The 134,224-nt window shown below is 46.6% G+C and overlaps 38 protein-coding genes across 38 annotated transcripts in view; 20 read left to right on the plus strand and 18 right to left on the minus strand.

The window, feature by feature from the left end:
• Window positions 1–2,171: 2,171 nt before the first annotated feature.
• DEU56DRAFT_911610 (uncharacterized protein) lies at window positions 2,172–2,570 on the plus strand (the record flags this gene model as incomplete). The annotated part of the gene is made up of 2 exons (XM_041357305.1): window positions 2,172–2,331; window positions 2,392–2,570. 2 exons carry the CDS (start codon window positions 2,172–2,174, stop codon window positions 2,568–2,570), a joined length of 339 nt encoding a protein of 112 aa, XP_041209474.1.
• A 403-nt stretch (window positions 2,571–2,973) lies between these two features.
• On the plus strand, window positions 2,974–5,596 carry DEU56DRAFT_870908 (uncharacterized protein; the record flags this gene model as incomplete). Its single annotated transcript, XM_041355665.1, has 11 exons — window positions 2,974–3,090; window positions 3,149–3,475; window positions 3,538–3,604; window positions 3,660–3,744; window positions 3,792–3,942; window positions 3,985–4,165; window positions 4,223–4,416; window positions 4,636–4,816; window positions 4,865–5,125; window positions 5,201–5,395; window positions 5,448–5,596. 11 exons carry the CDS (start codon window positions 2,974–2,976, stop codon window positions 5,594–5,596), a joined length of 1,908 nt encoding a protein of 635 aa, XP_041209475.1.
• Window positions 5,597–6,307: 711 nt separating this feature from the next.
• Window positions 6,308–6,958, plus strand: DEU56DRAFT_734963 (uncharacterized protein; the record flags this gene model as incomplete). Its single annotated transcript, XM_041348414.1, has 2 exons — window positions 6,308–6,643; window positions 6,692–6,958. The coding sequence occupies 2 exons, from the start codon at window positions 6,308–6,310 to the stop codon at window positions 6,956–6,958; spliced, it is 603 nt and encodes a 200-aa protein (XP_041209476.1).
• A 967-nt stretch (window positions 6,959–7,925) lies between these two features.
• Window positions 7,926–9,589, plus strand: DEU56DRAFT_734830 (uncharacterized protein; the record flags this gene model as incomplete). Its single annotated transcript, XM_041348406.1, has 5 exons — window positions 7,926–8,235; window positions 8,290–8,486; window positions 8,545–8,734; window positions 8,794–8,868; window positions 8,919–9,589. The coding sequence occupies 5 exons, from the start codon at window positions 7,926–7,928 to the stop codon at window positions 9,587–9,589; spliced, it is 1,443 nt and encodes a 480-aa protein (XP_041209477.1).
• Window positions 9,590–18,437: 8,848 nt separating this feature from the next.
• DEU56DRAFT_755172 (uncharacterized protein) lies at window positions 18,438–19,202 on the plus strand (the record flags this gene model as incomplete). Its single annotated transcript, XM_041349887.1, has 3 exons — window positions 18,438–18,545; window positions 18,592–18,744; window positions 18,957–19,202. The coding sequence occupies 3 exons, from the start codon at window positions 18,438–18,440 to the stop codon at window positions 19,200–19,202; spliced, it is 507 nt and encodes a 168-aa protein (XP_041209478.1).
• A 2,722-nt stretch (window positions 19,203–21,924) lies between these two features.
• Window positions 21,925–23,046, minus strand: DEU56DRAFT_734792 (uncharacterized protein; the record flags this gene model as incomplete). Its single annotated transcript, XM_041348403.1, has 1 exon — window positions 21,925–23,046. A coding segment is annotated over one exon (1,122 nt), but the record flags the coding sequence as incomplete, so codon positions are not given.
• A 2,817-nt stretch (window positions 23,047–25,863) lies between these two features.
• DEU56DRAFT_735009 (uncharacterized protein) lies at window positions 25,864–26,703 on the minus strand (the record flags this gene model as incomplete). Its single annotated transcript, XM_041348418.1, has 1 exon — window positions 25,864–26,703. One exon carries the CDS (start codon window positions 26,701–26,703, stop codon window positions 25,864–25,866), a length of 840 nt encoding a protein of 279 aa, XP_041209480.1.
• A 3,499-nt stretch (window positions 26,704–30,202) lies between these two features.
• On the minus strand, window positions 30,203–30,830 carry DEU56DRAFT_755174 (uncharacterized protein; the record flags this gene model as incomplete). The annotated part of the gene is made up of 2 exons (XM_041349888.1): window positions 30,203–30,593; window positions 30,757–30,830. The coding sequence occupies 2 exons, from the start codon at window positions 30,828–30,830 to the stop codon at window positions 30,203–30,205; spliced, it is 465 nt and encodes a 154-aa protein (XP_041209481.1).
• Window positions 30,831–35,895: 5,065 nt separating this feature from the next.
• Window positions 35,896–36,518, minus strand: DEU56DRAFT_755176 (uncharacterized protein; the record flags this gene model as incomplete). The annotated part of the gene is made up of 4 exons (XM_041349889.1): window positions 35,896–35,961; window positions 36,001–36,093; window positions 36,139–36,218; window positions 36,413–36,518. 4 exons carry the CDS (start codon window positions 36,516–36,518, stop codon window positions 35,896–35,898), a joined length of 345 nt encoding a protein of 114 aa, XP_041209482.1.
• Window positions 36,519–42,696: 6,178 nt separating this feature from the next.
• On the plus strand, window positions 42,697–43,789 carry DEU56DRAFT_755177 (uncharacterized protein; the record flags this gene model as incomplete). The annotated part of the gene is made up of 4 exons (XM_041349890.1): window positions 42,697–42,810; window positions 42,859–43,144; window positions 43,198–43,397; window positions 43,526–43,789. 4 exons carry the CDS (start codon window positions 42,697–42,699, stop codon window positions 43,787–43,789), a joined length of 864 nt encoding a protein of 287 aa, XP_041209483.1.
• A 1,169-nt stretch (window positions 43,790–44,958) lies between these two features.
• Window positions 44,959–45,417, plus strand: DEU56DRAFT_911625 (uncharacterized protein; the record flags this gene model as incomplete). Its single annotated transcript, XM_041357306.1, has 1 exon — window positions 44,959–45,417. The coding sequence occupies one exon, from the start codon at window positions 44,959–44,961 to the stop codon at window positions 45,415–45,417; it is 459 nt and encodes a 152-aa protein (XP_041209484.1).
• A 1,420-nt stretch (window positions 45,418–46,837) lies between these two features.
• DEU56DRAFT_755179 (P-loop containing nucleoside triphosphate hydrolase protein) lies at window positions 46,838–50,501 on the plus strand (the record flags this gene model as incomplete). The annotated part of the gene is made up of 14 exons (XM_041349891.1): window positions 46,838–47,015; window positions 47,040–47,174; window positions 47,201–47,564; window positions 47,614–47,971; window positions 48,068–48,090; window positions 48,383–48,616; window positions 49,095–49,134; window positions 49,162–49,307; window positions 49,498–49,517; window positions 49,580–49,601; window positions 49,693–49,845; window positions 49,895–49,953; window positions 50,048–50,247; window positions 50,355–50,501. 14 exons carry the CDS (start codon window positions 46,838–46,840, stop codon window positions 50,499–50,501), a joined length of 2,079 nt encoding a protein of 692 aa, XP_041209485.1.
• A 3,768-nt stretch (window positions 50,502–54,269) lies between these two features.
• Window positions 54,270–54,872, plus strand: DEU56DRAFT_755180 (uncharacterized protein; the record flags this gene model as incomplete). The annotated part of the gene is made up of 1 exon (XM_041349892.1): window positions 54,270–54,872. The coding sequence occupies one exon, from the start codon at window positions 54,270–54,272 to the stop codon at window positions 54,870–54,872; it is 603 nt and encodes a 200-aa protein (XP_041209486.1).
• A 239-nt stretch (window positions 54,873–55,111) lies between these two features.
• DEU56DRAFT_911630 (uncharacterized protein) lies at window positions 55,112–56,064 on the minus strand (the record flags this gene model as incomplete). Its single annotated transcript, XM_041357307.1, has 5 exons — window positions 55,112–55,596; window positions 55,668–55,686; window positions 55,737–55,871; window positions 55,923–55,946; window positions 56,008–56,064. 5 exons carry the CDS (start codon window positions 56,062–56,064, stop codon window positions 55,112–55,114), a joined length of 720 nt encoding a protein of 239 aa, XP_041209487.1.
• Window positions 56,065–58,818: 2,754 nt separating this feature from the next.
• On the minus strand, window positions 58,819–59,336 carry DEU56DRAFT_734950 (uncharacterized protein; the record flags this gene model as incomplete). The annotated part of the gene is made up of 2 exons (XM_041348412.1): window positions 58,819–59,217; window positions 59,271–59,336. Coding segments are annotated over 2 exons (465 nt in total), but the record flags the coding sequence as incomplete, so codon positions are not given.
• Window positions 59,337–61,487: 2,151 nt separating this feature from the next.
• DEU56DRAFT_734905 (uncharacterized protein) lies at window positions 61,488–63,907 on the plus strand (the record flags this gene model as incomplete). The annotated part of the gene is made up of 2 exons (XM_041348409.1): window positions 61,488–61,806; window positions 61,866–63,907. 2 exons carry the CDS (start codon window positions 61,488–61,490, stop codon window positions 63,905–63,907), a joined length of 2,361 nt encoding a protein of 786 aa, XP_041209489.1.
• An 845-nt stretch (window positions 63,908–64,752) lies between these two features.
• DEU56DRAFT_755184 (uncharacterized protein) lies at window positions 64,753–66,239 on the minus strand (the record flags this gene model as incomplete). Its single annotated transcript, XM_041349893.1, has 10 exons — window positions 64,753–64,792; window positions 64,848–64,924; window positions 64,975–65,130; window positions 65,177–65,244; window positions 65,292–65,388; window positions 65,434–65,446; window positions 65,490–65,761; window positions 65,811–65,920; window positions 65,966–66,088; window positions 66,146–66,239. The coding sequence occupies 10 exons, from the start codon at window positions 66,237–66,239 to the stop codon at window positions 64,753–64,755; spliced, it is 1,050 nt and encodes a 349-aa protein (XP_041209490.1).
• Window positions 66,240–67,727: 1,488 nt separating this feature from the next.
• On the minus strand, window positions 67,728–70,803 carry DEU56DRAFT_755185 (uncharacterized protein; the record flags this gene model as incomplete). The annotated part of the gene is made up of 12 exons (XM_041349894.1): window positions 67,728–67,793; window positions 67,848–67,941; window positions 68,105–68,181; window positions 68,235–68,247; window positions 68,287–68,562; window positions 68,616–68,638; window positions 68,860–68,886; window positions 68,912–69,018; window positions 69,185–69,986; window positions 70,471–70,491; window positions 70,645–70,737; window positions 70,795–70,803. 12 exons carry the CDS (start codon window positions 70,801–70,803, stop codon window positions 67,728–67,730), a joined length of 1,608 nt encoding a protein of 535 aa, XP_041209491.1.
• A 10,990-nt stretch (window positions 70,804–81,793) lies between these two features.
• Window positions 81,794–82,675, minus strand: DEU56DRAFT_911635 (uncharacterized protein; the record flags this gene model as incomplete). The annotated part of the gene is made up of 1 exon (XM_041357308.1): window positions 81,794–82,675. One exon carries the CDS (start codon window positions 82,673–82,675, stop codon window positions 81,794–81,796), a length of 882 nt encoding a protein of 293 aa, XP_041209492.1.
• Window positions 82,676–83,896: 1,221 nt separating this feature from the next.
• DEU56DRAFT_870910 (uncharacterized protein) lies at window positions 83,897–87,028 on the plus strand (the record flags this gene model as incomplete). The annotated part of the gene is made up of 11 exons (XM_041355666.1): window positions 83,897–84,247; window positions 84,315–84,533; window positions 84,595–84,762; window positions 84,836–85,032; window positions 85,101–85,302; window positions 85,348–85,508; window positions 85,562–85,652; window positions 85,712–85,891; window positions 85,946–86,158; window positions 86,217–86,531; window positions 86,588–87,028. The coding sequence occupies 11 exons, from the start codon at window positions 83,897–83,899 to the stop codon at window positions 87,026–87,028; spliced, it is 2,538 nt and encodes an 845-aa protein (XP_041209493.1).
• Window positions 87,029–97,504: 10,476 nt separating this feature from the next.
• On the plus strand, window positions 97,505–99,214 carry DEU56DRAFT_911640 (uncharacterized protein; the record flags this gene model as incomplete). Its single annotated transcript, XM_041357309.1, has 5 exons — window positions 97,505–97,642; window positions 97,701–98,060; window positions 98,123–98,383; window positions 98,437–98,562; window positions 98,618–99,214. 5 exons carry the CDS (start codon window positions 97,505–97,507, stop codon window positions 99,212–99,214), a joined length of 1,482 nt encoding a protein of 493 aa, XP_041209494.1.
• Window positions 99,215–100,273: 1,059 nt separating this feature from the next.
• DEU56DRAFT_734975 (uncharacterized protein) lies at window positions 100,274–100,691 on the minus strand (the record flags this gene model as incomplete). The annotated part of the gene is made up of 2 exons (XM_041348415.1): window positions 100,274–100,531; window positions 100,593–100,691. The coding sequence occupies 2 exons, from the start codon at window positions 100,689–100,691 to the stop codon at window positions 100,274–100,276; spliced, it is 357 nt and encodes a 118-aa protein (XP_041209495.1).
• A 243-nt stretch (window positions 100,692–100,934) lies between these two features.
• On the minus strand, window positions 100,935–101,412 carry DEU56DRAFT_717544 (uncharacterized protein; the record flags this gene model as incomplete). Its single annotated transcript, XM_041347620.1, has 2 exons — window positions 100,935–101,043; window positions 101,108–101,412. Coding segments are annotated over 2 exons (414 nt in total), but the record flags the coding sequence as incomplete, so codon positions are not given.
• A 1,237-nt stretch (window positions 101,413–102,649) lies between these two features.
• DEU56DRAFT_797443 (uncharacterized protein) lies at window positions 102,650–104,734 on the minus strand. The gene is made up of 15 exons (XM_041352944.1): window positions 104,681–104,734; window positions 104,387–104,622; window positions 104,316–104,325; window positions 104,241–104,260; window positions 104,156–104,188; window positions 104,001–104,097; window positions 103,917–103,945; window positions 103,836–103,866; window positions 103,753–103,785; window positions 103,625–103,701; window positions 103,506–103,560; window positions 103,358–103,450; window positions 103,197–103,307; window positions 103,105–103,145; window positions 102,650–103,045 (listed from the first exon to the last, which is right to left on the minus strand). Exons 2-15 carry the CDS (start codon window positions 104,435–104,437, stop codon window positions 102,866–102,868), a joined length of 861 nt encoding a protein of 286 aa, XP_041209497.1. The 5' UTR covers window positions 104,438–104,622; window positions 104,681–104,734; the 3' UTR covers window positions 102,650–102,865.
• Window positions 104,589–106,324, minus strand: DEU56DRAFT_284594 (malate dehydrogenase). The gene is made up of 9 exons (XM_041345476.1): window positions 105,998–106,324; window positions 105,858–105,941; window positions 105,794–105,799; window positions 105,723–105,746; window positions 105,120–105,668; window positions 104,935–105,067; window positions 104,819–104,875; window positions 104,681–104,734; window positions 104,589–104,622 (listed from the first exon to the last, which is right to left on the minus strand). The coding sequence occupies exons 1-6, from the start codon at window positions 106,223–106,225 to the stop codon at window positions 104,942–104,944; spliced, it is 1,017 nt and encodes a 338-aa protein (XP_041209498.1). The 5' UTR covers window positions 106,226–106,324; the 3' UTR covers window positions 104,589–104,622; window positions 104,681–104,734; window positions 104,819–104,875; window positions 104,935–104,941.
• On the minus strand, window positions 106,248–110,653 carry DEU56DRAFT_900794 (uncharacterized protein). The gene is made up of 9 exons (XM_041356528.1): window positions 110,216–110,653; window positions 109,729–110,164; window positions 109,557–109,677; window positions 109,318–109,477; window positions 109,133–109,224; window positions 108,960–109,016; window positions 108,272–108,824; window positions 107,499–108,125; window positions 106,248–107,424 (listed from the first exon to the last, which is right to left on the minus strand). The coding sequence occupies exons 1-9, from the start codon at window positions 110,607–110,609 to the stop codon at window positions 106,727–106,729; spliced, it is 3,138 nt and encodes a 1,045-aa protein (XP_041209499.1). The 5' UTR covers window positions 110,610–110,653; the 3' UTR covers window positions 106,248–106,726.
• Window positions 110,654–110,716: 63 nt separating this feature from the next.
• DEU56DRAFT_284990 (uncharacterized protein) lies at window positions 110,717–111,524 on the plus strand. Its single transcript, XM_041345477.1, has 4 exons — window positions 110,717–111,086; window positions 111,136–111,262; window positions 111,317–111,426; window positions 111,482–111,524. The coding sequence occupies exons 1-4, from the start codon at window positions 110,758–110,760 to the stop codon at window positions 111,489–111,491; spliced, it is 576 nt and encodes a 191-aa protein (XP_041209500.1). The 5' UTR covers window positions 110,717–110,757; the 3' UTR covers window positions 111,492–111,524.
• A 1,148-nt stretch (window positions 111,525–112,672) lies between these two features.
• Window positions 112,673–113,516, minus strand: DEU56DRAFT_797472 (hydrophobin; the record flags this gene model as incomplete). Its single annotated transcript, XM_041352945.1, has 3 exons — window positions 113,156–113,516; window positions 112,934–113,098; window positions 112,673–112,879 (listed from the first exon to the last, which is right to left on the minus strand). Coding segments are annotated over exons 1-3 (328 nt in total), but the record flags the coding sequence as incomplete, so codon positions are not given.
• A 2,051-nt stretch (window positions 113,517–115,567) lies between these two features.
• On the plus strand, window positions 115,568–118,573 carry DEU56DRAFT_755197 (stress-activated map kinase interacting protein 1-domain-containing protein; the record flags this gene model as incomplete). The annotated part of the gene is made up of 10 exons (XM_041349895.1): window positions 115,568–115,590; window positions 115,648–116,421; window positions 116,474–117,213; window positions 117,269–117,343; window positions 117,392–117,650; window positions 117,702–117,934; window positions 117,988–118,064; window positions 118,118–118,195; window positions 118,246–118,429; window positions 118,482–118,573. 10 exons carry the CDS (start codon window positions 115,568–115,570, stop codon window positions 118,571–118,573), a joined length of 2,535 nt encoding a protein of 844 aa, XP_041209502.1.
• A 1,414-nt stretch (window positions 118,574–119,987) lies between these two features.
• On the plus strand, window positions 119,988–120,633 carry DEU56DRAFT_755198 (uncharacterized protein; the record flags this gene model as incomplete). The annotated part of the gene is made up of 3 exons (XM_041349896.1): window positions 119,988–120,089; window positions 120,146–120,289; window positions 120,547–120,633. The coding sequence occupies 3 exons, from the start codon at window positions 119,988–119,990 to the stop codon at window positions 120,631–120,633; spliced, it is 333 nt and encodes a 110-aa protein (XP_041209503.1).
• A 1,591-nt stretch (window positions 120,634–122,224) lies between these two features.
• On the plus strand, window positions 122,225–122,842 carry DEU56DRAFT_797490 (uncharacterized protein). The gene is made up of 4 exons (XM_041352946.1): window positions 122,225–122,371; window positions 122,426–122,587; window positions 122,638–122,685; window positions 122,730–122,842. The coding sequence occupies exons 1-3, from the start codon at window positions 122,270–122,272 to the stop codon at window positions 122,683–122,685; spliced, it is 312 nt and encodes a 103-aa protein (XP_041209504.1). The 5' UTR covers window positions 122,225–122,269; the 3' UTR covers window positions 122,730–122,842.
• A 353-nt stretch (window positions 122,843–123,195) lies between these two features.
• On the plus strand, window positions 123,196–123,620 carry DEU56DRAFT_911648 (fungal hydrophobin; the record flags this gene model as incomplete). The annotated part of the gene is made up of 3 exons (XM_041357310.1): window positions 123,196–123,300; window positions 123,356–123,517; window positions 123,573–123,620. The coding sequence occupies 3 exons, from the start codon at window positions 123,196–123,198 to the stop codon at window positions 123,618–123,620; spliced, it is 315 nt and encodes a 104-aa protein (XP_041209505.1).
• A 455-nt stretch (window positions 123,621–124,075) lies between these two features.
• On the plus strand, window positions 124,076–124,706 carry DEU56DRAFT_797499 (fungal hydrophobin). Its single transcript, XM_041352947.1, has 3 exons — window positions 124,076–124,222; window positions 124,278–124,439; window positions 124,490–124,706. Exons 1-3 carry the CDS (start codon window positions 124,121–124,123, stop codon window positions 124,535–124,537), a joined length of 312 nt encoding a protein of 103 aa, XP_041209506.1. The 5' UTR covers window positions 124,076–124,120; the 3' UTR covers window positions 124,538–124,706.
• On the minus strand, window positions 124,608–125,608 carry DEU56DRAFT_797501 (ribosomal protein S8). The gene is made up of 3 exons (XM_041352948.1): window positions 125,553–125,608; window positions 125,012–125,503; window positions 124,608–124,956 (listed from the first exon to the last, which is right to left on the minus strand). Exon 2 carries the CDS (start codon window positions 125,496–125,498, stop codon window positions 125,034–125,036), a length of 465 nt encoding a protein of 154 aa, XP_041209507.1. The 5' UTR covers window positions 125,499–125,503; window positions 125,553–125,608; the 3' UTR covers window positions 124,608–124,956; window positions 125,012–125,033.
• Window position 125,609: 1 nt separating this feature from the next.
• DEU56DRAFT_855990 (surface antigen-domain-containing protein) lies at window positions 125,610–127,639 on the minus strand. Its single transcript, XM_041355257.1, has 8 exons — window positions 127,465–127,639; window positions 127,065–127,412; window positions 126,781–127,005; window positions 126,639–126,727; window positions 126,388–126,586; window positions 126,196–126,331; window positions 126,009–126,140; window positions 125,610–125,939 (listed from the first exon to the last, which is right to left on the minus strand). The coding sequence occupies exons 1-8, from the start codon at window positions 127,609–127,611 to the stop codon at window positions 125,755–125,757; spliced, it is 1,461 nt and encodes a 486-aa protein (XP_041209508.1). The 5' UTR covers window positions 127,612–127,639; the 3' UTR covers window positions 125,610–125,754.
• Window positions 127,640–128,202: 563 nt separating this feature from the next.
• DEU56DRAFT_797527 (MATE efflux family protein) lies at window positions 128,203–130,876 on the plus strand. The gene is made up of 15 exons (XM_041352949.1): window positions 128,203–128,294; window positions 128,351–128,784; window positions 128,840–129,057; window positions 129,105–129,130; window positions 129,177–129,316; window positions 129,372–129,391; window positions 129,446–129,517; window positions 129,573–129,806; window positions 129,861–129,873; window positions 129,924–130,022; window positions 130,069–130,164; window positions 130,221–130,276; window positions 130,324–130,430; window positions 130,480–130,505; window positions 130,558–130,876. Exons 2-15 carry the CDS (start codon window positions 128,444–128,446, stop codon window positions 130,760–130,762), a joined length of 1,653 nt encoding a protein of 550 aa, XP_041209509.1. The 5' UTR covers window positions 128,203–128,294; window positions 128,351–128,443; the 3' UTR covers window positions 130,763–130,876.
• Window positions 130,877–131,592: 716 nt separating this feature from the next.
• On the minus strand, window positions 131,593–133,361 carry DEU56DRAFT_285336 (uncharacterized protein). The gene is made up of 6 exons (XM_041345478.1): window positions 133,231–133,361; window positions 133,151–133,171; window positions 132,641–133,094; window positions 132,402–132,591; window positions 131,820–132,350; window positions 131,593–131,771 (listed from the first exon to the last, which is right to left on the minus strand). The coding sequence occupies exons 1-6, from the start codon at window positions 133,321–133,323 to the stop codon at window positions 131,702–131,704; spliced, it is 1,359 nt and encodes a 452-aa protein (XP_041209510.1). The 5' UTR covers window positions 133,324–133,361; the 3' UTR covers window positions 131,593–131,701.
• Window positions 133,362–134,202: 841 nt separating this feature from the next.
• DEU56DRAFT_797543 (uncharacterized protein) overlaps window positions 134,203–134,224 on the plus strand; it is a 2,373-nt gene continuing 2,351 nt past the window's right edge. Inside the window, exon 1 of the mRNA XM_041352950.1 lies at window positions 134,203–134,224. This exon is cut by the window's right edge and continues 22 nt beyond it. The gene's annotated coding sequence lies outside the window, so the exon portion shown is untranslated.

The following is a 134,224-nucleotide window of genomic DNA, read 5'->3' on the forward strand; positions in this document are numbered from 1 at the left end:
TCCGGCCCCTTCTCCAACTCCCTCTCCCTCTGGAAAAACATCCTCATCTCAGTCAGAAAGAGGGCCTGGAAGACCCTTGTTGTTCCAGGAGCCGGCCGATGGCCCGTGCTACTTTCGGCCGCTTCAACGGTCCTCTCGAGAAGACTGTTGGTCCGGGCCAACTCTGTGACCATGTCATTGACAGCCGCCACCCAGGCCTGGTCGTCATACTCCTGGAATTCCAGCTCCTCGCCGATGATGCTGGGCAAGGGGCCGGGGACGATCTCAACAGAGTCGTCCGAAGGAACCCGGACTCCTCTGACGCCTCTTTGCCTTACCCTTAGGAGACGGAGTCCCCGCAGCACGGGGCCGCTTCTTACCCTTGCCCTTGTCAGTATCCGTCCGGGCGGGTGGCGCCCCACCATGGCACTTCATCTTCGCAGTGCGACAGTGGTCACACGCGTTGACCGGCTTCAAAACATCAGTAAAAACTCACATCCGGACGAAAGAAGTCCACTCACCCGGCCCGTGGCAGACACGCCCGAGTAAACGCAGGCCCGCTTCTTATCGGAGCAGGGCTTACAGGGTCGTCCGACGTCCTTAAAGCCAACAGAAACCTATGTCCATCAGACAAAAAACATCGGCCGACGAAATACGCTACTCACTGCAGGCCCGGACGAAGCGGACTTCTCAGCAAGCCTCTTCCGGGTCTCCTCTATGTCCTTCTTCTTCTGCTCCTCCCTTAATCTCTCCTCCTCCTTCAGCCTCTCCTCCTCCTTCAGCTTCTCCTCCTCCAAACGCTTTCGCTCGGCTTCCATTTCCGCGAGTACTCTCTCTTCCTCCTGGGCCAGCTCTTGCTGCGCTGCGTTTAGCCGGGCCCGGATGGCCGCAAGCCGGGCATTGGTAGCCGAGGTAGAGTCGGATGGGGTCTGGGACATGATAGTGGAGTTGGTGGGTGGTAAGAATCAAAGGGAATGGCGTCCCATCAAAGACCCTCAACCCTTTATCAATTTTTCGCTAAAAATCCGGATCCGTTCTCGCGCTCTTATCATCGGATCGGAGATCCGGCCTCGGCCTCGTGGGCTCGGCCTTAATGGGGGGATACTGTCATATCCCATACATGAGGCTTCTCGTCCGGTCCGATCCACCCGATTCCTCGGGTCCGTTCTAGAATTCATTTCCCTGAGTCCCCATTTGTATAGGCTTCTTTCTGCCCCTATGTGTCCGGATCATCCTGACAGTTAATGTCCGGGTTCATTCTGATCCGTCCGTTAGTCTATTCATTTCCCTTTCATTTAACTTGTCCCCCCTGTTTCATTTAATCTCCGGCTCCATTCTCGATCGTCCGCAGCGGTTCATATCCGTTAGTACATTTTCTACATAGCCCTCTGATCCGAAGACTGCGCTTCGGCCGGAAACCCGTCGGATACACTACAGTATATAAACCCTTTGTAACCCGTAGTATTTCCTCAGTTCGAATATTAACTTAGACTCTGTTCAATCCTCGTGTCCTCTCGGCTCTTGGGATTATTACCCTAGTCCGATCCTCCGAGCCTCGGGATTATATCCCTAAAGCTAAATACCTCCGCCTCTACCTTCGGGTAGTCTGTACCTTGTTAGTTTCTACCCGGACGAAGTCTCGGGTAGTCTTCCCTCTCTCGTCCGGCCCGTCTATACCCTTTGGCCGACGATATCCAAACCCCCTGTAAATTAGGGGCACGTACTCGGGTAAAGAGCGCAGCGCACGAGCTGAAGCTAAGCCCCTCCGGTCCGACCCGTTGAACACGGTCTTAACAGGGGGCGGGTATTCGGAGGTAATGCTCAGTGTATGTAATCTGCCCGCCCCCACCCACCTAATTATATTCATCTATGGCGCGCCGGTGTTCCCACGCGCCTTGCCCTTTCCCCTCATCGCCCTACACAGTCTCAACGCCTACCGCGGTGTCATCCTCTCCCCAGGGTAGCTCAAACTTGCTGTCGCCATCGTTGCAGGAGCCCAGCTGCAGTCCCTGCGCTGCTTTCCCCGTCCAGACCGACTCAAGCTTGCTGTCGTCGTCATTGTAGGAGCCCAGCTGCAGTCCCTGCACTGTTTTCCCTGTCCAGAACTGATCGCCTCACCACCTCCACTGCCTGCCCATCCTTCTGTTGTCAACGCGCCCTATTGTGGCCTCCCCCATACCATCCACGCCTCCATGCCTCATGCCTCAGGCACTTCCAAGATCACTGGACTGTCTAAATCAATCATCTCACACAGCTTCAGAGGACGGCAACGCCAATCACGAGTTCTTACGGCTGGAAAACAGCACCAGCGCATGGGGGCAGCAGATGCACTCCGCCAATCTGAACTTCAAGGTTTGTTTATAATCCTCTGATGTTTAAATCTTTACATTTATATATATACATACACATCAGAAATGTCAGCGGAAGATCGGGATGTAGTCGAGAGCATGGTCGCCGACCATGGCATGGACATCAAGACACTACCATATACAGCACCTCCGGGAGACGAGGGCTTTGGTATAAGCCATGAAGGTGGTGAACACGAGGCATTTGAAGGACTGGCGCATCAGATTGCTGACATTGGTGGATAGCAAGTATTTCTCCCATTGAACCTATGCACTTGGCTTACCTTAATGCAGTCACTATCATGATCATCGCACTCGCCGAGACCACATAGAAGATCAAATGGAACACTGGAACCTCCAAATTGACTTCTTGGTCGCTGCCTATCTAGACTATCGTTCACGCGACTCTGGAGATGGCATGCCCATCCTTGGCGACATACCTATTGAGCCACTTCCAGACACGAGAGACTGCCTTTCGATCAAGGATATTGAACTTGTTGATATATTCAGTAAGTATCAGTCTCTTCTCTATTCAGCTGCTTAATTTCGCCCTCCTCCAGAACGAACTTGCTCATCTCTTCACTCGCTCACCTCTCATAAGTATCCCAATGAGACACTCATTTATTATGGCTACATCGGGTGTGCGCCAATGTACCCGACCGTTGCGATATCGCTTCGCACTCTCGCTGCTTACCACCAATCTCATCGTACATGTCCTCGCTTTGGCATCCAAGCGCAATGTAAAACACTTGCTTTTCTTCATGATGTCAGTATTTCCCTTTGCAGTCAAGCCTGTCTATTGATAGGTAGATTTGGATTGACAGATTCCGTATCGCCTGTACCTCAACATGCAATTCTCTGTTGCTTACGACATCTATTTAGAGATCCGCCATTGTGTGCAACAGCGTTTGCAGGCACCACTCGGGCGTGATACACCAAATTGGTGTTTATTGAATTCCTGCCCTGCATGTTTCTATAAGCTCCGAGACGAACCCAAGCTTGAGTTTGACTGGCTTATATCCATTGATGGCAACAATAGCTTGAAACGGTGGGATTCCACGATATATGGGAACACTCCACGTGTAGATTCTCGATGGGCTCGTTCGGACTATTGGGTTGAACCCAAAGCTGTGGACCGGTTTCAAAATGAAGTTTGAGCACACGATGTGAGTAAACTATCTTGGTATGAACAACGGTTGATGATATTTTGCAGATTGCTTCACATGTTGATGATTGGCAGGATGAGCCTGTTGAGGTAAATCCTTCTCAGTCATTCTCTTGTGTTGACCGATGGCGAAACGCTGGGCCCGAAACATGAAAAAAAAATGTTCTCAGTCTTTGACGAATCCAGAATATTCATCGCCGCATGTCGCCACCGTTTCGTACTTGTAGCATGTGATATGCTTCGAAGCGGTGAACTGTAGGTCAGTTTAGTTTTGATTTAGTCATTGTTGATTTGACTCCCAGGGCCAAATATCCCCTGGCGCTCATTGACAAACTCCTTGGTGTTTACGGGCCTAACGGAGGCTGTGCTTATGATATAGGATGTGCGTTTTCAAAAACATTGAGCAGTAGTTCCTTGGCGTCTCAAGTGAATAACCTTGGCTTCCGAATGATGGTGGGTGCCTTTCATGGCCATGCCCACAATTGAAAATGTCAGTTACACTGGCATCTGTTGTATATCCCCGGAACAGGACATAGTGAAGGCGAAGGGTGCGAGCATATCTTCTCAGCTTCAAACAAACTTGCTCGGAGCACCAGACATGCGAGTCCATTCCATCGGCACCAATCCATTGAAGAGCACTTCTCATTTTGGGATAAGGACAAATATGCGGTCCTAAGTGCGTAACATTCATTTGGTAATCGCCATGCTGACACGTTCTACATTTATCTGACAGGTAATTTTTTATGGAATCATTATCGGGAGGCATTGAAGGTGATCACGACCCTCACCGTCGAGCTAACGATCATCAAAGCTGAGCTACAACTCACCGATGATGACTTCCCTCGATTCCTCCATGAAGAGTGCAATTATCTTGAGAGTTTGAAGGAGCTCCCTGTAAAAGACAACCTCTGTATCCGCTATGTCGAGGTCTTAGATGAACTTGCTGAACGAAGGTAAGTCCAATCTTACTGTTAATAGCATCCCTGATGAGCGACTCATTCCAGGGCTGATTGGGTCTTGGCTCGTGAAGCTGCAAATAATGCCCTTACCAATATCCCTGCTAGTAGTTTGATGCAGATCAACCAAGCACTAATGGCCGCCCGTATCAAAGTGGATTCATCATATGCGAAGTTGCAGCACGCGTAGGAGCTTGTGGCCCATATGGAGATTCAGCTAAGCATTGACGTATGGTGGGAGATCGGTGGCAAAGAATATAAACACTTCAAAGATGAAGCTTCACTCAGTAAATATCATACGGCACTTGATGAGCTAGAACGGCTCATCGTCATGAGGTTTGAACTCTCGAAGTTGTCATTGTCCGGCACAGGTATATCAAATTTGATGTGTTCACTCCAGTGCTAATCTATTCTTTTAGGGTATAAACTACGGCAACAAATCAGCAAGGCCTTACAGCGGTGTTCTGAAACTATTCGGAAGGCTATTACTCGCTACAATGTTCAGGCTGCAGCCCTGAATCCACCGCGTCCAAATATTTTGTGGAAGGATATTGCAGATTACAGTTTTATTGCCGAGTTTGACCTTTTACGCCACTCACGCACAGACATCGGGAGCAATGATTGGGCTAAGCCAGTTCATCGAGAAGCCACGACAAAAAATTTTAAGCTTCTCCGAGCATGTGAAGAAATTGACTGACTCAACATCGAATTTCGTCGACTGCGCACGGTCATTCACGATGAGGAACTTCAGGTAGCTGGTATCATACACGACCTGCTTATTTCAGACCCATTGCTTGGCCGCGAGTTGAAGCGCCAGTGGTGTTCACGAGCAGCTATCAATGCTGTACACTCATATCGCTTAGATCAGATTGCGGGTCTCACCGGATTCTCTGGAGTCAATACTGTTGGCATCCGCCTTGAACTCACTGCAAATGCTCATGTATTGAATGGTATGTCTCAAGTACCGCGCAAATTCATGCTAACTCATGCCACAATGCACAGCTGGTCATATCTCTGTACCACAAGAGGACAGGGACGATGTTCTGGCAATCATCAGGTCAGACTATGATAATATGGAAGCCATTGATCGAGAGGAAGACAAGGCAGCGACACAGGACATGGCAGATTACTTACATTCCATCATTGACTGACCGTCCTGTATATATTACCATTTTGTTACTGAATAGATTTGAGATTCTGCGACGGAGTTCTCGAAGTATCCCTGAAGAAAGTCGCCACCAGCAGATTTTGGTTAAGAGTTCTCCAAGTATCCCTCAGTGAAGAAAGTCACCGCCGGCAGATCTTGGTTAACCTGCGACGGTATTCTTGAAGTATCCCTGAAATTGTCTGGTTGGGATTTGACGGTGTTCTCCCTGAAGAAAGTCACTGCTCGGGCTGATGCTATCACAGATTTTAACTCACACATGTTCATTTTTTCTAACTACATGTACATATATGAATGACCCACACACTAGAGACACTGTCAATAAAAATGTAGCGCTAGCATGTGGTGCATGCAAAGTGTTGATGCAGTTGGATACCGAGATCTTACAGAGTATGTGACTTGTCTTGCCACATGCCCGAAGCATGCATACACAATTCAAGTGTACAGATCTGCTGCCACTGTGGATACCTCTGTATCTTAAACACAAAATCATATCAAGACGTGCTCAAACCTGCTTCAAAATTGAATCATGACATCTGTACTACAAGATACAAATCTACAAGGGAGCAACAGCTTCCTATCATTCAAGTCTGTAAGTTGCTTAGTGTTAATCACTCGTGCTTTCTTACTGAATCTTACATTTTCATATATACAACACTGCACCTGTTTGGATTCGACTGCGAGGCTACCTCTAACCATGACCACTCCCATTAAACCAACCAAGCAAACTCCCTCTAATGCTACACCATCTCCAGCTCGAGTGGCAAGCTATAGTCGCTTTAACATGACTAGCATTGCTGCTCTTCACTCGTCAACATTCGCTGAGGGCTTCAGCAACAACGAGCGTCAAGCGGCTGCTAGGGCACTGCTTAGGCATGATGTGCATATTGACGGTACTCATTATCAGATGAGGACACCTCAGGGTCTCCACCCATCTTATATCGCATTCAATTCTCCTGTGGAACAAGTGGACAAGAGGACCCTCACACAAGATGACCTACTAGAAGCGGGGCTGCAGGATATATTTGATGTGGTAAGTTCAAGCTTCAAGTTTGATTCTCTTTTCTGATTCTTTTCATAGGTTAACTTGCAAGATCGCCTTGACGGTGGCATCTCACTTATCATCCGCTGTGCTGGTATGGCAGCAGGTCCAAAATTCACGGCTGAGAAAATCCCCTTGGACATCTATATTACTCCCCGCGAGTTGCAAGCGACACCTGAGCACATCGGTGGAGATGTTGCTGTTTGGGCCCAAGTGTTTGCTCAGGAGTTTGCCATCCCGCATCTCCAGCGTTTTTCACAATGTTGTGCTATCGAGAAGGTCACCCCACCCAAGTGCTGTAAGTAATCATACTTCTCTATTGTACATCACTGACTCATTTGTAAAGTTCCTGCTACTCATATCACTCTCAATGGATCTCAATATCTGCCCGGACCAACGGTTCCTACCGGTTCTCGCATACAATGCTCCGCACAGCCTGCCGAGGTCTTTACAAGCAACTTACAAGCTTCCATGAATGACTCAGAAGCAGCCAACATCCCATCCGCTGCTATCCGTGAAGGGGTGGCACTCACCAAAAGCACGTCAATACAACCTGCAGTGTTTGTACAGGCGCCACGTCAGCTTCGCCAACGCAGACTTGCGGAAGTATTCTGTCCTAGTCGGAACCCTGGTGAGAAGTTAGCGGGTCCGATATTTTCGCATCAGGGTCCAGATGGCATTGACACCAGCATGATTGCCCCCGCCGCGCTCATAAGTACTGGTCCAAACACTGATGCTGCCCTGAATCGGCTGAAACTTGGGGACGAGATTCTGCCGAAATTGCGAATTCTAGCCAGCACCATCCGTAGCAGCCGATGGGAGGTGGTTTTTAGATCTCTGAAGTGGGATCTTAACTATGAACACGCTTCTGTGTTGGCCAAGGCTCTCCTCACTGACTTACAGGGAATCACGCTAAACCCTGATGCTGTGCAGGTCAGTAATTTGTTCATGCACTAGTCTCCATACTAATTATCCCTTTTCACATTTAGCCTCATCCATTATTTGTGTTTACCCTGCTGACCGTCATTCTGAAAATTCTTGGCATTCTGGTTTTCTTATGTGCGCTTTACTTGTTTGGGTTGTTATTTATGTACTAGATCTTGAATTTGTTCCGTAGGCTCAATATATGCATTAAATGTAGTTCGCATCCTGGAACACCGTGCAGAAATAATTTTATTTCTGGTGTGTTAAAAGCCTTAACTCGAGTATGAAAATATTGATGTCTAGATCTCCCCCCCCCTCATTGAAGATGGTCTCTGAATCATTCTACGCAATGAAACACAGTGCTACGTCTCGTCGAAATCAGGCGCCTCGAAGATGCCCAAAGGTTACACTCAGTAAAGAAGCACGAGCAGCACTCAAGGTTGCACAGCGCGACAAGTCTCGCAAATTCAAGGAAGCCCTTGATGATGCTTGGGACCAGATCAACGATGCTACAAAGACTATCGCTGGATCTCACCAGAAGAGCATCCGACGAGTCCAAAATCAGTTGTACTTTGGTCGTGGTCTGCTACGCTCAAAGCGCTCGAAGCCAAATCTCTGGAACACGTTTTACTGGAAGAAAAGCCAGGATAAAGAAAACCGTAATCTATCTTGTTTTTTTTGACCGCTATATACTTATTCTAACATATATCCAGATGGTGAAGGTAGAGCTGCGCTTCAGTCCCTAGTCCACCATCATAAGGAAGCATACCATGCACTGTCAAAGCAAGAACAGGAGGACCTCTTGAAGGAGTTCGCAGAGCAGAGGGAGACTAAGACTCTTGGTCTGCGCATCTCGATGAAGTCGAAGGTGAACGATATCACTCAGACCTTAAAGGCTGTTGAGAATGAGGTTTGGAGGTTCACTAATTTTACGTTGTCGTTTTGCTAACTCGGTTTATTTATTCCAGCTCAACAGTCTTAAATGTCGCACTGGCGCCGAGAGCATTTTATTCACAACGCGTGGCTCAATGGATCTCCCTTTACGTGGAGTCACCTTCGCCACTGAGGGAGTTCAAAATTTCATGGGCTTGGTGATGGGGATTGATAATCAAGATTTCATGAGCAAGATGGAAGGCTTTGCCATACAAGGGATGAAAGGTTGGAATTTTCTTATTGTCAACATTATTGCCTGCAATCTAACACTATTTTATTTACAGGTGCCGGGAAAAATCATCAACAGCTTGTCTCTGACATGCGTGCCTCAATCCGCCAGCTCATTAATGTCAAACTCCGTCAGTTCATTTACTTCCATGATGGCAGCATCACTTACCTTCATCAATAGAAGAGATCACTGGCAAGCCTCGTGCCGCCATGCAATGGACGCACTACTTCTGTAATGTGGTTCAACGTTATCAGGTCGTAATTGAAGGGTGGCCGGAAAGCATTGAGTTCACAAACCTCAGCAATGTGTCTAGCGCACTCCCAGATCTCAAAATGCTCGAGCGGCAGTGGAAGTCAGGTGCTACAAAATGGATAACCATCAATGATGATGAGCTCAAGAAACTTCGTCTCGAGCGCGACGAGCAGCTTGATAACGGTGAGATCACTGACCATTGTCGACGCACTCGCTCTGACAAGGGAAGGAAGCGCAAACAACCTCCAGCGTCTCAGAAGGGAAATACTAATTGGCACAAGATTCACAAGAGTGTGGAATTCCTCGAGAGCAGCGACAAGGAAAACGAGCCTGACCAGCCCCCAATTGCCGCTACTAGTCCTCCAGCACAGTCTGCCACTGCGCCCTCAGCAGATGAGTCAGGACCGAGTACTCACCCTGCAGAGCAGTTCAACGCTCTGGAGTTCCCTCAGTTCAACACCCACGAGTTTGCTAAACTCAATGCTCACGGGTTCGCTGCAGGGTCCAATCTTCCACCTTTTGACCCTGATGCTGCCTTGGCTCACCTCGACATGTTGTTCGGCCCAGATAACTTCCTTGATTTCAGTGGCACCATCTGATACATTACCTTTCATTTCAACTATGTCCTTCTCCGAATGTCGTACAGTCTTATAATGCAACCAAGTTCGTGTCAATTTTCCAGACTGATTCATACTGTGACCTATTGAATGGGTGTAGCACGTTGTATGATATAATGAGGACTGAGGAATGGGGATGTGCAGTGTACACGAGCTACTACATAGTGTTACAGTGGCCACACCTATTTTCCCATCATCACGCTCCCCTGAACTATTCTTGCTATCGTTGACTGCTTATCAACATGCGCTGCATGAACATTCCAGATACTTCTGTCTATTCTTGTTATCTCTGACTGCTTATCAACATGCACTGCATGAACATTCCAGATAGTTCTTTGATGTTCTTCCTGATTCCTTTTTACTTCCAAAGTCGGCCTGGTCTGTGCCTCTTCTGTTCTCTATAAATACTGCGATAGTTGTACTTGTATTTCTCTAACTTGAATCTACTTGGTTCTCTCTGATACTTGATTATCTTCTGAGGAAGATACTCGATTCCGATCTAGCTCTTATAGAGACTAGCCTATACTCGAACTTCACTTAGAAGGAGAGCCCTTCAAGTGTCTGAACAGAACATCGTAACAAGAAGAACTCCTTTATTGGATTAGTTACGCAAGAACTATCCAAGTCGTAACAAAAGATTCAAGTTACCCAGAACCCCTCTTATCACCGAGGGACCTACCCATTCTGAAACCCTGAACCCAGAAGAAGAAAGACAAGACGTCTTCTCAGAAGCTGTCCTCGGCTAAGGCAAGACACGCAGCCGGAGGAATCCTAGGAGGAGACCCATACCCCAGAACACAAAGAACTCCCACTCAAACCCCTCAGAACCCGTTCTCATCCCTATTAGCAGGACCATCCGCTATAACCAGAGGGGTCATTGCATCACCAATAGGATACAGTTTGTTTGAGGAAGGATTATCCCAGAACCAAGAATCATTGCAACAAGAACACTTCCAGAACCCACCTGTTGATAAAGACGAAGAAATCCCTGATGCTCCACCGCTTGATCTTGACGACGAGGAAGAAGAAGACTACGACGAAGAACCTGAAGACCCAGAAGACCCCGAACCCCAAGAGACCACTATGGCAGGAAGAGGAGACAAACCCATCGAACGGAAGGTTGGATACCCACCTGACTTTTCCGGAGACAGAGAGAAATTTTCCCAATGGCTATGCCTAGTTGATTCATACATTGAAATCAATGATGAAATCTACGACACCGACAAGCGAAAGATCATCTTCGCTCTTTCATTCATGAAAGAAGGAGCAGCAGCTCTCTGAATGGAAGATTTCATTAGCTTTACCAGAGAAGAAAACCCGACCTCAACGACCGGAGCAAAGAACGGTTTTGGAACCTGGAAGGATTTCATCACCAAGATGAAAGAAAGTTTTCCCCCAATAGACTCTGTAGGAACAGCTCTCCACAAACTCTGCAACCTCAAACAGAAGGACAATCTTGGCGAATACATTGCCACATTCAAGCAACTTGCCCAGAAGGCCGGAATCAACAATTTCGCTGCTGTAAAGGACTATTTCTTTAACGGTTTGAACTATAGAATCATCCAGAAACTTTGTAACTCTGGATAAATCCCCGAAGACGTGGAGAAACTCTTCAGGAAAGTCATCAACATCGAAAATGCTTACCAACTTCTCTGTTCGCACAACGCCCACCATTCGAACCATCATAACAAGAAGAGGAACAAAAATCGTAAACCAACCCGGTTTTCAGGAACCCCAAGAGATGAGAATGCGATGGACGTAGACCGCCTAACCGAAGATGAGAAACGAGAATACATGAGGCAAGGAAAATGCTTCAAATGCGGAAAGGTCAGACATCGTGCGAATGACCGCACATTCCATCCTAAAGATTCCGGAGATGACTGAAAGAAGGGAAAAGGAAAGCAACCGGTAAGACGCGAACCATCTGATGATGAAGAATCTTCCAGCAAAATCGAAGAAGAAGAAGACGATGAATCTGTCAGAAGATGGAACTTGGATTTTTAACCTCGGAGCCTGCCGCAATGTCAGATACTCCATATATCGATGTACGTATAGCCAAGAATGTAGGAAAGACTAAAGAATTTAGGGTCCCAGCGACCATCTTCTCCTCCATACATCCCGATAAAGCATTGCACACAACCACCATAGTAGACTGTGGCGCAGGGGCAACATTCATCAACTGGATGTTTGTCCGGAAACATGGAATCAAGATTCACAAGTTCAACAAACCCTTCTCTATCTGAAACGCCGATGGACAACTCTCGAAGAAGCAATGTACCCATTATTGTCATCTAGCCATAAAGATCGACAACGCCTCATGATCGGGAAGTTCAACGTAATGACCATGGGAGAAAGAGATATGATTCTCCTTGGTAAACCCTGGTTATCAGCCATGAATCCCAACATCAATTGGGTAAAAGACACCCTCAAACTCCCAGCCACTCCACACTCTCAGAAGCTAGAACAAGAATACCAAGAAATGTGGAAGATTCCCACTCCCCTTCCCCAATATGACACCAAGGATGACATTTGGGACGATGTTCCTACTGAAACCTTGTTCACCCGAAAAGTGGATGATGTCTCCACTTATCCGATCAACGACGATGAAGTGCTCATTGAATACTCTCCTGATGGGTCAACTGTCAGGATCATTGAAAACCTTTCCCTCGACACCCCTCTCACCCAAGATGGAACATCCGCAATTGAGCTTAAACGAGCAATCTCGATACAACCGCTAAGAAATCAATGGATATTTTCAAGGAAGACCACCAATGAAGAATACCTGAAAACCAGCAACAAGGCTCAAGAATTTGCCCTAAAGGATGCACAAGAAAAGAAGAAAAAAACTTTCGAAGAACTTGTCCCATCTTATCTCCACGACTTCACCAATATCTTCACTAAAGATGGGTTAAACAAGTTGCCTCCCTCCAGGCCAGGAGTGGATCATAGAATCGAAACCAAACCTGGCTATGTCCCTAAATCAGCGAAAACCTACCCATTATCCCAGAAAGAAACCGAAGCAGTAAAGGCTTTCTTAGACGAACATCTTTCGAAAGATTTCATTCAACCATCAAAGTCCCCCCAAGCCAGTGGTTTCTTCTTTGTCGGAAAGAAAGACGGCTCCCTTCGCCCTTGCCAAGACTATCACTATATCAACGAATGGACGATAAAGAACACATACCCCCTTCCCCTGATTCCCCCCTTAATCGCAAAATTGCAGGGCGCAAATTATTTCACAAAGATGGATGTTAGATCCGGATACAACAACATCCTGATTCATCCTGATGACCATTGGAAAGCCGCATTCACTACCTCATTTGGGCTTTTTGAACCGAAGGTCATGTTTTTCGGCCCATGCAATTCACCAGCCACGTTTCAAGCATATATGAATCAAACATTCAGAAAGGAAATTGACGAAGGATGGATGATCGTTTACATGGATGACATCCTAATCTTCTCGAAAACCCTTAAAGAACACCAAAGCCGAACCCGCCGTATTCTTGAAATCATCCAAAAAGAAACCCTCTTCTTGAAACCAGAAAAATGTACCTTCGATGCCCAGGAAGTGGACTACTTAGGAATGATCATCAGACCCGGACAAGTGGCAATGGACCCTGCCAAACTTTCCGGCATCAGTGAATGGCAAATTCCATCCTCCGTAAAAGAAGTCTGATCATTTCTGGGATTCTGCAACTTCTATCGTCATTTCATATCCCACTATTCCGACCTCGCACGACCCTTGATCGATCTAACAAAAAAGGATGCGACATTTACGTGGTCAGAAGCTTGTGAAAGCTCCTTCCAGAAGCTGAAGAAATGTTTCCTTTCTGAACCTGTTCTCCGAAATCCTGACCCCTCGCGCCAGTTTGCACTCGCCACTGATGCTTCTCTCATTGCCACTGGAGCCGTCTTACTGCAGATAGACAAGAACAGTGCTTATCATCCCTGTGGATACCTCTCCCAATCCTTTAACCCTGCAGAATGAAACTATCAGATCTATGATCGGGAACTCCTCGCAATCATCCGAGCCCTGAAAGCTTGGCGCCACTATCTTGAAGGGAACCCACACCCTGTAGTGGTCTTCACAGATCACAAGAATCTTCTCTATTTCCGATCAGCACAGAACCTGATGTGTCGCCAAGCATGCTGGCAATTAACCCTTAATGAGTTCGACCTAGAAATGCATCATGTTGCGGGAAGCAAACTTGCCGCCCCTGACGCCCTCTCGCGCCGTCCTGATCACTCTGCCGATCAAACTGATAATGCCAATATCACACTCCTTCCTGATGAATTATTTGGACGACTCATCGATATCGACCTCGCTACAGCATTGAAACTGCAAAACCCCCTCTCTGATCCCATTATCCTAGCAGCACAACAAGCCCTAGACGGACTCAATGCTCCTCCTATGAAATCTGCACTTTCTGATTGGCGCATTGAGGATAACACACTTTTCTACAAAAACCGAGCCTATGTACCCCCAGATCTCCGACACCGTATTCTGACCCTCCACCATGATCACCCTACTGCCGGTCACCCTGGACGCTTTAAGACCGAAGAACTGGTCAAATGAGATTACTGGTGGCCCGGGATGGGAACCTTCATCCGGAAATACGTCAAAGGTTGCACCATGTGTCAACAAATGAAGTCAGACACACACCCCACAACTGCTCCCCTAAACCCTATTTCCTCCACCGCCTTACGCCCCTTTGCCCAAGTTTCAGTAGATCTGATCACAGATCTTCCCCCGTCAGAGGGCTTTGACTCTGTCATGGTCGTGGTAGACCATGGGCTTATGAAGGGGGTAATTCTCTCACCTTGCAAGAAAACCATCACATTGGAAGGGGTAGCCAAACTCTTTTTCAAGAAAGTTTTCCTCAGATTTGGCTTGTATGACAAAATAATCTCCGATAGAGGCCCTCAATTTGCGTCAAAATTTGCAAAAGAACTTGGAAGACTTCTTGACTACGAAGTCGCCCTCTCTATTGCCTATCACCCTCAGACTGACGGCCAAACTGAGTGGTTGAACCAAGAACTTGAAACATATCTCCACATCTATTGCCGATCTGCCCCCCAAGATTGGGTAAAGCATCTTCCTATGGCAGAATTTGTCCATAATCATCGAAAGCATGACTCCCGAAATACTTCCCCGTTCTTCCTCATGATGGGGTATGAACCCTGAGGAATCCCCTACGCCTTTCCTGATTCTGTGATCCCTGCCGCAGAAGACAGAGTAAAACATCTCCAGAAGATTCGAGAAGAAGCCCTCGCTTGCCATAAACTGGCAATGCAACACATGGCCGAACGATCATTTGGAAAGAAGTTCGAACCCTGGAAACTTAAAGACAAAGTTTGGTTATCGGCTGCACATCTTATCACCCATCTCCCATCAAAGAAGCTCGCACCAAAATGTTATGGCCCCTTTGAAATCGAACAAGTCCTTTCTCCTATCACGTATAAACTCCCCCTCCCCAAATCTTGGAAATCTCACCCTGTCTTCCATGCTTCTGAACTATCATCCTATCGGGAGACAGAGATCCACGGCCCGAACAACCCTGAACCACCCCCTGACCTTATCAATGGACAAGAAGAATATGAGATAGAAGCGGTCCTCGCCCACAAGGGAAACACAAAAGGAAGACACCGCTTCCTCGTGTCATGGAAGGGTTACCCTAGTTCAGAAAACTCGTGGCTACCTGAAAAGGAACTTCAGAACGCCCTAGAAATCCTAAAAACCTATAAAGATCACCTCAAGCTAGCCCGACTTCTCCATTGAACTCTCACTTCCAAAACCAACCCCAGCAAAACAAATCATGTCCTCTTTTCAACTCTCTGAATACCTCAGTCTCGTTGATGAGATTGAAACTGCCGCCCTTGTAGAATCCGCTATACTTTCCCCACAACACGCCATTGAAATAGAACGAATCCTCACTAACAAAGGGGAAGACACAACCTACACCCTTGTCAATATCGTCCGCATCACTAGTCTTTTTGAGACCATCGCTGAGAACATTGACAATGCCGACGCCAAACGAAGCATCCTCCATCTCCAGAGGAAATTGAAATTACGAACCCTCACCCTGCACCTTCTTCTGTTGCACTTCAAAGAAGATGTTTTACAAGCCATACACATTATTGCTGAACGAGTTACAATTGAGGTCGCTGTTCCACCTCTCCCCGCTGCACCCCCCGCTACTCCTGAACCAACTCCCGTACGACCCATTCCTCCACCGCAACACACGCTTAGACGTTCTGAACGACGAAAGAGCTCTGCAAGGACTGCCGCCTCCAAACCCAAGTCACGCTCACCCCCAAAGAACAAAGATCGCTGCTCGCAGGCAGACATCGTAACCCCCCCAAAGTCGTCCCAATCACTACCCCCCACTCCTGCTTCTTACGACAACGTTGTTTGTCGCCACTGCAAAGAAATGGGACATCGTCACAAGAATTGTCCTGCGTATTACTGCAGAGTGTGCCTCATATTTGCACCCAAACACCTGTCCGTCTTTTGCCCTCAGCTCAACGGCGAGCAAATCCTCCCCATGGCATACAACGAAGATGGCTTCTATAATGCCCTTGCTAAATGGGAAGCAGACCAAGACGAACTTGTCGAGCGGATTGAATGTGAAGCGGAGCAACTCGCCAACAAACGAACTGGAGACGACCTGTTGGAATTTCACAATGCTGATGCGGATCTCGTCTACTATGACGATGCGAGGTTAGAAGATTGTTGAAGTTGGAGACTTCAGACGCTAGTAGGGGGGTAATGTTACAGTGGCCCCACCTATTTTCCCATCATCACGCTCCCCTGAACTATTCTTGCTATCGTTGACTGCTTATCAACATGCGCTGCATGAACATTCCAGATACTTCTGTCTATTCTTGTTATCTCTGACTGCTTATCAACATGCACTGCATGAACATTCCAGATAGTTCTTTGATGTTCTTCCTGATTCCTTTTTACTTCCAAAGTCGGCCTGGTCTGTGCCTCTTCTGTTCTCTATAAATACTGCGATAGTTGTACTTGTATTTCTCTAACTTGAATCTACTTGGTTCTCTCTGATACTTGATTATCTTCTGAGGAAGATACTCGATTCCGATCTAGCTCTTATAGAGACTAGCCTATACTCGAACTTCACTTAGAAGGAGAGCCCTTCAAGTGTCTGAACAGAACATCGTAACAAGAAGAACTCCTTTATTGGATTAGTTACGCAAGAACTATCCAAGTCGTAACACATAGTGGTATACTCGCCAGTCCTTTGAATGCCTCGTGTTCACCACCAGAGGCGCTGTACATGATAGTGTCTCGACATCCACGCCATAGTTGGCGACCATACTCTGAACTGCATCCCGATTATAAACGAACCTTGAAGTTCAGATTGGCGGAGTGCATCTGCTGCCCCCATGCGCTGGTGCTGTTTTCCAGCCGTAAGAACTCGTGATTGGTGTTGCCGTCCTCTGAAGCTGTGTGAGATGATTGATTTAGACAGTCCGGTGATCTTGGAAGTGCCTGAGGCACGAGGCATGGAGGCGTGGATGGTATGGGGGAGGCCACAATGGGGCGCGTTGACAACAGAAGGATGGGCAGGCAGTGGAGGTGGTGAGGCGATCAGTTCTGGACAGGGAAAACAGTGCAGGGACTGCAGCTGGGCTCCTACAATGACGACGACAGCAAGCTTGAGTCGGTCTGGACGGGGAAAGCAGCGCAGGGACTGCAGCTGGGCTCCTGCAATGATGGCAACAGCAAGTTTGAGCTACCCTGGGGAGAGGATGACACCGCGGTAGGCATTGAGACTGTGTAGGGCGATGAGGGGAAAGGGCAAGGCGCGTGGGAACACCGGCGCGCCATAGATGGATATAATTAGGTGGGTGGGGGCGGGCAGATTACATACACTGAGCATTACCTCCGAATACCCGCCCCCGCTGTAGATATAGCTGAAGGTCGTAGATGATTTGGGGCAGTATTTAATGCCGGTGTTGAGCTTTAACGCAAGTAAGCCTAATAATAGTTGTCGAAGCACATAATCACCAAGTATAATAAGGCTTACTAATTGGGCAACCCAGGTGTTCACTGGACACCTGTGTGTCACCATAAATGTCACATATTAGTAAGATAGATGTGATGTTGATGTTCGTTACACACCAGCAGTTTCGGAGTTTTGACAAGATTACAATCAAAATGGGGTTGATAAATCAAACATTTTCACTTCAAATTTCGACTTGAGAACAACGAGAAATTTGGATGAACGGGGAAAGGACAATGCAAAGTGGCACATTTCCACAAACATTTTATACTCTGGCTGAGTATTTGAGGTTTTCAGCCAGGGAAAATACTAATATATATGAAGTTTTTGTAACAAAAGGTAAATACAAACTTTTGAGAGCAAAAAAATGTGGTGCAAAATATTATATAACAATAGGTGTTTTGCCACTCTAGAAAATTTTGAATTTGCCCGAAATTTAAACGAGGTTGAGAAAATGCAAAGTTTAAGCAATGGGGAATTGTAGTGGGCATTCGTTGGGCATTCATTGGGCGCTCGCTGGGCATTCAATAAACATTCACACTGAGCACAAGTAACATGTGACGTGTGACACGTTCGAAATCAAACACATAAATCCTACTGTGAATCTGTGATCAACAGACACTCTTACTTTTATTAATGACAATGGCTGAAATGCACGCAAACATAAGTTATTGTTAGCCCGATCACACACGGGGACTGATCCATTGTCTGCAGGAAGTTGACATTGATGAAAATAATCATGTGAGTGATGCTATCGTCTGAGTACACTAATTCTACAAGATTAGCAGGAGTTAGCTGGGGACATTATGGAGGAGCAGGTGGAGGAGCAGGTGGAGGAGGAGCAGGTGGAGGAGGAGCAGGCTGGAGGCATAGAGCGTGGTCAAAAAAGCTTTGCGATAACACCATCCGCAATGGTAAGTCCACTGCTGCTCACCACTGTAAGCGAATTGATGTGTCTAGGTGCTATGGGACTACGCACAGGAGATCATACAAGACGATATGGAACATGGGGAAACTCATCCACATGCGCCACATCCCTCTCACCCCCCCATCCAAATGTCGCATCGTGACAAATGCCTCCTAACATTGATGGTGGAGGATAGGCGTGAAGCGGTGTTCCGACTATGGCAGGAGTTGAAAGAGATGGAGCGTCTATTGGGTTTAGAGCACATTTAGGTGCGGGAGGAAGAGCCGGGGGGTGAGTACTTGCTTGGCTTGCCCGTCTCATCAGCGAACAGCTGCCAATTCTGCTGTGATTTGTATTACCTGGACCGTGCACAACCTGGTCTATGATTGCATTCACAAATTCTTTCTTCTATATTTAGTATGCTGAGCTCCATATGCTGCATGAATGGTACCATGACGTGCCTGTCATGGCACTCACTGCAACCGTGAACAAGTCCGTGATCCAGGACATTCGCACTTGGTTAGGTTTGCACGATCCCATGTGCCTGGTACAGTCTTCCAATTGCCCCAACCTGTACTATGCAGTGCAGCCTAAACCGACCACCAGGAAGAAGGCAGTGCCACGCAGGAAGAATGGCAAAGCGGCAGCTGCAAGATTATCGTAGCAACAGTATTGTTGAGAGGGAATCTAGCCGCATCTTTTCATACTTCATGCTGTCGTCCCGGGTCAGGCGCATCAGTAATAAATAAGTAATTTAGAAATGCATGCCCACCTCCTGTCCAATACAAATGCCCACTAACTTCCATCCCGATAGATTTTCTTAAATTAAACACACGAGTTTCACCCGCCCGCTCACGCCCGATACGCATAGAGAAATTTATAACTATGTACACAATTAGCAGCTGCACCTCAGAGGACTCTTTGCTTCATGTCAGTACCCTCTTCTCATTCTTCTCTGTCAAGAACTCAATCCTATTAGTTGTGAGACCATTGTAAATGTGGGAGAGAGATACACATATGCACATGACACAGACACACGGCAATGATATGCAGCGGGGAGAAGTTCCACTGTGCGAAATGTGACACTACCCACTCAGGCATGACGGCCTCAAGATGGTCAGCGAGCACTGACAAGTGTAATTGAGCCGGGAAGTGAGGATAATGGCAAAAAGGGTCTGGGTAAGAGAGTAGTGGGAGGTGACACCACACAGTGAAGCCCACTCCATGCTTGGTCCTGAAAATATACTTGATGGTTCCTGGTGTTTGCATGTGCATAACACCATCGGGGATAGTAGAGGATCAGGCTGTTGCCCACGTGAGTGTATTCGCGGGCATAGATTGATCCCTTGTGGATTATGTGAGCATGCAAGACTGCTCGCTGAGCTTTGATGAGGCATTGGAGGTCTTCTGGAAGATCTTCTTTAGGTGTAAGAGGTATCGGGCAATCTTCAAGTATAGCATCAACTGTGGGAGATACAAATCTGTCAAATAAAGATTTTACATCCCTAAATATGGGAGGGCAGGAAGGCCGGTTCAGCCAGTATTTCAGCTTCACAGCCTTGATGTACGAGGTAAGGAGAGTTGATTCTTGCTGACCTTTTTAAGAACCACCAATGTTAGAAATCCATCACAACCAAGAAGGTAAAAATAATACCAAAAATGTGGTTGATTGGCAAACACTGCAGCTGCCCGATGAGGCGCTTGTATGGGAAGCACCACCACGACCGCACAGGACCGAAGAGCTGCAAATAGTCCCAGATGTGCGACACCATGTGGCTGTTAGTACGATGGGGTGCATGGGAATGTAAAATCCGTAAGTCTTGTACCCATGCCACAATGTATCCGTAATATGCTTCTGCTCGAGCAGCTGTCATGAATCGCCGACATGCAATATGTACCGCAGAGACAAGGGACATGGTGTGATCGAGGATGGCCCGACAATTGGTTGCAACTTCTGGGGTGTGATGTTGAGATCTTTCTCCCCATAAACTAACCAGCACTATGTGTAAGTACACAGTCGTCAATGTGTGCCATTTGTCAGCCTTCAGGGTTCCAGCTTTTGCTTCTCCAAAGTTATATGGGACTGATCTTAATGAGGACAGCATATCTGTTGTTCGAATGACGTCAACAATGTGTTGCATGACTTCAGGGGTAGTGATGCGCAATTTTGACGATTTGGTAGTGAAAGGCTTGGTTCGACGCTACAAAGCCAATTAAAGCAGCAGATTGAGAAGGTGTATGAGGAGAACACCAAGAAAATTACATACTCAACCAATAAGCAATCTAACCCAGTGGGCCTTGTACACCTTCTTTCCAGGGTGCGTGACATCTGGCCCAATGCCTGATTCCACTGATATGAACTGAAGGCATGCAACCTTCTTCAAAGAAAGCCTCCTCTCCAACTTGGCCATGTGAGTCTCGACAGCTGAGTATCATTGCCCTCCAGGTCAGGAACTGCTGCAGTAAGGAGGTTGTGAATGGACTTCACACTCTTGATGTCTTTCTCGCAAAAGCCTTCAGGCTTCAAGTTGTTAAGATCAATGTCGGAGAAAGCATGATGAAAAGAAGGGAGAGGATCAGACTTTCGCTGTGCTGAATCAGCTGTAAGACCCAAGAATTCGCAGAAATGATTGTGCACAAGGCCCTCCAGTAGACAATGCATGGTATCAACAACGAGTTGACAAGAGGGATCCCAGTACGATAACCTCCAAAGTGTTGACCATCGCACCCCGTATGATGCGAACAACTTGTTGTGTTCAGCAGAAGTGCCAGTGTTCTTCTACAGCTCAGCAAGACAGCGCATTTCATTCTTGTCCCAAAGAACCCAATCTGTAGAATGAATATCGGTTCCACCACAAGTAGACCTGTGCCAGCAATGGCATGCAGTACAATAAAAGTGACTGGTTGGACCAGCTAGCTAGGCGGCCTTTCTCCCCGCTGGGAGGTCGCACACTAAACATGCTATGGCGCTGCGCGTCACCCAACCATGTGCCTGGCGAGCTGTGTGGGAAAAATGTATCCCGCATTCCCAACTTTCTACCAAGTACATGTTTTCTGGCTTGTACCAGATATCGAGGGGGAGGTTCAAGCATCTTTGCGATTCACTCTTGTCGTGTTTAGCAGAGTGAAATTAATCAAGGATACGAGGCTTCGTTGGACTGAGTTTATACAGGATGGAATACTGAATACTGAGGGTGAGATGAAGAGAAAGTATGCTTGAGGTTTTCGGGCGAAAGCGCGCAGCGCTGACCATCCCCAAGGTACGAGTCACAGCCCAAGAAGAGGTGAGCTGCGATTCCCAAGTAGTAGGAGTCCGACGACGCATTGAGCAAAACTCGGATACCCGTTGAATTAGGAGGGGGATGACGGACTCACGTGGATTGGATTCAGCGGACTGGGGGCATTGTGTACCGTAGGAGCTGCTTGTGAACTGGTGAAATGCCTTGCATGAAAGGTGCCATTATCTGCGCGTGATCCCGCAAATATACGAGGAACGCATCGCTTGCCCATCTCCCCTTGGCCTTGACGACGTCAAAGGGCACGTTCCTGAGCAAGTATCCCAGTGTCCCCCCGATTCGAATGCCGTGGCCCTGGACAGGTTCACGCCCTGCCCCTTTGGTGGCTTGAGCGAGCCTGGTAAGGAGCTTGGACTTTGTGAGAGGGCGGTGGGTGTCTTTGAAGCGGTAGGCGAAAAGTGGACCGTTAGTCGGGGGCTGGTTGATGAGGAGGTGGTTGGCGAAGGATTCATCTGGGTCAGCCAACCCTTGCTGCTTTCCCCAGAATATGTCTTCTCCGTCTAAGCTCGTATTCGTGCGGGGGAGGTGGAAGTTCTTCGTAGTCAGGTTCTGACAGTCTTGCACGTCACGAACGTCGGACGGTTTAACATGTATTGCTGGATTGAAAGTGTCGAGCCGAGGAATCGTGAATTCACCCGTTCTCGCCATGGCGAAGAACGTGGTGGTAAGGCAGCTGAAGACGGCTGCGTCTAGAGGGGAATTCAAGTCGAGTTGGCTGTGTATGGCGATAATGAGATCAATGGTGTATGGCTGCCGCTTACTACATTTCGAAGTGGATAGGGTAAGGGTTACCGCTGCTTTGAGGAGTGTGTCTGTTTCTGCGTCGCGGAGTATCCAGGTGATTCCGTGAACGACATGCCAGGCTCGCACTCCGTGTACGTAGTTGGAAACCGTCTTTCCCGAGTAGTGCCCGGCCATGCACGATATGAAGGATGATATTAATACGCGGCTTGCTGGCGCTCGCTGATCTTCTGGGATGAGCTTACTGTCACAGAATATGTGGAATACCAGTAATCCGGACCCGTAAGACTCCCGTGTTGAGTCCACGTATCCTTGGATCACCACGTCTTTGATGTGTTGCAGGTCGGCTGAGGATAGGGAGACCAGTTTGCCGCGGGCATCGAGGCTGGTGCGTGATGTGGTGGGGGTCCATAAGTATAATCTGTCTTTGGCTGGGCAAAGAGGTCTCAATGGGGAAGGATTGGGGGCTAAATCATGAGCGTAGGCTGCTAAAGTAAGTGTGTCGTTATTGGCCTCGTTTCGAGGCGGTTGACCTTTTTGACTTACTAGATTTCGGATGCTTGGAGGAGCTCCTCGCCACGGCGTTCGAGCTCGCGGTTGATGTGGGCACGCTGCTGGTACTCGGCTGTGTTGATGCTCTTGACCAATTTGTGAAACGGTTTGCCTGAGGCAGCGCGCTGTCTCGTTCTCTCGTTGGCTGTTGAATCAGAGACGTCTGCGATGAACTGTTGCAGCTCTTTGGGGAGGGGAATGCGGGGAAGCATCTGACTTGTGGGGGGATATACTCCTCGCGACGGATCGTCGGCTGGGTTGTCTGTGCTTGGGACATATCTTGTAAGAACCGTGCAGTCGGCACTAGTGAGGATGCTATGAACGTGTTTGAAGACCTCGTTGCTGGGGCGATTCCTGCTGCATCCTTTCCACCATCCCTCGACCACTTCCCGATTATCCCCGTAGACCTTGAAATGAACTCCGGAGGTCGCGGGAGAAATGATCGTTCGGACGAGCAACTCGAATCCGACGCTTTCGGCCCAGCCGATGTTGCGTCCGTCCTCTTTCCATCCAGGGAGTAGATCCCAAGCCCTCCATCGACCATTGATGACGATTCCGATCCCGTGGCCAGAGCTAGCGTCCGAATAGGCATGAACATCGTGGATTGTGCGTGGACCGGGGATTGGTCTTGGAATGAGCGGTGAGCTGAGGATGCTGGTCCACCAAGAGATGTCCTCTTGTGTTTGGTGGGGTGGGGTGCGTGGCATAAAAGGGCGGTCGCCAAAAACTCCCAGCATCCTCTCCAGATTGGTAAGGTAGGCCCTACCACTGAGAATAACCAGTGTAGCGTGCATGAGTTTGCCGTATAACTTCTGGACCTCGTGTAAGCTGTGTGTCCGCTTGGATTGCCATTGCCGTAACGCCTCGAGGTACTTGAGCCGTTTCTCGTCGGAGAGATTGACAGTTTGGTAGGGCAAGTCGAACACGAGGCCGATGAAAGGAGGATGGAAGCTGAAGGGTTTGTCCTTGGACAGTTCCCAGGGGATGCCCAGAGGTCTTGAGGCCCAGTCAATGTCGTCCATGTTGTACGTGAATTCAGCGTCGGTTGCCAAGCGTGGTGAGTCGTTGGCGAAGTCCTTGAAAGGGAATGATGAATCTTTATTGAACTCCTCCGGTGATCTGTCTGGTTGCGTGGCACTGTGGTACCATTTGCAACCCCCATTTGTAACAATACCTCCATTCTTCGCGATCTCGGCTGCTTGAGATTGGCGTAGCTTGTTGTAGTTGTCCAGGAATTCCCTTCGTATGCGAAAGAATAGATGGTCGTCGACCCACTTGGAGTGGGCCAATGCCTTTGGCTCGAAAAATGTCAGCGCCGGCGTCTGCAATATTACCGTATATACCTGCTGAAGGACCGAACCCGAAACAGAAAGCTGTATCGACGGCGAAAGTGTCGTTGCCTGGGAGGCGTACTGCAAGTCCTGCCCATTGCGAGTGATGGACTGGTACCGTTCGGTATGCTTCAGCAACATCGCGTACCACACCTTGTGACCCTGGCGGCAGACGCCAGATGGTGAGGCAGATCGTTGCGAACGTGCTGTACGTGCACGGATATAAGTCTGAGTCGATTCTAGAGTTGATTGATTGGATGCTGGGGGGGGGGGGGATATTAAGAGGGTAGGACAGGTTCTGAACCAGGCGGTATTTGCCCGGCTTTCCCGGTTTAGGTACAAGGGAGAGGGGCGCCGTTTGAAACGGCCCGATGATCGACTCGAGTTCTTTGCTAGCGAAAGGCCCGAGGAAGCGTCTCTTTTCGAACTCAGTATTGACAATTTTCCAGAAAGCTTCGGAGTATTCATTAATGCTAGGGTTATTAGGTGGGGCGTATGTACAATTGATCGGGGGAATGCCCCCGGAAAGGCCTGTTCGCAGTCCTTCTGGAATGTTTGGGTATCTACTGATGAGTCTGGTTTGCTCGAGGACTCGCTGCCACTCTTCGGGATCATAGGGTGTGATGGCTTTAAGCCTTCTCGCCGCGAGAGCATTTCTGAGCTCCATGCTCTCTGCTCCCGCATCCAGAGCACTCGTGCAGGTGATCCTGCGAGTCTGCGGGACATCCCCCCGGTCTCTGCCATTTGCAGCATAGTGACAAGCCGGCGGGGTTGAGTATGTGTCCATCTTGGGATCGTCAAGCGTGCGCCGCTGATCCATCCCACAGCTCGGTTGCGCTGCATTGTAGGATGTTGTGCACGAAGCAGCCGAGGCATACGGCGCAGGCAGATCGGCCTCGACTGCCTGCGCCACGGGGAAAATTCTGCTTGGTGTTGCTTGATGAGTGTTGCTTGTATTTTCCCCCGTCGGGCGATGATGAGACCTTGATTTTCTGCTTGTTGTTGGGGCGAGGGGGAGAACGGGATCGAGAGTTGCGCTGTGGGTTTCTGTGGGTGTCACGTAACTAGATCTTCGATGGTTCTGGCTGGACACAGGTTCGGTGTTTGTCTGCTTGACGTTGGGTCGAAGCGAGGTATGGGAGGCATTCGTGCATGTGGGGAGGAGAGCAGCATCCACATGCACGAGGAATGAATTTCGTCCGTGAGCGAATGTACGGGCATCCGCGATAGCGGGGAGTGCGGATGATCACGAGAGTGATGTATGTGTGAGTGCGTTTGAGCGAGAAAGAAGATTTATTGTGTTAGCATATATTCAATTTTATAAAACTCATTTGCACCCACCTGAAGCATCTTGGCAGAGCGTACTTTGTCCCAAAGCTCGTCGTTGATTGAACGTATGAGGTTCTCATTGATAACTCCAATGTTGAAAGCTTCGTCCCGCTTGAGGCGGTCGTGCCCCGCTTGAGGCGGTCGTGCCCCGCTTGAGGCGGTCATGCCAATCTTGGCGGACACGAGATGTGTAGTGCAGGACGACGAGGTCGCCGATTTCGCTGTTGTTTCTGATTGGGTGGTTTTCCAGGTGCCAGAAGAAAAGGGATAGGGCGTCTATGTTGCCTTGAGGCCATTTTGCTTTGCTAATGTGCGTTAGAAAGGTGTTTTTGGCGCGTAGGAAGGTTAAGAACGACAGTTCGTGGTCAGGGATGGAGTGTTTCGACGCTTTGAAGGCAGAAAGCGGGCGTAACACTAAGACGGTGTTGTCTACCTGGGTAAGGCCGTAACCGTCCTCGGCTGTGGATTGAGAGGAACGCTGGGTGTCCTTGCACCCTTCAGGAGAGAAGTACCAGAGTTCTGTGTACTCGAAGTTGTTGATCTTGGAGATGGCGTACTGGGCGGGATGCAGGGTGATGAAATCACCGACGGTGAGAGTGGCGTTGAAGCCATTCATCTTGGGTTTTTTCTTCTCGGTGTCCAGGTGTTCCTTCTCTGCCTCGGCTTCTTGCTGTTCGCGAATCTCTTCCTCTTGCTGTGCGCGTGCCTGCGCGACTTCAGCAGCATTGCGTTCCTCTTGCTCTTTTTCTTGGTTCCATTCTTCTACCCATTGGCGGTGACTCTGAGTCCAGCTTACTACCATCCGGTTGGTGACCTGGTCCTCTGTCTGACCAGAGGCTCTGATGAGGTCTTCTCGGATCTCGGCGTACGCAGCGGATGCGAAATCAGGGCAGACTTCGTTGTTGGGGTCGGCCATGTTTGGGAGTGGATCTTAGATATGTCTTTAGACTTAGAATAAGAATAAAGAAGAATTAAAGAATCGATGAGCACGACTTAGTGAATGACGATGGAAATCGATGGTCGTGGCACGGAAGCAAAGATGCTGTGCCACGCCTTCTGTTTGCGCAAAGACCATATTCTATTCCTACGCTCGTGCCTCGCTACGTAATAGAATTGCAACGCATAGGAGATTATTCCCGTGGAAGTCGATGCATTCTGCTGAACATTGCCTTCAATGTTGAAGAAATCAATGTTGAGCGTGAAAGTGAATCAACCCTCACTGCCTCTGTCGATAAATAATGATTGCATGGGACCCTCGAAATTGCGAAAGAAGCCGGCGTCCCAGACATCTTTAATGATACGCAGTGGTGCGCTCCCAATTGACAATAGCAAATCATCGCAAGGCCTATCCATTATCACTTCCAGGTCGGGACGAGACAGCAGTCCAGCGAGGTAGTTGTGGAAGTGGTGATAAAAAACAGTTTTTATTGGCTCTAGTTGCCCACCAGGGGAGCAACACTGTTACAGTGGCCCCATCATTTTTCTCATCATCACGCTTCTCTGGTCTATTCTTGCTATCTCTGACTGCTTATCAACATGCACTGCATGAACATTCCAGATAGTTCTTTGATGTTCTTCCTGACTCCTCTATTTCCATAGTTGGCTTGGTCTGTGCCTTTCCTGTTCACTATAAATACTGTGATAGTTAAACTTGTATTTCTCTAACTTGAATCTACTTGGTTCTCTCTGATACTTGATCATCTTCTGAGGAAGATACTTGATTCCGATCTAGCTCTTGTAAAGAGACTAGCCTATACTTGAACTTCGTCTAGAGGGAGAGCCCCTCAGATGTCTGAACTGAACATTGTAACACATTGAACTCCTTTATTGGATCAATTACGCAAGAACTATCCAAGTCGTAACAAACACAGTAACAGTTTGTCACAAGGAACATCTTCGGGTTTTGGTCTGTTGGAACAATTGGGGGGGGGGGGGGGGTAATGCGCATTACTGTAATTGAGATTGGCCTTCAGTTTGAAGGTGCAATTGCATGCAGGACAGACCGCGTAGGTAGTGGTCTGGCCATCAAGCTTGAAGCGTGAAAGGGCGGCCTCCATCATTCACGGGATCTGAGAGTGTGTGTTTTGTCAATGAGACTCGGAATGGGGGGTTTGTGCATCCATGGCAAGGCTCAAGATTAGGTAAAGGACACCCATCAGGAACTCCTCATGTCTGCAACCGATGCCGAAAATGTCAACGGAAACGGCTTCCAGAAAAAGGGATACCTGGGCAATCTCGTCGGAATAGTCAATAGGCAAATCTTAATGATGTGCTTGCCTTTATGTTAGTGGGAAGGACATAATGTTAGAATAAACAAAACTCACAAGAATCAAATTCAACTGGCTCAGACGACATGAGAAGCCCATCTTCCTTCCTGAAGATAAGTTTTTGCATCTCGTCACACAATGTCTCTAGTTGAGTCTTGTGAGAGACTATAGCGGAAACCTTGTGCTTCACTTTCACGAGGGTCTTGATTGTCGCAGCCAGGTCATTTCAGATGGACCACAACATATCACGAGACATTGCACGGGAAAGGTGAATGCAAGCCCTTTCCATCTGTGACTCCACCACATTGAAAGTTACTTCAGCCCTTGACCAGAGCCACATCTCAGCAGCCTGGAGGGCGCGGGCGATGTGTCTGCGAAGCGAACTGTTAACACACACATGAGATCACTCACTGAGTATCGTTGACAGTGAGTTCAGCATCCAGGTAAGCCTTTCCCTTGTCCTGTTGAACTTCAGAACACAAAACCTACAATTTGTGGTGGCTATCTGAATCAGTGTCGTCATCGGTTAGGGTGATGGCGAATAATTCAGCGGCGAGATCGTCCACTGGCATTGACATGTCGGACTGATGCATTGGTGCTCGTGTTTGAAATGTCGAGGGGACAGTGGCTCGCGTTCTGGGCTGGTCTGGAGAACAGCTTGACGAGCGAGATGAAGTATGGAACTTTCACGTTCGAATGAGGGCAAAATTTTGACAGTGTGCGCTAAATGTATTGAGTGACGTCGATAAAGAGATAGCGAGGAACAAACACTAATCCTCAGTTCGGCAATTCCCACAGTCTGCGCCACTGTCAAGTGTCAGATCGCACTTTGAATATGTCAAATAAACGCACTGTATGTTCTCTCGTACAATATATCAATTTTATTCCAGATGGAAATTTATAGTATATATCACATCATCGTAGAATTAGCGTCTCAGTCCTGTCCTTACTGACTAGAGACTGAGATATAAAACCTTTAGACCCGCTCCCTCATCGCCCATAACCTTAACAAAATGCACATGTTTGATGGCAATGGACAGATCTTTGCCACCGGGATTTCTAGGCACACCGTCCACTCTGACATCACAACATTGTGCACATTTTCAAGGAAAAGTTCAACTAGGCATCTAAATAAACTTTAGATGATCAAAAAAGAAGCTATCGATGATCTTACCTCGATTAAATGGGAAAGTGGTGAGTGTTTAAGTACTGGAAAAAGAGTGAGGATTAAGGAATTATGTCAAAGACAACAATGTACTTACCAAAGTACAATGTTCGCCCAGGAGATTCCAAGTTGTTGTAAAATACTGTTCATTTCAGTCGATGCCACACAGCGCCTGCTAGTGGGCGCTCACCTGCGAGCAATTCAGACAATCACAACCAAAATATAACAAGGGGGCTGACCATAAGTAGTTAGCACTTGCACCGGATGACAGGGAGATCACCATCAGATTATGCATCATCTCAGCGAGTCTGCATGCTTTCAATCAATAATATCACGATTAAAATCAGAAAGTCACTTACCGTTTGTGGTCTGAGATCAATTTTGTCCATTTTTGCTGCTGGAGGTCTTCATCACTAACTTCACGCCCTCATCCTTGGAGAACAACACGACCTTCATTCACAATGTCTTTAGTCTGCAAAAAAACGGGTATAAATAACAATGCTTGTTGATTAATTTTTCGTCAATGCCACTCTATGTCATATTAGAAGTCTTCTACAACTATTGTACAACTACTACTTGAAATACAATGGTTGTAGACTAGAAAACAACATTGTGGTCGGAAGAGAGAGGAAGGCGTGCCTAATGTAGTGAATGACTACATAATCAAGCTCCACCACAATTTTAGGCTCAGCACCCACTCTTGAAATATTATGTAATCAATACATACTCATGACATCTGCAATTAATATTAATGTTTCCTCCGGAAAAAAAAGAGCGTTGGGGAGGAATAGAAGACTGACAACTTGATGAATTAAGATGTCACTGGTGATTTTGAATGGTTGACTGTTGACTCCAAAAGTGTCTCATTCATGTGATTGGTCGGTCATGCATTGTAACAGTGCTAGAGAACATGTGTAAAGGTATTGTAGGTATATGTAAATGGAAATGCGGAATCAAAATGTGTAATGCGGTACATGAAGATGTCAAGGACTAAAATGAGAATGTAGGTGCTTGAGATCATCCAGGCCAGTCACCAATAGAGTCCCATCACCAACTTCTGATGAAACACCATGCAGGCTGGGCACTCCACTGTCATCGTCTGACTCAATATCATGTAACTTGCGTTTCTTGCCAGTTGGGGTGACTTCTACCCACGCAGAGAGTATTGACTTTTTGATCATGCGACCTGCTGCTGGCTTTATCAGAAGTACTGCTTGTTCCACAGCAGGGTCTTCAGGCCAACCAGGTGCTTGAAGGTGTTTGTCGTAAAGTTCAATAACAGTGTTGTGCGAATGTACAAGCTTCATCCCCATCTCTTCACACCTTTCAGTCTTATGGTACTGCATAACCTGTTGATAGGACGTGTACATTGACCTGCAAAACCAGGTGTACAGGACACCGGCCGGCCAATGCACTGCCTGTATAGGCCAGTCATGCAGAACCTGTGCAGGCCGGTGTCCTATATACAGAATGATATCTCTGCACTGCCTGTATAGGCCGGTCATGCAGAACCCTTGCAGGCCGGTGTCCTACATACAGAATGATATCTCTGCAGTATCTGTGTAGGCCGGTGATGCAGACCCTTGCAGGCCAATGCCTCAGCCAGATCATGATATCTCTGCACTACCTGTATAGGCCGGTGATGCAGAACCCTTGCAGGCCGGTGTCCTATATACAGAATGATATCTCTGCAGTATCTGTGTAGGCCGGTGATGCAGACCCTTGCGGGCCAATGCCTCAGCCAAATCATAATATCTCTACACTCCCTGTATATGCTGGTGATGCAGAACCCTTACAGGCCAATGCTCCATATAGAAAATATATCTTTTGCTGATGATGTAGGACCCCTGCAGGTTCATGCCTCATATAGAGAATGATATTTCTATGCTACTTATATAGGTCAAACCAGAATATTGAAGTAGATCTGGCCAACCTGCACCCTCAATATTTATGCAGGCTGTCCTAAATGCTCTAATATCAAATGAGATTCCATACAGGAGTAGGTCTAGCCAACCTCACTCATGTAATAAAACATATATCTCATATGGGATAATATAAATGGTGACTGAACAAAAAACAAAAATACAGTCTACTTACACTCCTTATGTCGTATGGGATAGTATAAATGGTGACTAAAATAAGTAGCATAGAAATATCATTTCCTATATGAGGCATGAACCTGCAGGGGTCCTACATCTATCCCATATGAGATATATCTTTTGTTACATGAGTGAGGTTGGCTAGACCTACTCCTGTATGGAATCTCATTTGATATTAGAGCATTTAGGACAGCCTGCATAAATATTGAGGTCTACCTACACTCCTTATGTCATATGGGATAATATAAATGGTGACTGAATAAAAAATAAAAATACAGTCTACATATACTCCTTACAGGTGACTAGGGAAGCTGGCTTAATGAGCCAATATGTTATTGATTGGCTGGCCGCCCATGGCCTACATACTGCACAGACTGGCTGGCCCAATGGGCCAATATGTTATTGATAGGCCGGCCGCCCATGCTTCACATACTGCATGGACTGACTGGCCCAATGGGCCAATATGTTATCAGTAGCCCGGCCGGCCATGTCCTACATACTGCATAGACCGGGTGGCCCAAAGGCCCAAAAAGTGTTCAGTAGGGCAGCCACCCCTGTTCTACATCCCGTATAGGGCAGCTGGCCCACTAGGCCAATATAATACCAGTAGGTCGGCCGGCCATGGCCTACATGCTGCACAGACTGGCTGGCCAATAGTCCAATAAGGTATCAGTGGGTCGGTCATTCCATCTATGCATCCTGCTAAAGTATTGTCAGTGCTAACATCAATGTTACTCAAAAAGACATGAAAATCCAGTTACACCACATGGAGGTCATACTAGTGCCTCGTTCTCACATCCAAGCATCATACTCTCGTATTCATGGCCCGCCTGTCACTGCTTTTAGTGTACACCACATCACCCACTGAGTTTACAATGTAAAAGGGTACAACTCATTGACACACCATGTCAGCCAGCATGGTGTATTAACTTTTTTTAGTATGATGCACGTGGGCCTTTGTATGATAGTGTTAAGGTGAAGCAAAGGGGGAGATGAGATGTGTATGAACACAATAATAAAATATCTAAGGTTGTAAAAATAGAATTTCTGAAGAGGACAAATCTTCGTAGTGTTCAAATAAAAAGCTAGGGGATTTGGTTATTTGTGTGGGAAGGGCTGGGTTTTGCTTTGGCCGGGTGATGTTTTTGCTCGGTGTCTATAAAGCTCGGAGTTTCCTGAAAGCACGTTATCGAGAAGAAAAGGACTCGGATCGGGAGGAGAAAGAACCAGCTCTTCAGAGCGCTTAGTGATTTAGTATCAGGTAGATGTTGAGTGCGAAGAGAAAACAATACCAAACGAGCAGCTCACCACAGTAGCATCTCCTTTGGAGACCAACCCACACATTTAGAGATGTGATTTGCAAGAGGACAGTATGATTGCAAGAAATGATGTGCGCCCGTAAGCTAATAGTAGGAAAGATGATCTGATTAAGAGGTAGGGGCAGAACATGAAGGACACTGTTGTTGCACATAAGAGTCCATGACAGTGCCTAAACTTGACATGCGGTCTTGGTCGATGGATGATGATATAAAAAGAGACACAATGGTCTCAATCCTACGCCAATACTCCAAGAATGAATGTGAGGTCCATCTGCCCTGTGAGGAGCCAATGTCCGGATGCACACCTTGGAGCAGCATTTCCGTAGTGCCGTCAATGCAAAAGGCATGGCCAGGCATGGGTGGAAAACCCTACGAGGTCCAAACATTGTTGCAGCAGGAGATGAATTCCTGATGTGTCAAAGGTGACCAACCCGTAGGTGTGAGGTAAGCGAAGAGAGGAGCATCAGCTGGAAAGTTGGTGTTGACAATGGTGTGCTATTCGAGAGCAGCTAGAGGGCAAGTGTGATGCGGACGAGCAGTGATAGAAATGACGGCGGCTTCCTCTTTCACTGTCTTGGTCCATGGAATGTGGAAAGATGCAGCACAAGAGGAGTTGGGAAGAATAAAGATGGAGAGAGGTAGAACTGAACATGAGACGTGCTTGAGTGGGTCAAAAAGATTGGGGCTCGGTATGAGGAGCTCACCCAGGCTGTGAGGAGGTGAGTTGTATGAGAGTGAGTATGAGATGGATATACTGATATCACCCACCCATTTCTTGGATGGTTTGATATTGAGAACTCTCCAAATTGTGACAGTAGTGTCGGCTACTTCGCCTTGAAGACCCTTGTGATAGACAATAAGGTAATGTTTGTGTGTGGGAAGGCACAGGATGCCTCGGTAAGCAGCTTCAATATCTAAAGTGGCGAATTGAGCGCCTGCTGGAGTGTCTTGTATTATGTCTGCAAACTCGCCTGCTGTGCCCCATTCTGTGGGGTACTCGCTGGCTTCAATCTCATCGTTAATGGATGTACTCATAAAGCTGCGATAAGATAGGCGACAGCACACTCAATATTTGTTGGGGGTACCATCAATACCCTTTTTGATGACAATTTGGAGATGAGAGGAGCGGAAATGGCAAAGACAGGGAGATCCACACTAATTTTCTTGGGATGACTCAGTGCCCACTCCTCAAGCAGATGGAGCTGTAGTGCATGTCTCAATTTTGGATGTGCAAAGAGAACATGACTCTTCTCAACTTTGTAAAATTCAGTGAAACTACGTGATGCCGTCACCATCTCGGTTGCAGAGGACACTGTGTACTGACATTGGGAAAAGTGAATTGGTAAGGGAGGAGCTGGATGATATCAATGATGTAGTATCCATCTTGCTATTATCTAAATCTCCAGATTCAGATGTAAAAGCCCGAACCACTACTCTCATCCCACTTGTCAAGTCCTTCAATCATGATCTTGGCTAATTTGAGGTACCAAGCTAGTTGTAAATCCATTTGTTTGGTCTGTAGTCCTTGCAGGATGTGCTGATGCGCTGATGTACAGTGGCTCAAAAAAGTGTCCGGATGTTTGTGCAATTTTGAGTAATTGGATCATAGCAAGCCAGCACCTAAATATAACATATTGGTATAGGGACATGTCTGAAAGCCCTACATCATGGCTCGAATCTGAGCTATGTATCGTGGGAACAAACCCTTATATGGGCAAGATATGGTAATTCTATTCTTGTGACTCATTCGGACACTTTTTTGACTTTGTGTTAAACCAATCTTATTGTATGATTCTAGTACTTTGTGTTGCCTCCCTTGGCTTTAATAACTGCTGCAACCCTTCTAGGCATACTTTCTATCAATTCCTGATACTCCTCTTTGGCAATTTTTGCCCATTCTACTGCAACTCTCTCCCATAGTTCAAATAGCCCCTTTGGAGGATCTTGATAGGCAGCAAGTAGTCTCTTGAGTAATTCCCAGAGATGTTCAATGGGATTGAGGTCTGGGGACTGTGCTGGCCATAATAGAACATTGATGTCATGGTCTTCAAACCATTTTGTGGCCAGCTTTGAGGTATGCTTGGGGTCATTATCTTGTTGAAAGATAATGTCTTCTTCATTAATTCCTGACTCCTACATGCTTTTGAGTAGACACTCCTCTAGGATGGAGATGTACTGCTCTGCATTCATCCTTCCCTCCACCTCACAGAGAATCCCAACACCATTCCACCCCATGCAGCCCCATACCATCATACTTCCTCCTCTAAACTTCAGTGTACCCTTAACTTCTCTTTCTCCTAGGGGTTCTCCTGCCTTTTTCCACACATATTCCTGACCATCTGACCCCATTCTATTGATTTTTGTTTCATCTGACCAAATAACCTTCTTCCAGTCTTCCACAGTCCAATGCTGGTGCTTTAAAGCAAAGGCCAATCTTCTCTTCCTATGAGCTCCTGAGAGAAGAGGTTTTTTCTTCTTGGTTACAGCCTTGAGATTGGCTGCCTTGAGGGTGTTTCTGATTGTTTGGGTGGAGACAGGAGTAGAGATAATGGAATTGATGAACTTGGTGGCTTGTACAGCATTTGAAGCCTTGCCAGACAGAATTTGATGAACAACAGCTCTTTTGTTTTGTAGGGTAAGCTTAGGAGGACATCCCATTTTGACATTTTCCTTATCTGGTATGTTCTGCTTCATAACTGTAGCAATAGTAGACTTGCCAAGACCAGTTTTGGAAGCAATGTTCCTGATAGATAAACCAGAGGTATAAAGAACAAGGATATTATCCTTTTGAGCAGAGGAGATGGGCTTCATGATGAGTATGTTAAATTTCATGATCTTATGTGGGTTTATATATTTAGATAATATTAAAATCAGACCATATTAATATTATGGTACCACTTTCATTAAGATTATTATGTATGAATGGTCTCATTTTGTGATTTCAATATAAAGTCAAAAAAGTGTCCGAATGAGTCATAAGAATAGAATTACCATATCTTGCCCATATAAGGGTTTGTTCCCACGATACATAGCTCATCAGATTCGAGCCATGATGTAGGGCTTTCAGACATGTCCCTATACCAATATGTTATATTTAGGTGCTGGCTTGCTATGATCCAATTACTCAAAATTGCACAAACATCCGGACACTTTTTTGAGCCACTGTATGAGGCATGGTTATTGATGTTATTGGTCGAGTTGTGATTGTACTTTGTATTGATCTTACTGAAGATCAGTTTCGGTGGAGCTCAAACATGGCTAGAAACCTTTGCGTTTTACATGTGCTATTGCTTTTATTTTACTTTCATATTTTAGCTTTAAGGCCTATTATTACCAAAGAACAAGTTGAACAAATAAGCTCACCATATCAAACACATCTTGTAGCGCAGCATCTATGAACTCCTTATGTGTGATATTCCTTTCATCAGCAGAAGCTAATGCCTTGTTGAAGGCAATCTACAATAGACGATGACCACCTGGCATCCACGTGGTAGTGCATACCATCTTGGTATGAATTATATTGCAGCAGACCATGAGCTGCTGTTTGGTGCTCCATTTGGCTAAAACTTTGTGCAAATGAGCTATGATAAATCGCTGTAATGCTAGGGAGTGTAAAGTGATACTGTCCAAAGCTTTCTAAAAATTCTGGACTCTGCTCAGCAGTATCTGGCTTTGATGCTGGTGTCTTGACATGTGTTGACATGTTGAGTAGATAGAAGTGAAGTTGAGGGGTGTAATTTTGAGTAATTGGAAGGCTGGATTAATCTTAACTTACTTACAAATCTAGCCTGAGACTGTACAATATTCTGCACCACACATATGGCCAGAAAACACAACAGGTCAAAGAATATTTTAAGAATGCACTGTGCCTCTGACGCCATGGCCCTTCCAGAACCAGTAATGATGCAGCATGCCTGGGCACAATATCTCTATTGTCAGACTGGAACCTCATTTGCTTCTGCGTGCTATCAGAGTCCGACATTTCCACAGTCCAATTCTGAATAGCACTACTTTAGGAATAACCACTGCAAAGGAGCTAGAGGCTGGCATACCTATTTCATTTCAGGGGAGCTCACTGAACAGGCATGCTGGTAGCACCTATATAAATACACAGGTGCACCTTGACCACACCCTTGACCTGTGCAGTTGACATCATCATGGCTCATAGGCCCAGCAGTAGCAGCATCAATTAAAAATAATTCTGCAGTGTTATCAAAATCAGATGTACATGAATCAACAATTTCTGAGTCAGAGGACATGGCAGAATGTAATTCTACCTCTCTTGAAGGTGAGGGTAATATATGCTTCCTGATCTCTTGCAGTTTACATCACCAATAGCTTCAATTGAATGGGGAAGGTACAGCAATATTTCTTGCACAATGAAAGTAGTTGGATGGGTCCATGTATTCCCATCTCATGCTGTAAGGCATAAATGGCTAAGGATTCTGGCTGTAGGATGTCTGTGCCATGCAAGTTATTTACACATACTGCAGTGACCTAACTCCATCTTAGACGGGCTAGCCGAGGTACATAATATCCCATCCTAGATGAGCCAGCAGACCATGGCTGATGTGATAATGTCCTCATTGAAGATGGGTAGGCCAAGGGAGGTATCACAACATTTGACACTCAAGTTCCATACCCGACCATTAAGTACCAAGCACCGAGCACCGAGTACCAGGTACCAAGTCTCAAATATCAAATACCAAGTCTCAAGTGCCAAGTCTCGAATGCCGAGTGACATATACCAAGTACCAATGTGCAGAATGAAATAGAAGAATGAGTGGTTGGGGGAGAGTAGGACAGATAGCGAGCAGAGTCTAATGTGATATTCAAACTAAGGAAATACTACGAGTGTACAAGAGTTTATATACTATAGGATCTCCGACAGATTTCTGGCCGAAGCACAGTCAACGGAACATAAGGCTATTTACGAAATAGACAAGGGAAATGAATAGACTGCAGACAATCAAGAATGGAGCCGGATATTAACTGAACAAAGGGAACAAGCTAAAATGAATCGGAAATGAAGATATTGACTGTCAAGAAGATCTGGACCTATAGGGGGTTTAGGGGTAATATATTTTAGACTGGGTCCGAGGAACCGGGTGGATCGGACTGGACAATAAGGTTCAGGAACAGAATATGACAACAGCCAACAAAGGATGAAATGCAACATTCATAGAAGATTACATGTGCAATGATGAGTTCAAAGGCAGCAGAGGGCCTTGTGCACGTGAGCTAGTAGGTATATTAGACAATGAGATGGTTTAATTAAAATGCAAGGCATTTGTGTGTGATGCTTTGGAAAGAGTGATAGTCTCTTCGACAGTCTTGTGCTTCCAGTTAACTATTTCCAATGACAAGCCTGTGAAAGAGTGTGAGCATGCAGGTATCAGATGATATAGACCCACAACCCATCTGTTACAAATATCCTTTCAAGCAGTTGACACAAGTCCTGGACATGATCATCACAGCAAGAAACAACAGATGGTGAGGGAGTGTGACATAATATGAGAAACTTAAGAAAATAGTCAATCAAATAAGGTGGATCCAGAATAGATGGAAATGTGTGCTAACAACATTGATGATTAGTCGCACACAACTCAATGTCCACAAAATGTACTCATACCTGGCTTATACAATATGATTTAGTAGATAAGTGTATTGACTTTGGTTAATAGTGTATGGTAGGTATTGTGTGAAATATATACCTAATACAAACAGGTGGGCCCATCACAAGTGTATATCTGATACCAACAGTCGGCCCATAGTATGTAAGTGTAGTAGACAAGTGTAGACTTTTATATTGACTGTGGTAGGTAGTGTATGAAGTATGTACTTAATACGAACAGGTGGGCCAAGTGGGTGGCATATCAAGGACAGAATTGGATTGACTTTTGGTTCTGTAAGTCCTGCAACTATCAAAGAGAGGCATTAGAAAGCACACCTTATTGATTACTTTAATACCATCATTTGATTTCAATACAAAAACTTACATGGCATTTGCAGAATTGTCTTGCTGCCATTTCACTTTATAGGCATTGCCTTTCAATATGATTGTGGGTGTGGGATGTTTCATCAGCGCAGATTGTCACAATGACAGTAGTATTTTCTTGACTTCCAGTCCGCTGTTGATACTAGAGACCAGGCTGACACCTGCTGATGATGTACCCATGCATTCCCAATTGAGGTGAGATACCTGTTTCATCCACACCATAAATGCAATCCTCATCAATGCACTTATCTTCCAGTACTTCACCTAGGAGTTTGTACTACTCTCTATTGGTGTTTGGATTGATGGCATGGCCACACTTGGAGTCCAATGACCGTAAACATGAAGTTTTGAGTTGGTTTGCATGTCTCCGGATTTGAGATGCTGCATGGTGGTATTGACAGACATCTTGTGCATTTATGGAGCCCGCATAGGATGATATTTCAATTGTAGCTCATATACATGATCATTATGACAGGTGGAAATGATTGCTTCCTACTCCGCTTGGCCTTTGGAGCTTTAGCAACCACTGCCTTGCTCCCGGTTCTCCTAGCTGGTGTGGCGCTGTTATGCATTGTCACATCCCATTAGTATATGGGCCCAATGCCCTGCCTTTTACTCCACCAAACTGAACTCGGCTCAGAGAAATTATTCTGTCCACCAATAGGAGATGGTAGCAGGAGTTGAAATGATGCTACAACATTGTGATATCTTACAGGGGGCTTGCTTTGTGTGGCTCATTGACCATAAGGGGCTAATTCACTTGTTAAAGCAATAAGAGATGATATTATGATGTTTGAAAATGCAAAGATATCAATTTATATTTAGTAAATGAATAAAATATAAATATTATTTAATGACACATACTGACACTACTGTCACTACCAGGTCTTTTATATCATATAATAAACTCACTAGAGCATAGACTGAAGCAAAAAGAATTCAAGATACACCAATATTCATACCGTCTAATACACAATATTTCTGTGCTTCAAAATGTTTTATAAAGCATCAACACATATAAGGCATCCAGCATTACAATTTAATATCTACAGTTGGATATTTAGGCCCAACAGACAAATGTATTTCTGGATTCCCTATTAACCTACATTCAAGTTCAAAAACATCTGAAATATATTTAGGATGCTGCTATTTATATAGGTTCATCCACTCCACCCTTTGTTTATGTCTGACGGGTTTAATCATGTGATTACTAAACCAAGACAAAAGGAGATTGTCAAAGTATAGTACACTGCAGTTTTTTGGCGTCAAATACCATACTGGACAAAGGAACACAAATCACTTATTAACTTTTGCTTTACATCTGAAGGTGTGGGAAGTACAATAAGCTTTTCCTAAGATTATAAGAGATACAAGGCTACAGAATGCCAAGATAAAAAATGCCATCAACAGACTTCTTGTAGCTGTGGGAATATACATAGTTCCTAATTGTTTTTGCTTTATTGCAGTGATATGCTTTGAAATAGCTAAATTGACAACTCAGGTAAGTATCTGTGCCATTACTAATACAAAAATGGGAAACTATTTAAATTTGAAGGACAAACAAAGTGATAAAATGCTTGCTAAGGAAGAAGTTTTTTCTGTGGCCTGCCTTGGATTCCATAAGGTTTTCTTCTGTTTTGCCATTAATAAGTACCATTAGGTGCTCATACTAGTCACTAATAAAAGTATTATGCAATGCTTAGGAGGAGGTAGATGATGGAGAGGACTAGGTAGATGGGACTGACACAGCAAAAAATAAGGTTGTCAAAGAACCTGATGCAGTAAGGCCTAGGAATTCAGGCTGATTTTTGGTCTTCAGGCTGCTCATTTGAGAGATATTTACAGAAGGTGTTGAAACACAGCCGCCCACTGGAGGAGCAACATTCACACAATGAGACCTTTCAGAATTTCTATTCCAGCCACCCTACTCAAGTGGTCAGAGATGGTTTAATGGTGCATAGGAAGTTGGCCTTCTTACTTCTCCACCGACCAACAATTTTCTCAGCCTCAAATGTGCAGAAGGATGCTGAAGGTAACCTAGACACCAGCCTCAATTTGCCAACCGCAGTTTAACCCCCGCGATATATACCACTAACTCAAGGAGGAAGGGCCCAAGGGCTGCTTGGCCTTAGACCCTCAACTCTTTTACAGCGACATCTCAACTACTATTTCTAAGTCACTAGTGCCCAGCAGCTCCCCAGTCAATGAACGCAGGCTTAATATTGAGGTCATATCTTAAGTAGAAAGCAGGAAACACCAAGGTACTATCCATCTAGTCCACCTTTGGTAGGTCCAAGGACATCCAGCCGAGAAGTACGGCATGACCCCTTCGGCTGATATGACAGGAAAATCATGCACCCAGTCTCAAGCAACCGACTAGTACTTTTGCACTTCCGCTCATGTGGCCCAACAATTGGTAGACATGTTCTCTGTCTGCTTTCCCAAATTCTACCAACTGTACCAGAAAGCTTTTGATGCTAAGGTATGGTTGATGTCAGACAATAACTTATAATCATCAACTGTTAGCTTGTGTTTCTCAGTCTCTGAGCACCATAAGGCATACTTAAAAATCACATTTTATATTTGTTTGACATTTTCATGTGGATTGGAAGTCTACAGACAAGAGTTTTGCTGCAGCGAGAAAGCTCTGTGCAAGCTTTATAAATCCACAGAAGTTTTTTATACCAGTCACCAATATAAGCACTATAAGGCTTCACTTAGTAGAACACTTCCAAGTATTTAGGTCCTGATTTAGCTTATGCATTCTGATTTCCAAACACTGAAGGATGCCTTTGGAAAGCTTATTTTTATTTGTATTTTTATTACTGTCTTTATACCTCTGCTTATTTTGTTAAGTAACTCCCTTTGGTGTATTAGCAGGTGAAAAACATAATAAGGTGGAGCTAGAACACTACACTCATCCTTTGTTAGTATCTTATAGATGTTCTTAATTCCATTACTGCATTTATCAAGAATAGATTCTGTTATGGACTATTATGTGTTGTAGTAATGTTCATAGGCATAATAATTAATATTATCTCCAGTTTCTCTTAGGCTATTCATGTTGTTCACCAGACCACTGTTATTTATATTACCAAATATATTAACATATTAGATCTAAGTGTATATCATTAGAACTTGGATAGTATGCATTATATAGTTTACGCATAGCCAATCCTTGATATTTTACAAAGTTTCAGTAAGTGACAGTTTGGATATCATAAAAAAAAACTGCTTTGCTACCAAGGAAATATAGTTAATAAATTAACAGTTTAACTCTCCTTGATGAAAACACTTACTGACATGGTAAGCTGCTCATTGGAATTCTGTAAAGGATCTTACAGTCATTTGCAAAAATATTCTTAGTACACATGAGCCAAAAGAACATGGAAATCAATAAATAAAAATGAAAATTGCTACAAACATATCTGAGCCAGCTTAACACACTTTAATATAATATTATCATATTTGAAAAAAGATTTACAGCTATAAACTTAGAATTACAACTGACTCTATAGTAAGGCATAGTAGTAGTTAAAGAGCTCAGACTAGTAGTTGAAATGTTGATTTGGAAATAATTACAAACTGTATTGGCAGACGAAAAAGTTTAGGAAGAAGAGAATAGGCTAGAAAAACTAACAGAGGGTGCTATTCTTTGTGGAGCCAAGAACAATCTTTTGTGGATGTCATAGAATAACAGCAGGTTATAGAATTTAAGCACAGTACTATTCAACTACACCAGTGATTTTCAACCTCACTCCCAGCCAGAGTACTACCCCCCCTCCCGGCCAGACTACTACCCCCTCATACCAGCCAGACTACTGTGCTCTGCAGCCACCCCAACTAAAATACAATCCTCCTCCACCCTTCCAAGACTACCATGCTTCTCAGTTCCAGCTGGACTTCTTCACAGATGAGCAGCCCCTGTACGACGACCTCATCTCATATGCAGGCTCCAGGGTGCGGTGTAATATGTGTTGGATCTTGGTAGCACCACTCCACTGTGCACACCAAGTCCAGCACCAGCACTAGCACCCGGGCCAATGCTAGGGCCAGCACCAATGCCAGGTCTAGAGCCAACTCCAGGGCTAGCGTCAACACTGGTGCCAGCCATTGTTAATGTAGTGTTGCAGAGAGAGACAGAGTGGGGCGAGTTCAGCTGTGGGGTAATACATGTACTTTTGTTTAACTATAAGTTTGTATCCTTACCTTCTACCTACTAGGGACTACAAACCAAGTGTGTGGTCAGTCGACCACACACTATCAAATACCATCTCCCTCCTGCACCTGCATCTGCACAGCCGACCCTCTCATCACCCGCAACTACTCCTCCAAGTGCCAGTCGCACACAAGCTCAAAAAGCTGACATCAGAAGCATCAAGGGGAAAGTCAGAACCCTGCTTTATCGTACAATGCTACAAATGGAAGGCATTTCATGGACTTGGGGACAACAAAACAGGTATATCGACAGTGCATTGCAGGACATGATAATCAACACAATTGGGGATGGTGAGTTGGAACCATATTTGCCAAAGACATTAATTACTGACTGTTTTTTGTAGTTGGGTATGAGTTGTTTAAGCCACTTAAGCTTCAGGAAGAAACGGTCACCTCAATGTCGCAAACACAAAGGTTTTTCAAGATGTATGTGTCCCATAATGTCCAAAGTGCTCTCGACCTTCGCCTCCCAGTCATGGAGAAGGCAAAGGCAGTAAAACAGCTCCTCCTCCCCAGACTCAAATTTCTGCACAAAATTGAAATGGTGAGTGTCTCATTATGCAATCTATTTGACAAACTTATTGCTGTACTGACAGGTTGATGGCAATGAAATCACATGATTTTTCGAGGCCAACTTCTTTGTTAATATGATCATTGATGTTGTATGACAAGGAGGCCTCTATCCTGATGTTTGATTTAGAGAAACTCAACTGCATATTTGTTATCATGGGGGCTGCGGTTAACAACATTCTTAAGGTGTATCACGAGGGCATGTACAAAAATGTTCATGCATTCACTGATAATTTCTACAATCCTTACAGCACAGTGATGACATTGATTGACGACATTTGGAGTGATGACGCGCTGAGGGAGTGGTTTGAACTTTTATGCAATCTTATCATCACGCTCAGACAATCAGACATGGGCATGGATTAGATGATCTTGATTATGTGCATCTGTCTCTAGACAATCTATAATCTATTATCTACAACAAGATAATCAGTTTCTACTATTACTTTTCTCAAGCACAATGTGAATTCCGAACAGCCGAGGGTAATAACACTTAAATATGTGCATGACCCGACCTTTGCTACATACAGTTCCAAAAAAGTGCCTCAAAGACCTGTTAATCATGTTCAGGTTTTCAGCTACAGGAAGAACAACATGATACCCATTTCCGCAAAGGCCTAGGACATCTCCATCATAAGTGAAGCAGTCATCAGTCACATGTGTGACCATGTGTATTGTGACAATTATAACAGACAATATTAGAGCGACAACTACCGAGTCTGTACCCCTCCCCCTACCTCTGGATAAATAGTAACTGACAAATCTTTATTCTTTCATCTGTTATTTTGTGCTATTGGCACCCTTCTCCATTTCAACTTTGTTTGTGTGTGTGTTTACATTCTCCTTTGTAATGGGGTGGACATCTTGTGTTTGACTTGATGTTTATATTGGGTTCATGACAACAGAAGAGCCCAAGCTAGAATGTATGCACTGAATCCAATGATTCTTCCAACCCATATGGGAGACATTCAAAATGTTTAGTCTCACCTTGCCCTCAAAAGACACCCAGCCTCTCCAATGAAGAAATTGGTTGCACCATGCATTGCTCATGTTGCAATAGGAGCCCACTTGGGTTTCCGAGACAATACACACAGCACTTGTTCCCCAGCAGTGTCCGCAGTCTGTCTGTTTTTCCCCAGCCACAGCTTTGTCGAATATACACCTCTGGGACAGCTCCTTTCCAGCAGTTGCCATGGGCAACAACAAGCATCTGCTCCTATACAGCTCAGACAAACCTCTCTGATCGCACAAACCTAGTGGTCAACCATTCAGTAACATCTCAACAATTCAGCCATATCTGTGTGTCCACTGAACCTCCTCCCATGACCCATGACATGGGAGTCATGACAGAACTTCCCCACATTGATCCATACACCTCTCACAAAGATCCCATGGTCACCCAACCCATTCAGCACCTCTCAGACTTTCTGCATAATTGTTTTTGCAAAGACAGAACTAAGATATGGCCGAAAAAATTATGACATGGAGCCTCAATTAAGGACGACCTAACCAACACAAAGTGTGGTTATTCGCTCATGTCAGAGGAGCCATTTTATCAAAAGCAGCATGATATGCTCTTGTTCTTGGTCGATCACTACAATCTTGCGATGGTCGACAGCGCTGGCCGCGTGGCATGGAACATTCCTGCAATAATAGAGCTTCTCAGACACTCGTTGCAGGTCTGGGAGCCTCTTTACCACCTGCTTTTCATCACTACTCACATTTCCTCTTGCGGTACGCAGTTCATAGATCACAAAGTCAGCAACGTGGACAGGCATCGCAACCTGTTCATGCAGGTGAACGAAATGTTTCTGATAACCAGCTACAGCAAAAAGACCGGCATAACAGATCGCGACTCATGCACCCCCGGGTTCATGCCCAAGGAGATCGCCCTATGCGTCCTCAAAATGCTGGGTGGGGACTTATGCACCGCCGAAGCTATCCTGGCCAGCATTGTGTACGGCGCGGATGCAGAACATCTTTACAGGACATGAGTGCAGTCCTCAACCCTCGACCCCACTGAACAGATTTCTGTCAAGGTGCGATCACCATGGGTCGCGAGTTCATTGCTCCGGACGATTTGTACGATCAGGCAGACAACATCCTCGCTGAGTCTGCCAATCACTCTACCGGAATGGACCATGCTCACTACACAGTAATCCAAGGAGTCGTTCCTCGACTGTCCAACAATGCTATGTGTAAGCACCTTTGGCTCAGTGATCAGTGGCACAGTGTACTAGGTCTCAGTCCACATCTGCCTCCAGAGGCCATTCGAACCAGCTGTAAGAACATGGCCAATGGGGTCACTGTCCAGTCCATCTTGGACCTGGTCAGTAAAACCATGCACAACACCATGAGCGTATTTCTTTCCAAACAGTATGCGGATATCCTTAAGGACGCAGTCTGCACCGCACTCATATACCAACGCAAAGACGAAGAGGCTGATGGTTCCACACCAGAAATGCCACTGCTTGCCAGCAGCTACTACAAGCCACAGTCCTTGAACCTTCTGAGTGATCTGGGATACATGTTCTACGACTCCAGCAACAGTGAGTAACTGGACCACAGTTTTGTTAGTTATATGATCATTCACCTCTACAGTATGCTTTTCTATCCTTTTCATGGTATCTATACGACTTGTCTAGGTCGAGTTATCCCTTACCTTTGTGTTATGGCTTGTCTGTTTACATTTGTTTACCATACATCGCCCATATCCCAGAGTCCAGTGCTCCCTGCCTCTTTGGCAACTTACTCTGGACTCTAGGTACTGTATACCTTTACTATACTTGAATACATTGGCAACTTACTCTGGACTCTAGTCCTGATCATCTTTGGTCACTCAGGAGCCTCTAGAAGCGGCCCATTCAGTTCCCATTGCAACAAGTTTTCCACCAACTGTCCTCATGCAATTTGGCAGGTGTCCGAAGAGCAAGTGGGATGTCCTCCCCTCATTTGAAATTTCAGAGGTGCCGCCTGCCCTGGGGTGTCACCAACCGCAAGTGGTTACATCAAATGCGGGAGCATGCTGTTGGACTCACCACTGCCAGCCTTGTCGATCAAAAGCATCTCGTGATCTGAATTCATGGGCGAATTAATCATTCCAGGTAGCGATCCGCGTGAATCAACACCTGCACCAGATCACAAGGGGAAGGGTAGAGCCTACGAGCCCAGACAGCGTTGAGTGTCCAAAGACAAGTTCAATGTGTCCGCAAGGAAAGGCAGGCATGATAGTGTGGCGGAGGCCAGCTTGTCACCTATCTCAGTCCACTGTGCGAAGAGGAGGGCTTATGATTCTGGCAGGCCTCCACCGTCAAAAAGCAAAGGGAGGGACATCGCCGATCTCAAGGACAAGAATAGGGCATATGAGCCTGGCCAACATCGACCGCCGACAACCGTCATGGTGAATGCTTCCAAATGTCAGAATGCGGTAGACAACATCACCCAGCACGGGTCATCCATCTCATCCCGATCGACTTCAGCTCCAGTTGCACGCTCTGCATACCGGTCCTTGGGCGACAGTCACCAATGGAGGTCACGAGTCCCTCGAGCGAGCCTGACCTGTCAGATTTCAACGACAGTTTGCCCCTGAATTGTCTGTGTTGGCACGGAACCTCAGGTCACAAGGAGCCCATAGATGTCATCAGCATCTCAAGTGACAACAACGAGAATACTCCCATCAAAGGTCTTTTTGCGTCCAGTACCTCTAGAAATAATGTGCCCATGGACATGGACAGCCCATCGAGCGACAACTGTAATCCATTCTCACCCCAAGTGTAGTTCAAGCCATCAGGGAGCAGATTAGAAGTGTGATACAGAGAATCATGAATGATGTCTCCGCAAGAGAAAAGAGCGCTGCGCAGATGAATGTGGTTATCACCATCATCACTCAAGAAACCGACATGGTCATCATCATGAAGACAGGAGGTGGAAAGAGCATGTCATGGATGGTTCCCTCAATTATCAACCCAACCACCAAATCTATTGTTGTCTGCCCGTTCATCGCCTTGCTCGATGAACAGTACAAGAAGACCGTCGCGGCTGGACTGCATTGCCATAACTATTGCGAGTCCAAGATGGTGCCGAACAATGTTCAGATTCTTTTCGTGCAGGTCAAACATTGCTCCTCCAATGTGTTTTCTAGGTAAGAAGACTCATGTACAATTTGGAAGCATCTAACCGTACATCGATAGCTTCCTTCTGTCGCCACTGGGGAAGCTGTTTAGCAGGCTCTTTGTGGATGAGTTCCATGACGGCCAGTACTTTCATCCAGAACATGTTTCACAATGGAAGGCTCTCGCACGGCAATTCAGCGCAATGTTCATCGTAATCGTGCTTCTGACGGCAACTGGATCGCCCACCCGTGTTGCGAGCTTTATCAAACTGTTCAGCCTGAAGCTCAATCAGATTACCGAAGTCCAGTCATCCACCAACTGTCCTGAGATCGGAATGCATGTTGTGCAAATCCAGCCCATCGCAGCAAGGCAGTCCCTGATACACCTCGTCGCTGCTCTCTCCCAACGTCTGTCTGAGGTGGAACACATTCTGGTGGTCCGTAGCACAGAGGCCAATGTAGAATGATTCGCTCAGGAGGCGAGGTGCACTGTCTATCACAGCAACCTTTGGTCCACTGGAAATATCTGTTAGTTATATGATCATTCACCTCTACAGTATGCTTTTCAATCCTTTTCATGGTCTCTATACGTACATATTCATTACCTATATTTCTCTGACCATTCACTCACTTTCCTGACCTCCCTAGGACTTGTCTAGGTCGAGTTATCCCTTACCTTTGTGTTATGGCTTGTCTGTTTACATTTGTTTACCATACATCGCCCATATCCCAGAGTCCAGTGCTCCCTGCCTCTTTGGCAACTTACTCTGGACTCTAGTCCTGATCATCTTTGGTCACTCAGGAGCCTCTAGAAGCGGCCCATTCAATTCCCATTGCAACAATATCAGGGCCTACAACCTCAATATGTGGGATGAAGGCGAATCAAAGGTCATGGCATGCACGACAGCCTTTGCACAGGGTATTGACAGGCCGAGTGTTCAATATGTGGTGATCTTCAAGCCGTCCTTTGGGCTCATCGTCAACAACCAGATGCTGGGTCGCGCTGGATGTGACAGGAGGGAGTCGCATGTGTTCTTCCTCACTGACGATCGTGGACCCTCACTCCCCATGATAATTGAATGGTCGTGATTGTGGCCCGATCGGACGTTTCATGGGGACTGAAACAACAGAGAATTGTTAAAGGAGGTAGTTTTCACGGATACCGAGCCAATCTGTTGCAATGGGAACTGAACGGGCCGCTTCTAGAGGCTCCTGAGTGACCAAAGATGATCAGGACTAGAGTCCAGAGTAAGTTGCCAATGTATTCAAGTATAGTAAAGGTATACAGTACCTAGAGTCCAGAGTAAGTTGCCAAAGAGGCAGGGAGCACTGGACTCTGGGATATGGGCGATGTATGGTAAACAAATGTAAACAGACAAGCCATAACACAAAGGTAAGGGATAACTCGACCTAGACAAGTCCTAGGGAGGTCAGGAAAGTGAGTGAATGGTCAGAGAAATATAGGTAATGAATATGTACGTATAGAGACCATGAAAAGGATAGAAAAGCATACTGTAGAGGTGAATGATCATATAACTAACACAATCGTGATGGCGTCAGGACAACACAGGGTCGCAGCATTAAGGAAAATGCATCAAGGGTACGTAAACGATGAAATCGCGCTGAGCAAGTGTTTGAAGGTCCTGATGGAGAGAGGGAACCAACAGAGGAACTGGTGGAAGAAGAGCATGCGGAAGTTCGACAACAGCTGGCGAAAGTGAAGGGGCAGATGAACCAATGTGGGGATTGGGGGGGTGATACTGTACTATGTGGGTGAGCAGTTTTTTTGCGCATCCAGAACTCATTCCAGATGCGTGGATCCAACGAAGTGTTGGTGAAAAAATCATCAGGACTCACCATTGTACCAACGACAACGCAATAACTTGCGCATTGAGATTTGATTCTTGATGCGCAAGTTGTTGTGTTCTTGTTGGAATGATGAGACTTCATGTTGTGCATCGAGAATCATATCTCGATGCACAAGTGTGTGCGTTGTCGTTGGGTTTTGCGCAGAATAGATACTCAATGTGCAAGCTTATGCGTAGTTCTGGATGCACTGAAATCAAGGTTAGTATTATTGATTTGATGCTGACTCGACTCACCAGACGTACTCCTTGCTAATGGCGACGAGCTGGCTCACCACTTGAGTCGCAATCAGACTTGAAGAAGTTCTTGTATCATCCTTGAGGAACGTATCAGATGAGTATCAACGAGGCGGGTTACCAGCTGTGATGGACGCCCTGGAAGTCATATTCAGCAAGCCGGTGAAAGAGAAGAATTCAAAAATCACCCAAATTCTGAAGAATACAAGGTTAGTTATCACCCTTGTGAGGGATCTGCTCCCCATGGGCCCCGACTAGTGCTGGTGTCGCAAGTTTAAAGTCGGTTGGCTTTCAAAGCCATATCAACCACTATGGGAGTAAGTAGTTCATGTTTTTGATGAGTTAGAGACGATGAATATACTCACCTTTTTGTTAAAAAGATGTATATGATTTATATGTCCACCGGCATAGACACATTTCGACTTCTCGCGTTGAAGGACGAGTTCCCGACCTACAAAGAGATCGTCAAACTAACACAAGCATCTGAGACGGTTAACACAGCTGGTTGGCAGGCACTTACACGTTTATCGGGGCTGTACGACACGATCTTGAACGGCAAGCATGGGGACCCGACCGTTTTTGTTCCCTACATAGCCGAAATCGACGAGGCTGTATCTAGGATTTCGGTCGCATAGGGGAATGTTCGGTGTATGGGGTCGGAGTACCTTCACTTGCTGATGTGGTACCGGGACGCCGTCCATACGGCGTTGTACAACAGATAGTTCATACACGACAGAAGGCCGAAGGACAAGCTACGGTGGATGGACAGGGTGTTGGCGAGGACGTGGGTCTGGTTGATGGCGATCCCAAAGGTTCAATTGCCCTCTCCATTGATGACGGGGACCGTGATGGACAAGGTCCATAAAGAGCTAGAGGCCGTGAAGTTGGGGTGCACGGAGGTAAGCAGAAGGAACGGTACAATTGGGAAGTGAACTCACCTGGGACTAGACAGGACGTTGGTTTGAGCCAGTCATCGATACAATGAAGGTGCACTGCAGCCACAGTCACGCTGTCGACGATCACACCGAGGCATTATTTTCGTGCATCGAGCGTGAACGGCGAACTATTAGATAATGGCTCGGCCATTAAACCAGGCAAGTCTAGAATGAGTTAGCAAACAATCCAGGTTTGGTCCGTGTTGTGGGAGGGAAGATTGACTAGTGTGTTTCACCTCCACAACACGATGTTGCAAGTCGCGATCGAGAAGAAGATGTAAGAACGACCTAAAAGTAAAGATCAGTTCAATGCGAAGTGGGGGACAATGTCCGAGGAGACGAAGGACAGTACATCAGCTCTGTACGATGTCGTACGATGTCTTCAAACATCTGGTCGGAAAGGGGCATCAAGAAATAGAGAAGTTAAAGTTGAAGATGACGGGGATGATTATGTAGTATGTTGACAAAATGCCAAGAGACTGCACCATCACCACTCCAACCCCGCTAACATGGATGAAACACTGGCTCCATATTATAAATCAAGAGCAATACCTGACAATACCATATCTGTCAAGTACATCCTGGTCTCAGGCTCTGGCAATGTTTTACTGAGTATTGGTGGTGTTTGATCCTTGGTTCTCCCAAGATTTTGTACAGGAATCGTAAATATTAGAAGTTTGTAAATGATTGTAAGCAAATTGTGAGTCTGTAGGACAATAATACATGTGGTTTTTCAGGGCCTCAAGTCAATCAATTACATTGTCAGGAAAGTCAGTCCTGTCAGTCTGTATTTAGTAGGAAAATCAGTCTATTGTGTCAGTCTGGTCAGTTTGAATGTATTATCACAAAGTCAGTGGAGTCAATCTTAACATAGTGAACTATCATAGGCAAGTCAGTTGGAGGTCAGGGATGTGAGTACAATCCATTGGTTTATTCCATCCATGTATATTGTAGCATTACACAAATCATAAATACTAGAAGTTTGTAAATGGTTGTAAGCGAATCATGACCTCTTCTCTATCAATAAGCTCTCCCGGGTGTGTTAGACTCTGAATGCCAGAGCATTTTATAGGTCCAAAGCGATATACTAAACTTGCTGTTGCCATGTCTTTCCAGAAATGTTTTATGATCATGTTAGAAATGCAGGTTTGGTGGTACTCATTGTCCAGGATGTCTTCTTGTCAGTGCCAGCAGCTACATATTTTTTAAAATCTATCACCATCATGCAGAGAGTGATGAGAGGCCTAGTGAATACTTGTGATAATTGTAAGACAGTGGCACAGGAAATAGATGTATGACTTACTGATATGGGAAGATGCACGTGATAGATGAAGGACCATTCACTGAAGTGTTGCGAGGGAGTGTTCACGGACTCGATTGGTGAGGAAATTTCCTTTTTGCATTGATATGATGGGATAGCTCGACCTCATGGATAAATTAACAGTCAGTGCAAACACTGCATGGTACTATCCAGGTGGTTGTATACTTGTAGGGGTGAGCGAACACTTATTAAATTTATCAGGTGATTGACTCACATTAAATCACCTTCCAGGAGAGTGACTACCTCCATATCCCAGTTTGCCTCAATCTTTGTATGATTTGCAAGAAGGTCCATCAGCAGTAAGGAATGTCCCAAGAATGTTGTGCATGAAACGGTGCCATTCTTAGGGAAGGCCACACAATCCACATTTTTTGCCCAGTAACAAAAATAATACCTCCATCCAAGTCATGGTGGAAATTTTGTCATGATGGCAGGTTGATGGGCCAAAGCTCACCTATTGAGGAGGAAATTGTTGGGATGGACTTTTGAGGCAATAGGGTGGTCAAGTGTAGTTTTATTCCATCCTTGAACAATGCCATGACTGAGTTATTGTCTAAGGAAGTGGAAGTTTAGAATAAAGATATGGAAGGTCGAGGATGAGCTGTATCTGGTTTGGGTAATCTAAGTTTCAGATGAACTCCTCAATTGTTCCCTCAACTTGTGGGTATGTGTAATTTTTAGCATGTTCTTCAATGTCTGTTGGACAGCACAAGATTGACAGAGAACAAATGTACCCAGAAAAAGACCCACCATGTATAATGACACACATATACTGTGAGAAACCATGATCTTCCAAGTACTCTACATCAAGTTTTGCTGCTCGAGGTTGGCTGGCTCTGAACAACAATGCAAAGGTCATATTGTCAACAAAGACAGGAAGAATGATGCAGTCATCACCTCGAGAGTAGACATAGATAGCTGCATCAGAGTACGTCTGCCTGAACCCAAGAGACTCGAGCACAGCTCTCATCTTCTTGTTCCAGCGATTGCCCCCTTGCTTGGCCAATGCCATAGATGGACTTGTCAAGAAGACATACCAGTCTCTTAGGATCGCCCTCAGCAAAACCTTCGGGTTGCTCCATGTAGACTTCACAGTCCATCTCTCCGTTGAGATAAGCATGAGTGGGCAGTCTGGCACCAATGCCAACAGTAGAAGCGGGAGGAGGAGGAACTGGGGCTGCTGGCACAACTGGTAGGTGTGCAGGTGGCTGAGCTGGATCAGGCCTTAGAACACCAGGTCTATCTATCACCAGGATGGGCATCTGGGACAGCTGGGTCAACTGCAGGCATAATAGCCAATGCAGGGGGCACTGGAGCGATGGCAGGAGGGACTAGAGGACCTGGTGGACACACCTCCCCCCATGAGCCAGTGCCTCGTCAGAATCATCATCATCATCAGAGAGTCTGGAATTACCCAAGACTTGACTGAGGGCAATGGAGGAGGGGGCTGAAGCACACTAGAAGGCCTCTAGAGCGAGGTAAATGTTGCAATGGGAACTGAATGGGCCGCTTCTAGAGGCTCCTGAGTGACCAAAGATGATCAGACTCTGGGATATGGGCGATGTATGGTAAACAAATGTAAACAGACAAGCCACAACACAAAGGTAAGGAATAACTATTATGCAGATTTCCACAGCCTTCTCCTACTTCAGTGCGAGATGCTAAGCGGAGCCCCTGGACGAGGAACAGAACTGACCGCTATAACATATTGCAATACCTGCACCCGACCAACCTGCAACCTTGTTATTCTAGGCAAGCATGTAGCAATGCTTTGCATCTATTCAAAGACCAGCACCCTAACTGGAAAGGATAAGTTGATGTTGCAATGGGAACTGAATGGGCCGCTTCTAGAGGCTCCTGAGTGACCAAAGATGATCAGGACTAGAGTCCAGAGTAAGTTGCCAATTTATTCAAGTATAGTAAAGGTATACAGTACCTAGAGTCCAGAGTAAGTTGCCAAAGAGGCAGGGAGCACTGGACTCTGGGATATGGGCGATGTATGGTAAACAAATGTAAACAGACAAGCCATAACACAAAGGTAAGGGATAACTCGACCTAGACAAGTCCTAGGGAGGTCAGGAAAGTGAGTGAATGGTCAGAGAAATATAGGTAATGAATATGTACGTATAGAGACCATGAAAAGGATAGAAAAGCATACTGTAGAGGTGAATGATCATATAACTAACAGTTGATACCCCACAGTTTAGACGCTGTAACTGGGGACATTCTTATTCAAGATCTGGCTCTGGCCAGACCTTTTGCAGAATTCGCTGCTTCAATCTGCTTTCCTGACAACACCCAGCTCAAGGAGCTATATCACCAGCAAATGTTTGTCAAATTTGATCGAATGTTCAATTCCAGTGACCTATCCTCCGCCATGACTCGTCACAGCCTTCCAGTCCTCAATTATGGTCTAACTATCAACTCCTGGAGGCATATACAGACTATCTGGAAGCGGAAGTTGAGATGCTCAGCCCAAGATCTTTTAGATGGAGATACTGAGGACACCGTAGATGCTTTGCAAGCAGGCCACTCTCGGGCGACAGAGAATCACATCTATGGACTCAGTGTGGAGACTCTAGCAGGCCCAGCCGAAGATGTGCTGCCATTGTTTTTGAATGCCAGTACCATGTGGCAGATCAAGTGCAAGACTGTCCCAGGCGAAGTTTTTCTTCCGTATGCCCAGGCTCGATCCCCTAATAACAGTCCTCCTACATCCATCCTGGATACCTATCAGAATAGAGGTGTGGTGTCAAATACCTCACTAGCGTCAAATGCAGATGATATTGCCAACAAGATAATTGAGCTGCTCATGCCAGTTCTTACTACTACAATACAGGCAGCTATCTCCAGCACATTGACTAGTCTTCCTACAGCTAGACCATCTCCCCTATCTCCCCCATTGCCATCACATCCATCACCACCATCACTGCCATCACCACCATTACCAATCCGCAATAGCTTCCCAGCCCATCAATAATTCCAGGATGAGTCAGAAGAGGAATATGCCTCAGAGCCTGAAAATTGCGCCGATGAAATTCCAAGCAGTGGGGAGAAGGATAGCAGGGAATCAGAGTCACTTCAACTGCTACGTAAGCTCTAATGCTCATATCAATATTATCTGACCTCATTTATACAATGGCACAGCATTCTGTATACCTGGCCCCGCCGTAGACCATGCTCTGACAGCCATGAAAACAATGTTGCATAATCAAGCAGTTACTTGGGCTTCTGAGCAACAATGCCAGGCAATGGCTCATCAACGTAATCATGGACACGCCGGATCCTGAAGTCGGTCTTGACCTCCCCTTGTGCGTCAGCACGACCTGCATCCTGTAGAAGAGTAACAATTGCTCTCTCAACTGCTTCTATCATCTGCTCATGGGTAACTCGAGGGACGTTGTGAGGCCACGTGAAGCCTGTAGGAGTCGTGTCGGTCTCATCTCCCCACGAAGATGGAATGCATAAATCCCTCATCGTCTTCAACAGGTCTGTGATGGCGTTGCATTTAAAGTAGGGGTCCAGCTTAGCGATGATCTTGGTCTCGAAGTGGTTGCAGAACAAGTCCCACTTGTCGTAGGGAGCCTTCATATCCCCCTCCTTATGAGCCGTGAAGATCCAAGTCAGATCACAGTCTAAATGAACTGATTTTGGGTAGAAGGGGGATTGGAACCATATGCAGAGGGCGGTAAAAGACATAAAGACTGTCTCAAGGTCATGCCATGGTTGGATCAACAACTCCTGCCTAAAAGCCAGGCCTTCATCATTTCCAAACCAAGGAATGGCCAGGTACCCTTGTCCAAAAGTTAGTGCAATAATATTGTTGGACTGAAGGATACCTCACTGTGGCAGTAGAAGGTTGCTCTCCACCCTTGCGCAAGGCCTTGTTCACCCAATCTAGCCGCAACATTCCATCAGCTGCCGACCTCATGAAGATCAGCGTGTTCATATCTGGATCCTTGTTCCCCTCATGAGGACTCTACAAGGGGGGGGATCAAAAATGTTCCGTCTGCCTTGGTCCGAGGGCTACCTGGAATGCAATGGTGTCCGGCTTCTGCTTCACTGGAAATGAGGTTGCGCTTGTCTGACATCTGCTGCCCTCCAGGACGGTAAACTGCAACATCCTCTGGCAACAATTCAGGCACGTCATCACCAGAACTGCCGCTCTCCATTGCAGCAAAGCCCCAATCAATCAGGAGCCCTCAGCGTATCTGGGACTGATTTTTCTTAGGGAGTTCTCCCCAAAGCCCCTCCAGCTTCTCCGACCACCCCCTGGTAACTGGCCAATCAGAACGGGCCTGTGGCACCATCGCAAAGTTCCACAGGCTGAGATTCCGATGCAGCATACAATAGGACGCTTTTCCAGGTTCCTCCACCTTGCTGCAAGCTTGACGGTGCGCTGTACTCCTTAGCTCATCTTTCTCCGGAATAACAGGATCAGACTCACTGCTTAGTAAGTCTCTCAAGACACACAACAACTCCAAAAGGTTGCCAAACCAATAGATAGGGGTACCCACAGGGTATATAGGTATGTCCTTATGTGGCATCAAGTAGTATGGGGATCTTCAAGAGCTGAGCTGCCCATCTGGGATACAGGTGAAGGTGGCGTTGTAGCAGATATGGCCGGCACATTTGTTGTGGCCAAGTTTTTTTCATGCCGGCTCCATGCAGTGTCCTTGGAAGGTTTGGAAAGTTCCAAAGCGGATGCCTTCAAATGGCGCAGTGATAGAGCCGCCGCGATCAAATGCTGAATAGCTAAACTTGTCCCTCCTGATACATATCAGGATGACATACCTAACGGGAGATCAATTAGAGTGTTAGCAGTGACAGCAGAGAAGACCTACTGTTGGTCATGCTGAATACTGAACAAGGTCTTTGCACGTTCAGCCAGCTGGCCCCAAGCTTGTCCATCGTGAGCATTCATGCCGTTCTTCATCTCCACCACACAAACTATGTTCCGCCAATCTGCCTCAGCCTCTCTATCAAGGACAATGATGTCCGGTTTGCGTTTATCAAGAAAGTTATATGATTATTCACCTCTACAGTACGCTTTTCTATCCTTTTCATGGTCTCTATACATACATTTTCATTACCTATATTTCCCTGACCATTCATACACTTTCCTGACCTCCCTAGGACTTGTCTAGGTCGAGTTATCCCTTACCTTTGTGTTATGGCTTGTCTGTTTACATTTGTTTACCATACATCGCCCATATCCCAGAGTCCAGTGCTCCCTGCCTCTTTGGCAACTTACTCTGGACTCTAGGTACTGTATACCTTTACTATACTTGAATACATTGGCAACTTACTCTGGACTCTAGTCCTGATCATCTTTGGTCACTCAGGAGCCTCTAGAAGCGGTCCATTCACTTCCCATTCTAATAGAAAATAGTAATGAATTGCTAATTGTGACTCTGATTATGTGTATGTATACTGTGAATGTGGGAAAGCAGTTCGTTTGATCTAAGATGAAGCAAGTAGACAATTCAGGTCACAAGTGTGTCAGGATCAATTTCTGAAGATGCAGAAATATATCCTTCAACCTTTCTCTGGTTATTTTGAACTTCTTTCCTGGTACTAGGCACTTCAAGTGTTGTTTGTGTGCTTGGCAAATTCTGTGCCTAAACACTGGGATACCAAGATTAGACAAGTGTAGTAGATGACAAGGACGACAAGACATGTGACATACCCAATCTAATAGCCTGCCAACGAGGACATTCTTGTTCCCCCTGCAACATTGATTTTTTGCATCACAGAGATTCACCAAGGTCGGTTTTGTGAACCAAAGGAGTGATATTGCTGCACCTTCAACCAGAAGCCTAGCTGACTCGGTGTCTGTCAGCAATGTCTTCCTTAAAGAACAGGGAGGAATGACTGGCTTTGAGGGCATATCTTCCGTTGATTGATTGGCTTTCTGTCATGTCATATGGTTAATTATTTACACGCTCAAAGCACTTAGTATATGCACCCAATTCAGGAGAGTCTTGATAAGTGCTCGCTCCATACTTTCCCTCCTGAGACTTCTATCCTGACATAGATGAAAGAGGACAGGTTTGGTGCAAGTGTCGAGGGCGGCGAAAGTTCCTGTAGCGAGTGCCTCAATGCCTTTCTGCATGCATCCATCAGATGGCCTCGCAATACTTTTGGCTCCCTCTGCTGAAGCAGTTTCACCATCTTCTAAATCCATGTTCATCTGCCCACTACTCAACAATGATATCTGAGGATGCGCAGATATATGATGATGTGCATGGACTCAACAACCGTGAAAGAAATAGGATCTCAATATGGGAGACAAGGAAGTTTGGTCCAACAGACCCCAAATTGATCAAATAGACATTGTCTATCTTCGAGTGTAGTAAGTACATCTTGGTTTGAGCAGGCATGTTTGTGATGAGCCTCAACGTCATGAATTGAACTAGGTGAGGCAAATATGATTATATCAAGTCTCTCCTTCAAGTCATACACACAGCAGGAATTTGAGCAAAATCAACTTTGAGTACAGGTCATTCTTGTGTGACTACATCATTCTTGTGTATTTCTCATTGCACTCTATCCTTGATCATCTTGCAAATGCTGAATGAGAGTGTTTGCCAGCAGCTCTGGGGACATATCACAAAAGACGGTCACATTCCTCATTTTTTTTAATGGTAAGCCGGACACTTGTGCTCAAAAATTACTATATATGGCCATGGCTTCTGTGGGACCGTGGATACCGCTATTGCAAACAAGAACAAAAAAAATTGCAATAATATTAAGTGCTATGTCTGTCTACCATTCGTCCAGCAAGTCCGAGTCCTTGCCATCAGAGAAATCCCACACAACCAAACCAGTGTGATCCAGTCCCACAATATATTTGTCAATGCCAAGTGTGATGTCTGGCTCTTCATTGTGGACAAGACTATCCAACTGGTCCTAGTGCTTGTCAACTATATAAATGTTGGTCCCCTGGCATTTGTGTCAAAAATAAAAACTGGCATACCAAGACCAAGACAACTGCCCACCCTGCCCATATAGTATGTGCCATTGCCATCTTCACGATAGGGCAACTCTTGATGGTTCTCTATAAGCAGCAAAATGGTTAATTCTTGCTCTGCCTCATCATACAGCTTGATGTGGTGTGGTATCTCCTCGCTGACCTGCACTATGGTGAGTAAGCGCAGGTATACATCCCAGGCAGTCTGCCGTGTAACCAAAGGGTGCCCAAGTTCTGTATAGCAATGTTCCATGAACTCGCTGAACAGGTGCAGAACAAAGTCAAATACAACATGGGAAGGATCAATATAGAGATCACGGACATGGTCTAACACTTCACATTTGACTTTGATCTGACAAAACAAAAGTCAGAATGCACAGAACAAGTACGGACAGGTTTGCTTACTTTAAAGTCCAAAATGCTAAAGTTTTCGGGTGATTGGTAGATGATGTCAAGTGCACCATGGGGTAGGCCGAGAGCGTACCTCAGCCACTTGTCGTGTTGGTCAACTGCGAATAGATCATTCACACCTGCGGCCCAAAATCACTTGCTTTGAAGGTGATTGTTCTTGCACTGGTGAACGAGCTCTGGCTTGTATGTATAGAAATACGATATGATGACACTCCTGTGATACAAGCAGTCATTGATTAAGATACAATGAGGATACATGAATAAAAGAAAAAATTACCTGGGTACACTCATGTTCTATCCATGAAACAGTAAGCTTACAATTTCGCGCACTCCAGTGTTTAAATACATCAGACGTAAATTAGTCATAGCATCCCAGATAGTCTCAATATCATCATTTTGCTGGTGTGTTCTCCGAAGACCCTTGCCTTTATGAATCTTGAGGAATTTTATAAGCCTAAGCACGCCATCAGAATATAGCTGCAATTGAAGGAAGAGTATAAACTAACCCAAGACCATAATGTGATGTATTGAAATGTTTTTTGCAATTCCATGACAATTTGCTTATTGGTCTGGTGTGCTCTCGATAGGCAAAGGATGTGTGGCTGAATTACGTCCAAAGGTGCTAAGGATCAGACCAGCACAAAAAGCGCTGTTGCAAGGAGCGAGATGCAGCCAGCCTGAGCACTGTCTCACAGTGACTCCTGAGTCAGTCGGGAGGAGTGCACTTAGTAGAGTCTGGCCTCGAGGTTGCAGGACATGATTACTATGAGGGAGATCTCGGTGATCATGATGAATTGTGTCAACATGAGTACCGCATACCACTAGAGCCACCATTTTTCTCTAAGCAATTCATCAATAACAAAGGCTTGGACTCTGATTCAAGCATGAAGAGCATTGCCGGACTAGCACCTGATGTATCAAGAATGTGGGATAAGGCCTCGGTGCAGATGACATCAGTAAGAGTTATCTTATTAATACTTCCAAGGATGTTAATCTAATGCTTAGGTACAATTATAAACCACAGTTCGAGAAGCATGTCATATCTGTAGATTATCAGAAGGGGAAACTGGACTTTGACATGTATTCATGGCTGCTATGGGACTGGGCTATGGACCTGCTCAGCAAGCCTATCTTGGCGCCACATTTTGAATGGGATGCTTAGCGGCTGTACAAGCATAATGGTGTGCAATACACACAATTTATACATGAACCTTGGACGGCAGACCATTGGTGGAGGATCCAAGTATGCACATAATGTGATGTATTAGCTGTAACTAACTTATAACAATGTTTTGTTGTAGTCTTCCATCAGGAAAAAATGTTAAGGCTATATAGACAACCATAGCGCTATATACTGCTATACAGTGGGGATGGGCAAGACCCTGCCAACTTTAAACTCCGACAGTGATTTCCAATTCCTGCTCTACAGCTGGAATCAATGTCTAGCAGAAATATCGCATGGTAGTGTTTAACATTCACGTCGTAACAAAAAACCTTGGAAGCAAATGGACATTAAATATGATAATGCTTGTATTCTATGAGGAAAAACATGCAAAGGTGTTGTTTTCGCAGTGATCCTATTTTCAAATGGGGTAGAATGCAGCTTTTTTCCTGATTTTTTTCAGAGAATACAAAGTTGGGATAAAAAAAAAGCCCCTCGTACCAATTTGACCACAATAGTGTGACTGAATCGTCTGTGGCCATGCGATCTTTGAGCACACCAAATATGTGCTGACTAATTAAGATTAAGTGCGATGTGACGTGTTTTGACGCGTCAAGCCAAGCACAATGGCCCTCATCGCACGGAGATATATTACAAGTGACCGTTATAATCCCTCGAAGAAACGATCTAGCAAACAAAAAGCTCACCTTATATCCCTAAACTCAAAGACGCACACAGAAAAGGAGAATAACCCAAATTTCGGCAACACCACTCCTAGACCTGTAACACGGACACAAAATGAGCTTGCCGTGCAACAAGAGAAAGCCATTACTTACGAGAGGTGCTACCGAAGTGAGCGCAAGCGGGCCACACGAAAGGACCGTGCTGCTGCAAGTCTGCAGATGCAGATGCACTCGTTGCAGTCGTCAAATGCAGAGATCACAGCAGTAGCCAAGAAGACACAGGAGCATCTCGATAATGCTATGCAAAGCATCAGCCACCTGCACCACAAAAACAAGTCGCTCACCAAACGAAACCACGCACTCGTAATGCGCGTCACACGTGCCTCGGCAGCAAAAACACGCGCGAATGAGAAGGCACGGGATATCCTTGCCACCGAAGCTGCCAGCACCTTTTCTCTCAAGGAGAAAGGTGTGTTTACAAATGTATCCCGTGCGATGGTGCGAGACTTGGTCGCAAATCTGGACATACCTCTTCGGAGCATCAATGCCACAATCAATGTGGTAGCGGAGGCATTAGGTGTTGAGGTGGAGGGAGATGTTAGCCAGCGCAGTATTCGCCGGATGGTGATTGAAGGTGGCATTGCAGCGGAGACACAGCTAGTCGACGAGATCACTCATGCAAGAGGTATGCAAGTTGTTTGACTCGGAGTCAAAGAGATTTTGACCCCAACCCCTGCGACACAGGAGTTACATTAAGTGGAGATGGTACCACCCACAAAAATATCAATTACCAGTCCCACCATGTCACTCTTACTCTGCCGGACGGGCAAACTGCGACTCGATTGGCAGGAATTCTGCATGAAGTCAACCACACCAGTGAGACTCAGTTACAAGGGTGGAAACATCAAGCTAATGAAATGTACTCCACCTACAATGATGTCATGGGGGGTCACAACGCTGCAGACATTCGGGATTTTGCCCCAAAAGTCAAAGGAATGTTGACAGACCATGCTGAAGACCAGAAGAAGCTTGTTCATCTGTTCGCAGAGTGGAAACGAGAATGCGAGCGAGAAGTTCGTGGTGAAAAGGCACTCGCCTGCTTACCTCCGGCTGATGTCGTACATCTACTTTCGGAAATGATGGAAAACATTATCGAGACTGCGGGTGGCTATCAGCAATGGGATTTGCTTTCTCCAGATGAGCGGCAGCTCCATTCTAGCAAAGCCATCCGTCAACTGCACATGACCTTTGGAGAGAAGGAATTTGCATCCCTCTCAAGTGCCGAAAAGGAGGCCGTGGACTTTTTCGTGTGGGCAGGCTGCTGCATGCATAAGGAGCTAAATGCGGCTAAAGGGGGGAATACAAGGATGCGAGCATGGTGGGAACAGAACGGTGTTGACGGCCCTGTCCTATTGATGAATAAGGACAATTCGGCTGCAGCATCAGCGGGTTCCTCAGTAGCCAAAGATCGGGCTGTTCAGGTGTCAACAGGAGGTGGGCAGAAGACTTTGGATCTTGCGGGCAGCGTATTTCGTCACAAGGACGACAAAAAGGGCCAACACGACTCCCTTCGATATTATCTCGAGACAGAGTTAGGGTTCACCAGTCAATGGCCCGACACAAGTAACACTCACTACCACAACCATGGTGATGCCGCATGCGAGTATCTTGTTCACAAATCTTGGTACATGCAGTTCCTGGAGATCGTACTGTTCAAAAAGGAAAGCCGGACGCACACGAACATGGAGCAGAATGTCTTCCGAGGCTTCTCATGTCTCAGGACAGAGGAGGAAATTACATGCTGGGCATCATACAACCAATGCCTCACCCATCCGTATCTACGAACCATCCGAAATTCATCCACCAACATACTGGACCTGGGGCCCATTCATGCCAAGGTCATTGCTCACCTACAGTGTCTCGTTGCGGATGTTGACCTTGTTTTGGGTCCGAGCGCCTCTCACGAAACAGCAACCCTGGATGGTAGGCCATTTGAGCGTCCAGAGGCAGTCTACGCAATCCAGCGAATCACCCAAGACCAAAAAAATTACCCTCACCTTCGTTGTCTTCTTGTCACATTTTTGGAAGGTGCTCTTGACACTTGGGTCCGCTTTTGTGGCGAGTTCACTGCTGGTGGAGTGATAGATAAGTCATCCGCTGCTCAAAGAGAGATGGCTTACATGAAAACAACAAACGACGACAACGAAGGCGCCCTAGGGACAGTCCGTACGTCTTTGCGGCGAGCACCGCACATGTCCTTGTCACACCTCAACTCTCGGTTCATGTACAAGAAGAACATGACAGGAACCTACATACAGAATTTCCTTCGGCCTGGGGCTCAAAAGAGGTTGCTCAAGAAGGCTCGCGCTGTTGATACACGAGGTGATGAGCGAAAACGGCGGGTTGCGCAGGCTAACTATGATAAGGAGCGGGTGAGGAAGAACAAGCAGCTGGATGTGCGGAGGAAGGAACGGCGGGATGCTGCAGAGGCTAAGCTCACCGCAGTTGTGCCTCGTTTGACCCTTGCAGAAGTCGAAAAGCTCCGCGTCGACGAAATTAACCTGCAGATCCGGTGGCATCGTCGATTTGACAAGGATGTGCCTGCTGCAAAAAACACGCCATCAGGAAAAGCAAAAAAGGTTGAGGTATTGATGGATGCAGTTGGGCGCTACGTACGAGGTGAAACGCACCCTAAAAACGATACACAGCACTCGATGGAGCAGCCAGACGGTAGTAACAATGCTCAGGGGATGCCTGGATGCGAGGATGAGTATGATGATGAGTGACCCTTATGTTTTGTTGACCATGGCTATTAATGCATAATGTTTAGAATTGATTATAATTCAACGATACAGCATTTTTATAGGTACTTACGATCTTGATAGTGTCGAAAGGCTTCGCCGTACACAGTTTGCCACAGTTTGCCGCTCGTACTACTACAATTTTGATTACATAATGTCACGCTTTTCTTAGAGGTGTTGCCCATCCCCATATACAGCCCCATAGCTCTATAGCTCGTATAGCCAAGTGCCCAATTGTGCAGGCTTACTACACCAGTATATAGTGCTATACCGTACTATGGCCAGCAATGTAACTATATACTACTATGATACGTATCTAATGTTAAGCAAATTTTAAGCTATACTGGACTATACCTGACTGTATTACATCCATATCTTCTTGCATTTGATACTATACAAGATTATACCTGACTATATAATGTCCATATCTTGGTGAATTTCATGCTATACCTGACTATACCTGACTATATAATTTCCATATATTGGTATAGTTGTTGAAAATGTTTGTCTATCATATGCTTTATAGCGTTATAAAGAGGCATATATTCATATTGCATGAGATATAGAAAGTGTGCATTCAGATACTATTATGGGTTAGGAACATCAGAAGTAGTAGTAGGAGCATTGGTTGGTACTCTAGCAGACGCCTCCATGGCATCAAAATCCAATTCAGAACCTGAATCTGCATCCTCTCTAGTCACAAAGCGACATGCCTCCCTAGTGTTGCAACCATTAGCAAATAAAATAGATTAATATTAACAATGAAAACGATCTTACCCAACCTCAGTCCACAGATCACACCTTAGTTTTTCCATATACAAGGGAGATTTTTAGCGATATTCAGCGAGCTTCAGCATATAGTACTGGGGTCTAAAGAAATTTAACATTAGATGACGTTAAAATATAATAATGAAGAGCCACTCACCTTGGTTGAAAGACTGGCTCTTTGAATTCTATGACAACTGGAGTTCCTGAGAGCATGCCCTTGAATCCACATTCAGCCTGAAAAAAATAATTAGCAATAGCTAAATGGAAAAAAAGGGCTGAATTACAGCTGTAGCAAGCAGCGCAATAAGATTATCAGGGAGTTTTTCAAACTTGTCTTTGTACAGCAGACCTTCTGATATAGCTCCTTGAAAAAATTGACTGATGAGCAGCTGATGCAACATAGCAGCACAGAATGGGAGATTCTTATTGAAGGTCTTGTTCTAAACGTACTTTAGTTTTATAATCTCATAGACATAGAAGACGTACCTTGAGATCCAATTCACCGCACAGAAAGGGATCCTTTTTAGCAGAGACCAGCCAGGAAGTTAAGTCCGCTATCTTGGAATCAGTAGTATTTTGTTTGAAAAAACAAGTGACGCACCAATATCCCTAGGTTTCATTTGCTGCAATAGAAAAATCACATTCTCTCTTGCCTTTTTAACCAGCTCCCCTCTCAACTGACTAGCACCAGACCACACCTAAAAAAAAAGTAAGCATGGAGTGCATCAAAAAAAAACACTCACATAAGCCAGTGCTCTATTCATTCTTCAGAACAGGATCTTCACTGATGGTGTCAAACATTGGCTTCAGGGGAGAGTCTGGAATCTTGACTGCTTCCTTGATGTAGTCCCATGCAAAGGCGTCCTGCACATCCACTGAAGGCCCTGGAAAGGCGCTCACTAATGCAACCTTGATGTGGAGTAGCTGGTGAGCAAGATCGACTAAGGGTCCGCAGCCGTCCTTCTTCAAGGAAGTCAAAGTGGTCAGTAGTTTAGTATCACCTTTATGAATTTGTTTCCTACAAATACATTCTCCTTTATCTTCTTGGGGCTCCTCCTTGACCTGAATGAGCTATATAAACAAAGTCAGCATTGAAGTTTATTGAATAAACATTACACACCCCATTGGTTCTCCTGCTAACACCTGTGCTCTTCATAGATACATCTCCATCTCCATCATTGTGGTCCTCATCACCACTGCCCTCATTTCCCCCATCTTCATCACTAGAATCTAATATAGTATGAGCGTATAATGAATAGAGAAATGTTGCCATACCAGGACTAGGTGTAGATTCTTTCTCTTTAGGAGGAAGAACTGGGGGTAAAATGTCTGCAGGATCAGCGTCATCTATATGTTCAATGTCACTGTCATCTAGAACCACTGTTGTTGAACACAACACTATTCCAACAAATTAGCTGTGTTATAGATGTTGAAGCAAAGACTTGCCTCTTTTACGCTTGTTATCTTTGCTGGTATATGCCTCGTCCACATCGCTCTCTTCATCTAACAAATCATCAGCTTTCTTCTGGATGTCTAGTATAGTTAGCATATTTCCTGTCCCTTCCCTTTAGGCTTGCTGGACTTGCGAGACATTTAATTATAGAAGTAAGATTTGAACAATGAGTAATGGCGTGAATGGGAAGGTTGAAAGGATGTAAGCAATTGAAGCTGACTTAAAAACAGTCAACAAAACTTTATAATTAGGCGGTACCAAACATATAAGCCATGGCACAATAAAGAATTCTACATTTTGCACATGTATCATACAAAAGAATGCATGGTCTGGTTATCTACCCAGCCATTTTGATTTTTAAGCCAAGCTGCAAACTCCCTGTCAGTCTGAAAGACAAAAGACACCCTTGCACCCTTATAGTCAAGGTTGAAATGTGTGACCTCATTTGACCTAAAGAGCGCAACATCACCAGAACGCAACTCCAGGACAAGTCCATTCTCTAGCAGGCACAAAGCGCCTCCTTGGAAGTGTCCAATAGGTATGACAAGACATAAATGGCGATCCTGTCCATCTCTATGGGCTTTGGTCCTCACATTGATGTTGATGACCAAAGATATAAATGGTGCAAAAGGTAGAGAGTGATTGCGAGGCAAGATAGATGTGACCTCCATCAGCATCTCAAACTCATCTTGCAAAAAATTCTCCATCTGCCAAACATCGACATAAATCTGTGAGCGTGAACAATTCTTTGCAATTACATACCAATTTTCTTACCCACTCAAAGAGCTCCGCATATGTCATATTCTGTACCTGAAGCTTCTCATCCGGTCCGGTCCGTCCGTTCTAGAATTCATTACCCCGTGTCCCCATTTGTATATGCTTCTTGATGCCCCTATACGCCCGGATCCTTCTGACAGTTAATATCCGGGTTCATTCTGATCTGTCCGTTAGTCTATTCATTTCCCTTTCATTTAACTTGTCCCCCCTGTTTCATTTAATCTCCGGCTCCATTCTCGATCGTCCGCAGCAGTTCATATCTGTTAGTACATTTTCTACATAGCCTTCTGATCTGAAGACTGCGCTTCGGCCGGAAACCCGTCGGATACACTACAGTATATAAACCCTTTGTAACCCGTAGTATTTCCTCAGTTCGAATATTAACTTAGACTCTGTTCAATCCTCGTGTCCTCTCGGCTCTTAGGATTATTATCCTAGTCCGATCCTCCGAGCCTCGGGATTATATTCCTAAGGCTAAATACCTCCACCTCTACCTTTGGGTAGTCTATACCTTGTTAGTTTCTACCCGGACGAAGTCTCGGGTAGTCTTCCCTCTTTTGTCCGGCCCGTCCATACCCCTCTCTCTCTCGTCCGGCCCGTCTATACCCTTTGGCCGACGATATCTACTCCCCCCTGTAAATTAGGGGCACGTACTCGGGTAAAGAGCGCAGCGCACGAGCTGAAGCTAAGCCCCTCCGGTCCGACCCATTGAACACGGTCTTAACAGCATATATGCGTGAGATTGTAGAGTAGATGTCTTGGTGTTCACGCAGATCCTTTGATATGTACGGAATCACCTGTTGGTAGTTAGTTAGTACGCATGCCTTCTTTTTCTAGAAGCCACGGTTGAACTTCCTTCGGGGCTTCATTACCCTGGTGCAATAATAATAATTAGCAACATTAGAATGTAGAAATAAAACAGCTTACCAAGGTACAATGCCTATTATACCAAGACAAGTGCATCGCCTGAAAGTGGTTACACCCAGGCGATTGTGCGTCTGCCTCTTCCAGCAACCCAGGCCTTTCCAACACAGACAAGGAATTTACCTTGAGCATGGAACAGATGTGGTTCTGTAGTGCTGTTGACACAAATGCCATCAGTGAACCGTCCTTGCAACACAGCTCTAAGTGATGACTGAGAAGTGTCAGCTTCAAATAAAAAAAAGCAGGAGTGCGCTACGCACTTGGGTATGATCTCCATAGGGATTCTTAAGTATGTGTCCTGCGATCTCTTAACACCTTTGGGATACAGATTCACAAGCTATATGAGTTATGAGCTAAATTGAATTAGTACTAGCTGAAACATACACATACCTTTGCCCACAAACTGTCAATACTTTTTACCCTCTCACCCCGCTCAGCTCACAACCTTTCATCAGCACTCCAGATCTCATTGTCTGCCTTGTTTCTTGGTGCCTTGAAGCTCTTGTTCTTCAATGCAAACAGATCGTACAAGGTCTTGATGACAATATGGTGCGTCTCATCTTCTTCAACATCTGAAAGTGGTGGGCTATAAGGATGACTGGAACCGTAGAATACATCGTAATTCAAGCTCTGTACAGGAACTCTGTTGGATTTGTTGGGTACAGGCACAATGCATGGCCTCCAAACACATGCGTTTCTTGAGAGTGGTACAAACACACTGATCAACAACAATGTCAGTCAATATGTTGCACATCAGTATGAGATACTCACTTTTGAATTATGGCGTCAAAGAACTGATCAGATGCTGAGAGGTCTGTGCAGTCGACTGATTTCGACACAACAAATCATTGAATCAGCGCAAGAGGGAACATCGAGGCCATGCTAAGGGGGTACACAAGACACATGTGTGCAATAGTCGGAACGATGTATCCTATGATGAGTTCTCTTTGGAGAGAATCTGTATTTTGGAGAATAGGTCACTTTAGCATCACAAAACATCAGAAGAACAACTTACCTTTAGGAGGCGATTACAGGAAGTTAGCTATATTCAAGTGCATAGTGCCTACCATGGAAGCAACAGAGACCCTGAGCCCTAAGCTGGAGATGAGCACCAGTATGTAAATGGAACCGCCACTGGCGAGAGCAATAAATTTTCTGCCAATAGCGTGCCAATCTGCAAATGTTCAATAAGATATCTTTCCTGCAGAACCGTAAAGCTTGATTTCCTGGTCATATATTGCTTTCAAGTGTAGACCGGTCTTGAGGTGTATGCTACAAAAGATCATATGTTAAATATGTTAGAGCAGAATGAGGATAGAATATGCACCTTTGGCACTTACAGACGAGCATCATATAGTTGATCATGACGAGGAAGTTGGCATGAATGTCCTTACTTGCGATTCCTCGACATTGGACTACAACAGAAATCAGTGACTTGTCCTCCATGCATGGAGTCTGTACATGATTTGCAATATCCTGGAGCCCGCTCAGGGGACTGTGGACGGTCGAATTGCAGTAAGCGGATGCAAATTCTGCAATGATCATAGCAGCTTCATCACTACATGTGATCTTGGGGTCATTGTAGCGATGTTGATGCCATGAACCTCGCCTGGTATTTGCTCTTGTCACATTGCATACATCACCTTCCATCTCTGCCTCATTCTCCATCTCATCCACTGCCGCTGCCTCCTCCTCCTCCTCTTCCTCCTCCTCATCCTCCTCATCCTCCTCCTCATCCTCCTCTTCCTCCTCCCCCCCATCATCAAGGTGCAGAGGATCCTGACCAGGTGCAGCAGCCTGAGCACACCGCAATTGTAACCACAACCTCCTAGCACCCCGATTACAGTCGTCATCAGCACCACAATTACGATTGTTGTTTGCAACATGAGGTCGATCGGACCCAGGCTCAGGTGACTCGCCTGGCGGTCCACTGCGTGCATGTATTGTAGAATGACGAGCTCGTTTAGTAGGGCGGGATGAATCAGAATAACCAGAGTCCTTGCTGTGTGATTGTGCTCTGTGGCGGACAGCAGGTAATTTGGACAGGATGTCACCAGCAGTTGTTGAGGATGATGAATTGAGTGGCAGATGTGTAACAGGAGGAATGTGAATTGAGTCGCAATGAGTATCAGACAACGAGCACTGAATATGAGCTTGATCAGTCAAATATTGATACAAGTCATGCAAAGCGGGTGGGAGCTGTCCACTGTCTGCCAATATCTGTAGCAAATGATCTGCTGCGTCAGGGGAGAGAACAATTGGCATGTTAAATCTAAATCGAGGGGACATAACTTATTGGAACCAAGAAGACGCTGGACAAGGATGGATAAATAATTAAGTAAGTTACAAATTCTTGCCCCTAGCTTAGGGTTCAAATTGCGAGTTGGTTGCAATCAGAGAGCTCTCCACCAATCAGCGCTCAGCACTCAATCACATTGCACTTTTCAATTACAAAGTTGAACTACTGGTCCGCCTCCTCCTTCTCAATGTGATTGCTCAGAGCATACCTTTCAGCAACCCCAAGTCTCAATGAAGCACAACACAGGAGACTTTACATTGAATCCTCCAATGTCCCACTAACTCCCCCTCATACCAGTGTCTCCAACCAGCGTCTCTGACCACACACATTTCTCCCCCGCCCCGCTTCCTGCGCAAAATTGAGAGTCCCAGATATGTTAGTTTATAATAAGCAAAGAATGAGATAATGAAACTTGATGATGTTGACGCCCCACGGTACAGCCTATTGAAAACTAAGAGACCTAGAGATGTTAGGTTAGAGAAAGCAAAGAACGAAACTTACTTTTGGCCAGTCATCACCTTGAAGAGCGACATGTAGTGTGAGCCACTTCTTTGTCATGTCCATCAGGATGACATTGAAGCCCCATCGTGCGGCCTGCGCAAAATTGAGACTAGGGATGTTAGTTCAGAGAAAGCAAATAACAAAACTTACTTTGGCCATCTTAGGTCAAAGATGTGAAAACCATTGAAAACACCTCCACGTCATCCCTGAGCAAAGCCAAAAGGCCCAGCGAAATACAAGTAGGTAGAGGATATGAGCCAGACATGAGACAATAGAAGAATTTCGTCAAAGTCTTTTGTTGATGTGTTGTTTGTATCAGTCACATGACCACCCACCAAGGTTTGACTGTGACTCTCCACGATTTCCTAAGTCCTTGACATTTTTTCAACTAATCATGAACTTGCTACCTCAGAGCGTCAAGTTTTACTTTAACGATTGGGACGACTTCAAAACATTCCACAGTACGTTTCCATGCATGCAGCTATGAATACCAAGAAGCTGATATTGAGAACATGTACATACAGTAACTTAATTCAACCATTCCACCCAAACAATACCCCCATTCTGGGTTATGATTGCAAGTTCACTGCAATCAGAGGGCTCTCCACCAATCATACTCATTCCTGCTCCACACATCACAACTTTTTGCAGCACATAAATAAAGGCAGACAGATGTATAGCTGTAGCCCATCAATAGTGGTGGTCTGGAGCTAGTCCGGGAAAAATATCAAGGTAAGTCAGTGCTTCTATTGTAATAAAGCCTTGTATTGACCTTGTCTTTGATTTCTTTCATCGAGTTGGACAGATAAAATAGACTGTCCTGACTTGAAAGCACCACACTTTAATTGCCAACACGGTGGCGGGTCCAGCACATCAATGGCCAAATTTATGAATCGTCCAGTCGAAGAAGCACTTTTTCTAGCAGGCAATTCAAAGATTAAGTGTATTTGGAGTTCAGAATATTGTCAGAAATCTCTTCCTGGGTCTGCTAAAGAACGCAAACCAGATATCATACTCCTGCCCAGCGACCCTCTTGTTCAGGACTGGTGTTGTGTTTTCACGCTAGCTGAGATGAAGCAACACAGTGTTGATGTGGATAAACAGGAGTGGTTTGATAAGATTGCAAAGTGAGCCAACACGATCTGGGGCTGTCAGGATGCTCGCAACTTTGTCATCATCTTGTTGTTGGTGGGCAAAGCGTTTACATTTGCATTTTTCGATCACGGAGGCACTGTTTGCCTTGATATGATAAACATCATGGAGGATAAGGAGGAATATCTTCGGCTTGTTTTATACTTATCCCTGGCTGATCCTGGTACGTCTTTCAATCACTCTCATATAGTCATTAGCTCACAATGTTATGCGATAGGTATGGTGGGTCTGGAGACATCCATCATGAAGAATGAAGCTGGGTGATTTATATGATCAAGGGTTTTCGGTCCCAAGGTGCTGATCAATATGGTACTTTTCATCAGCAATAATATTCATGGACGCGGCACCATGGCTCGTCACGTCACACTGTCACGTTAGCGCATTGCGCAGGCATTTCAATTGGGTGGGTCTTGGAGTGTGGTTCTGGTGTGTCAGGTCTAGAAAGTGCGGGAGAGTTAGACAACACACTACCGGGATGCAGGGAGATATGATGGTCATTATAAGGCTCAATAAAGGACACATGATGTGAGACAAATACTTTGTGTGACACACAATGGTAGCACCAATGGGCCTTAGAGTCAAGACAATACTCAATGAAGATACATTCAATTGATTGATTGAAGATTTTTGGGTTGTGTTGGTTTTGGATAAGGACAAAGGCACAACAACCGATCTCGTGGAGATGGGATAGGTCAGGTTTTTGAGAGAACCATGACTCGTATGGGGAGTGACCATCCTGTGATGAGAACGGGGTATGGTTAGATAAGTAGGCCACAGGAAGGACAAATTTGTCCCAACAGTTAGCAGGTATGTGTCATATCCCGCATTCCTGAACCCTATCTCCGATTTAATCTAACGGCTGGTTCTTCCGGCCCATCCCTTATCTCAATTGTGCTTCTTACCCCATTAGTATTTTCCCTTTGTCTAAACCCCTATATGCCGGATCTGCTTGACAGTTAATGTCCGGTTACATTCTAGATCATAACCCCTAGGCCCGGATCCACTCAACCCTTCATCTCCATTCCATTCCTCAATCGTTCCTGTAGTATTTTCCTTACACCTGTCAGTTTAGCCTTTCCATATGTTCCTCCCTTTGACCTGGATCTCCGCTGTTTCCGTCCCTGTCGCATATGTCCATAATATATAATACCTTGTACATCTGTAGTAGTTTCTCCAGTTCGAATATCATCTTAGACTCTGCCCATTCTATCCTCCGTCCCTCTCCATGTCTAAGGGATTGATTCCCCGTATGACTATACATCTGACTCTACCCTTGGGTAGTCTACCTCCATTAGTTTCTACTGTAGATCCGTCTACGGTAGTCCACCTCTATCCTCCGACACCCGGACTAAGCTAACCCGCCGGTCCGGACCCCATAACCCTACCGTCCAAAGTTAAGGGCAAGTACTCGGGTAAGGGGCGCAGCGCACGAGCTGAAGCCAAGCCCTCCGGATTCGCCTTTCAAGCACGGTCTTAACAGTATGTTGCACAATGTATGCATAGCGCATGCCTTACCCATTAGGGTACAGTGCAGGCGCTCAACACGACCATTGTGGGCCAAGGTATATGTGTTACGCTGAAAGCGTAGACTCAGGTAAGAGCTTTGTGCTAAGTCTCAGCAGAGATAAAGATAATGTGAAGGTTCGTGTATTGTCGTTGGTGTCAGTACTTGGTAACAAGAGTCGTCAAGTAGAGACTAGGCTAATGGTATTGATTGAGTATCAGACACTAAGATGGAGAGTCTTAAGTGAAGAAGATATATGAGAGCGATCTTGCTCAAGGAAGGTCTATCAGAATACTGAGTAGATTCAAGTTAGAGAATACAAGACAGGCTGATCGACTATTTATAGGTAAAGACGACTTCAGGGCAAGACTACCAATGCAATGGTAAGGGTACAGGGTACAAGATAAGAGATACGAGATAAGACAGCGATCAAGGATGCTGTTCAAGAAGATGATGGGGACATCATATGGCAATACAAGGTGGGAGAAAAAGATAGGGGGGGTCCGGTCCAAAGCATGTTATCGTAACAATATGGTGCTGTGAATTGTTGTGTGGTCCCACAGATGAGCAGCCATTCACTTACGTTGGTGGACTTCAGTTCACCATTGTCAAAGTGAAAGATACCAACCAAAAGGCCTGTCTTGACTTCACATGCGCTGGGCTGCAGCCCCGTACGGCACCATTTCCCCTGGCTAGACAAGGTCATGCCTACCTTCCACAGACCGTTGCGGACCATCATACGTGGTTGTGGAATCCACGCACTCTATGCATGCATCGCATCACAATGCACCATCTGTCCATGTCCTGTCTGTGTCCGTCAGTCCTCACTGGTGCATTCTCATTCTTAGTTAATCATTCCTGACCATTCGCAGGGCCAGTTACGTACCAGTTCCCATACATGAGTCTGTGTACCATTACTTACATGTATCTCCTTCCGACTTCGCTTGCATATGTGTCCACTTATACGGTCCTGGTTTCTTACGGACTCTGTTATATACTACATCTTGGACTCGTATCCAGGACACTTTCATACATTCCCTCTCTGGATGTGTGTTGCGGAGTCACTAGCATAGTCTTACCTTGTCCTTCCGTGCTTGAGCAATCATCTGTTTGCCTTCTCATCCCGCGCAAACGCTCACATTGTCATAGACAGTTGACTATTGCTAGTCCTAGTTGAGTTCACTTGCAAGACGGTTCCAGCGCGTCTTCGCATATACCTGGTACCAAACCTGTTCTACCCGTTTTACCTGTTCTGATACCTGGTACCTTACCTGTCTCGCATACCGGGTACTCCCTAGACCTCTGCATCCACATACTCCGCATCCCCACACATCCTCTCGCACGCAGCCGTTCCGTCTCCAGCGTATCACTTCCCTCCTCACTGTTCCCCTCGCTCATACTTGAGGAACTGCTCTCAGAGCTATCCCCTTGGGTTGATTACTACTCTCACACCCAGCAGGATCGGTATGCTATCACTATAGCGTACTTCTATGATTTCCCCCACAGCGTGTTCCCAAGCTTTCAGAGCTGGAACAGTGTCGCTTTTGGAGGCGAGGGGGATAGACCAGTATGAGGAAAAATCATCAATGATGTCCATTTTGTACTTATTGCCTGTGATGGACACAGTATCTGGGTGCTCCATCAGATCCACATTTACAATCCCCAGTCTGCAATCTGCACACTTTCCCCCCCCCCTCACCTTTGGTATGCTCAATATTGTCTGTTTACTGAGGATACAAGAATCACAAACAGGAGGGAGTGATGACAAGCCAATAGGCATACTGGTTGCAAAGCCAGAACACGCATAATCATAGATGGTGCGGTAATTTGCATGCCCGAGACATTTGTGCCAGGTCTCCAGAGTGGGGGTTTGGTGTGCAATATAAGTGTGATCCACGGAAATTTGGCCTCCCAAGATTGCATAGAGTCAATGGGATGTCAGAAAACCCGTGAGCATACGAGTCCCGCTGCAGGCTTGAACCCAGCAGGAGTTGGTGTCAAAGGATGCTACACAGCAGTGGGGCACATTGAGGAGACTGACAGAAGATGGACAGTAGCATTGGGAATAAAGAGTACATTGGTGAGCGTCACGTGAATACCTTTTGCGACAATGAGGCATATAGTACCAATCCCGATCGCCTGGATGGAGGAGTTACCGATGCCACTGACAACGTGAGGGGGTATAGGACACAGTGTATAGAAGTCCATTTCAATGTTGCTAATATGGACAGATGCTCCACTGTCGAGGAAGAAAGGTACTACAGATCAATTGATTGGGGTATGTGCACATTGACTAGGGGCTTTGTATGTGATTCCCGCAAAATCAACGAACTGTGAGTGGGTATGCCAGTCGACGCTAGCTTGAATGTCGACAGCGGCAAATAATGTGTCATAGGCATTGTCAGGGAGCTAGCTCTTCAATGAAGGCTGAGGAAGTGCTACTGTGTGCGATGCCTGAAAACTCCTGGGTTGGTGTGGTGTTACCAGGAGTAGAAGAAGCAGGGGTACATGCTACAAAAATAGCCTTGTGAGTCTCAGCGTCAAGAAGGTACACATGACCATTTGTATCGTAGTGATGAACTATATTAGTATGTACCTAGACAGTAGTCAGCCTAGTGTAGTGTTGTCAGTGTCTAGGTATCATATGAAGAAATAAGAAGACATACCTTTGGTCATAATCAACAAACTGAGGAAAGAGGGAAAACCAAAAAGCGAAACAATAAGTAGTGGTTTGTTGTCCTATACAACACTCTGCTAAGCCATGTCGTGTTGTCACGTGCATGTGTATGCGCCAGTATCAAATAGTTCCATGAAGAATTCATGGAGATGCCATTGGTACAGGCCCCCCGATACTTCTCTTATATCAAACTCATATGCTTTACTTTTGAGGAAATGTGACAATGCAAACACCTTATTTTTAGATTTAATTTTGCTGTTGTTAATGTATGCCATCCCTTCCATTATGAATCTATGGAAGGCATGCGAGTCGACATCACCATCATATACCGTCGATGGTATAGGTTTCAGAGTGGTTCATTTATTTTTTATTTTTCAAACTCTTCTTAGAGTGCTTAGTCTTTTTTCTCGTTGCATCAGGAAAACCTCCCTGGGGTATTACTCAGAAATTACCTGAACATTGTGTGAATTACTATGTTTTACCATATTTTACCAGGTTTTATCACCATATTTCAAATTGCTGATACTATTCGCTGGTGAGAATGGGAAGCAGAACCTTGCCAGTGTGATCTGTATACCCCAAGGCCGAAGTGCTGACAGTACGAGTACAGCTACCATATTAAGCCACTGCATGGTTACAATGGCCAGCCCCCCTACACCTAGATGAATGCAAATGAGTGCGGATGAGCATGGAGTCAGAGAGTACTTACTAGAAGGGAAACATGGATGTTAATGTTCAAGCTTTTCAAGAATTGAGGGTTTGAAAAGTTGAACCAAAATCATGTGAGCGTGTGTGAGAATAAAAAAAACACATGTAAATACTAGACTTCAAACATTTTTTTTTGGTTGACAGACATGCTCTATGCCTTTGAATGCTGAATATGTCACTTACTGTCAGAGCACTGGTCGGACATGATCAACTTGTTTATGCCGACACCAGGCAATCTGGAGGTTTTTTATCTTCGGTGAACACTCAACCATTCAAGGTCATCCTTCAATCCCACCTGGACACCGAAGATATCTGGCCCATAATCAAGTTGCCGACTGTAAGCCTTCTTAAGATATTCCTACACCCATTGTCAGAAAACTGTTACGAGTGTGGTTCATATTGAAACCTACCTGGTGGAACTGAAAGTTGTCAGCATTGGCAACCAAACCTGAGTCTTATTGTGGGCATTTACGGGAAACACAGAAACTCGTGATGAAAATGCATGAGCTCTCAATTAGCAAAACTGCGCAAGCTGCAGAATGCACAAATAATAAATGTGCAGATATAACACCATATACACTTGCTTCAATGTAGGATATATGACCCACACATAATGTTCATGAAAATGTAGTTTTGAGTGATAATAACTGAAAAAACTGAGTAAAACTGAGTAAAACAATGTAATGTTGTGAATATATGGGCAATAATCAGGGGAGGTTTTTCCTGATGTGGTCTAGGGTTCTCGTCACTGGTACTAGAGTCAGACAAACTTGTTTTGTCATCCAAGCTCTTGAGCTTGATGTTGACTCTGAGGATGACGAAGAGCTTAGGTCATCCCTGACCCTTGTTTTCCTCTCAAGTTGCCCTAACACCTAGCCTATATAGGACTTAGATGCAACCTGGTGCACAGGATCCATAGCCTGTGATGTCAGCTGATGTGTCCAAACTCTGTCCACTAATGCCTTTACTGGGTCTTGTGGTTTCTTGTGGGTGGCCATTGGCCGTTCTCTGCTCTTTCTTTTTTCGGTAGTAAGTAGTTTGATTTTCTTGTCATATTCTTGACGAAGTCGCTTCTCTGCCCTAGTGACCGCAACATCAATCACATTTTGCTGTAGAATAGCTTGTTCAAAAATATCTGGTCCCTGCCTCCTTGTTGGAGGCAGTTTAGGGTACTGGTTAGTTATTTCCTCCTCAGACAATGAACCGTCTGACCAGCCAGCTCTTTGGTGGTTTTGAACAATTCAAGAGCTGCACACTGCTCCTCAATGTAAATATCCTCATCGTTGGATATTGTTGCTCACCAGTTCCTAGGGTCAATGCCCTTTCCTTTGGAGGGCCCTTCACCGTGGTCCGTCTCAGTTGTTGCTGTTTCTTGGTGGTTACTAACACTCATTTCTCACCTTGCGAATTTCTGTCTCTCAGCAATTGTGAGCAATTGCTCTGCTTTACCTACTGTCTGTCTCTGCTCGTTTGAGGGCACTTTGGGTGTCTTAGCCCAGGTTTTTACTTTGCAGAAAACTTTCATCCAAGGATGACCACTGTCATCCTCATCACTGCTGGTATGTTCATTCCTCTCTACTGCAGTTTTATTAACACGCTCGGGTATTCCTTCAACAGGTTCATTGACATCATCATCTACCTCCACATCTATTATGCGATCTGGGGATATGGTACTCTCCTGGGCAACCAAAGGGTTGCTCACAGGGCTACTCGCACGGACCACATCACTACACGAACAAACAGGCCTTAGCATGGATGGACTTTCACTTTCAGTCTTTAAGGACTGCCCACTGAGGTCAAGGGGGACTCAACAGAATCGGGCAGCACAGCCGTTAAGTTGGGGCCCTTCACCAGAGTTCGTACACTAGATAGTAGGTCAACAATTAGATTTCCAAAGTCATCTCTCACCAAGTGATTCTTTTTGCTTGCTGGGGTAGAAACTGAACTGGCTCTAGCACAAGTGCACGAGCAAAGATTATATGTCGTCATGGATGTTGGTTTTGTCATTGTCACAGTTCAAAGACGTGGTGGGCTGGACCAGTCAGTGGTAGTGATGAAGAAGTAAGGAAGGGTTTGTTAAATGTGAAGAATAGAAAGGACTTGGGGAAAGGTGAAAAAATATGTGGCGTTAGTCAGAGTCACAGACCAGATGCAACAACACAAGAAGCCAACAGAGTCTCTTGCAAAAATCACCAGATACCAGTCTGGTTTGATTGGAAAGAACTAAGGGAACTTTACAGACAAGTGGGGATTTATATAGCACGTAGTGTGTAAAGTGCCTGTGATTGAGTAGAATTGAAATAAAGAAAACCATATGTGTCTCTAGTTCAGCCAACATTCCTTCGTTCTGGATCGTAATTGGCTCCTTTGTTTTTTCGATCGTGATTGGTCCCTTTGCTCCTCAATCTATAGGCAACCATCACATCTGTCCTGCTGTGGGTTACTGTGGGAAACTGTTGAAAATATTGATGTCTGTGGAGAAATTTGGAGTTTCCTGATGTTGTCTATGGGGAAATTTGTAGATCCAGAACCTAGTGTGGTTTTGAAGCTGTTCGAAGGCCCGTCATCATCTCTTACCATCCTCATGCCTCTGCCGCCATCCTACATCTCCCGTCTGGCTTCAATCCAGGAAGCTATGTGATTTTGAAGCTGTTTGAAGGCCTTTCGTCTTCTCCTACCACCCTCCTGCCTCCGCCACCATCCTATGTCCCCATCCAGCTTTGATCCAGAACCTAGTGTGGTTTTGAAGCTGTTTGAAGGCCTGTCGTCATCTCCTACCACCCTCCTGCCTCTGCCGCCATCCTGCATCTCCCATCCAGCTTTAATCCAGGAACCTTCATTATTTGATTTTGTAGCCGTTCAAAGGCCTTTTGTCATCTCCTACCACCCTCCTGCATCAGTAAATTTACACATTGCTTGACTTCCCTTTTTGCAACTTGCTGCCGGGTAATTTCCCAAAAAGGAGCGGACAAAGTCACTCAAAAGAACAGTGACACCAACTTGCCGCCAGCTTTCCACAAGACAATTATAAGTTGAATAAGTAGATGCCTCCTCTCGACGGGACCTTTGAGCCCTTATTTTTTCACTTTTGCAGTACATTGCCACAGTTGAACACGGTAAATGGAGATACTTATTCTACTTGTTTGTACTTTTTTTGGACTTATTTCACACCTGTTAAAGAAAGACAACCGCAAAACACTGCATTTTAAGCAAAAGTACTAGATTGATTGGCAACATGAAAGTACTGGTAATAGGAGAGAGATTAAAATGCAATCAGTGCCCTCCATTAAGTCAGTCTGACTCCAAGAATTCCATCCGCATTGTCGAAGCCGTCTGTGTTGCCCCGAATACCTGATTGTCTTCACAAATGCGCGCGCGAGTGCACTCTGCGGGAACACAATGGGAGGGGGGAGCCGTTGGTAGGGGTGGTATCGCTTGAGTTAGAAGAAGCTACAGAGATAGAAGCTCGAATCTGTTGGACTATGTTTCTGCAACGGCTAATGTAAAATTGCAGTGGACTCCAGGCAGAGAAGACACGCTGCCAGAGTTGAATGAAAAAGTGTTGCTATGGCCGCCATGGAAGATAGGCTGAGCAGGTGAGTTATCGGGTGGTTCGTCGGGTGATTCGTCGGGTGATTCGTCGGGTGATTCGTCGGGTGGTTTGTTAAGTAGTTCGTCGGGTGCAAAATTGAGGTCTGCATCGGAGTCATCTTGCTGTTTGGGTGAGAGTTGACGGCAGAGTCTCATGTATGTTCAGTAGGTGAGGGAGAATTTGAGTAGTTTGTCAGTCGAGATCGCTTGTTAGTTGGGCAATCCATCGTTCGATTGTTGCTGCAATGAGCACTTTGCTTGTCGTGCCTTCTCGATGTGCACAGTAGGTACGTCTGTAAGCCTACAGCCACGGCGGGAGTTGGAAGGGGAAGATGTCACCATGGATAAGAAATTTTAGGGTGACATGACTGACAAACGAGGTGAGTTTTGTCACATCTCTTTGTGGGAACATCAATATTTACCAAACCTTTTCCGGTGCAAGCATCAATCGCAGTGCAAGCTTTGATATCCCTTTCTAAGATTCTGGTGAGTCCTTTCATTTTCTAGTTCTAGCTTGTTCTAGCCTTCTTCAGCGCCAGTAACCCCCGTACCACATTCCCGCTCCCCCAAAACCACCTGCAAACATTCATTCAATGGCCATCTCCAGCTAAACGAAATCCAACCCCACTGGCATCTTCACTGGCATCTTTTTCCTCCCTGTTGTTTTGTGTCCCTGATTTACCTCCAGCCCTGCCACCATTGCCTTTGGCACCAACAGCCTTACTGGCAACGATTGCTGCAGGCATCCGGCATAAACTCAAAGTGTTTGAACTTTTTTTGAAAAAGTGTCCAGAGTATCAAGGAAAGGTACATTCCTTTCCTCCCTTCCCCCTTCCACACCCCACATCCATGCCCACAGACCCAACACAACCCACGTCCATCACCTCAACACGCGCCAATCACTAATCATTAAACATGCGCCCATCCTACCCCAGGACCTCCACAACCATGTCGTGACACAAACAGCCCATACCTTTGTAACCTCCTTCACACACTGCCTTTGTGCCAACACACACCACCCAACTGGACCTCAATGCCGTCCCTGCGCTCAACACCACACTTCTCCTCCCATGACTTCCTGACCGCCAGCCATAGTCATGTTGGAGGTGTGGCTTTCACACCATATTTTTACTGGGCGTGGACGAGGACAACTAGGTTTAGTTGCATTGGCACTCGTGAAGTCTCAATTGTTGGTTCGACTTCACTTCAATGCCCGCGGACACATTCAGTCGGCTAAAGTTCTTGTGTTTACGCTTGACAAGTCCCACCTTATGTGCCTCACGCACAAGGAGCGCATGTTCCATATTTTTACCAGTTTTAGCGGGTATCTCTTCCATATTCACACTGCTCATTGTGATTCTCCTGCTGAGCAACATCTAGTGTAGGGGGCAGAAGTATTTTGGGGCGAGTTCTGCCAAAAAAATGGCAGAACAGCAAATGGCAGAATGGCAAAAGTTGGCATAATTGTTTCGAGTGTTTTATTGTGTTCTAAGGTCACGGCAAAAAAATTAGCTAAGCTATTGCGCTACACCCTCTGACGTCAACAGTACATTGATGTTCCAGCCTGGCTCCATGCCTTGTGACCCACGGGCAACCACATCAATCTCTTCGACAACCCCTGTAGGTGTGATTCCTTTATCGACCTTCTCCAGCTCACTCCAATCAATAATATCTCCCTTGAAAATATCTGGGACTTCGCCAGTACCTTCTTGCGAGCCTCGTGACTCCAGCATCTTGTTTTCAAACCTGTCAAATTCTTCGAGCAACTCCTCATATGTAATTGACTCCGGACCTGCAAGAAATTTGTTGTCTGAGTTGTGAGAGGCACCAGCAAGTGGAGGCACCCATGCAAAAGACCTTTGAAGTTCGTCTGCCAAGGCTGTGTCGAGTCCGTGCTCTGGCCGAGTGTGCATATGGGTGTGTTTTCGATGTGTGGGCTTGCCGGCTTCGTGATCCACCTTGTGTAAGAAATTTGCATAGCTTGCCCAGAGTTTGCTAAGAGACCCGAAAGTCTGAACTGATAGGTTGCAGCGCTTCACAGATTGAACCCCACCCAGACCCGAGAAATAATGCTCGACGTTGGCAGCATGAGGTACGATCAAGTGGATTATGACTGCGAATGCCTTCAACGGACAGCGCTCGGCACTGACAGGGAGGGTTTCCCACCAATCGAGTACATCGGTTTGCCCTCCAGAAAATACACCTGAGGATTTGTGATAATCTTTTAAGTCAGCAACGAGCATTTTTGCGAGCTGTTCGCTCCATCGCCACTGTTTAGCAATGTGGAGAGCTACCTCCACCATAAACTTGAATGAACGTCCATTTATAGCTTGCAAAATTGCAAGTTTTCGGCACATCGGGTGTAGGAATAGTGCGAGACTGTGAGTTTTTGTGTTCATCGTGAAAAAAACATCGGTTGAAGACAGCCTTTGTGTGTTGCCAGAAGTCAACATTATCTCCATCTTCGATTGGCAACTGAGAGATTGTCTTTGCGAGCTGAATTAGCCCAAGCATGCATGAAGTGAGTGACAAATCGCGGGACTCCTCATCTCCGATAAGGTCAACAATTGGCTTCATGACCTTGATCCCTTGTTCAATGGTGGGCCAAAACTCTGTGTCATGGAGGACAATGGTGACAATATCTGGGGCAGTAGGTGAGAGGCCTCCGATCTTCTTCTGTGCATCTTCCCACAGACATAAATGGGATAGTGATTGTCTAGAGTTCATTTAATTCTTTGCTTGAACTGATAGTAGTCAAATTTTGTCGTACCTATGATCACGGACACTCATTGACTGGAGAACAATGTCGGAAAAAGATAAACATGCTTTATAATACCGCCGGCATAGAAGGCTGGTCACATGCATTACAAAGGGCCTTGAAAGTGCTATTTAAGGATACCGAAGCAAACATAAGGCCTTGACAAGGCAATTATTAATATTTCAATGCTGCTGGCTTATATAATATCAGAGTGCCTCGAGTTCTTATCGTATGACTCTCCTCTGTGTGTCGTCTCATTGATCTCTTCTCTGTGCATACGTGTACATACTGTCAGATATATGGCGCCAAGCCGCACAAGCCGAAGCAAATACAACTATTCACAGCAAACACTGACAAGTGGGTCGAAATGCCCCCACTGCGGTAATGTTTTCAAATACCAGGGCTATAAGCGGCACGAATCAACATGTAAGATGCGTGATGCGCATGGCCGGGAGAACTTCAATCAAGAGTACGATAGAGAAAGACGGTCAGGTGAGTCATTTTTTTTATCAACAGCTAAATGCTTTTATATTACTGACACATCACAACAAAAACGGCCCACCATTTAGCTCGATGAGGTGCAGCGGCCTTGACGGCAGTAGCAGGCCCATCACGCACAATTGAAGATGATACCCCAGCCCCAGGACAACGTGCGTAATCACCTACTCAAGTTATATTGCGCTTCTCTGATACTTCAACAACATTTCAGCTGTACCTATGACTAGTCCTTCATCGGATGATCGCAACATTATGGATTTTGACCCTGGAAATGAGGGTATCCCCAGCCCAGGTACGTGCTTACTTGTCCTTGTTTATGGACTGATTGACGACCATTTATGCGACAGTTTTATCTGATGCCCAGATGGCCCCTAACGTCCCACCTCAGCCTGTGCCTATTGAAAGGCCTTGTGAGTTCAAAACTGAATTTCACCCTCGCAGTGGCCATGAAACATGCTACCAACCATACGAGGAGTTCGGTGTCACTCCCAAGCAGCAAGCTATTCCTGCGGAGGAAGAACCGTGGCGCCCATTCCGGTCACGCAGCGATTTCGAGTTCTCTGAGATTGCACTCGACGCTGCTCTCAACGAGAACCAGGTTGACAGGCTGCTTAGCCTCATGGCCCGTATATCACAGGGTCAAGCTCAAATTATGCTCGCAAACAAGGCAGATCTGCGCAAGGCATTAGATAATGCTGCGGCTGAACTGACACCGGTATGTGCCTTTTCTGTTTTTGTTTCACAAGATTTTGTTTCTGACTGTTCAGACTCTTGCATATTAGTTCGGGAAACATGAAATAAAGGTTCCCTACAATAAGGAGGAGCGGGTCTTCGAGGTGCATGCACGTCCCATATGGGACTGGGCCCTCAATCTGTTGGATAACCCATCGCTGGCACCGCATTTTGTTTGGGACGCACAACGCCTTTACAAACATAATGGTACAGATTTTGAACACTTTTTCAATGAACCTTGGACAGGTGACCAGTGGTGGGAAATTCAAGTATGTCATTAAGTTTGATACTCGTGTACATGTACAATAACCATTATGTTTATGTTATCAGTCTCGTCTCCCGCCAGATCTGAATGCTGCCCCCTTTTGCTTTATACTGTATGCCGACAAAACCAGACTCTCTTCGCACGGAACAGTTAAAGGGTACCCGGTAATGGTGCGCTGCGCAAATCTACCTATCGACATTCGAAACGGCGAGGGAATCGGCGGTGGTCGGGTGGTTACCGATTGTGAGTCCCATCAACTTCATACATACTCTGAATCGATTTCTGATGTTGCTATTATTACTGCAGGTTCCCGAAGACGCGTCCGAAACGGGGAAACTCGGATATACTACTCTGAAGCGTGTCGTATGGCACGATTCGTTCCTAAAGCTTCTCGTTAACCTTGACCGGTACTCAAAGACAGGGTACTCATATTTGTGCTATGACAAGATCACGCGCTGGTTATTTCCCGCCATACTGATACTTTCCGGGGATTACGAGGAACAGTAAGTGCACTGTACATTGTCATAATAATACATAGAATCTTATGTTTGTTTTTAATCATCATGATTAGATGCATGATGTCGCTTATACGTGGTTTGCAATGCAAGTGTCCATGCCCTGTTTGTCTGGTCCCTCTCGACGAGCTTCACAACTTGTCCAAGGAATTCCCAATCAGGTCTGCGAAAGACGCGCAGGCTGCGCTCGATGTTTACGGACACAACAGAACTCAAGGCGAGGAAATTCTGAAAGGGCTAGGATTGCGTCCTGTGGCAGTAAGTAAACCTTCCTCTTAATCATCTCAACTAATATATATTCAGAATGTCCTCTGGCACATCGAGAATTCCGACCCTCATGAGGCATTGAGCCTTGACGACTTGCATGCTATACATGGCGGTATAGGGGGGGTACATTTACTTGGAGAATTGAAGACGATCCTTGCTGACCTTGGACGTGCAGCCCAGGACAATGTCGAGAAACAGTACGTCTTTTTTTTAGAAATATAATTGACATTACTAAAGCCCTTGCACCCAGGGTTGCTGAGTTCCCTCGATGGCGCTCTCTCGCCCATTTCACCACCATCATCCATATCACCTTCAGCGATGGCAACAAGAAGCGGGACTTGGTCAAGATATGTTGTATACACCCATCGGCATTAAACGTTCTTGGCTGATTATCACAAAGCAAGGATTTTATGCGGCGCTCAGCGTTTTAAAGCGCCAAGTCAGTCCAGAAGGCTACCGCCTTCTTCGGATCATTTGCAGTTACCTGCAGTTAGATAGCTTGGTCGGGCTTGATGTGCACACAGAGCGGACACTTCAAATGATAGACGCCAAATTCCTCGTCTATGATGCTGCACTCAAGGTAATCTTTTTCTTTCTTTTCATTGAATTATCATTGGTACTGACGCAATCTTAGGACTATATTGAATATGCCGCTACGACATCCTCCATTGCAGACATCAAGACCGACTGGAACTTTCCAAAGTCACATCTTTGGAAACACATGCGACGGGACATTGAATTGAAAGGCGTGGCGCGTAACTACAGCACTCGCCCAAATGAAAAGCTCCATGGCCCCCTCAAAACGGCCTATCTTTCTCGGTCAAATGGAAAAGATGTTGCTAAACAGGTATGTATATTCATCTGTTTGTGTTCTTTTGTTGCTAACATGTTGTATATACTTGTAGATCCTTCGTGTTGACCATCACAAATATGCAGCCCTGCTTTTGCGAGGACGTGTGGATACCCTCGACGAACAGCGCCGCCTGCAGGCCTTAGGCGATGAACTTGATGACGAGGACCATGACCACATCAATCTTGATGGGCATTTCAAGCTCGGTTCCCCTCAACCCAATGCCATCCAGGAATTCGAAAACAGGCTTGGCGCTCGAGATCCAGCGTTTCAAAGCTTCCGCAGGAAATTTTCTGATTTCATCAACACGTTGTTACCTACTTATGGATACCATTTGACAAGATGGACCACCATTCCAGCTGATTTCCAGGTATGTTGTTGATCAATTATCCTTTGTCATTTCACACTAACTTGTATGATACTCAGGTCCATGAATACCGCTACCTCAAGATCAACTATGAGAGTACCGTCAACTGGAGGCAGTCAACAGACCACCTCCGGTGCAATCCTTCTTTCCATGGGTCTCCGCACTATGATTGCGCATTCATACAACTTACTGCAGAATCGACCGCCTTTGTCAAGATTATACTAATGTTTAAATGTGAAGTTCCAGATGTCGGCGCCTTCCAATTTGCATTTGTTCAGCCATACACCGCCGGCATTCCTGGTGGCTCTCGCAGGATTGACAGAGATTTAAGGCTCACTCGGGTCAAAGCGGCTCCCAGAAAAGATTCGATTTTTGTACCCCTCAAGTCCTTCATTCGAGGAGCCGTTTTGGTCTGCGATCCAGAGCACCAAGACGAGTTTTTGGTTGTTGAGCATATTGACAGCAATATGTTCCTGCGCATGAAGGCGCGGACACATTGATGAGCCTTTCTTGTGAGTTATACTCGATGTTTGTGTCCATTCAAGTTCTGACAATGTTCTCTTCAATAGGTGTATTCTCTCGATGCTACCGTCCCCTTAACTGCCGATAATCTATTTCCTTGTGCCCCTACTTTCCCTGTACTCCCTTGTTCTCACGCTTCTCTTCACCCTCCATCCTCGATCACACCGCCACACTTATTCCCTCCTTCAAAACCTACAAATCTCCTTTGTCCTCATGCCCATCTATATATTTGGTTTTGCTCCGCCACTTGCTGCCTACGTAGTGTTGTGGGCAGAACTGACGAGTTCTGCCAACCGGTTTGGCAGAACTGGTTGTGCCTGGCAGATGGCAGAACTCCGCGAAAAAGTGCTGGCAGAACTTGGCAGAACCCAGGGTTGGCAGAGCACTAGTCCATAATAATATGTACACTATCTGTAACTTTAAAAATGTGAAACAAGTCACAGAGGCTCTTGGCTGATCCTTCGTCCCAGAATATGGTCCATGCTGGTGGCCGCCCAGTGCCATCCCTAATCAACGACAACTTTGAGCGTCTCAACAAAGTTGCAAACAGCTCTGGCCGCTACTTCTGGAAATGCAAGCACTGTGGTCATCTCAACAATTCCCCTGGCACCAAAATCCAAGGTCGTGACAATAGTCTGCCTAACCATATAATCCGCCACTGCAAGGATGCTGCTCCTGAGCTTCGCCGAAAAGCCCAGACATTTATTATGAATAAAACTGTGACAGGTGATGATGGTGATCAAGTTCTCTCACCAGCTGCTTCGTCCAGTTCTGGTGCTGTGATCAAGAAGCGGAAGAAAATTTTTACGTTGGATGGATATGTTGACTACCCGCTTGGTGACGAGCAAGCCAAACTTGCAAATGTAAAACTGCTTCGGTAGGTTCACGATGAATGTGCAACAAAAATTCCACGCCAATATCATGTAACAGGTTCATAATTCACGCCAACATCCCATTTCATGTAGGAGATGACGAATATTTCCACGAGTTTATCGATGTAATTCGGCCATCATACAAAGTTCCATCCTGATATGTATTATCTCATCACCTCCTTGATGGTGAGGCTGTTCGAGTCCAGCAGGAGGAGATAGATCGACTCAAGGAATGTAAATGTCTCACACTGCTTCTTGATGGATGGGAGGATATATTGAAGAGAAGTCTTTATGGCTCAGTTGCTGTAGAAGTGAATAATCCTCCAGTTGTTCTTGCATTACAGGACATGACTGGACAGCGAGCCACATCAGATAATCTTATCACCGTCTCACAGAAGGCAATGGACCAAATGGAAGTTGGAGATGGCAAAAATTTCATTGCAGTCACGACAGATAACCCAACTGTCATGCAGGCTTACCGCCGCAAGTTCCAGGAACAATATCCCTGGATCCTTGTAAGTCGAAAGTCAATCCATGTGTCATGACAATTGCACTAACTTGCAATTGGTAGGGATTTGTATGCTTTATTCACAGTCTCAATACATTAATCGGAAACATCATGTCATATCCCGCGATGAAGAAAGTTGTTACAAAAGCAACTCGAGTAGTTACCTTCTTCAACTCATCCCACTACTGGGGTGGGCAGCTCAATGACGAAGTGAAGAAACAGAACATCACACGGAAAATGAAGCAGAACTGCGAGTCCTGGTTCTATGCATTGATTTTGCAATGTCTAAGCATGTTAGATTATCGGTGAGATTCAGCTAGCATTATCGAAGACAGAGTATTGGTACCAATATTTGACCTTACAGTTCTCCGCTGACCCTCGTGTGCATGCGCCAAGATGCGAGGAAGAAGACAAATAATCTAACTCCTGTTGCGCACGATGTTATCAAAATCATTCTCGGTGACCCTCCATTCTGGAGGCATCTGGAGCAGATTGTCAACACCGTCAAATTCATTGTCGATGCAATCGGGAACCTTGAGTCGCACCAAGCTTCGCTCGCAGACTGTATGCTTGAACTCCTTCGGTGTGCCAAGCAAATGTCGCAGCTGACTTTTGACGACGACTACAATATTGACTTCTGGAGACATGCCAAGTCAGTCTTTAATCGACGATTTCGCGCTATGAACACCGAGATCCACTCACTCGCTCTATATCTCCACCCAATGTGCCGAAAACTCACCGTCACGCAAGTACCAAATGGGAGGTCATTTCAATTCATGGTTGAAATCGCACTCGGCATTGCGAAGTGCTGGAAATGGGACAAATTGAAGGCGAAGAAACTGGTGGATGACCTACAAATATACAATGAGTCAGCGGCACCATTCGCGGGGGGGCAAGCGGACAGCCTTTCATGGTGGAAGAACCTTCCGGTCAATGCAGAGACTCACCCACTCAAGGCATTTGCCATGACAATTTTATCAATTGTCGGGCATGCAGGCGAAGTCGAACGGACATTCTCCGATCTCGGCACCACACAATCTGCAAGGCGCTGTAATCTTTCAGTCGAAACATTTGAAACACTTGGGAAGATTCGCGCAAACCTTCGTTATCAGCAAGCTAAAAGAGCGGAGGACAACGGAAAGCCGGCACGTCGTCGGCATATGCATATGCACACTCGCGAGGAGGTCGGAATCAATGTTGACGTTGCCCAGGATCTGGAGGCCAGTATCGCATGGGTGCCTCCCCTTGCAGCAGAACCCCAAGATGTGGACGACCTCCTTGCAGGTCCGGAGACCATATCAGCTGATGAAATCGCAGAAGCATTCGATGCTCTCGAAGTACAGGAGAATCTAGAAGAATTTGTGAGTATCGACAACGCAGAGGTCCTTGGAGGGAAGGCATTTGATTTTGTCGAATTGGAGAGGGTTGACCGAGGGTTAGTACCACAAGCTGCTGTAGATGAGGTTAATGTCATGGATCACGATGGTGAGGATGATGGATGGGACGAGGTGTCGTTGATGTCTTCAGTAGGACTGTCATTGATGTCGTAGATAAGAAATTTTCACCGCTAGAGTTAAGCCACACGGCAGAACTGGCTGTTTGTTACAGTAACATGAAGCCCCTATCTTTTTCTGACCCTTCACCTTGTCACAACGTCACACCTTCACCTCTTCACGATTCACCATGCTGCTTGACGCACTTCCTGATCCCCGCCGACCCTGACCTTCTGTGACAGAAGCTAGACGCTTCCATTCTTGACCCTTGATCTATGGCCTCATGGCCTAACTTCCTTTTCCCTTGATATTCCCACAGAAACCTATCCCTGACCTCATGGCCTCCTGCCTGAACCTGCCTTCCTGATATATCATTTCTTGACCATTGTACGATTACCAGACCTGCCCTGAACACTGAGATCCTTACCTATATATAGTCGATCCACTTGTACTATTATTCCTTAACTTGATTCTACTGGGTTTTACCTTGACTTGTATATTCTCTTGAGTTAACTCTCTTGAGTCTGATCATGAAACCTCTATACTCTTGGATCGCTATCCTTGAGTCCGATACATCTTCTCTTAGACCGTTTGTCTTTGAGTCGATACCGATCCCTCGTCTAGACTTAACCGTCGAACACGAAACCCTTCTTCGGCCGCTGCCTTAGAAGCTTACCTCCTCTTCCGTTCTGTCATAACCTGACGGCTTAGGCTACCAGGTATATTGACGTTCAAACGATACACAATACGATAGCTTAGGACCGTCGTCCTTCGCTTACCCATCCCAGTCCGACTACGACCGTTGTCGTAACATAAGAATCAAGTTACTCTTATGGACTTCCTCCATCTGCAGGAACATCACCCAGATACACCCTGATCCCCGACATGTCGACCTCCACGATGAACCCCTCGTACAGAACCTCGATGATTCCCCGACGATCCCTAACCTCGTGCCAAACAGCACAATATATGAGGAAAGGATTGTGCTTTAGCTGTGGAAAGCAAGGCCACCGAAGCCGCGACAGGCTTTGCGCAACCAGCAAGAATGCGGGCGCATCACGCACTACCAAGACAGGAGATGCCAAGAAGATTGATACTAGCAGGACAGCTATGGTAACTGAGGGAAAATCCCCAGTGACGACGAAAACCAAGACCGCCGTACTTGCAACCAAGACGGTCGGCAAAGAAAACGAATTCCGGATCCCAATGACGATCTACGGAACCAAAAGTGCGAAAGAGATTAGCACTACCGCCATCATCGACTCAGGAGCAGGCGGCTCCTTCATCGACGCCGACTTCGTCAAGAAGTACGGCATGACGACACAACCCCTCTCCACACCCTTCCACATCACCACAGTCGACGGCAGCAACTCATCGGCAGGAAAAGTACGCCGATATTGCAAGCTCGCCATCAGACTAGATGGACGGACCATGTGGGGCAAGTTCAACGTCACGAAACTTTCCAAAAGAGACGAATTCCTCTTAGGAAAACCCTTCCTCTCCGCAATGACCCCCGACATCGATTGGGCCAACAACACACTCACCATGTTGCCCACTCCTCGATCCCTCTCTGTCGAGAAGGAGATCAACGATGAAAGGAAGAAGAATGGAGTACCCCCGGTCTGTTTTAACAAACAAAAGACCACCTCCTCGACACCACCTGCAAGGACGCAGAAAAAAGCCGCCAAGACTGGCGCAAAACCCCAGAAGAAGAAGGCTACCATTAAACCTTCTCCCTCCACCTCCATGATCGAAGATCATGATGACCACCACTTCGACAGCATCCCTTCACCACCTGAACCTCAGGTAGAGGATGAATCATCCGACTATGATGACGAAGTCATGGATACCGACCGGGCAACAGCAGCAAAGAAGACAGCTCGCCCAGAGACACCGCGGAACCCCTTCAAGCTCGCAGAAGCAAAGGAACCGCTTTCGTTCATCCAGAACATGATCAGCGGATATCTGCCATTTGGATTCACAGAACCGCAAGATTACCAACCATTCAGTTTTCCTGAACCAAAGGTACAGAGAACGTCTGAAAAGACAAATGAGCTGGCTAGCTCAGCCTCTGCTCAACCGCAAAACGATTCTGAGCATGCAATCAAGAGTTCTCCTATGCCTAAGGGGAAGAAACCAACGGTTGAAAACTCTGATGATGATGATGAAGACTTCTCACCCTTGAAGTGCCTCCCTCTGAATGCAAAGCATGTCATGGAGCGCGCTGACAAGAAGAAGAAAAAGACCAGGAAGAACGGGAAGGTCCCCGTCTCCACCCCTGAAGAACCCACCTCGATCAAACCGAAAGATTTTGACACAATGAAAGATGTATGGGTTGGCCAAGTGGACTTCGCACCAAAAGTAGACGAAGTCGCCACCTATCCCCTTCGAGATGACGAAGTTCTCATTGAGTACGCCACCAATGGCACCAATGTAAGGATCATCGAAAATCTGATCTTCGATTCTCCTCCCACTCGGGACGGCACCTCCAAGAAAGAAACCCTATGAGCCGCTCGCCGCTCTCCACTTCGCAATGTATGGGTTCTAGCAGAATCCCACGAAGAAGAGTACACAAAAACGAGCAATAAGGCTCAAGAATTCGCCATGAAAGGAGAACAAGAAAAAAAGAAGAAAAGCTTTGAGGAGCTCGTACCAAAACACCTCCATGATTTCCGAGATGTTTTCGCCAAAGACGGCCTAAACAAACTCCCTCCATCTCGACCAGGAGTCGACCACCGCATTGAAACAAAGCCGGGATACATTCCCAAATCCGCCCGAAACTACCCACTCTCTCCGAAAGAAACCGAAGCTGCCAAAGCTTTCATCAATGAACATCTCGCCAAAGATTTCATTGAACCATCGAAGTCGCCTCAAGCAAGCGGCTTCTTCTTCGTAGGAAAGAAAGACAGATCCCTGAGACCCTGCCAAGACTACCGTTACATCAATGAATGGACGGTTAAGAATGCATACCCGCTCCCCCTCATCCCTCCCTTGATCGCGAAACTTCGAAACGCGAAATACTTCACAAAGATGGATGTCCGCTCCGGATACAACAACATCCTGATTCACCCTGAAGATCGCCACAAAGCCGCTTTCACGACCTCCTTCGGACTCTTCGAGCCGAAAGTCATGTTCTTTGGACTTTGCAACTCGCCAGCAATGTTCCAAGCATATATGAACCAGACATTCAGGCATCAGATCGACGAAGGCTGGATGATCGTCTACATGGACGACATCCTGATATTCTCCGATACCATTGAAGAAAACCAAACTCGCGCTAGGATAGTGCTAGAGATTCTCCGAAAAGAGACCCTATTCCTGAAACCCGAAAAGTGTGCATTTGACACACAAGAAATCGAATACCTCGGCATGATCATTCGCCCTGGACAAGTCGCGATGGACACCGCCAAGTTGAAAGGCATTAGCGATTGGACGGCACCCACCAAAGTTAAAGAAGTCTGATCATTCCTCGGCTTCTGCAATTTCTACCGCCATTTCATCTCTCACTACTCCGATATCGCACGACCCCTCCTCGATTTGACGAAGAAAGACGTCCCCTTCCAGTGGACTGACGGATGCGAAGCCGCATTCCAAAAGTTGAAAGAATGCTTTGTCTCTGAGCCAGTACTCAAGAACCCCGACCCCACCAAGCAGTTTGCATTAGCAACTGACGCCTCGCTCTTCGCAACAGGAGCAGTTCTCCTCCAGACTGATGAAAACGGATTGTATCATCCATGCGGATATCTCTCCCAATCCCTGAACGCAGCAGAAAGGAACTATCAGATCTACGATCGTGAACTCCTCGCTGTGATCCGCGCCCTCCAAGCATGGAGACACTTCCTCGAAGGAAACCCACACCCTGTGATTATATTCACCGATCACAAAAACCTCCTCTACTTCCGATCCGCACAGAAGTTGACCAGACGCCAAGCCCGCTGGCAACTCACCCTCGCCACCTTTGACTTCGAATTCCATCATGTCGCTGGAAGCAAACTCATCGCTCCTGACGCTCTCTCCAGACGACCCGACCACTCCAACGGCGAACCGGATAACGAAGATATGACCCTCCTCCCTGATAACCTATTTGTGAACCTCCTTGATGCTTCACTAGCAGACGCTTTCCGTGAAGCAAGCAACCCTGACTCTGACCCGATCATTGACACTGCAACTAAGGCGTTAGATGGCACTTGTGCCCCGCCTATGAAGTCTGCACTCTCTGACTGGAAGTTAGACAGCGGTGTGCTGTTCTACAAAGACCGTGCATACACTCCCCCTGTACTCCGACCCAAGATCCTTACCCTCCATCATGACCATGCAACAGCAGGTCATCCGGGACGGTTCAAGACTGAAGAACTAGTTAAACGTAACCACTGGTGGCCCGGAATGGGCACCTATATCCGAAAATACGTAGAAGGCTGCGCCACATGCCAGCAAATGAAGTCTGACACCCATCCAACGACCCCTCCCTTGCACCCGATTCCCTCGACATCGACCCATCCCTTCTCTCAGGTCTCTGTTGACCTCATCACCGACCTCCCCGAGTCCAACGGCTATGACTCAGTCATGGTCGTGGTAGACCATGGTCTTACGAAGGGGGTAATTTTAGCTCCCTGCAACAAAACGATCACCGCAGAAGGAGTAGCTCAGCTATTCTTCGAGAAAGTTTTCCTCCGATTTGGACTTTACGACAAGATTATCTCTGATAGAGGCCCCCAGTTTGCCTCAAAACTCGCAAAAGAACTTGGACGACTCCTTGATTACGATATCGCCCTCTCCACCGCATATCATCCTCAGACAGACGGACAGACAGAACGACTGAACCAGGAACTAGAAACCTATTTGCGCATCTATTGCCGCAACACTCCGACTGAATGGGCCAAACATCTTCCTATGGCAGAGTTTGTCCACAACCACCGCAAGCATGACGCCCGCAACGCATCACCATTTTTCCTCATGATGGGCTTTGAACCACGCGGTATCCCTTATGCATTCCCCGAATCTACCATCCCAACCGCAGAAGAACGATTGACTAGACTTCAGAAAGCTAGAGAAGAAGCCCTCGCCTGCCACAACCTTGCAATGCAGCGCATGGCTGAAAGATCACACGGACAGAAGTATGAACCCTGGAAACGTGGAGACAAGGTTTGGCTATCTGCCTCACACCTTATTACCCATCTCCCTTCCAAGAAGCTCGCTCCGAAACGACACGGCCCCTTCGAAATCATCGACGTCTTATCCCCCATCACGTTCAAACTCCGATTACCTCCATCATGGAGAGTTCACCCCGTCTTCCACGCCTCCGAACTATCATCCTATCGAGAGACAGAGATCCACGGCCCGAACTTCACTGAACCACCCCCTGAACTGATTAATGACGAAGAAGAATACGAAATCGAAGCCATTCTAGCTCATAAAGGACAGAAGGGACGCCGCAAATTCCTTGTATCATGGAAAGGCTATCCAAGCTCCGAAAACTCGTGGCTCCCTGAAGTTGAACTTACGAATGCAGCCGACACCCTCCAAGGCTATAAAGAACGACTTCGACTTTCCCGTCTTCTAGCAGCAGAAACATCATGAATCCCCTCCACCAGAACAATATCCCATTCACGACTCGCATCATTCCCTATATGCACGAAAACTACCACCAATACCTCCTCGACCCTCTTGCCCTAGAGGCATTGAAAGAGACACTCCACGACTCCCCCATGCTTGATGCTCTCTGGAACGCCTATGTGCAGAATGCCAGAATCACTTGCGCTCTCCTGAACAATAACATCCCCACCCACGTCTCAAATGACATCCTCCTGATGTTGAACACCCAAGCAGAGTTCTTGATGAACGCACTTGATGAAGGAGATTTCCATGATAGATTGGTTGAAGTTGGTCGAGCCCTAGCTCCCACTAGACCTTCCACCCCCATTGTTGAAGTAGAACCATCTAGACGATGCCGACTCTGCGGCCACTTGAACGGCCATCATACGAACACCTGCACCTCCTACGTTTGCCTTGCCTGTCGAGCCTCTGCTCCAGGACACTTCTCAGAAACGTGCCCCCTTGCCGGACAATTTTGATTTGTGGAAGTCGGTGACTTCACATCTTGAAATGGAGCTAATGTTACAGTAACATGAATCCCCTATCTTTTTCTGACCCTTCACCTCGTCACAACGTCACACCTTCACCTCTTCACGATTCACCATGCTGCTTGACGCACTTCCTGATCCCCGCCGACCCTGACCTTCTGTGACAGAAGCTAGACGCTTCCATTCTTGACCCTTGATCTATGGCCTCATGGCCTAACTTCCTTTTCCCTTGATATTCCCACAGAAACCTATCCCTGACCTCATGGCCTCCTGCCTGAACCTGCCTTCCTGATATATCATTTCTTGACCATTGTACGATTACCAGACCTGCCCTGAACACTGAGATCCTTACCTATATATAGTCGATCCACTTGTACTATTATTCCTTAACTTGATTCTACTGGGTTTTACCTTGACTTGTATATTCTCTTGAGTTAACTCTCTTGAGTCTGATCATGAAACCTCTATACTCTTGGATCGCTATCCTTGAGTCCGATACATCTTCTCTTAGACCGTTTGTCTTTGAGTCGATACCGATCCCTCGTCTAGACTTAACCGTCGAACACGAAACCCTTCTTCGGCCGCTGCCTTAGAAGCTTACCTCCTCTTCCGTTCTGTCATAACCTGACGGCTTAGGCTACCAGGTATATTGACGTTCAAACGATACACAATACGATAGCTTAGGACCGTCGTCCTTCGCTTACCCATCCCAGTCCGACTACGACCGTTGTCGTAACACTGTTCTGCCGGTTCTGCCGGTTAAGCCGGCACTACTAATCCCAAGTAGTTCTGCCCACAACACTATGCCTGCGCTTCGTTGTTGAATGGTCACCGCCGAACCCATTAACTTTAGGGTCTGGAGATACAGTGTAAGTCTTTGTCTGTCTAACAGTGACAATCCAATTGACTTAGGGTTGGGAGATACAGTCACCTGCGTCTTCCGCTTACCGCTTCCTGGACCAGTGCAACATCGGCAACCATGACTGCAGCAGCAGATGGTGGCGGTCCTCCCTCCTTAATATCTGCTTTCAGGCGTCCAATCCATGTTGTTTCTTGCCCATCGCTTGGTAACACTAGTAAACTCATCAATGCGGTGTCAGGTTCAGCCTGCAGGTAATGTAGTCATCAATTTGTCACATAGACTGTTTCATTACTGATATCAACACTCGTGCAGCTACTGTAACATTAATATATCTTCCGCAATGCTCGTCAGTGCTCCGCCTTTGAACTGGACCCGTCTGAATCCGCATTATGACTACAGAGTATGTACCAATAAAGGAGAAATTTGATGTGAATGGGCCTCGATGCATAGGTGAGTTTAGTCACCGCACTTCAGTATTGTGTCATTATAATGACTTACCATAATTCTAGGCGGCGGTGCATCAATAGCCGAGATGGAGCCATCTCCTTATAATCAGCGCCTTCAGGCTCGTTGCTTTCTTGTGTACCATCACCCATCCTCACTTGATAGCTCGTTACTGCCTTATTCAGTTTAAAAGAGATGCCTCGTAGAGACTCTGACAGCGAGGACTTTGAGGCTGAGCTCGATGCTGAAGGCTCGAGTGATGATGATCTGGAAACATTAAGGACGATCCTATCTGTTCCTCAACCTGATGCACCAATGCACGAAGTTCACAAGGTAAATCCATCTATTCTGCTATTCTCTCTTTGTACTGACATAATTGTGTATCTAATAGGCTCTTGAAACTACTCAACAAGCATACAATACACTACGGGTAGATTTTCGGTCTCTGAAGAAAGACTACCTTACACTTTCAGCCTCGGTTCCCGCACGCAGCCGCAACCGCACACTCAAGAAGACGTCTGAGCTTGACACCAAGATCACTGCGGAAGGGAAGAAGTATACATTATTTCATCATTTCTGGCTTATCCCTGGCGTCTTCCCAACGACTCCTCAGCCTAACGTCGACCCACATAGTCCTACACGTTGGGCTTCTCCTGAGGCCAGGCTCAGTGGCACTATGGCGGAATTGTATCAGTGTATGCCCAAGGATCTCCACAAGTCCATGGAAAGATATACAGCATTTGATTCACTGGTACGTACTTTCACACTTTCTATCTTATTAGTGCAACTTACTTATATGCTCATTATTACTAGTTTCATGCTGCAGTCAGCGCAGAGCGTTCGAACATCATTCACGCTATCAAGAGCTGCGCTGGCATCATTTTCTCAGCACTTGAGCTCGACCCAACGCTCTTCGTATCTCAGACGGATGTTAGAAAGCGGGACAACAAAACCCTCCTTTGCTTGCTGAAGAAAAATGGCGAGGGAGAATATATTCGCTTGGCACCTGTACTATTCGTGAGGCCTGATGCAATGACAGCCGATGTGTTCCTCAAGAACCCCGTCCTCGTCAAAGTAAGTACCAATGCAGTTACCGTATAAATTGACATACTAACGACTCACACCAGATTGTTTGTGTCGAGATATACGGAAAGAAGGTCCTTTCTGGGAAGATCAAAGGCCAGAAGGCCAGGGGACAGCGCTTCAATGTGCAGTGTGTAACTGAAGGACTGATTGTGGGCGCCGCTGTTATGGTGAGTCGGTACTTTACCTTTCGTTCAGCTTATAAATTCTCATTGACGATTCCAGGCACATTTTTTGTTGACGCACGATCCTGAATTCACAGCGACTGGTGCAGAGACCAAGATTAACTACCAAGCCGACTACAACTTCCACCTAGAGCGCCTATTCAAGCGCACGCCGTGGGCACGTAGTGTCATGGACTACTTCAACAGGGAGGTTTTTGATGTCACTCAACAGTCTCGGGTACAAGCCTCCGATGACTCTCCTTTCATCTCTCAACCTCGAACATGGGAGGATGATCTTCTTGATGAGCTTGACGCTCCTACTCAGACATTGACTCTCACTTCCTTACCTTCCGCTAGCTCGATAGCGGTCGACGTCACCTCCAGCTACCACAGCTCCATGTCTGTCCACCAAGGACAATCCGTGTCTGCAACTGGGCAGCTACAACTCGGCGTCAGTCAGTTATCACTGGAGAAAGTACCGCCTGCATCAACAACTCACAGCGCATCTTCTCGCCAACTTCGAGTGCCAGTTACTGAGCCACCTTTTGTGCCCGAGCCCGAAGAAACCACGCGTGTCACCCGCCATGGTGGCACCAGAGCAGTTGCTCCTAGTAGGGCCGGAAGGGGGAGGGGGAAGGGGAAGGGGAAGCAATTATGATCAGATCTTCGGTATTTTCTATCCTGCTCATATATTGTCATGTATCACATTCCTAGATCCATCTATCCAATACCTTTGCTCCTGTTGCTAATACACCGTGTTTGCTCCGGACACCATGTCCAATTCTTCCCGAAGAACAGGTGTGTCGCTCAACTACTACTACCTCCGCATCCACTTGATTATTGAACATATATCTGGGAACGAAGCAGACAGGTCTGGGAACTGCCCCGCAGGATTCGTCGCTGACCAGGGAGTGGGTAATCCCGTAGTTGACAATTTTTACTTGCAGTCACACGGAGGTCTCCTCAGAAGTTTGTTCATCACCATCGTTCATTATATTAATCACTAATTGTTTGTATACTAGCTAGCGGAACCAAGTCATTACATCACGCTAAGATAACATATACAAGAACAGCATGGAAAAGTAAGTCTGCAGCCCAGAATAATCCTCTTAAGCTGCACCTATGTATGTACGAATGATAGTTGGATTGTATTATATACATGATGGTGCAATGTGTTGTTTTGATTATGGAAACCAATGAACTTTTTCTCCCTCAATGCTATACTGTTTATTGTTACACTCCGGTATATCCTTATAAGGTACTCAAAGACATGATATATTAAACCAGGTTATAGAGATACCTAAGGCCTAATAACGTAGCAAAAACTATGCCAGTGAGTACTACCAATTACAATAACAAACAAAGTTGAAAATGCTAATGATGAGTGTTCAAATCCCCCCAAGTGCAAATAAAATGCTAGTACTAGAATTACAATAATGATAAGATAGCAGTAGGATTACAATAATGATAAGATAGCATTAGATGGCATTAAAATAGCGAGTTAGCATTAAGTACAATCACCAGGTCCTTAGAAATCTATTTTTATCTTCCAAATCACGCCGACCCTTTTCAGGCCTTACAATGCTTACATGATCTGGTCTGTGACTCGCACCATTGCGAAGGCATTGTAATGTGGGAATAATTTCCTTTTAAGACGCCTTGAAAGATTATCTCCATCATTGCTGAGTCTTAAAAGGCTGTGTGTGAAAACTATGCCTTAAAATGTATTACAAGGCCTTAAAATAATGTCTAGGAATTTCCGACAAAGTGCACACCAATGAGACTCGCAGTTTTTCTTCAATCCACGGTTGATGCCATCCTTTTTCACCTGTTCTTTCAGCTGACCACCCCAGTAGTGGGACCCATTGAAGAATGTCACTACCCAAGTAGCTTTTGTCACATGCCGCTTCATAAACAGGTGTGCACAAATTTCTCCGATGATTGTATTGAGGCCGTGGAGAAAGCATGGGAAGGTCTAGACTCGTCATTTCATTGGAATACTTTGACTAAAGGGGGAAAGATCTTCTTATGAGAACCCAGTAAAATTTCTCTTGGAACTTCCGTCGGAATGCTTTCATCACGGTGGGATTGTCAGTCGTTGCCGCAATTATGTTACGTCCATCTCCAATCTCCATTCTTTCCAAAGCTTTCACCGAGACTTCAAGGAGTTTGTCTGCAGAACCTCGGTGCCCCGTCATGTCCTCAAGGTTCAACACAATTGGAGGCTGGTTAACTTCAGCAGCCAAAGACCCATATAAGCTTCGTCTTATTTTATCCTCCCACCTGTCAAGCAAGTATGTAAGCTTTTTGCGTTCCTTGAGACATGCAATGTCCTCAATTTGGACGCGCACGACTTCGCTATCCATAATTGAATGTGATAGCACATAACGTGATGGTGCTTGATACGAGGGCCAAATTTCATCAAGAAAGTTATGGAAAAACCAGTTCTCCGCAACCAAGAAAGGTATATTAGCATGAACAATGAATCTGTGGGTTTAATATTCACGCAGTCAGAACACCTGAGTCAATGATTTGTGACACTTGAACTCACCGAAACAATTTGAAATTTGCACGTATTGCTTGCTCTGGAGTGACTGGAAGATCCACGAATCCAAAGAGGTTCTTCCGTTTCTGTGGAGCTTTAGCCATGTCTCCTGATGGGGATGAAGAAGAATCTGCATCCACGATAGGTGGGAGTAGTAGTGCTTTATTTCTGTTCTTCGTGGTGAGATAGTTACAGTCTGTACAGACATCTGTGCGAGCATGATCCGGAGCCGTAGGGCAAGTATTTCGGTCAAGAATATGCTTGAGAGGTTTGTTGTCGCGACCTTCTACAGACGTTGAACAGTAGTTGCATTTGTAAAAATAACGATTGGATGAATTTTGGACTTTTTGATCTTGGATAAAGTGGTTGGTGATGATTTTTCGAGTAGGGTGGCCCATAGACTTTTTCGAGGACATTTTGGCGTGCACGGAGGCTCAGATACACTAATTCGAATATCAAACATATGCTATTTGATGATAGTAGAAATAAGATTCCCATTGACTTCTGCTGACCTCTGCCCAACGCCCTCGACCTACTGCCGGTAATTACCACTTGGCAATTGCCATTGGCAGAACAGCAGACTTCTGCCAACAACACTAGCAACATCCAGTTCTCAGCAACGGATGCATGTGATATTTCTGCATATGTTGCTAATGCGCCTGTGCTGGAACAGGTCATGAGGCTCCTTGGTGTGTCTTACTAGTGTAACTTACTTGTACCTGCCAGGCTTTTTCAGCTTTTTTACTTGCAATTGAACAAGTGTACTTTTGCACTCTTTTCATCATGTGCTTCAACTTGCCGCCTTTTCCAGCGCCTGTGTGTCATGTGGTTTCTTTGTGTACTTGTGAAATCCAGGGCACAAGTGAGTAAGTGTACATAAGTCAAATAAAGGTGGAAATAAAAGTTAGTTTTTGAAGCAAGCAAGCACCAAGGAATGTGTGAATTTACTGATGTGCCTCCGCCACCTGAACTTTCAGGTGGTTTCAGAGCCGTTTGAAGGCCCAATATGCACAACTTCATGTACTGTAGCAATCAACTCAATTCGACGGTCACGCGTCACAGTCGGTGGTGTCGGTGTCGAAATTAGGTAGTTGTCACATGTAACATCGGCTTGTGTCGAAACCATTTGACATCACAAAAAAATCAAATTTTGCTTCCGTGGCGACCCCAGATTTGCGCGTAGTACACGACTCTGGATTCGTGCTGTATCTGTGCGCCGCACCAAATGTTTTGGCTACTTACAAAATTTAGCTCTTGTCATCATGATGGCGCCAGTAACATTGTCGAAAATTTTCGGCATGTCACACATCACAGGCCTAAGTGTCGGAATGTCGAATCGACCTGGCATGTCACGGTCACATGGGGGTGTCGAATTGAGTTGATTCCTACAGTATTACTAGTATACTTACATGACAATGTAAAAATGTTCTCTGATGGCACTTAAACTCATTCGCGTGTCTTACACTACAATATCCACTTGAACTGTGTTTGCAGAAAGTGGTACCAGCAGGATTAGCAAATGTCAGAGGTTTGCTTAATATACTTAGCGACTTTTTCAGGTGAGTAATACAAACAAGACGGAAAAGGAAATGTGAGATTTTGCTGATGTTGCTGATGCTCGAGAGTGGGGGGGGGTACCATTCAGCGACTCGTATAACATGGACTATATAGTGCTAGCCTCACTTTTCCTGATGCCAACAGGCTTAGGCTACTAGTTGCAATACAGCAGGAAAATATGTGAATGAAAAAGCTTCATCGAATCCATCATGCGTCTGAGTGCGAACGTGTCTCAAGTTCAAAATGTGTCAATTGAGAGTATGATGTCATTGCAGACTCAGATAAATCGCAAACTTGACTGGTGCTGCAAAACTGCAGGTGCATCCGAGTAACGACGATCGAATGCATGACGATTTGAAACGTCCCGAACATATTTGAGTAGTTGTACTACGTAAGGAATGATCAGGACACTCGGCTGATATTGAGTTAAATAGATTTGTGCGCACCGACAGGTACTGTTGGGCCAAAATATTGAATGCCGACAGTGCTAGGATTGAAAAATTAATTATATTTTGACAGCCATAAAAGTAATACTTGCTTAGCCCAGTTCCGAAGTAAAAAATGTTGTGTTGTAGAAGGATATCAAGCAACCGACACCCTCTTTCGCGGTATGCCCAATATACACGAATCATGGTAAGTACTATGATCTCTGAGGCAAAAAGTGAGCACTCGACTATATTTATAGCTAAGAGATCTCACCAAGCTCGAATGCTACCAGAAGTGCCCAAGGAACTCCTTCCAACTTGTTGTGGGACAGTGAGTAACAACCCCCACCCCCGCTTGATAGTTGGACTGTTGTCGACCCATACTGAGTTATTTGAAGATGGCTCTTCTTGGAGACACTCACATTCCAACCGGCTCGAAATTGCCGTCGTCATTACCACATCCGAGATCGCCAGGCACTGAGGGATCAAACAAGAGAGGCGTGTCAAAGTACGGAATGCAGGATCACAACTGTATGCGCACGAGTACCGTTGACAACATAAGGGCCAGAATAGATTTCTTGTTTCCCCATAATGCATAAGTGCGAAGGACGAAGATACCTGAAGGTCCTATAAGTGTTCTGCATGGATGCACTAGAAAATTCGTAAAACCTTCTGCACCAGCTATGCAGAGTGCGGCAGGAACTGAAGGACGAGCTTGAAGTAAAATAAGCAATCACACTACCATCACTTACCATACCACATCGAACGCAGGGATTTACAAGTCTACATCGGCGAATCCTCAGTGCGGACATCAATTTTCAACAATTGCTTACCACAAAATGTTCATTCTGGAGATGGTTCACTTCCATATCATGGTTAGTTTCGAATTGACGATAGAGTATACTATTTGGACCCACTGTATATGTGTATACAGAGCAAGAAGGCTGGCAAGTATCTCGTCGTGACATAAAGAATGCGTCCTTTCTTCCACGGGGGCCTATGAATCAAAGATATCTATACATGCCAGTTAGCCTGTCGATCGACAGGCTACATCTCGCAAAGATGAAATTACCTCCTGGTCCAAGGTCAGGAAACAGTCGTAGACCTGTGACCATTTGTTCATGAAGGTTGGCTGAACAAATCGCAAGAGTGCGCACCCAAAAAACCGCTAGTGATACTAGCAAGAGCCCTGTTAGCTACGAGACAAATCATTGTGGGAGAAATGATAGCACCGAAAAAATACTGTCAGCGCCAGGATTACAGATTAGTGAAGCGCAGATGTCAACAAGTATTTATCGCTCACATCTCGGAACTGTAGGGTGATTGAGAGGTCAATGGAGGTTTGTGAATCCATGCTTAAGAAAGAGCCCAAAGGAGAGAAGCACTAGTGTCGCCGAGCATGGTTAGGTTGAATATATAACAACCCATAATTCCAACCAGGGGCATTATGTCAAGCGTTTTTGGTTTGACATGCCAACCACGATAAGTAACATGCCATCAAGCCAAGCAAGGGTCAACCTCTTGATCAACGTTGGTTCACTTTTAAGTTTTGTGAGCATCACGATAGAGCGCACCGAGTATCACACGCGCCACTGACCTTGTACTCAAGGCTGTCGTAATCATATCGTACGTTTCAAATGCTGGTGGTCGACTTGTGAAAGTTTGGTGAAAATAAACGAGATCGGTCAATTGATCTATTACCTGTGGCAGTTCACTGCAGGCTGTGGACACTCACTTCAGGTACCTGACAAGGAGGGTTTAAACCTGCCAAAAGCCGTTCGTCTTGCGCGAGCTTTAACAAGTGATGCATATGGCAAAAGTATTTTGAAGGACAGCAAATCTAAAACGAACCAATCTACTAGCTCTCAACAAATGCCTTGCCTTTCTCAATGTTCTTCTTGAGTTCAGGCAAGCAGGCCTCCATCAGCTTCTCTTCTTCAGCAGAAAGAGGCCCAAGAGAGTAAATTTTCTCGACACCATTGATCTATAGAATATTTGAGTACGAACCAACTGAATGGCTTGCTTCTGTCACTTACACCAAGTTCCACATTGGACGAGAAAAAGTCGATACCCTGGTCCTTGTAAAGAGGGCTCTCAACGAAGGTGGGCGTGATGACACCTTTCTCGCCGTTCAAACCTCGTAACAGAGAGTTGGTGAACTTGGCACCAGCATATGCCATCGAAAGGGTGGCGCTACCAGCACCATCTTTAGCCTTCACGACCTCATCACCACCAAACTGAATGCGGTGGACAAGAGCCTTGTAAACATCGCCTATGATAGCTTTTCCGTGTGCATTCTGTGATAGCAAAGGGACAATAGTCGCGCCACTGTGACCACCGACAACAGTTATGGGAGTGTCCGCGGGCTTAACACCTGCAATACCAGCGGTGAAGCGAGCAGCACGGACAACATCAAGGGTCGTGACACCGAATAAGCGTGCAGGGTTGTAAACGCCAGCCTTCTGGAGGGTGGAGGCAACTATAGGGACGGTGGAGTTGACAGGATTTGAAATGACAAGAATGTGGGCAGTAGGTGCGACACGGCCAATTGCTGCTGCGAGGTCGCGGACGATGGAAGCGTTGGTCTTCCAAGATAGGCTTAGCAGGAGCTAATGTTGTAGAGGGCATGTATAACTTACATTAAATAGATCGTCACGAGTCATCTGGCGAAGGAATTAGAACGGAGGAACAAATGAGGTGTAAGACTTACACCGGGCTGAAAGGCAGGGTCAGGATTATGCAACAAGGCATGAGAATAGGGAGAGAAAACGCACCTTTCTTGGGACACCAGCAGGGATAACAACCACTTGGACGCCATCAAGGGCCTCGTCGAGCTTGTCAGCGGGGTAACCATAGACCTTGAAAGTTGATTGAACTAACTCATGGTCACCGTATGTAGCAAATAACGACGTACCTCACTATGAGCATCAACATGGCTTACATCAGCTGCAACGCCGGGTGCGCCACGGATATCATAAAGGCTGAGAGAGGTGACAAGGGGGTCAGTCTTGAGGAGGAGTGACAACGGTTGTCCAATGCCTCCGCCAGCGCCAAGGACGGCAACTTTCGTCTGCCTTGTAGCGGACGAAGAAAAAGTGCGGGAGTTGGCGGAAAATGCACGGACTGCAGAGCGGGCAAGCATGATGGACGTCGCTGTCGTAGTCGTCGAGCTGGACGTTGAGGAAAGACGGGGGAGCAATGAACAGAATTAGCTCTGTTCGAATTTATGCGGAAATACCGCGAGATGCCGAGCGGCTCGGAACGGCTCGGACGCGAACGTCACGAGTGGAGCGTCCCAGACCATCCCGTCACAGTACTATCCGTTATTCGTGTAGCTGATTTCCGAAACTCATTCGAGTCAAGTAATATAAGTTGTCTGGTTTTCAGTTGTGACGCTTAAACTTTAGCCCTAGCTAGCGCCTTCTCTCAAAGTTGAATCGAAAGATCCCGCGCGCAAGGCCTGTGGGGTCTCCCGCCGCACCTGGCAGGGTGAAATCGTGCGTGTTACCGCTTCACCGAGTCACTGTTCGGCTTCGCTAAGGTCAACCTTCCGTGACGATGCGAATTGTAGTTCGTTCCTTGCAGGTGGCTTTATCGGCCATCGCGAAATGATAATGCACCAGTCAGTAGCAGGTATCGACAACTATGTCATTAGTACATCATCTCGCAGCGCCTCTAATGCTCTCAACACCCCGCGCGCTATATCTTCGCTCCTCTTCTCCAGCGCTTTGCCCCTTTCCCTTCCGCCATCTTGCTCTCGTCCCCCACCACGCCGTCCATCCGCATCTGGAGCCACATCTACATCCACACCCACAATATCGCCCTCGCTACTGAGCTCACCCTCGAGATCGTCATACAGCGCCAAAAAGTCTCGCACGTCTCTGATGAGTGTCTCGAGAAGGACGTCGCCAAATATCAGTGATCGGTTGTTGGGTAGCACTGTGATTTCGCGTGGGGCTGTGGATGTACAGAGGAGGCCGAGCAGGACAGCGGTGTACCCTGCCAGGAAAGTGAATTCGGGAGATTGAGACATGCTGAATGTGTTCAATGTGGGCTGGGAGGAAGGGATTTTACGTCTAGGAGAGGTGGAAGGGCTCGCAGAAGGAGAATTTTGCTTCTGGCGCGCAGATGGCGGCTTTCGACCGACATCCAAGCTTGGTTTGCGCTCACGGCCAGATGCGATTTTTAGTTTCCGCGATAAATAATCAGTCGATGCGAATACTGAACCGCAATATGCCTGATACACAGATACCAAACACGAAAGCAGCGGTATCTGGGAGGACGGAGTGCATGAACAGGTGCGAACGCAGCTGCGAGTTGCAGAACAGGCGGGATTGAGAACTATGCGAGAAATATCAGTGATGAGGAAAAGCGTCGTCGAAAACAAGTCAACAGCGGGGGAGAGAGATACTCACGAATGCGTCCCATCCCCTCACACACCCCTTTGCCTTCAACACCTCCGGACGCCCAGTTCAAAAGCAACCCAAGCGCAAGACAAAGCAAGTCGAAGGACTCAACACGTGTGAGGGGATACATCGGGACTGATATGGCCTTCTTTTTCCCTTTACTCGGCGTACCGTTTCCATTCGACGTACCCTGTCTGCGAAGTTTACTTGGTGTAGTTATTTTGCTCGCAGAAACCGGTTTATGCGTAGATTTGGACAGCGAAGGAACAGGAAACAGCGCCTGTTTTCGAGGCGAACGCGTGGATTCACGTCGGGAGCCAGGTGGAGGTGGAGATGAAGTATCTGTGTCCTCTAGTTGCTCCGATTTTACCACATGATCTTCATCCCCTTGCATTGGTTCTTCCCCTGCCCCTTTGACCCCATCACCGCTAAGAGACTCGACCCATCCAGCTTGTGCACGTAACACCACGCGAGTAACAAGGGATAGGGCTGTGCCGCTTGGTGTCCAGTCAGGAGAGAGTGTATCAGAATATGTCGGAGACGAGTGAGTGTATGAGGATGAAGGGCGGGAATGGGCGGAATTGGAGGACGGGAGTAGCGTAAGGATACGCAGGGTCGAGAAGAGGGTCTTGCGTGCTGTTTGAAAAGGAACATTAGTCTACCGTTCGTTACGATTTATATCCATGGGGAAATGTGTGCAAGTATCGGCAATGTGGGATAATGGTTTGGGGAAGAGTTCAGGAACCGAGGCAGGGAAGCGAAGCAGGGAACCAAAAACATACCAAGCTCACCCTGACCATCCTCTGCATCCGCATCTACAGCATCAGCCCCTTCTTTGTTCATCATATCCAAATCCCGTACACAATCTCGCATAAGGATCTCAGCAGCAACGCACAACTCCACGAGTTCGTCTATAAGTGCCGGGTCCGCCAGCGCACGGTGAATTTCTGATTCTTCTTGTCCAGTCCCATTTAAACCATTGCTTGTGACACCAGAACGAGACGGAACGTGGTTCGTCCACTCTTCCAAGAGGTAGGCATCTACGAGCCGGAGACAAGCGTGGATGTGAGCGAGGGAGGGAGTAGCGATTTCTATCGGAGGATCTGAATGTTTACGTATTTCTTTTCCTTTCCCATTTTTCCCAAGTGTTATATCCAAGCGTGTAAAACCAGGGAACAGTTCCAGTCCCCTCTCCCAAGCGTTGACGCGTGGAGGCACAAGTAGGAGCTCGGCATGGAGGGAATTGAGGATCGATGGGAGGGTATGAAATGCAGGCGGAAGGAGGGAAGGCGGCAAGGACGAGAGTGTAGTGCTAAGCAGGGTGCGAGTGGAGAGCTGTGGTGTTCACGACGAGTTCAGCAGAGATATCGAACATTCGTAGCAACAAAGGCACAGCACGGGTCGCGTATGAATAAAATGAAGAACAATGAACGAGGGCAACAAAATCAAAGGAACGAGAGTGTGACGTACCCCACGTATATCCTTCATCACTCCTGATTTGGTGATCAGGTCTGCAAGAGCTTTGAGCTACCGCCGATAGTCAACATGACGTGATTAATGCAATACAATGCCACGCAACCCCAAGCAAAAGAATAAAACCAATTATCGCATCATTCCTGACAGCTGCCGCAAAACTTACTCACCGGCGCCACGTCTGTGCGGATTATGCCTGATGTTCTCAGGCCCGTTGCATCCATCCCCGACAGGGCGAGTGCAAGGATGTCTTTCTTCAGACCTGGATAGTTTGTCAGCGGGTGATCACATCGACAAATATCAAGCAAATTCTGTCGGAGAAGTTCATGGAGATATTGCAATGTATATGACATACCCTGATTTAGCCCATCACCCTTCATGTCAGAGGTGGGAGTGACAGAGCGCAGGATCTCGAGGAGAGTGGGGACGAGTTCAGGTTTATGAGCAACTTCGGAAAGGGTTTGGGGGTCGCGGGTAGAAAGGAACGCAAAGAAGGATAAGGTGACATCAAGAATCTGGGGAGGGTTGAGTTCATGTTTCGTAGCAAGTGATATTAAAAAGGTCAACAGGCATGAAATAACAAAAGGAACACACCTTGTCCGGACCTTCCTCACGGGCCTTGACGAACACATCCCAAGTGCGAGCATAAAAATCAGATGTTTTCGCACGACGGTTGAATTCCGGGTCGCATAGTTTAGTAACGATTTCCAAGACACTGTTCACGGCGAGAGTGAGCTTGTGGATTCCTTCACGTAACAGTACGGACCTGGCTCTGCGGAGCGCAATGGCACAACCACTCTCTATGCCTTCAAACAAATACCCTACCTCGTCAAGAAATCGTCTGCTCTCTCCCTTGCTCCGCAACTCCGTAATACTCTTGAGATCATTCATCATTCCATTCGCTAGCACCCGCGAACCCACACTGGATGTCCTCTTCAGTGTCCGGTTATCATCGTCGAAAGGACGTGGATCGTCCTCGGAGTTGTCGACACCCCACCGGGACCGCAAGTCGGCATAAGATTCACGCGAGTCATCTGGCTCTGCGAGATCTGCTGCCGGAAGCGCAATACGGTAAGAACGTGACGCGCCAGCATACGTCCGTGTATGCTTTGTCGGTAGGGGTTCGCCCCGTGTTGGGGAGGGTGAGCGCGAGGAACTTATCTTCGGTGGAGAATGATGAACAGGAAGTGTGTTAGACGATGCTAGGGGATGCAATATTGGCGACTAAACTCAGTAGTGTGACTAATACGCACGGTTTGATGAGCAGACATTCTGTCCGGCATCGCGATCAATGGACGACTCTGTGCGTGAGCGTGACAACATGCGCTTCACCACTCCGAGCGACCTTCCTGGTGAGTTCGGCGTCCGATGCGGAGAAGCGGGGAACAATGTGCTCAGATCCCGCGCTGGTTTAGTCGGCGTACGTATGTTCGGCGGCGTGCTCGAGATTGAGCCCACGTCAGGCATCGTTGTACTTCTTCGGATAGGACTAGTTACTTTGGGTGGTGATAAATGCACATTGGACGGTGGTTGCACGATCTCAACCTCGATTCTGGGTCGTTTCCGTGGTGGCGAAAGCATGACCTCCACGTCTGGTGAGTCTGGTTGCGCACGGCGCGAGTTCTTACGTCCGTATGTCCTTTTCATCGTCGTTGCCGTGGTTGTCGTTAGAATATAGTTGTGGATCGTGGTAGACAGCGAGCTCTTGTCGGAATTCGGCCGGGTGTATCGGCGCGCGCATGCAAATGCACGTGACCATCTCAAACCTTGATCTCTCTCCAAGACCACGACCGCGATGGAAAGCCTTCAAGCACGCATAGACTCCTTTCTCAAATCCAAGCGCGTAAAAAGGAGTTCAAAGTCCAACTCCACTTCTTCAACCGTGAAATGGCCTCATCCTGCCTCTTTCAACGCCAACCCGAATACTCTTGCCGAAGCGGGCTTCTACTGGGTGCCAAGCTGGGAAGACAGGGATAGCGTCGCTTGCTTTCTCTGCCATAAAGAGCTGAGCGACTGGGATGAGGAGGATGACCCTTTCCAGATCCATTGGAAGAAGTGTGGCGGTACTTGTGCATGGGCAATAGCTCGGTGCGGACTCAGTGAGGATATTGCAGATGATGGAAGGTGCGTTCACGCGTCTTATGAGCACGTGTGATGTTTATAGGAAAGCCAGCTTTGTATTCTTGAACAAGAAACGCTTGCCAACGAGTAAGGCGATGGAGAAAGCACGTCTTCAGACATTCGGCGAAGACTTGTGGCCTCATGATGGGCAAGATGACCACGGCGCTAGCTCAAAGAAGGTGCGTCCCCACGCTCATTTGCGCCGTACTTTAAATCTCATTCATCATCTTTAGATGGCTCAAGGAGGGTTCGTGTACACCCCTCAAACAAAGGGTGATGATACCGTGACTTGCTTGTATTGCAACCTCTCACTGGGTGGCTGGGACACGGACGATGATCCGATGTACGTATATGAAGTTCTCCCCTTGGAGACATAAGATGACCCAACCACGATAGAGGAGAACATAAGAAACGCGACACTAAATCCGGCACGCGGTGCCCATTTTTCAGCGCATCAGGTAGCAAACCTCGCACTACTTCAAGAGCAAGGCAAAAGAAAGGGGTTGTTGAAGTGCCGCCCGATTCCAAGCCTGACCAGTCCGACTCGGGCGATGAACTTGCGAAGGCAGAGATTGTCGAGGAAGTGCAAGCACCCAAGACAAGACGAAAGGGGCGTACTGTCTCGACATCTAAGCCACCCGCCAAAGCTGCATCAACTAAAGCGACTGGGAAAAAGGCCCTGGTGAGATCGTCCAAGTCAACACTGGCAAACCTGTCCGAGGCTGAGGTGGTAGCCTCAGAATCTGAGACGGATCCTGTTATATCAGAAACAGAAATTGTCAAGTTGGAAGCAAAGGTCGACGTGCCTACGAGAGTGGATCATACTCCTGTACCACGAGTACGCATCCAGGACGATCTTCATAGCGACCAATATCCGAGCGATGTAGATGTGGACAACCTTAGAGATACGCCTCGTCCTCCGCCGCGACTGGAAACACCTGATGGCAATGACGCACCTATGGTTGTTGATGAGACGCCACAACCATACGAACCTCCCCTTTCCAGTCCACCCCATCCTCCGTCGTCACTTCCACCATCTGAATCTCCAGAACTTGCAGCCATTCCTTCGCTACGGCCAGAAACGCTCACCCCTGAAGAGCGATGCCTTACGGTCGAGCAATGGATAAGACGGGAGATCGAAAATAGCTATGAGCAACTGATGCAGGACGGGAAGAAGCAAATCTCATTATTCGCGGGGAGGGCAAGAGAAGTCCGGCAGATAATTGAAGCACTATGATTGAGTTGTTGGTCATGTCCGTAGGATAGCTTTCTGGGTTGTCCGTTATTTATTTAACCTCGGTCCGCAGTGAAAAAGTGAGCACAGGGTCAAGGCATGCAGCGACCCCTCGTATGAAACAAGTCCCGACGACGTTCAAACAGCGTGGTACACCGACGTGATACAAAGCTCGAGTACGCAAGCAGAAATGGTTTTCCCCAGGTCGATCTTAAACACCTGCCTAATTTGGAAATTGGCAGGACCACCATTCAATAGAAAACTAGAGTTGACAGGCAAGTGTCTTATAATTATAAAGTTTATAATTAAGGCAGCTTGAATATTGACTTTTACCTCAAATGATCAAACGCTCAGACGGATCAATGATCGGCAATTAACTGGAAACAAAGAGCGTGCGTTGACATTTTGCTAATAGGGAACCTCTGAAGACCGAGTAAAACTATAACAAACTGATAGCGACTGTGTCCAAAACTAGCGCTTATCCCTCATCGCAAGCGCGCTCCGCTGCCTTCAAAGCTCAGACTATGTTGATGGGCGTGCAGCCGATGTTGATGACACCGTCCTACAAAAGTAACGTTTAATAAAATCAAAGAGATGACGGAGGCTGAATACTTACGTATGTCTCATTGCTGCAGCAGACGGGCTGCTGGAAACAATTAGCACCGCTAGCGAAGAGGCCGATGATGGTGATTGGGGTGCAGTCGATACCAACGTCACCGAGAACGTCAGCGGCGATGGGGATCCCCCCAAACATCGTCGCATTGTTGTTGTACTGATCGACCTAATATCGATATATAAGTACGAGTTATAGAGACAATGCGCTATACATTAAACTCACTGGTTGAGTCCTGTCGCAACATTGGATGTTGCCAGTGTCGCACTGGCTGGAGTCGCGCAGAGAGAGGGGCGTGGCGATGGCCAGGAGAGCGAGGGACGTGATAGACAGGATACGAACAAACATTTTTATAAGACTGGAGTATTGATTTTTGGATGGCTTTTGAAAGAGCGTTGAAGTTATGTGGCTGAAGGGCGATTTGAACTGAAGAATAATCGAGCAAACCCGCCAGACTTTATACCTGCGGAGAGGCCTTGTCACTTCGGGATCTTATCGCAGTGACCGAATCCCCGCCGTGTCGGCATAGTACTTTGGCTCGATGCCGACAATATACATAGGTGCCAGTCTTCTAAGTTGCCATCTGGAATCTTGGTGAATCACTTCTCATTGGTTGGTAATCACGTGATACCGACGTCTCCTGACAGCTTTGCAATTCCCCGAGTTCTCCGCTCCACAGTGTTGAAAGCAAGCCGAGAGGGGTACCCGACGCTGTTCTCGCCAAACTAGTACCACACTTTGGAACAACTTATGTCCTTCTTCGATGGGTTCCTCTAGGAGACCATGCCGGCTCTGTTACAAGATGCGGTGACTGCACTTCAAAATTGAACGTACTGCAGATTGACTTCCGACGACGTCCAGAGCATTTTCTACATATTCCGATACATGCCATTGGCATCTCTTCTTTGATGATTCTCTACAGGAATTCAGGACAGTTATGGAATTCCCCTCTCCGCACCACGGCGTTGAAAGAAACCCGAGGGACCGTCTCTGCAACGGAAGGCCCAAATATTACCGCGCTTACATACTTGCTGCGAAGGAACGAAGCGATTATTGCCTTCCTTCCACAATCCTTCCATTATAAAGTCTGTATAAGGAAGACTACTCGGCGGTCAGTCTACGTCTTGAGGGTAACCTTGCCGAAGCAGCAGTCAAATTTCAACGTACTGAACAACGTTAACACGGGCTCGAGTTTATGGAGCTCCGCATCGAGCTATATATGTGCCAAGCACGATTCTCAGTTCCGCTACTATAGGAGAAACGAGGAAGACCGGTCCACTCACCTTTCATTCAGGTTGTAAGTAACCCATACTAGTGTATGCACGCATATGCATGTTATGCGCGGTATAATTTGTGGGTTGGCACGTTCAAATTAAACGCCCGTTGAGAACGGTTGACCCTACAGTAAGTCTGCACTCTAAACCTCAGAACCGTCATTGCGTTGTGCGTACTCCGTCTTACTCCAAGTCTCTGTCCTTGTGTATTTTATAGTAACTCCTTGCATGCGTCTGGGGCACGCTAGCGACGCTGGTCGACGCCACAACGGTGGCACAACCTTGACCTGGAATGTCCTAAATTTTGCCTTTCCCTACCTTTGCTGCACAAGACGTATACTAATTGGTGCCGAGGGCCTGGCTCAATGTTCAACACTGATTGTGACTTTAGGTTCGTTTGAATTTTATTGTGGCGTCCAAGTTCGAACGTGCACTCGCTGTCAGCGCTGATGTCTCTGATTATAGATATCCAGTTCCTCTCGGTCGGTGATCATGATGGTGAACTCTACCATCTGCCAACCAATATGATATTAAAGATCGCACTGGTTAATGTATGTATCCACCCTTCCAACGCGCTGATGGTTGACTGCCACTGCCACACTCGAGCTGCGGTGCGAAGCTGATGTCTCGATGCGATCATAGCGCGAGTTATCGAAATGGGCTCGTAGTGTCTTTCCAGTCACCCATCACCACCGAGCAAGAGGACATGGAATGCAGCGGATGCAGCGGATGCTTTTTCAGATAAGACGCATCACCCGATTCAAAAGTCTGTCAGACGAGGACCGTCAACACAGAATATATCAACATTAAGGACTATATGCAATTGTCGCAGAGAATATTAAGGAAGCATTTTTCTAAGCTACAGAAAGACTCCGGCGATGCTGTGAAAGCTTGATATGATGTCGTTTCCACCTTAGGCCTCATACTTTGCCGTTGTATTTTGATAACAATTCAAATTGATTGACGATCAGTCTATCTCACTGCGCTTTGTCCAGCCTACTAAGCTGATATTCGTTAACATAGCTAAGCAAATTGCTGCACAGGTACTTGAGACGAGGCTTGACACTAACACGCAGTCGTCGTCGAGCTCTCTCGGAGATCTATTACTTACTTACCGGTTACCGGTCACGTTTTTATACCCGGTCAATTTGGATTAGTAATTACAGTGCTTGTACAAGCTGTAAGTAGTACCTATCAGTTGTCTAACCAACAACTTGCTCGCAATTGCTCAGACTTGTCTAGAGCCTGGTCAGGCTCTGTTGTCTTCACTGCTCTAAAATATCTAAAGGTTCGATATCTTTTTTTGTTACACTGCTGACGAGGCCAGGACACAACCGAGCTGTCAGTGGCAGATTCATACGTCATGTCTCTCATCAGTGACCCAGGGTACGCCTGGTAAGGTCTGGATGATCCTAATGGTGCACTCATGCCTTTGATGCACAGATACTTAGTTCACAGTCTAAGACTGTCCTACCTGCGCAACGTCGATGACCCATATGGCGCACGTACAATCTCCCTGAGCCCATCCTACACATCAAACCCTTATATCCTCGCAGCCTCACTCGCCGATGTTCATCGTTGGCCAGAACTCGAATATCCCTCCAGTCCGCCTATATCAGACGATGAATCAGAGGCTCCTGATAAGTCCTCGTCGGGTTTCCCTGGGGCGACTGGTCTTAAGCACCACCAAACTATCATGGGCAACAGATCGGGAGCGTTTGGCTTGAGAGTATCAGGTCGACGCGCTTCTACGTCGAAAAGAGCCTCTCTCATAGCAAAGAGAGCCAATATGCATAACGAAGCAGCGGATGCTCCCGCTGCCCTGCCGCGCGTCAACTTCATCAATGCTGCTAGTGACGTTGATACGTGTCCGATCACTTCAGAACAGGGTGATGTCACACAACCTCTACCCCTACAACATCAACCTGCGCTTAAGAAAGACGACCCCCCTCTTGAGCCACCCCCGAGGGATGTTCCATTTGTGCCAAAATTCAAAGGTGCGGCCGAAATGGAGGCCAGGCGCAGGTTAAGAATGATGGCGCGCCGCGGTGTACCAGCCTCCATGCCAAAAGTTCCCTCTGTACCGACACGTGGCCTCAATCCCGATTTCTCTTCATCTGATGACGAGGATGGGATGTTGGAGGATGATAACGATGACGACTATGATTTGGTAGCTCCAGGAGACGACAATATGGATGAAGCAGACGAATTTGATCCGTACGGTGTTGTATACACTGCTTGATTAGAAAGCTCACCGCCTTATATATAGAGATTTTGCTGCTACCCGAGGCGCGCACTCGGACAGCGCATCTGATGGGGTCTCCATTCTATCAGGGACTGCCTCAGTGTTGTCTGGGTCCAATATTTCCACGCTTGGAACATCGCCATTCGTTGCCCCCTACACCCGGGCACGCTCACGACTCAGCCCCGTGTCTGAACATCGTGCTGCGGACGAAGTTCACGAGGGGTCTCTTCCAACCATTCACTCCAAGCCCATTGAGACTTACTTCGAGATGATCAGTCCAATCCCAAAGCCAGATCAGCGATCTGAACCAGCGCCTCAAAAACAAGAAACGCGAAGAAGAGGTGTCTCAATCTCACTACCTGTCATTGACGCTCCGTCCGACATGACATTCACACGCAAGCCTGTTGTACCAGCGCGCCAGCATGCATCTGCTCTCACTGCTATCCTTGCTTCGTCGGGCGGTCCCGCCAACCCATTCAGTGAACTATATGGTGCCATATCTGGACGGGGAGAGACAGCCTCAGTGGACGTCAAGGTTTACTTTCCGCATGCAAAAGAACCTCACGGTGAACATCTGACTCTGAATGTGCGGAAAGATGCAACTATGGAGGAAGTCATTGGTTTTGCCTTATGGACGTACTGGGACGAGCGATGGCTGCCCGAACTGAATGCGGGTGTTAAGGATGATGACCCGAAGCTCTCTGCAATAGGTTGGATCATGCGCATTGCAGAGGATGATGGCGAGGTTGATGAGGATTTCCCGCGTATGTCCCCAGTTTTTCGCTCGGCGTAAGAGAATATTTATACTCTTCTTCACAGCGCCCGACCGCACGGGCAAGATATCGAAGTTCGGATTTGACGCATTCGCTATTCTGGCTGCTACTCCACTGCAAAGTACGGCACCTTTTCTTTGTTTGTCAGACCGCTAATTATCCTCCTCAGTACAACAAAATGAACAACTGGAGACCAAGATACAGCGACGGCCCTCGAGAGTCATGGCAGCGCCTAAGAAACAGGATTCAGGACCTCCAGGTGGCTTAACCTTGCCATCCGTCTCCGGCCCTACAAGCGCGAACTTCGGTACAACTCCAATCTTATCATCTTCTTTGGGCCCTTCGTCAAGCCATGGGCCCCAGCTATTCTTGCGTATTCGCGTTGCAGACACCGCTGATGCAGTCCATATATCTACCACCATCCCAGTGTAAGTTGAATTTGCCATGTTGCCCTCTACCCCCCTCACCACTGAGCACAGGTCAGCGGGTATGTACATGCAGGAGGTGCTTGAATTAGTTTGCCGGAAGCGCAAATTGGCAAACCTCAAGGACTATGCTCTGGTCGTCAACGAACTCACCATGTTGGCATACCTCGACCGTACAGTTGCCAGTCTCGGCGGTAGACGCGAGCTGACGCTGGTCAAAAGATCCACGCTGCCTCAACTGGGCATCGAGCCTGAAAGCAGATCAGCACGCACCACTGACCCGAATGGTACTAGTGAACACCTCATGCTCAGCACAGCTGCTAAATATTTCTTTCCCCAGCTTCCATTTCCAAACGGATATCGGATGTCCCAGAGATGCAGTTAAGCTCTGCGGCTGACTACGCAACAGCATACAAGGTTTGCTATCCTTTTCCGATGGGGTTTCCTCGCGGTTCTGATTTTTGATAAAGAAATATACCATTTACCGCAAGATGCCTATGCTAGCTCGTCAGGAACGTACTTTGGCTATTGATGGTGTTTATCTACATGTACGATTCTCCACCATCACAAAAGCTCGGTAATGACAGTCTTCATCCAGATCATGCCATCCACAAACCGAGCCAAAGCGGTCTTTGACAGTGGAAAGACAGTGTCATTCCATATCAAGAGCATCATTCAATGCCAACAGTCCGCCAAATCGTCAACACTCTTCAAGATCATCGTACAACGGGACAGCGGGAGCAAGCGCTACGACTTCGAGGCGGATACGCCGAAGCTTGCGGGTGAGTTGAGGCATTCGTCATCATTGTCGTACCGAGCTGATGGTGGTGACAGGTGAGATCGTGCAGACTTTACGGATGTTGAAATCCCACTTGGACCGTTCCAGTACTGTTAACCGCTCGCGGCGCAGCAGACATGTTGTATAAACAATTCTCCTCGTTTTGTATCGCTGTATTATCGCAAGTGTAAAATCCACTTCCCAGGGCTTCTTCCCTGCCGAAGAACCCATGAAACCCGCGTCAAGGTTGAAGGAAGCCTTGTCGACTGACAAGTGAGCGCTGAATGATAACACCAGAAGGCACGCGATTCCTGGGACAGCGGAAACTACAGGCATGATCATTAAACGAGACAACACAATGCACGAAGCAACTGGAAAGGATGCTATGTTCCATTTAGGAGGTAACTTGTGTAATTTTTGACTCTCCAACGAACCATGATCGGGATGGGGAGCACCGTGTGGGCAACAGTTTTGCATTGGGCACGATGCATGTGCATGACCGTTCCTGCTATGCTATCGGAGTGTAGAGCGTGGATCAAAGTCTTGCGCTAAAAGCCCCTGTCTCGTGGTCCTGTTGAGCACGCAAAAATACCGCGCAAACAAAGTTCTATCACGAATCATGACAGCCTAAGTCGACGGTAGCAATGAATCATTTTTGCATCCCGAAGAACTATCTATGATGATTCAAGAGACGAAAAGAGATATGGAGGCGCTTTTATATGGATCTGTCACGAGGATGTTAACGTTTATGTAAATGATATATGGTCCCTGGCAAGTACTTGGTCAATAACAAGCAGTATTTAATTGCAGACTGACAATGCAAAGCTTGTTGATATCGGGGCATCACTGTCATCTCGAAGAAAATTTTTGATCCTTGAATTTGCCTGGAGTCAATGCTTTCCAGCCGCGGCACGTACGCGCGTTGATGAGGACTTGGATTCAACTGTAATAGGCACCATATATTAGTACGTACATGCAATATGTATTACACCACTGTCACCACACATGGAAATATCGTTCATGACGACGCAAAAACTCTCAATGGTAATTCAACAATGAAAGGCAATCCTCATACTTATCCTTTAGCACAAGGGCCCACAAAAATGGACGGATGTTAGGCGATATTAACGGACATGGCCAAAGTTCGTGGAGATGAAGCAACAGTATCATGAATATGCACTCAAGCTCCACTTGAAGAAGATTTTACCAGGCGCTTGAGGAAGTTTATGGGCTGTTTATGCATGTACAAGTACTATCCTTCGAAACGGTGAATCGTGCGATGCGCTGGTCAAAGAAATGAGTAATACTTGCAACTTATGAGTCCAGGACATGAGAGCGTCATCGTAGTTGCGGCCTTAGATGGTGCTAGGTCGGGTGTCGGCAAATGCGCCGACGATGGTCTGCGGTAGGTTGGACTTCGCGAAGAAATAACGGACTTCTACAGCCCATAGACACAACGTCAAATAATGGGAATATATAAATGAGCAGGATGCATGGAGGTCAATTAGCTTCAAGTCCACCCGTTGTGTACATACCAACATTACCAGTCAACCCAACACAACATGTTGAAACATATCATCACTCTCTTATCCTTCACAATCCTTGTCGTAGCCGGCTCCTCACAGTGTGATACAGGAACGATTATGTGCTGTGACAATGACCCGGTACATCACCAAAATATTGCTTGGCAAAATGAATACTCACTTCCATTCTACAACAGTCCTCAGACGCAGCAGAATACTTCGCGCAGGGGGGAATCGTTAAGCGTCGGGCAAAGAACGAGTGCTCCGCGTTTAACGTTATAGGCACCTCCCAAGCTTGCGATGCGAACCAGGAGCCCATGTGCTGCGAAGAAAACAAAACCGTGAGTCATGAAACTTGTCAAAGTACCCGAATTGACGTCCTTTCAGAATAGCCTGGTTGGTCTTAGTTGTTCACCTATTGACGTCACTGCGTGATCCATCAATCATTGGAAAGTAAGAATCTCGTATGTCAGAGTGCGGGCGGACCCCCGCAGCTGTATTAACGAGGGCACTATAGCATTGTCCGTAGTATAGACAGATCCGGGCCCAGTGGGTGTAGAGATATATTGAAAATTGAAGTTTATTAGATGTCATACAGATCCTCAGTGGCAAGTGCTCACCAAGCAACGCCCCACTTGTCTATACTGTGAAGAGTCAAGAAGCTAGACAAAACGAGGCACCATGAATCTTCCGTTACATTGATCTGATGCAGATGTTGGGCGCAAAAGGCGGTCCTCTTGAAACAATATTTAGGATGAAAGGTTGAACATGTAGAGTAAGTACCCCGAGGATCTCCTAGGTTCGGGTAGCGAATACGACAATCACGGCCACGTGACTGTCGCGTCTTCATTATAACGTAGCATCGAGTCTAGACTCTAGAGTTAGGCCATCAATATAGACTCGGACATGAGTTCGGGCAGTGAATACCATCGCGGTCAGGTGACGGTCGCGTCCTCATCATAACGTAGCATCGAATGATTCGAATCTAGACTCTAGGTACTGAGCAAAAAAAATCAGTCATTGCCGGGTGCTTCTCGAGAGTACTTACGTATGGATACTACGATCAATCCCCGTGTCCCAATAAAACGGGAGTTAAGCATCACAAGCACAAAAGGTGCCCATCCTGGAGAACACATAAATAGCCCGAGCACAAGGCTTGCATGCAGCATATCAACTCTTGAGCCATCAACATGATCGCCAGCATCCTCGCACTCTTCCCTATCATTGCTCTGGCAGTTGCGCAGCAGTGCAACACAGGCGATATCGTCTGTTGCAACAGTACCTCAACTGCGAGTTTAAATTTCTCGGAATCACATACGATAGACGTGCTAACCTGATGTCTTCGAACAGTATTCCAATGCTGCCTCCTACTTGGAGTAAGAGGGAATTGTAAGCGTCTTCGCTGACGTCGATGCTTTGGTTGGCCTCTCGTGCTCTGGCATTATGTGGGCACTTCTTCGGGATGTAACGCCAATCAGGAGCCCCTTTGCTGCGAGGACAATACCTATGTCAGTGATACTCACATGGAAGCCAATGGCCAGTGCGGCTAATAGCATCTCGCAATCAACAGAATGGTCTGGTCAGCATCGGCTGCACACCCATTAATGTGATCATTTAGGTGGTATCGGAGAAATTGTTTGAGGACGGCGTGTGTAGACTCAGTAGGCATGGCTGGAGTCTGGATTGATACCCCTGCATTATTTGCATTATGTAAGTACACAGACAACATGTATTACGCTTCCAAACCGGGATTATTAGCCACTTGAACGTGTCAATCATCGATAACATACAGAGTCTTAATATAACAATCGAACAGGCTGTAACTTACAGCCTGGGGTCAGCGCTGCAAACGCCGACCTGCAAACTCCGACCCGAACAAACCAGGATGATAAAATTTTGATAATGGAAATCAACCCACGAATGTAACGCTGACGAGAACATCTTAGCGTCCAATCAGCATTTGGAATAACCATGCCATCAACCATGCCATCAGGAATGGCAGCGCAATAAACCCCGCACACCCGGATCAGAATCTAGAAGAGTCTTTAGCGGAACTCCTGGTGGGTGAATGACACTCGAAGCAAAGATGCGACTCCGTATGGAGGAATATTCGTTGTATGTCGTGTTCTCTAACGCGAGTCGGCCGATCAGGATTCGAAGAAGACGATAGAAATTCTCTCACCTCTGGATTTTTAGTGAGAGATCCCGTAAACCATTGACACGACAGAGAATTCTTAAAAGTAGGGCAAAAAAATGAAAGTAACCTCATCTCCCATCTCTGCCCACCAAGTATCATTCCTGATCACCCTCTCTCAGCAAAAATGATCTTCAGCATCTTCGCTCTCCTTCCGTTTGCCCTCCTTACTGCTGCTCAAAGCCAGTGCGACACTGGTGTCATCGAGTGCTGTAACAAGGACACCCTCGTGAGCTCAATCCAATTACAAGTATGCAATGATGTCCTAATCGAAAATTTGTAGTATTCGCAAACAGAGCCTATCCTGACCGAGTTTGGCCTGGTTGACGTCGCTGCGGTTGTGGACGCCTTCGTGGGTCTTGAATGCTCCGGCATCAACGTTGTCGGTACTTCCACTGGTTGCTTGGCAAACCAGCAGCCCGTTTGCTGCGAGAATCAGAAATACGTGAGTACTAGATCCACAAGTTAATAATTTAACCAATGTACCCTCTCTAGAATGGTATTGTCAGCATTGGCTGTACTCCCATCAATGTCAACCTTTAAAAACGGATGACGGTCTATGGATGGAGTTGAGGGTTTCTGTGGGATATTACCTTATTTTGATGACTATTACTCTCCTATCACCACGTTCCTTGTTTGTAAATTCATCAGTACAAGTACCATGATACCTGCCTCTACCAATGGAACTATTGCTGTCTTCTGTTTCTTGTGGTCAAAATAGTAGCCTGGCCTATACACCACAGCGTCAAGCACTTACCAGCACTTAGTCCAGACTGGGTTATGAGTCTACAGGAAGAGCGCGATGATCAGCACACATGTTGTTAAGCGAAGATGCATTCCGTATGGACCCGGGGATATTCGTGTTCACTAGCGCAAAATCGACCGATCAGAATTCGAAGAAGACAATGGAAATTTTCACCTCTGAATCTTTAGTAAGTTTCCGTAAACTACGGTTAACGAGAATGCATAAAAGCGAGGCAAGAAAACGAAGGTACCTCCATCTCCCATTTCTGCCCACCGAGTATCATTCTTGATCACCTTCTCTCAACAAACATGATCTTCAACATCTTCGCTCTCCTTCCGTTTGCCCTCCTTGCTGCTGCCCAAGCCAGCCAATGCGACACTGGTGCTATCCAGTGCTGTGAAAAAGACAGCATGGTGAGCACAATTCAATTGAAAGCATGCAAATAATGTTCTAATTGAAATCTTGTAGTATTCGCAAACGCAGCCCAATCTGACCGAGCTCGGCCTGGTTGACGTCGCTGTGGTAGTGGACGCATTTGTGGCTCTCACGTGCTCCGGTATCAACGTTGTCGGTACTTCTACCGGCTGTTCCGCTAACCAGGAGCCTGTTTGCTGCGAGAACGAGAAATACGTGAGTACCAGATCCACAAGTTTAGGATTTAACCAATGCAATGTACCCTCCCCAGAATGGCGGCGTCAGCATTGGCTGCACTCCCATCAACATCAGCCTTTGAACGACGAATGGCATGTGTATGGAGGGGTTGAGGGTCTCTGTGGTCTCCGTGGGACATTACCTTATTTTGCTGCATATTACTCTCCTGTCACCACGCTCCTTGTTGTGAACACGTCGGTACAAGTACCATGATACCTGCCATTTACCAATGGAACTATTGCTGTCTTCCGTTCTGGCGTGTGATCAAAATAGTAGCCTGGTCTTATTCACCACAGCGTCAGGCACTTAGCCCAGACAAGTCACGAAAGAGCGCATCAGCACACAAGTTCTGAAGCGAAGATGCACTCCGTATTGAGGGATATTCGTTACATATCGTGTTCACTAGCGCCGGTTGACCGATCAGAATTCGAAGAGGACAGTGGAAATTTTCACCTGAATTTTTAGTAAGTTTCCGTAAACCATGAACGAGAATGCATAAAAGCGACGCAAAAAAATGGAAATAACCCCATCTCCCATCTCTGCCCACCGAGTATCATTCTTAATCGCCCTCTCTCAACAAAAATGATCTTCAGCATCTTCGCTCTCCTTCCGTTTGCCCTCTTTGCTGCTGCGCAAAGCCAGTGCGACACCGGGTACATCAAGTGCTGTAACGGCAACAACATTGTGAGCTCGATCCAATTATAAGCATGCAATGATGTCCTAATTGAAAATTTTGTAGTATTCGCAAACGGAGCCTAACCTGTACGAGCTTGGCCTGGTTGACGTTGCTGCGGCAGTAGACGCATTCGTGGCTCTCGAGTGCTCTGGGGTCAGCGTTGTCGGTACTTCCTCTGGCTGTACAGCCAACCAGCAGCCCCTTTGCTGTGAGAATGAGAAATACGTGAGTACTAGATCCACAAGTTAATAATTTAACCAATGTACCCTCTCTAGAATGGTATTGTCAGCATTGGCTGTACTCCCATCGGCGTCGGCCTTTGAATGACGGATGGCGCGTATGGATAAAATTGAGGGTTTCTGTGGTCTCCGAATTATTACCTTATTTTGATGGATATATTACTCTCCTGTCACCACCACGCTCCTTGTTTGTAAACTCATCAGTACAAGTACCATGATACCTGCCTGTCTACGATGGAACTATTACTGTCTTTTTTTCTCATGATCCAAAAGAGCCTATCAGTACGCAAGCTTTCCGACATGTGTGACATTGGGACTACAGACGTGCCTTCTAGAGACAAATTCGTAGTGTACCTTTGTCAACGGCGTGATCATTAAGACAATTAGGTCAGGGCTGAGGACATCGACTCCCCAGCATTGCGAGGGTGCTGAGTATCGAAAATTGCACATCCCTCATATGATTGCCGAGAGGTGGACACGTCTATATGATATGTAAGACAGAACTAGAGAGCGAATTCAGCTTCAACGGGGGAACAAACCACGAATCCTGATGCGCACCAATAAAAGACCGTCGACAGGGTCAACGGGCCCGACAAATCACCTCCCCGTCCAAATTCAACTGCAAAGCCTCTCGCGCCTCCAACCATTCATGCTCCTTGCTTTTTGTCCGCACCACAGCAATTTCACCCATGCCTAACGGTTTAATCGTCTGTGCCCGGCGTCCGGAGCAAATGCGACGCAACTCCCCGATGTCCATAAAAATGCGTCTACTGGGTCTACTAATGAGCTCCATATCCGAAAGGACAGGCCGGTCGTCGCGGTATTTAAGCTCAGCCCATATACGGCGCTGGGCTTCGCCAACGCGGAGAAAGTCGGTGGGAGAGGGTGACTCGATGGTTCCGCGCGTGACGTTGGAGATGAAGCCGGTCCGCAGGAGGATGCTCAGGATCCCGAGGTTTTGCGTTGTGTGGTCCACCGCTATTTTGTGGTGTCGGGCTCGAAAAGCGTTTTGGACGCGAGCGCATAGGTCATATGGTAGAGGCATTGAAACTGTGTCAAATCTGTCAGCAGAATATATGCGGGGCGCAATTGAACGCACGAGACGTATAGACCTTGACTGAGTGTGGATGCAAGGCTTTCAAGTTGCAGTCACGGTATGCACTCAAAACGAGAAGTAAATGATTAGGTAATATCCCCGGGGGGTCAATTAAGAGGGGGGTCGCATATTGGCGAGTTGTGAACTAGCTACCACAAAGCTACCAGACATTTATATCTGACATGCACCCCCGAACACGAAGAATTTATAGAAACTCCATGCCAATGCCAACTTGGAACCCCTTCCGCACACCATCGCTCTTGCTTGCAACAAGCGGCACCCCAAAGTTCACCTCTACTCTCACAGGATCGAATCGGTATATAAGGCCAACTCCCGCGGATATCGAGGGTCTTCGTAGGCACCCTATTAAATTCTCGCCTAGTCCTTTCGCTGTCATAAGCAAAGAACAAAGTGGAATCAGTATCTTGCTAGAGGGGCAAGGATCGGGTGTTTACGCACTTTCGTCCATTGCATCCAACCTTCCAGCGTTCACAAATACGTGCGACTTGATGGGCCAATGCGGTTTCCGCGGGATATCGGACACCAAAGAAAGGCCTGTCGACCAGTAAAGGTCACCGCCAAGTGAATCGCCTAGCGCAGTCAATTTTAGCAAATGCCCTTTCTACGTGAATTTTTTTAGAAATACCTCCATCTCGAGGGCCCATGCTGTTCGCCCTGAACGACCTTAAATTCAGTGGTCCGCCGAGCTGGAACCTATCAGCGAAATGGCTATGGCCGGTGAGAGCCTTTAAGAAGCCAGACCGTGCAGCCAATGAGATGCTCTGCATGTTCAACATGAAGTTAAGTCATACCAGCCAACCAGTAGCACGAATCTCACCATGCCTGGAACGAGGCGTCGGGAAATTTGACTTTCAACCTCAGCCTTGTAAAATGACACGTCCCCTGACAGTCCAGCTAATTCTTGGAAAAATTTGCCATAGTAGCCACGCGACGCTGCGAGCTTATCGTCTCTAGTATCCTTTGTCCATGAATGAGATATCGATGACTTGATAGTTTGACCAGCATGTTCGCGAATGCTGCATAATCCTTAAAAAAACAGACGCGATAATATGACGTATTCAGCCTGACCTTATTGATGCACTTGGTGCTAAATTGTTGATATGCCTCAAAACGGCCTGATATGCGACTTCGTGGACACCATGAACTCCCCAGTTGCTCTTCAGGAGCGCATATTCAGTATATTTGACATTGCACAAGACAACAAACTTACATTTATTGCAACCTTTAAACCATGTGAGATCTCCGAACAACTTGCAAAAGAAGAGAGATCTCGTTCCAGGCTGAACAGCGAAAGTTGCCCCGTTGTGCGCAGAGACGGTGAAAGGGGAAGCGAGAGAAGCCCATGGAAAGAACGACGCGTTTTTGTGCCTGCGGAGTAGTGACCTTCCAAGAATTCAGCTCCACCGAATATGTTGCGCACTCTGCCCGTGACGCTCTGCGATAGTGGTGTTATGTGAAGGTGTCATATCATTACTAGTAAAACGCGAGGCTCACAACGCTACCCTCGTTATTACCGAATTCCGTTGCAGTTTTCAAGTAGAACCGGCCTTTTTCACGTGTGTTGACAACAATGTCGACGTCCCCTTCTTTGGCAAGGTGGTCTCGACTCCTCTGAATTTTCGCATCAACAGAGTGAAACAGGTCTGTCTCTTGCAGAATGTGACTTATGCCCCTTGCAGTATACAACGCTCCTTGCAGGGTGTTCGATTTGCTTGCCCGGTCGTCCGTATGCCGTGCAAGCCACGGCTGGATCAACCAGCTTAAGAAAGACTTCCTGGTATTTGATGCGCCATCTACACGGACTGATGTGACTGATATTGAGGTCTCGAGATTTTGATTGACCTATTGAGACCCTTTCAGAGGTTATGTGAATGCGAACGAAGGTGACACTTACAAGTTCTGCAAGGTTAAAAATAGCAGATTCATACTCTCCACGGAGTTTCCGTTCGAGGCGTGCTTCCTGCCACTCCTTGATTTTTTCGAGATCATCGACCTTGGAATGCGCGGTGCGCTGCAGCGGAGGATGGGATTTCTCGGCCATTCAAGAAAGACAATTATCTCTCGTGCATTTGCCCAAACAAGTGCTTACTAAGCAAGTGAGTTTGTGATGTACACTAGATCTTATTCCGCTGGGTCGTGTTCGCCACAACCTTTGTTCTAGTCTCCACCAAGTTATCAACTTTCTTCAGGCGCGTCCCCCAGTATTGCACGCAGAACGAAGACCATTCCGAAATCAGTATCTTGCAAAGTGCTAGTATCATGGCGAGGTGGGACGCGAATAAGTATTTCCTGCGATTGAAGCGCAACCGACTGGCACTGGGTCTTCGGCAACGCACCGAACAGCGGGCGCTGTCAAACGGAATGAAGACTAGACTGAGTGGAGTGGTATCGGACGCGAGTACTATCTGCCACAATCCACAATTTCAATTTGTTTTTGCGGGCGGATCAACGCTACAGATATTAAGCACTTTGCTAATTTCGTACAAGTAGGCCCGTATATCGCTTCAATTTGGACGGCCGAGATCATCACCTGGAGCTCGTCATTTTCTCTTCTAATTTCCTCTTACCTAATAGTTCATACACGTGGTGCACTTGGTATATAATCTCGCGTCGTCTCCGTTCCTCATACTCAGTTCTGTTCTCTAACGCTTAGAGGTAAGTATGTGCTTTCATCTCGCCAACTTTCTCTTACATAATTCTTCTTATAGCGTCTTTCACTTCTAGGTACTACATATATTATTTAGCTGTTGTTCTCCAACGCTGAGCATGTTCACTTCTAGCTTTCAACAGCGTGTTCCGACGAGAATAGCATATCTGCGTTTTAAAGTGGCAGTACTTGGTTTTGTTGAACCGGAATCCTGCTAAGTCTCTCCATGTCCTCGCCCTGTGACTACGCGTTTCTTGCTCAGTTTGCGGCGGCCTCCACGGGGCATGACGTTGAAGGGCAAACGCAGAAAAAGCTCCTGAACGGAAACGAGGATGCTATAACACGAACTGCGTGCGGGGCAGCCCCACAACCCAACACTTTCTTCATCTCCCCAACGCCAACAGCAATGGTCTATCGGCCGACGGAGAATACTCCTCTACTGTCGCCGCCGAATCCTCGTATAGAAGAGGATGTGGACTGTTCGAACGAAAGGAATGGTCCCAGTACCTGGGTGATGTTCCAGGAGGAACTTGGTGTCCTCGCAAAATATACGCTTCCCATTTTTGCGTTCGTAGAATCGCCACCCTCCCGTGTAACTTTCACTAATTTTCTACTAATGTAGAACTCACGTGTTCGAGTATAGTTTGAATATGGCTTCCGTAGTGGCTATCGGGCACATATCCACGATAGCACTTGCTGCTGCAACATTAGGTTTTATGACCGCCAGTGTGTCGGGCTACGCCATCGTGCAAGGACTAGCATCTGCTCTCGACACACTTCTCCCTGCGGCATGGACATCTAATCATCCGCAACTGGTCGGCTTATGGAGTCAACGCATGCGTAAGTAATACTCTTATGCATGCCCCTACATCTAATCATTTCTGCAGTTGTTGTGACGGCTGCAACCCTTATCGTATGTGTGTCACCCCTCCTACTATTCTTTTATTAACACGATTCAGCCGGTTCTTATGATTTGGTTCAACGCTGAATCCATTTTACTCCTGCTCAGACAGGATCCTGAGGTTGCACACCTAGCCGGCGTCTACTTAAAATGGAGCTCTTTAGGGCTTCCGGCATATGCTTTCAACTGCATTTCTCGGTACGATAGTATACACATTACCGGCATAGTTAATGCTGACTTCCTGAGGTTACAGCCGCTACTTTCAATCTCAAGGTAATGGATGACATCACTAGGAGGGTTACATACTGATCGTCAATGCTTCTTAAGGACTCTTCTCTGTACCGACCAAGATCATCCTGTTCATAGCTCCGATCAACGCCCTCTTGAATTACGTTTTTGGTGATCATCTTGACTTTTTTTACTGTTTCAATCAAAAGCTCATCCAGTCTTCCAGTGTGGGGTCCTGAGCCCCTCAGGATTGGTTTTATTGGAGCTCCAATTGCGACTTCCATATCTCTCAATCTTATTTCAATCTCGTCAGTAATATATGGCATTTTTTATGTCGAGAGGACCGCCTGGCATCCTATCTCGTGGCGGAGCTTTACTGGCTTGAGCTGTCTCGTCAAGCTGGGACTCGCTGGCGTTGGCCAGACCGCGTCTGAATGGTGGTCATGGGAGCTTAATAACTGTGCGTATTTTGCTTCCAACTCAAATATTTAGATGCTGATCTGCGTTTTGACAGTGGCCGCCAGTTTGTATGGAACCAACCCCATAAGTTGCCAACCTCGCTGACGTTCATTCACAGGCTCGGTCCTGCTGCCCTAGCTGCCCAATCCGTTCTGCTTATCTCAAGCTCCTGCACATTCCAAGCTCCCTTTGCCCTCTCCTTAGCAACGTCTGTGCGGTATGTCACGTTGAACTTGACTGAAATCTTGGCTAAATTTCAGTAGGATTGGGAACCTTCTAGGAGAGAAAAAGGCGAGGCGCGCCGGTGTCTCTGCGTACGCCTCGATTGCTCTTTCAGTTGGCATTGCCTTAGTATGGAGGTACATATGCACCGGTTTCAGGTTAAGCAGTGCTAACATATAAACAAACTTCTCAGCACTCTATTTATGACGTTCAGGCAGTCATGGGCTTATATCGTTAACAATGACCCCGGTAAGATGATCAGTGTTGTGTGTTTTCCGATACTCATTTGGTCTCAGAGGTTGTAACACTGGTGGCATCGATTCTCCCCCTTGTTGCTGTATATCAGGTCTTCGATGGAATCACCGCTGTTACTGGTGGTATTTTGCGAGCACGAGGCAAACAAGTAAGTACTACGTTATTTCGTCATGCTTTTTGATTTAGTTTTCTTGCAGTTCATAGGCGCACTTCTTAATCTCAGGTAAGATCGATGCGCACAAGCCACGATTCCCCCCATAACGTCTTTTTTGCAGTGCTTACTACGTCATCGGCATTCCCTTTGGTGTTTGGTTGACTTTTAAGATGAACATGGGACTAGTGGGGCTATGGGTGGGAATCACAGTTTCCCTCATTTATTGCTCTTTCTGGGGCACCTATCTGTGTATCACAGCCGACTGGCAGAAAGATGTGCAGAAGGTTTTGGATAGGCTTGCTGTTGAGAGCAAGAACGTACACTAGATTAAGGAACATACAAAATCACGCTTCTAATATCTATCAAAGACTTTCATACCATATTGTACAATATAATTGATACCTGCTTGTTCCTATATCCATCGTGCTGCGGTTTTCGACAACATGCTAGTCAAAGGCTGTGAAATCTGTAGCTGCTCTTAGCGTAGGTAGTGATGGCAAGTACTTTACAGACGGAATCTCTAGACTCCATTGTCGTTCACCTAACGACCCAGAGCGGCGTTTCGGATGTCTTTCGTTTACTCAGCTGCGACCTGCAAGTGCAAATCCATCGACAAATCACACGCACATGTCCCCGGGGGTATGCCAAGCGACAGGAGGTGCAAGGGGAGCGCGCCCGTCACTTCTAGCATCGCTTCCTTCTCAAAACCTGGGACACGCCTTCTTCAGGGCGGTGTGATGTGCTCCACGTCCGTGTCATGATGTCATACAGCTCATTGCGCCTTCAACGCGTTACCCTGCAACACTAAGTTGGGATACCAACCAAACAGCCGATCTTCGAGGACGTAGCCGGGAATGAATAACTCTGCATTCAAATTAGCACATTGGTCAAACCTGGGAGAGACTTTGGAGGCAGATACTCGTTTTTCTTGTCGCCCACGTATTCAGTGGCCTTCGGGCTGCAGTGCCAGGAGCATATTCGGGTACCATGGACGAATAAGGACGTGAAGGAGCGTGCTCTGTCAACAATTACAGTGTGCAACAGCATGACCGGCCAATTATTTATTCATGCGAGATTGTTGGTCGGACTTGCTGTCCTAACCGCCAAGTACAAATATTTGCGTATTGGAAAAGTGTGATTCATGGACGCAAGTGAAAAATCAGCGCCGGTTGTCACAGTCAGTGAAGTGAAGGTGTGAATGGATGATGGATACATGAATGATGGGTGATGGATGCCGGGTAAGACGATTCGTGATGGAATGTGTGTCATACGTCCATAGAGTCTTGTAAGCCGAGAACTACATTAAGATTCCTCACAGTGCGCCGCTGGACCAGGCTGATATCATGTCAGGATTAAGAATGTTATGGAGAACACATCACGCACCGTTGGAACAGATCAAGGGGGCTGTCGTGACCTTCACTATTGGAAAGTTCCGAGCGCTCTGTGATCGCCTTGTTGGGTATCCAACAGCTCAAGGGACTGGTTCCCTCCTCATAGCTTGCGTGAGACAGATACAATAATAACCCATCGGAATCCACGCGCGCAATGAATGACGCAGTAGATCGTGAGGGTACAGAATCATGAGTGCCATCGACGGCCATCTCATGCGAAGTGAATTCTGGTGTTGAGACTTGCACAGGAATATCGACACTAATTTCTCGTGTTGATCGCGCCATTGGGATGATAAACGAAGACAGGGAGGTCAATGTCGTGTCAGTGTGATATGGTATTGGGACAAAAGATGTTGGATATGGAAAGCGGTAGCGTTCACGCTCAGAAGTAGGCGTATGTGAAAGTGACCCGGCGTTTTGAGATGAGGTGTCCGCTGTCGTGTGAGGGGCTGTAAATGTAAAACTTCCGGATGGTAAAGGGGGCTTTGGAAGTTCCGCTAAGCGTGTATCTCTCCACCAAAACCTACGCATAGAATGTCAGTAAATAGATCGTTCGCATGTAATGCATGCCCACCTGAAAGGAGTCTCGCAGTCACCGACATCTTGACCCTTCCACTTGAGCACGTCCAGGACATGAATGATGCCGTTGTCTTTCCAATTAGCATCGAGAATACAATCGAGCACTGTAAGAGGTGGAAGGGAGGATGGAAATCGGGGAAGGAGCATCTTGCCCAAAACTCGAGATCGAAGAGTCGTATTTGGCGCTATCAGAATATGATCAGTTTTGAATTTGTCAAAGAAGTTATTGCATACATATGCCAACTACTCCAGCTGCCTGATGAGTAACAGCCAAGCATCGTTTCCCAGCAGGAACTGGTGCCACCGCCACCCAGGCTGCCTCTAGATCGCGTGGAAGACCATCGATCACATCATCGGATTGATTGTCCCACAAGAGAGCTTCTTCATTCATCTCCAGGAGCTCAGCGTACATGCATTTATCGGCCCATTTGGACGGTTTGGCTTTGATACGTTTACGCCGATTTTTCCCTCGTCGCTTCCCCGGCTGCACTGTTTCATGATTGTGCGCATCGGAAGACAAAGACGGGGTCTCCACAGGTTGTGACACCATCTGCACAAACCCGGAGACGCCTTCACGTATTATCTCTGGCTCATCCTCGAGGTCAACATCATCATCATCAGAGTTCCCGAGGTTAAGATCGGCGAAAGAATCGAGTTGTCTGGAGGATTCAAACTTTTGTGCTCGTCTCTGTAAGAGGAGATTAAATATTCAAGAACAAATGCGCGAATATCCATCACACACACGCGTTTCTGTTCTTCCAAAGCCTAACAACACGCGTTCTTAGACAAGGATGGTCAGAGATAATATTGAGTCTTTTGCTCACCTTGGATCGACGCGCCTCCTGTGAGATAAGCTTGTCTGTGAAAACAGTTGGTGGAGACTTGAACAGAGCTTTTCTGTCGGTTTTGGCGAACATCGCCTTGGCAGCGTTATGAGCGTTGGGTCTAAGTCAAGTGGCTCTTGCCAAAAATAGTTTGTGTCATCCATAGTCTATAGACGGCTTAGCTTCGGTCTCGGTTTTTAAACGGGAACTTGCAACTCTTTCAGTACTATAGCCATGCACAGGTCGACGCCTTCCACCACGCCTCCTCGCCAATGCGGTTTAAAACGTTCAATGACACTGTATGATCATTGATGCCATCCGCCACCGGGATGTACTAGTACTAGTGAAGGCTATTGTCCATTGGTGCTGCATCATGAAACTCCTGATCATCATGATAGCGCTCGGCCGCGACAGCCCCCGACACTCACAGGCGATTTCGACTCTCGGTGCTGCCGCGATCTGTTGGTCAATATAGGTCACGAGTGAACTCTCGATGGCTACTCTTGGCCTGCGCCAAAATATAAGATGTAGGGCCAGGCAAAGCTGCGGCGCTATCTGTTGCTAAAGTGACATAGCGCTCAATGCATACCACGTAGAAACCCGTCTATTGCCTAAATATCTTCTTGCGGTTCAGCGTATAGGTGCCTGCATGCATTCAACAAAACCCTCTTAGTAGTACCCTCTCCCCAGCCAACCGAAATTCTGCCGTAACAGTCACCCGCTCCCCTTGAAGCAGCCTGTACAACTAGCAACGGTCACTTGATACGGTACACTCTGGTATATATCAGGAATAAAGAGCTCTAAAAGTTGTACCTGAACAAGGCAGTGTCACTAACGTATTCTAGCAGGATGGAGTTGACTAAAATAAAGGACAGGATGCGCAGCTCAGCACACAGCCGAGGCAACAAGTGGGCGATATGTCAGAGGATTCAAGCTAAGTCGAAGTACGAGGCTCATTCGTGACTGAATAGTACTGAATACCAACTTGAATGAC

The sequence above is a fragment of the Suillus clintonianus genome, assembly GCF_016758775.1.
Source record: "Suillus clintonianus strain FC179 chromosome Unknown DEU56scaffold_27, whole genome shotgun sequence".
In the NCBI taxonomy this organism is placed as follows: Eukaryota; Fungi; Basidiomycota; class Agaricomycetes; order Boletales; family Suillaceae; genus Suillus; species Suillus clintonianus.

Bases quoted from the DNA above. Each gene is read 5' to 3' on its own strand.
- DEU56DRAFT_797527 (XM_041352949.1), top strand. From the start codon at position 128,444: ATGTCCTCGCCCTGTGACTACGCGTTTCTTGCTCAGTTTGCGGCGGCC. The intron at 129,058-129,104 runs GTAAGTAATACT...TCATTTCTGCAG, and splicing joins CTTATGGAGTCAACGCATGC to TTGTTGTGACGGCTGCAACC. The intron at 130,506-130,557 runs GTAAGATCGATG...TCTTTTTTGCAG, and splicing joins GGCGCACTTCTTAATCTCAG to TGCTTACTACGTCATCGGCA.
- DEU56DRAFT_284990 (XM_041345477.1), top strand. From the start codon at position 110,758: ATGGAAAGCCTTCAAGCACGCATAGACTCCTTTCTCAAATCCAAGCGC. The intron at 111,087-111,135 runs GTGCGTTCACGC...TAGGAAAGCCAG, and splicing joins GATATTGCAGATGATGGAAG to CTTTGTATTCTTGAACAAGA. The intron at 111,263-111,316 runs GTGCGTCCCCAC...CATCATCTTTAG, and splicing joins ACGGCGCTAGCTCAAAGAAG to ATGGCTCAAGGAGGGTTCGT.
- DEU56DRAFT_797501 (XM_041352948.1), bottom strand. From the start codon at position 125,498: ATGCCTCTACCATATGACCTATGCGCTCGCGTCCAAAACGCTTTTCGA.
- DEU56DRAFT_284594 (XM_041345476.1), bottom strand. From the start codon at position 106,225: ATGCTTGCCCGCTCTGCAGTCCGTGCATTTTCCGCCAACTCCCGCACT. The intron at 105,942-105,997 runs GTACGTCGTTAT...TCAACTTTCAAG, and splicing joins ATGTTGATGCTCATAGTGAG to GTCTATGGTTACCCCGCTGA. The intron at 105,669-105,722 runs GTAAGTTATACA...CTATCTTGGAAG, and splicing joins CTCGTGACGATCTATTTAAT to ACCAACGCTTCCATCGTCCG.
- DEU56DRAFT_797499 (XM_041352947.1), top strand. From the start codon at position 124,121: ATGATCTTCAGCATCTTCGCTCTCCTTCCGTTTGCCCTCTTTGCTGCT. The intron at 124,223-124,277 runs GTGAGCTCGATC...AAAATTTTGTAG, and splicing joins GCTGTAACGGCAACAACATT to TATTCGCAAACGGAGCCTAA. The intron at 124,440-124,489 runs GTGAGTACTAGA...TACCCTCTCTAG, and splicing joins GCTGTGAGAATGAGAAATAC to AATGGTATTGTCAGCATTGG.
- DEU56DRAFT_797443 (XM_041352944.1), bottom strand. From the start codon at position 104,437: ATGGATTCACAAACCTCCATTGACCTCTCAATCACCCTACAGTTCCGA. The intron at 103,561-103,624 runs GTGCGCATACAG...TTGATCCCTCAG, and splicing joins TTATGTTGTCAACGGTACTC to TGCCTGGCGATCTCGGATGT. The intron at 103,146-103,196 runs GCAAGTATTACT...TTTCAATCCTAG, and splicing joins TTACTTCGGAACTGGGCTAA to CACTGTCGGCATTCAATATT.
- DEU56DRAFT_855990 (XM_041355257.1), bottom strand. From the start codon at position 127,611: ATGGCCGAGAAATCCCATCCTCCGCTGCAGCGCACCGCGCATTCCAAG. The intron at 127,006-127,064 runs GTGAGCCTCGCG...CCACTATCGCAG, and splicing joins GTAATAACGAGGGTAGCGTT to AGCGTCACGGGCAGAGTGCG. The intron at 126,587-126,638 runs GTCAGGCTGAAT...AGGATTATGCAG, and splicing joins GCACCAAGTGCATCAATAAG to CATTCGCGAACATGCTGGTC.
- DEU56DRAFT_900794 (XM_041356528.1), bottom strand. From the start codon at position 110,609: ATGAAAAGGACATACGGACGTAAGAACTCGCGCCGTGCGCAACCAGAC. The intron at 108,126-108,271 runs GTATGTTTTTGG...CTTTTCAAACAG, and splicing joins GGATGGTCAGGGTGAGCTTG to CACGCAAGACCCTCTTCTCG. The intron at 107,425-107,498 runs GTGAGTATCTCT...TTTCTCGCATAG, and splicing joins TGAGGGGATGGGACGCATTC to TTCTCAATCCCGCCTGTTCT.
- DEU56DRAFT_285336 (XM_041345478.1), bottom strand. From the start codon at position 133,323: ATGTTCGCCAAAACCGACAGAAAAGCTCTGTTCAAGTCTCCACCAACT. The intron at 132,592-132,640 runs GTATGCAATAAC...ATATTCTGATAG, and splicing joins AGCTGGAGTAGTTGGCATAT to CGCCAAATACGACTCTTCGA. The intron at 132,351-132,401 runs GTGGGCATGCAT...TTCTATGCGTAG, and splicing joins GACTGCGAGACTCCTTTCAG to GTTTTGGTGGAGAGATACAC.
- DEU56DRAFT_797490 (XM_041352946.1), top strand. From the start codon at position 122,270: ATGATCTTCAGCATCTTCGCTCTCCTTCCGTTTGCCCTCCTTACTGCT. The intron at 122,372-122,425 runs GTGAGCTCAATC...GAAAATTTGTAG, and splicing joins GCTGTAACAAGGACACCCTC to TATTCGCAAACAGAGCCTAT. The intron at 122,588-122,637 runs GTGAGTACTAGA...TACCCTCTCTAG, and splicing joins GCTGCGAGAATCAGAAATAC to AATGGTATTGTCAGCATTGG.